The sequence below is a fragment of the Cydia amplana genome, chromosome 2 (assembly GCF_948474715.1).
Source record: "Cydia amplana chromosome 2, ilCydAmpl1.1, whole genome shotgun sequence".
NCBI lineage: Eukaryota > Metazoa > Arthropoda > Insecta > Lepidoptera > Tortricidae > Cydia > Cydia amplana.
The window spans coordinates 25,051,436-25,170,888 of NC_086070.1; the positions used below are offsets into that span (position 1 = coordinate 25,051,436).

Sequence of the window (119,453 nt, forward strand, 5' to 3'; positions counted from 1 at the left end):
CAAGAAAAAAATACAAAAAGACGATGTTATAGGGTGGTCTTTTTGAGACCCTTGCACTATAAAGGGTTAAAGGTTTTACTTACACAATTAAATAGATATTTATTTAGTGTTTCAAAGGAGTTTAGACTTCAGGTTCATCGAGTTTACTTGGGATAGCAAAGTAATCTGAAAAACGCTAATTTCTATTGAACTAGAGGCAGTGCTTTTTGGTAACACTAAAGTTGTGACTGTATGTATGCCCGCGACCAGCGACGGCGGCGTGGCGAGCGGCAAATCAAAGCCATTCAGACATTTTGGTCGATCACAATGTGTGAATGGTGACGCTTACTATATGTATTTTGCTGTTGCTGCACAGAAAGTTTAGAAAATAATTATTTGCATATTTCAAAATTAACATGCACCCGTTGTTTGTTTTTCAAGTTTAACATTTGACAAGGTACTTATAATTGCAGTATTTATTAGTGTCATCCCACACCAAGTCGTTAGGACATTCCATGAGCCTGGTTTCCAGGCCGTACCCTCCCATAACGCAGATGAAGAAGGTTGAGCAGTCGTCGGGGTTGGCTATTGGACCTTCTTGGGTGCACAATACAGATGTCGTTGATGCTGCAATTAAAAATTTTGTTTGTAATACGCGTTTGGGACATTCCAGAAAAGTCTTGGGTACGTGATGCATCATGCGTTTTTTTTAAACTTCTGATAAAGCAAATAAGCTGATATATTTTATCAAACGTTTTCATGCCAAATAACGTTTGATAAAATATCTTTAAATTCGAAGGTATAAAAAACAGATTTCTGTATGTTATTAATAAAAGTAGACCATAGCTTTAGGCTTTAATGAACGAACTTCAAATATGAGTTTTTTTGTTCGGAAAACGGTATATTCCCATTACGGAGCCATTTGGAGCAAGACGTTTGAGATATTTGCACAATAAATATTACACATCATACAATTTTAGCTTATTTAAGGACTATCTATATCTATCTATCTTGGCAACTTAATTTTGACAGTTGTTTTCCCCATTTTCCCATTTAACTATTACAATTTAGTTTACTTCAAAAGACCCTGCACCTACTTTATCTTTCTGGTTTAGCCCATTGGTTGTCTGAGAATGCCTTAAGGCATTAAGTAAGTCCACCATTTGTACTATCACTTATTGAGCAATAAAGATTAAATAATTAAGTATAGGATGCCACCCTTTGATTACCTGTTGTTGTCGTAGTTTTTGCAGTAGATTGCGTAGTAGGACTAGACGTAGTACTTGTAGGCGCTTTAGTTGAAGAAACCGTAGTACTAGCAGCAGTAGTAGATGGATTTGTAGAAGCTGTAGTACTAGTAGAAGTAGTTAAAGAGACTGTTGTACTAGGAGTAGTTGAGGATGTAGTAGTTGAAGTGGAACCACTTCCAGCTAAGGCATTATTAATAGCCTTCAATAAAGCAAAATCCTCTCCACATTTTCCGTGGAAGTCATCAGTTTCGATGCTCCAGACCATGGCACCGCCAATGCCGAGATTCATAGCATATTCCACCTTCTTGACTAAGGAATTAGGGTCATCGTACGATACCCAGTTATTGCCTTGGACTGCATATGGTACTTGAGCTATGGAATCGTAAAGGACGTCCCAGGTTTCCGTATTTAGTTTATTGCAGAACTGAAAACGAAAATGTAGCGTAGTTTAAGGAGTGTTATTTGTTCCGGATATTCATCCCCTGGGTACACAAATCTGTTACTAATTTTAAACCTAACCAAAGACTTGCCCCGCTACGTCTTTTGCGGAGTCTTCAAATGAACCGTCAAGTGCATCTATTATCTATCAAATAAGATATGTGTCAGCTTTTTGTTTTTACTTTAGGGTGATATAAGGATGGTATAGCTAACTTACCTCGTTGTACCCTATTAAGCCATTTGTAGCAGTATATTGTCCGGCTAAACCAGCGCCGCTTGCTGGAGCTCCTACCCCATTGACACTAGCATCGGTTAAGGTAAAAGTTCTGCCGTAGAAGGGTAAGCCCAGGACAAGCTTTTCGGGGGGGCAGCCTGAAATAAAAACACTTTATTATGTGAACAAGCTCGAAAAGCGCACAGATAGGGACAAACGATGATCATCGACTGATTAAGTTAGCAGCCGTTTATAAATAACGCCAAATAAATACGAATTTTAAATTCGAGTAGAGTTTGTTCATTATTCATAGAATTGGTCGTTTATGGTGACATTTGAACACTTTGTCACACCCATGTAGTATATGTGTCGCCACGTCTATATCGGAGATTTCGGAGCGAGCTACTAAGAATTAAATACCAACCTTGTGTTAGCCAATAGTTCAAAGCAGCATCAACAGCATAGATTCTATCCTTGTCTTCGTGAAGGGGTGCGTTGTGTCCTGTGACCGAATCCCAGGCGCCGTACATGTCGTATGCCATGATGCTGATGAGGTCGACGTACCTGTGGACAGTTAATTATGTCCTATAGGTTGCCCCAAGTATGAGTCCATGTAAGTAAGAGCGCTGGTAGCCTATTGGTAAGAGCGTGCGACTTTCACTCCCGAGGTTGTAGGTTCAAACTGCGGTTCGTAAAGATAAAGATAAAAGATTATTCAAGTAGGCATATTACAATGCGCTTATGAACGTCAAAAAAAGCTACACCGGCTCCAACCCTACACCTCTGCCCCGTACATGCACGGTATAAGTATCGCTTTTCGGTAAAGGGACAAATCGTGAGGAACCCGAACTACGAGTAATCGCAATTAGGCTTAGTTTTTTTTGGAACTACCTAGGACCCTTATTGGCTCCCAAAGTCTTCCAGCTTTCTTTAGCTTATTATGGAAGCCTCGTAAATCCAGTTCTACTTCTATCAGGACAAATCAATAAAAGGAGTATTGATGTAACTATCTAAAACCAAATCAATACAGATGGTAGGTACATAAATGAAGACTAATTTTTTGGAATTTGTTTAGATAAAGTGTACTTATATAATCTCTCTATAGACGTGTTGTTATGTGTCGGCACAAAAGGAAAGGGATAACCCGCACTTAGTTATATCTTGTTCGGCGCCTCGAGCTTTTTATAAGCCCTTGAAAGACATAATTTACATTAGAACTTGGTGACAAAACATGAGTGCCGAGTTTATATTTTCGCTTTAATGATAACAAAATGAATATAAAAATCTTGGGATACTTTTTTCTATTGAGATCGAATGAACTGATGATTCTGAGTAGAAATAACATAAAATATTCCAAGTATAAAATGTGTAGTGCGAAACAATACACGGAAAAAAATACACATTACCTATATAATGGACCCTACAATTCTTCATAGGTATTTAATCGATTGAGTGAATGAAACAAATTAAATATTACGAGGATAATTATCAAGAAGCAGTAAAAATCTTTATTTTTACTGCTTAGAGCAGGAATCAATTGACCAATGACTGTGTAATTTTTAACACGTGGTCTGACATAACGGAGTAGACAAATAAAAATAATTATGACGGTTGCGATGGACGCGACAGCGTGTGACAATGAGAATTTCAGTCACACAGTATTAAGAAAAATTCTTACTTGGATATTGTAGGAATGTCGTAGGACAGCGATGCACTCTGCTTCACAGCTACAACAGCTACAGTAATCAACAAGCCATGTTTATCAAACTCTTCCCTCAATTCTTTCAGTAACAAAGAAAAGTTTTCCACATCAGCAGCCCCTTGAGTTGTATCACGTTGGTTCGGGTACTCCCAGTCTATGTCTAGGCCATCGAAACCGTAGTTCAGGAGCATGTCTCTGGCGGTGGTGATGAAGGTCTTTCGTTGGGTGGCGGAGGCTGCCATCTGTTGAAAAGTTTGTAACTTGTTGGTTAGGTAAATATACATAAGTATGAGGGTAGTCAGTTAGTTTGAGTAACGGTTGACTCTCGCTGGAACGGTCTGGGTCCACTTCGTTTTCTATAGAAAAATAAAGTGTCGGGCGCCTCGACACAGACCTGGCCCGTTTTAACAGTCATCCTTAAGAGAGAGTTCATATAATCATTACAGCTTCTGAAAAGTAAAAAATAAAATAAATAAAAAAAGTATTACAAAATTAAAAATAAACAAAAATAAAACCAAAATATAATAACTTAATATAATATCTTTTTTTAAAAAAAAGGGAACCGCCTTCAAAAAACCAACCCACTGAAAAGCACAAAATAATTTTTATATGGCACCCCTATACGTGTCCAGTCCCTATCCCGTCGTAAAGCAAATTTCTGCCAAAAAGTAATTAATACCTAATAATAAGAAAATTAATAATCATCCGGGTAATTACTTAGTTTTTGCAGTCGGTGCCAAACCAAAATTTTTGAGAACCGATATTTTAGACAACGAAGAACTGCACTTACTTGCATTATAAAGACATAGGTACTTAGTTTACTCATTAATTTAGTTCTTGTAGGTGCTGAATGGTAGTAAAGAATGTTTTTGTTGGTTTGGCACCGCCTTCAAAAACTAAGTAATTACCCGGATGATTATTAATTTTCTTATTATTAGGTATTAATTACTTTTTGGCAGAAATTTGCTTTACGACGGGATAGGGACTGGAGACGTATAGGGGTGCCATATAAAAATTATTTTGTGCTTTTCAGTGGGTTGGTTTTTTGAAGGCGGTTCCCTTTTTTTTTTAAAAAGATATTATATTAAGTTATTATATTTTGGTTTTATTTTTGTTTATTTTTAATTTTGTAATACTTTTTTTATTTATTTTATTTTTTACTTTTTAGTGATAGGTAGGTACTTCATTTATTTTAGGTTTTGGGCTAAAATATACCAGTTTGTTAGGCTCTCCATTTAGTTTTAGTGTAATTTAGTATTAAGTTAATTTGGTTTGGTTTTCTAGATGTGACGATGACCTAAATAGCGTGGGCCTATGTTGCACCAACCCTGAGTTCCATTAGGTGAGCCAGGGTTCAGCATCAGCTTTATCTTGGGTACTGCTCTCCCAAGTGCTCATTAAGATGTGACGGATGACCAAAATAGCGTGGGCCTATGTTGCACCAAACCTGAGTTCCACTAGGTACAGCCAGGGTTTAGCATCAGCTCTAACTTGGGTACTGCTCTCCCAAGTGCTCATCAAGATGTGACGGATGACCAAAGTAGCGTGGGCCTATGTTGCACCAACCCTGAGTTCCATTAGGTGAGCCAGGGTTCAGCATCAGCTTTATCTTGGGTACTGCTCTCCCAAGTGCTCATTAAGATGTGACGGATGACCAAAATAGCGTGGGCCTATGTTGCACCAAACCTGAGTTCCACTAGGTACAGCCAGGGTTCAGCATCAGCTCTAACTTGGGTACTGCTCTCCCAAGTGCTCATCAAGATGTGACGGATGACCAAAGTAGCGTGGGCCTATGTTGCACCAAACCCGAGTTCCACTAGGTACAGCCAGGGTTCAGCATCAGCTCTATCTTGGGTACTGCTCTCCCAAGTGCTCATCAAGATGTGACGGATGACCAAAGTAGCGTGGGCCTATGTTGCACCAAACCCGAGTTCCACTAGTTACAGCCAGGGTTCAGCATCAGCTCTATCTTGGGTACTGCTCTCCCAAGTGCTGATCAAGATGTGACGGATGACCAAAATAGCGTGGGCCTACGTTGCACCAAACCTGAGTTCCACTAGGTACAGCCAGGGTTCAGCATCGGCTCTATCTTGGGCACTGCTCTCCCAAGTGCTCATCAAGATGTGACGGATGACCAAAATAGCGTGGGCCTATGTTCCACCAAACCTGAGTTCCACTAGGCACATCCTGAGTTCCACTAGGTACATCCAGGGTTCAGCATCAGCTCTATCTTGGGTACTGCTCTCCCAAGTGCTCATCAAGGCGTGTCGGATGACCAAAACAGCGTCTACCTATGTTGCACCAAACCTGAGTTCCACTAGGTACAGCCAGGGTTCAGCATCAGCTCAGATCTATGTATACTAAAACCTTCTCCAGAATGTAACAAACACTTTTCTGAAAACCGCATCAAAATCGGTTCAGCCAAACGCGAGATAATCGCGAACAAATATACATACATACATACATACTGGTCAAATTGAGAACCTCCTTTTTTTTTTGAAGGCGGTTAAAAACGTTGCAACAAAATGTCTTGCGATTTTAGATAACTGCCGGCTAAGTCGGAGAAACGAATTTAATCGATCGGTCAAATGCCGCAATGTATCGCAAATTGTGTACGATTATCGGTGACGTTTTTAGCCATTATACATAATTTAATCTCTCGGCTAAATTATTCGAAGAATGGGCGTACGATATTCGCTCCGTTTTACGGACTGCGGTTTCGCTAGATGCATCAAAACCACCCTGTTCGTTAACAACGGCTCAGATTCAGGATCTCACCCGTAACAAGCAAGGTTTTAGCTGCAAAATAATCGTTGCTGGTCTGCCATTTAAGCTAGCAGAAATCACCTCTGCTGCTCGTACCATCGCCCACACTATTAACTGTACCTACTTTGGTAGACCTTATGCCTTTTGTAATAAGGTCCACCGATGCACAAAGAGTGTTGCAGTTCATATACAAAAAGCAGGGTGAATCACAACCAAGGCATGGGCATAGAGAAAAAAATACATAGAGTGCTCACTCCATACATCAGTTCAGACTATTAATTTCAGTGTCTACATCTAGCATCGAGTAGCGGAACTATCAGTACTGCTACTTGACAATAGATGTAGCACCGACCGGAAAGTCTTATCTCAATAGCATAAGACTTTCCGGTCGGTGGCTACATCTATTGTCAAGTAGCAGTACTGATAGTTCCGCTACTCGATGCTAGATGCTAATAGTCTTTTTGGTACTAAAACTGATGTATGGAGTGAGCACTCTATGTATTTTTTTCTCTATGGGCATGGGTCATACTCAGGCTGATATTTATTTGTCTGGTTTAAGGAGCTGCTCATTATGGGTGAAATAAATACAAATCCCAATACAAAAAAATACATTCAAGTTTGAATTAAAATCAGCATTACCCAAAATAAAGACAGAATCTCATTAAATTTAAAAACAGTTATTTTGGAGTTTAGGACCAATAAAGTTTTTATCAGAATCAAAACTATACTCTTCAAGCCATTTCCATCAGTAGAAAAGAGCGGCAAATTTTAAAAATGTTGGCGCGAGGCGTTATCGTCCCATATAAAATTTGAACTTCGCACCTTTTTCTACTGACAAACTTGTTTGACCGGCTATAAATTCAAAATATTGTACGCTAGGTGTTATTTAAAACACAAAAAGACATACGAGGGGCGTTCAAAATATTCTCGGTATTGATATCTTACGACCTCTTCTAAAATTTCTTTCGTTACTGGCCGCTAAGGTTTATTCATTGACATTAAAAAAAAGTATAATTCGAACCGAGATAGTCTTTTGTTTTTCTGCAATTGCTGAACAAACATGAACATCCTGTGCGAATTGACAATGTTAACTAAATTAGAACATCGATGCGTGATAAAATTCTTGACAAAACAGGGTAAAAATCAAAAAACCATAAAAGAGGAAATGGATTGTGTTTACCGTGGGTCTGCTCCTTCTTTATCTACCATTCAAAAGTGGTCAAGCGAGTTTAAACGCGGAAGGGAGAGTATTGAAGATGACCCTAGACCTGGCCGGCCTGTAGTAGCTACTTCACAAGAAAATATTGATAAAGTGGAAAAACTTATATTGGAAGATGGTCGAGTGAAGGTAAAATCTATAGCACAAGTAACCAATCTCTCTATTGGTACCGTACATGATATTATACATGACCATCTTAATATGTCAAAAGTAAGTGCAAGATGGGTTCCGCGAATGCTGACTCGGCTTCAAAAAGACATGCGTGTAGCTTGTTGTTCCGATTTTATTGACCTGTGCGGTGAAAATCCTGATGAGGTGCTGCAAAGAATAGTTACTGGAGATGAAACCTGGGTTCATCATTATGACCCAGAGAGTAAACAAGAGTCCATGCAGTGGCACATTAAGGGTTCAGCTCATCCCAAGAAGTTGAAGGTCATCCCTTCAGCTGGCAAGGTCATGGCCACGATATTTTGGGATTGTGAAGGAGTATTACTAATCGATTATAAAGAAAAAGGTGTAAATATCACAGGACAGTACTACGCTAACATTCTACGTCAATTAAAGGATGTAATTAAAGAAAAGAGGCGAGAAAAGTTAACCAAAGGTATTCTGCTTCTGCATGACAACGCCCCCGTCCATACTGCTCATATTGCCAAGGCAGCTATTGTTGAACGTGGGTTTAAAACTGTTACTCACCCACCGTATAGTCCGGACTTAGCCCCCAGCGACTTCTTTTTGCTCCCCAATCTTAAAAAGGATCTGCGTGGAAATAAATTTTCTGACGATGAAGCATTGAAGGCGGCAGTGGAGGAGCATTTTTACACGAAAGATAAAAAATATTTTTACGAGGGATTAAAAAAAATAATTGATCGATCTTTTAAGTGTATGAACATAGGGGGGGAGTATATTGAAAAATAAAAATATCAAACTTTTCGTACTTGTTTGTTTTCATTCTCATACCGAGAATATTTTGAATACCCCTCGTACGAGGCCTTTTTGATACTAGAAAACCACAGACGTACCTATTCACGTTTAACAAGAAACACCAAAAGACTTACCGTAGAATATTTAGCGGATCCTTCATTCCATCCACCCACGGCCAGAATAGTTTTCAACTTGGCGTTCTGCTGTTTCAATGCGTTGAATTTGTTAAAATTATCTGGGAAAAAGAATTAGTGACTTTAATATCTGCTTGATTGAAATTTGCTGAGGAAACTAATTACCTATATTTCAAGTTAAATGGGGGTAAGTTCGACAATCCTACAAGTACCTGTAGTTATAGGTAGAGTCTGTACGGAAAGAGAAGAGTCGTGGAATGTATAGCGTGGAGCCCAATAATACATTCCACGACTCTTCTCTTTCCGCAGTTTCCGCATAGACTCTATTCTAACAATTTAGACAGTCGCACCAAACCGTGAGTAAATTTTGTTCAAAAGCGTTGATCGATTGTGGGTCTAAAACTGGCCTATGATTTGGTGATAATAAGGTTTAGTTATTATGAACTATCAGATAAAGATATGGGTCGAGCGAGATAACGTTGCCATATTTTTTGATCCCGAATCCCATTGCCATGGTTAGGTGGACTATAGTAATAAATAAAAGGAGTTACAATCTTACCTAAACCATAGTTATCAGCCAGATCAAGATACGGATCGAGCGAGACAACCGTCCCATCATTGTTGATCCCGGCGAAGGTGTAAACGAGATGGGTGCATAGCGACGTGTCGATGTCCGACACGGAGAACTTGCCGTCGCCGGAGCGGTAGGTGGCCCATGTGCCGTAGTAGCAGACTACGACTTCTGAAAAAAAAAGTTAATAGGGATAATGTCAAGCGAATACGCACACCTACATATACACACACACACACACACACACACACACACACACACGCACGCACGCACGCACGCACGCACGCACACACGCACGCACGCACGCACGCACGCACACCGTTACAAATTGTTACAATGTTACTGCTGCAATACTGCCAATCGACAGTGGCATTGCCTTCGTCAACGCTGAAGGTAATATCGTCTTCCTAATTTCCTATGTGTAAAATGACTTCATGTTAACCAACACGAACATATACACGCCACCGGAGGCCTGGTTTCCAAAGCGGTAAAGTTGTAGTAATCCGTAGGCTACGGCAACCGCTTGAGCTGTAGTTTATTTGACACCTGCTAAAAATAGCCCTTCTAGAGAACCAATACTGAATCTTCCGCATAATAACCGAATGAGCCCGCCTGAATAACCCTGGCCACATTTCATGCACCCTCCAGTAGGCCAGTGACGGGATTGCTCAATGTACCGAATTATACCGATCTAAATTGAGAATATGATTTACGATGTGGTTGCTTGAGGGTGACCGAGAACAGTGCATACAGTAGGCTAAGTACAGTGCGGGAAACAAATACGTTGCATGCCGGCTGTACACACTCGTCGAGAGACCCCGAGACAGGCTGAGAACGAGTGTGTATACATAGTCATATAGTGCTCTTTTCTCTTCTCGCGCTTACTCGCCTCGTCTCGCCCTTCTCCGATTAGGTCGGAGCGGTGCCGAGACTCTAGGCAGAGGTTCTTGATGAGTGTGTATATTTCTGTGTGTATTATACAGCCGGTATCAAAGATTTTAATTTTCACTGCGGCATATTGAAACTGGATGTGCAAATTTCTATTTTTTTGTTTTTGTATGTTTCGGCTCTGTGTTTCTGAATCAGTCAGTTAGTCAGGAGTGTCAGGACACACGCATTTACATGTTCGTATATAAATATAGATAATTTACATACAGCTAAGTATAAAATGTAAACGAAATAGGTACTTTGATTATGTAAAATTATTAATATACACTTCATTATTGATGACATTATTAAAACTTAAAGTAACCGGGACATATTTCATACTAAAAGGGGAGGTTGCGGCAGGGAGAGGGGTTGGGACGCTAGTGTGCATAAAGCACCATACCTAAAGGTATATCATACTACATTCATAAAAGTCTGGCTATAATTTGTTTGTCTTCCCCATACATTAGAACACAACTTAACGAAATAATTAATTAACAAAAATAACAAGAGACAGTGCATCACATAGTGTTTTTCCGAGTGCACTGCTACCTTATCTGTTAGAAAATGGAGCTTAATGCATAAAAAAAAATTGTAAAATAAATATTAATAAAGATTACGTGCAATTACTTAAAATGATTGATGAGCCGTGGGAAAGTTTCCAAAATTGGGAAATTTCCAAATGGAAAACGGAAACTTCTCATATTTTTGTATAGTAAACTGAAATTTTCCATTTCCAAAATATATGCTTAAACTGTTTTTGTGGGTTTGTCTTAAAATTTCCGAGAACTTTTCCAACATTTTGGAAACTTTTCACAACTTGCACAATTATTGCACATTTGTACATACAGTTAATCGATGTAATTTCATTACATTGATATAAATAACTGACATTACATTGATATAACATAATGTCGTAACTCCAATAAGGTATTTATAATACCTTCATTACTTTCCGTTATTCCTTCATTAGTTCATTCCAATCTCTACACTCTCACAGTTCACTAGTAATGTCATTTTTTTTAAGTAATGTCATTGCTCATGATAGTGTCTGGCATAATACGACCTACTGTAATTTTCTCTGTAACTCTCCATCCGTAGCGTTAACCTGACCAGTGCTGCTAGTTGTCAGTCTTGAGAAGACATTAATCGCGATTGATTTATCGCAATTAATGTCAGCACGGTCTGTATCGATACAAGCTACTTATGCCTGCAATTACACTACACGTGATATATCTGAGCCCATTGGTTAAATAAATAAATCTATCTACCCAAATAATTTTGGGTCCAACCTCTAATTTTCAAAGCTGCACTCCGGGTTATCGTGTCAGATAAGTGCCAGCCATGTGAACCCTTTTTTAAAGTCAAACATTGTACTTATAGCTTAGACGAATTGTACTTATAGGATGAGACTAGCACAGGACTGGGACAAGTGGCCTGACACGAAGAGAAGACACTGCTCAGCAGTGGGCGACTTAAGGCTAAAATTATGATGATGGTATAATATACCCAATCCATTCCATGTTTGTTACACAATATTTCTCTTTAATTCTAAAAAGCAAATTTCTGCTTTATTAAAAAAAACTGTTTCACTTTGCATATATTCTCTCTATTTCGTTAAAATGTAATTACTTACTATCGTGGGCCTCCACAAAAACGGTCAGCAGAAACATTCCAAACACAAATTTGAGAAACAAAGACATTTTCAAAGGTTAGTGTAGTTATACTGATGAATCTAATGATAAATGAATGCAAACTAATAGAGTAATAAATAGACTACGTATATATATGAAAAACGTTATCTAGGGAATCAAGATCATGGGGATTAACGTGAGGAAACATGATATCTATATTGAGTAAGATTAAATTTTATTGGTCATTATAGTTATGACTGTTTAGGGAAATGCTTTCATAGAGAGATAAGAAATACTTACGATACACTTAGCTATTAGTAAACAGTCTATTCGCTAGGTGCACTACTGGTGCTGCCCTCATTTTGGCAGACTTTCTACGTTAAATCTTATGGAGTAAAATTAGTTCAAGCGGCTGCCGCTAGTACTAATGTCCCCCCCCACTTCCCCCTCCACCGAGTGCGCACCTTGTCAATACACAAGAGTGATATAAGTTTAATAAGTCGCTATATAGGTACCTAACGGTTGTTTGAAAGAAATCGCTTTTTAGCGAAATCATTGTTTATTGTTGTGCACTAATGAAATCCTTTACCAACCTATACTACATTACTGCTAACCGTATTGCTAGTTGCTACCGCAAATGTCAAAATCCGGGCAGTAACTTCGATTTTGGCATTTACTGCAGTAATGCAGTTGGCAGTAGTGACGAGCTTCAATACTGCTGCAGTAATGCTACGACAATACAGTCCGTGGTAATGACGCTCTGGTAATGATGGTGCAGTGTGAACCCAATAGGTACTTTTAAATAGGTGGCAGGTGGCTATGATTCATCTTAAATCTTAATTGTATATTTCATTTAACTCGCTGACAAAATGCTGCGCGATTACTAAAGTCTAATCATCACCAATAGGTATCACCATTATACCTACATCAGCTGAAAAATATGGGTTTTTTTTTAAGGTAGGTAACTAAAGGGAATCAGTGTAGTCGCGGCAGAGGCAGACCGAGAAAGTGATGGCGGGAAGACTTGGATGCGTTCCAACGGGATTGGCGGGATCATGCTCAGCACAGGGAGGATTGGAGAGGCTAAGGGGAGGCCTTTGCCCAGCAGTGAGACTGACTGCCGTATTCGAATTTCAAGATATTCACAAGAGACGACACGTACTAGATCCATTCTAGATACGTTATAGTTTAGATTTCAATTAGTTCTCTTTTGAAGCGCAATTCGGGCAACCAATGTCACTTTTACGATAGATCGTGTTAGTAATATCTCTAAGTAATATCTTGTGGAAATCGTTCAAGAGTATCTCCAGAATCGCGGAAATGTCAAATTTGACAGGTTAGATATTAAACATATCGTTATCGTATCTTGGCGATATCTAATAGATGTCTATTACAAAATCCGAATCGGGCCCACACACATAGGCTAATAAAAACAAGGAAATGAGTTATATTAATTGATTAATTATCACGCATTATCTATGGTTTGTAAGAAACCGTGATTTGTTTTTGTTCGTTATTACCTACTGCTTATTATGTTTACTGATTTTTATAACAGATACGTATCATATAGATAAGTGTCTTATTAGACAAGCAGGTACCTAAATATAAAAAGCGGCCAAGTGCGAGTCGGACTCGCCCAATGAAGGGTTCCGTATTTAGGCGATTTATGACGTATTAAAAAAAAACTACTTACTAGATCTCGTTCAAACCAATTTTCGGTGGAAGTTTACACGGTAATGTACATCATATATTTTTTTTAGTTTTATCATTCTGTTATTTTAGAAGTTACAGGGGGGGGGGACACACATTTTACCACTTTGGAAGTGTCTCTCGCGCAAACTATTCAGTTTAGAAAAAAATTATATTAGAAACCTCAATATCATTTTTGAAGACCTATCCATAGATACCCCACACGTATAGGTTTGATGAAAAAAAAAATTTGAGTTTCAGTTCTAAGTATAGGGAACCCCAAAAATTTATTGTTTTTTTTTCTATTTTTGTGTGAAAATCTTAATGCGGTTCATAGAATACATCTACTTACCAAGTTTCAACAGTATAGTTCTTATAGTTTCGGAGAAAAGTGACTGTGACATACACGGACAGACGGACAGACAGACAGACAGACATGACGAATCTATAAGGGTTCCGTTTTTTGCCATTTGGCTACGGAACCCTAAAAATACTTATGATGATTGGAAATATACAGGCTTCATTTTTACTTAGCGGGTGCCCCCTATGTGGGGTCTTAGAGCTTCTTTCTGGAGTCCATGGAAGCACGCTTGGACGTGTGACTGGAATATCATTTTGCATGGGGACAAAGAACGTGTTAAAAACAACGGGTTGCACTCAAGGAGTGCCGGCAGAAGCGAAAACTCAATGACTAGTCCAAAATGCACTATGTATAATTGAGGTTAACGCCATCTAGCGTTAGCGTTAATTACTTGAAACATCACTGTTATTACTCTAGTTATATTAATACCAGTTAGAGCGAAACTCACTAGATGGCATATATTTAAATCAATAAAGAAAAACTCAATGACATTGTAATGTCATTGAGTTTATGTTACATGTATGTAACAGTACAGTTTTTCGATCAGGTCACTTGTCCGTCTTACGGTCACGTGATCGTCTTACGCTGTCTCGAGTTTAACATTTTTTCCCCATCACAAAAAGTGCACAGCGCCGCTAAAGAAGTTTTCACTTCAAAAATCTTCAAACTTCAAACTATAGTTTCTATGTTGCTGGATTCGTCAATCTATGAACTCAAAACAAAAACAGCCGTTTTAACTTTGGACGCAAGATTGACGAATCCAGCGAAATAGAAACTAGTTTGATGTATTTAAAAGGTACTTTAATACAAAATACAGTACGTAGCGGCCCCCTTTTTTAAATATATGTCGTTAAATTTAAATAATCACGATTATTTAGCAGTGGCGCTAGTGTGCACGTTAATGGGCTCGAAGTCATTCCTTTAAATATTTTTCAAATCGGCACCCTCAGATCATTTGTTAGGTATCTGTTTAATGCACAGTATTATTACGAGTGTATAACTGGTGTATAACCAGGTTGTTCACGGATTAGTTCCACTTGGAATAATTCCGATTTTTAATACCGATTGACTGATAACAGTATCAGTGTCAACAACTCATATCGTAATTAAGTGTGTTTAATAGTCTAATTGTGTAAATTGATGTGTCATCTGCCATCGTTAAATAAATAAATAAAATAAATAAGTAACTAGTCTTTATTCATTATCTACAATATTGCAGTAATAGTATACATTATGATACAAGTGTGCTACGTTGGTCATTACCTACAGCAAATTGGTTTGTTCAACTATATCTATAACTCTGTTACCGTAGGTACCCAAGCTGTCTGAAAAATACTATAGTATTTTATACCTGTTTCAAACCGACATAGTGCAAAACCAAATTATTCCGATGTTTGCGCAAACCGAAACATACGCATAGAAGGCTCGTATGGATTAAAAAATTCAATTTTCACTGGGGTTTCACTGGGATTTGCGGGTCGGACTTAGTAACCAATTTCATGGTTCAACTACATGTTTGCATACGCAGCCTGATAGTAAATCCAGTTTTGAGTAGATCAAAGAAGTCTATGAAATTCATTGAACTATTACTACAGCTTGGCAAAAAAGAGTAGAAATTAAATAAAATAGTGACAACACTGCAGTGTCGTCCCGATTTCTTATATAAGTAAATTGGTTTGAAAGGGACGACATTACAATGTTGCCACTTTTTAGGGTTCCGTAGCCAAATGGCAAAAAAAACCGGCCAAGTGCGAGTCGGACTCGCGCTCCAAGGGTTCCGTACATTACACAATTTTTAACAATGTATTTTTTCATGTGAAACGTGAGTGAAATGTCTATAAAAAACCCGTAGGGGTAGCATCAAAAACTTAAGTCCGACTCACGCTTGACTGCACATTTCTAATAGGTTTTCCTGTCATTGACAGGTAAAGAACTATACGTATTTTGTGTTTTTTTTTTCAATATTTTAGCACAGTAGTTTCGGAGATAAATTTTGGATGTGTCTAAATGACTATTCATTGACCAGTCAAGCTACCATGTAGAATCAGGGTCAACAAGCAAAAAACGCGAGCGCAGCGAGCGCGAAATTTTTTGTGACAGAATTGTGAAAGCGTGTTAAATAGGCCGGGCTGGGCCTAAAAATCCGAAGTTCCCTAGTGAGGCGAGCTTTCATGCGAGGTCGAAGCCGTGCTTCAGGATAAGCTCAGCTGGAGCATAGACGCCAACCAATGTCCATTGTATTAAAAAGCGAGACCGCAGGCCGAGCTTGGCGCAGCGAGGTCAAAGGCTAAGCTGAAGAAGAGGAGATTTGGAAGACAAACCAAAAATTTAGGTAAAAAGTGAGGCTGAAGGTCGAGTTCAGAAATCTCCACATTACTTTTAAGCCCGAAGCGTATTTATAACCAGCGCGGTGAGCTTTCATGCGAGGCAAATGCCAAGCTTCTGAAACAAATGTTTATATTTGTTAAAAATTAAGCGACGCCGAAGGTCGAGCTGTAAGAAAGCAGCGCTCTAACACGAAACAATCGTCAAATGTACTCAACAATAATATGTGTCATATGTACAAGAGTTACTCGGAGGGCCGAAGTTCCATTGATGAGGTTTTAGGCCCTCGGGAGCCTAAAATTCGAGCTCTACATTACAGACTTTAAAAGCTATAAAATAACATAATTTACATAACCATCTAATGATTGTGTGTCTGAGAAACTGATATTGGACATTAGCTAAAAGTAGGTACCATAAAACATTTTTTTTTTATTTGGCCATATGAAACGTAGAAATGTAGGTATATTATTATTTACCAAGTCCAGCCCCCTACTAAATAACTATGATTTTTAAACCGGGACAATTTTCTTATCGGCCGGGACGCCGGGACACCATGCTTCAAACCGGGACATGACCCGGCGTACCGGGACGTATGGCAGCCCTACGTTAGGTTCATCTTCATACCATACACTACATACTCGTATCTGGGGGCACGGCAGTGCCCCCGCCAAGACAAGCAAAGCGAAGCGCAAGGGCACTACCTACCTTTTTTCGAAACGCTTCGTCGTTTTTTTGTCCTATTTATCCTAAAATTACAAAAATAAATTGAGTTACTCACAATGAGCTCTTTCATTTGATATGTAACAAGATATAGTTTGAAAAACTTTATTTTTAAAGTTTCCCATTTACGCCCCAAAAGTGGCTCCCATGTTTAAAATTCATTTGTTTGCGTTACATGTCCGTCTTTGAGTCACAAACTTGCATATTTGTACCAATTTTCACCCTAATTGGTCCAGTAGTTTCGTAGAAAACATTTAAAAAAAAACCCGTAGGGGTAGGGTCAAAGACTAAGTAATTAAGTTCGACTCACGCTTGACTGCACATTTCTAAAGGTTTTCGTGTCATCTATAGGTAAAGAACTATTTTGTGTATTATTTACCAAGTCCAGCCCCCTACTAAATAGCTATGATTTTTAAACCGGGACAATTTTCTTATCGGCCGGGACGCCGGGACACCATGCTTCAAACCGGGACATGTCCCGGCGTACCGGGACGTATGGCAACCCTACGTTAGGTTCATCTTCATACAATACACTACATACTCGTATCTGGGGGCACGGCAGTGCCCCCGCCAAGACAAGCAAAGCGAAGCGCAAGGGCACTACCTACCTTTTCTCGAAACGCTTCGTCGTTTTTTTTGTCCTATTTATCCTAAAATTACCAAAAAAAAATTGAGTTGTATAGTGATATTGAGTAGATGTATTCTGTGAACCGCATTAAGATTTTCACACAAAAATAGAAAAAAAAAAAACAATAAATTTTTAGGGTTCCCCATACTTAGAACTGAAACTCAAAAAAATTTTTTTCATCAAACCCACGTGTGGGGTATCTATGGATAGGTCTTCAAAAATGATATTGAGGTTTCTAATATACCAAATTGTGATAATGAATCCGTTTCTGAAATAAAATCAAAAATAGGGTCAAAAGTTATGTTGTTTCTAACCTACATCGCGTAATAAAGGGTTTTAGAATTGAATAGAATAGAAGGATATAACAGAGAATAAAAGGATAAAGTGCCACGAAATGGTCTCACCTCAGCATGTTGCTGGCGACTTCCAGCGCTGATCTTCCGATGAGACCATCCGGTGAAACAATCACGACAGGTAACATGAATACAAACAAATATTTACCTACCTACATATAATGTTTGCATTGCACCAACTAAAATGGCGGACGCTCATTAATCTTCCACTCTCAGACAACCATTATTTAATAAGCCAGCTGTCCAGGGACTTGAACTAAAAGTTGTACCGACTATTTAAGTTTCTAAGTGAAAGAGCAACTGACACCGAAGTTAACCTGAGTTACTTGACTTGTTTAATTGAATTGTGAGAATTTATGAGATTGTGGTAGCTTTGCTATTATAATTTACTTAAAATGTATTAAGATGTGTTAGGATTATTAAAAATAACGGTTTACTAATGAATGGGCCAAAAACGTTTCCCAAAGTATCACATCCCAAACTATGTTTCCCAAATTATCATTTCCCAAAAAAATGTTTGGCAAAACAACTTATCGCAATTTTTCAGTTAGCAATAGTCTTTTTTGGCAAGTTATTGTTTAGCAAATAATTACTTGGTCAAGTTTCATTTTACCAAGTATTATTTAGTCAAATGTATCATTAAGCATAATTTACATGTCCCAAAATATTACATGGCATACAATTTACATACCAATAGAGGGCCTGCAGTATTTTTATTTTTGCTTTCATTTGAAATACTTTATCATTATAGTTATGTTTTACGCAAACGGATGTAATTTGTTGAACCATGAACATATCTGCAATAATATTTTAGAATTATATAAGGACCTAAAATAAAAATTAAGGAATTAAGATTCGGTAATCAATGGGATTGGCCGGTCAAAGTATTTAGCAGATGGCGCCAGCATAGATTGCTCTGTCAATCCCTAGAATTGTGTCAAATTCTTATTTTTTATATAGAATTTTATGCCCCTTTAAGCCAAATCTCATAGAACTCAACTAGAGAAGGGGCAAGCCCCGGCAAGCTATGATGGTGCCATCTATGCAAACCATTGACAGTTATCCAGAGGGGAGAAATGAAATTGACTTGATATTAACATTTTGATGATTAAAAATTTAATAAACATAGTAATTTTTTTGGTACTGCATTGTACCTACTATAACTTAATTTATGAAGATTACCCCCAATCTGCATTACACAGAACTGTGATTTTTTGTATTATTTCCAGTCAGAATCACGAGCTCTTTCGACCCTAAATACGAGTAAAAAGTGGCCCCAAAATTTCATACAAATGCACCAAAAACTTGTGGACATTTTTTCTCAGTAAAAATGGAGAAAGCAACTGATCCTGAGTAGAAATATTATATAAATTCAAAATTCTAACAGAACGAATTTAGGTTCAAATTTAAATAGAGATGCCTATTTGCCAAATTTGCGAAGTGACAATTTGAGCAAACATCTTTTTGGAATATAATATTAGCCAATAAAAAACGTTTGCTAAATAAGTTTTTGTCCTAATAACATTTGACAAAGTAAAATCATGCCAAATGATAATTTGACCAAATAAGTTATATGCGAAGTGTAACTTTCCTAAAGGTTCCTTTGGGAAATGAAACTATTGCGATAAGTTTGTTGGGAAGTGAAATTTGGCGAAATGTATTTGGGCCAAACGGAAGTACACCAAAAATAACCTAAACTGAGCGATAAATACGCGCTAAGCTGCGCACTGAGCGACTAAGCGATATTATTATAATAGGTAGGTACACTTACGCAAAATAAGTTTAGACGCCATTCGCTAGCAGTAGGTACCCCTAGTGTAAATTTCATTCGATAGGTAGCGTGACGAACGTTCGTAACGTTCGTTTGCGTTATACCCACCCATTTTACACAATCTAAAGCCCCCTCCACACTCGTGCGCGAATCGCGACGCGATCTGCGAAATCGACGCCACGCTTGCGTTCGCGGCTTCGCGCCGCGATTCGCGCACGAGTGTGGAGGGCCCTTAATTACCTAATGATGTAATGACACTAAGTACATTGTTTTATGCGGTCAATTTTCCTACAAACATTCCATTTGACGCATACGTTCAACACTGCGTTATTGGCTGCGTTTATCGCATAAAACATCCGCTCGCTTTAACATAACCCTAAAATTCGAATTTTAAATCAAGTACGTCAAAGTACAAACGTTACTTGTTCTTCTAATTTCTAGTAGTGTACACACCTACACTATAGCTGGTCAACCAAATCTTGTCAGTAAAAAAAGGCGCGAAATTCAAATTTTCTATGGGACGATATCCCTTTGCGCCTACATTTTTCAAATTTGCCGCCTTTTTCTACTGTCAAGATCTGGTTGACCAAGTATACGTACTCATTAGTACCTATAGTGTGTCAAAGGTCTGTTTGATTTCAAACATAGACAGAGAGAATCATACTATCTTTGTCTTACACTAGTACTCTAGCACCCAAAAGAAAAGGATGAGTATAGTTTTTTTTGTTCCTATTTACTGACAAGATTTGGTTGACCCAGTATAGTTTAAGATTAATTTCAGCATTTTATCAAACTACTTCACAGTTTAGCGAAACTTAAACGTACCTCAAACCCTATAATCCCGAATACGCGCTTGATATATTATATCAAAAATACGCCACAAATCGCTTCCGCCACAATAAGGCAAACGTATCACGTATAGTAAATTTGTCTCTTCAAGTTTGGTAACGTAAAAAAAGTCCGTAATAAAACTGGCGTTTGGGCTCGCGGTTCACGACTTGAGAGTGAAGTTTGTGAATTCGTGAGACACGTAGCTTGAAGCGCTACTATTGGTTAATTAAATAAATAAATAATACCAGCTATATCTTAAGGGGCCCACTGATTAACAGTCCGCCGGATGGTATCGGCCTGTCAGCTAGAACAAAAAGTTGACAGTTCCGAATAACTGACAGGCCGCTACCGCCCGGCGGACTGCTAATCAGTGGGTCCCTTTAAAGAGTCATTGGATCCCATACATTTCACGATTCTTCTCTGTCCGCACAGACTCTAACATTCTTACACAAATTAACTAAGTCTTACAGTAAGCTCAAGAAGGCTAACTGCTACATAATGAAAGGCATCAAAATACTAGTCTGGGTTAACATCATAACATCACGCGAGTGTTTCAAATGAATGCCCAAGCAGTATAACGCAGCTAAAAAGTCAATTTTATTTTATAAGGTATATTGATGTAAATTGAGCGTTGTCCAGCGGGCGCTAGAGAGAAAACTGGTGCGGATCACATTGAGAGACCGTAAAACGAATGAGTGGTTGAGACAACAGAGCAAGGTCACTGATGTGATGTTGTTAAACGCATAGCTAGTTTGAAGTGGGAATGGGCTGGTCATATAGCACGAAAGACCGATTCGTGGAGGAAACGACTACTCGAGTGGCAACCATCCTCAAAGTAGACCCAAGATGCGTTGGGACGACGACATCATAAGGACTGGAAAGGAGAAGTGGCTACAAGTCGCACAGATCCGTGACGAGTGGCGTAAAATTAAGGGTCTCCCACTAACTTAATATAAAAGAAATAGACACACAAAGCAGAACAAAAACGTCAAGAAATGTGGATCCCAATGACGTTTCGCACCATTTTCATTGATGATAAAAACGCTTACGTAAATTTTGAGTCAAGATAAATGTTTCGTACAGAAAAGAGCTTAATGTCGTAAGCATTAAGTGTCAAATTTGCAAACATAAGTACCAACACTGTTAAAAAATTTAGTCCGATGGCACTAAACGTAACGTATTTACGTCAAACAACGTCAAACGAGAATAATGAACGAATGGAGTCACTTTGGTACACTTGAATAGGTATTACTGTACAGGAAAACCAATTGAAGTAATAAATAAAACAAATTTAATTTAATCGGGAGCTCAAATAAAATTAATTCGTGGTTCAAATTCAAACAAATCAAATTTTTAATTCGTAAGTATACGTCTTTAAATACTAATTTCCTTGAAATAAATTCTACTTATTAAATAACTGTGTATTTAAGATCTACATTTACTCATAGCGCGGGTGCACGGGGACATTTAGATACTGATTGGATTTTTTTTTATAAAGTCTACCTATACTTTATAAAAAAAATCTTGTGGTTGTCACTGTGTTCCGACAGGTTTAGCATTTACAGTTAGTCGATATAAGCCCTTATTGGTGGTGTATATGTCGGAAACAGGGAAATGGGCCGAACACACAAGTGCCGTTTAGCCTTGTTTAAAACTGCATCACCGCTATCTCTTGCTATAATTAAATAGCAGTCCACTTTGCACGTCGCATAGGTTTTCTTGGAAATCTTGAATTTAAACATAATATTATTTCTTATCAATTCCATATAAAAATATAAAAAAATATTGACCTCACATCGACTCATTAGATTTTTGTTCCTTAACATCCCTTCTTTGGTACTAACAAATTAATTTATTCAAAACCATAAAATTACCACCAGATTACATAAATTATGTAATGCTATCCAAAGAACTAACCGAAAGAAATACATTCCATCCTTTTTCCTTGTTTTATCATTGTTATTTTTACATATTTTAACGGCACATTTCGTAATTGTTGACAACTTCACATTTGAGCGTTTCAAACAAGACTAAACGAAAAAGTAATGCATGATCTGTTTTGACATCACTTTTGTGGGGCCATTTTTGGCGGCTGATTGGGTATCCAGTTCTTTATACTATATCAATGGGGTCTCCCCATACTTATCGACGCGGATTCGGCGAAAGCCGATAGTAAACAGCATAAACAGGTAAGGTTCGGTTCGGCTCCGTTCGGCCGTCGACGGCCGACGCGTCGGCGTCTATTTCGCTCTTATTGCGTGGACATAAAGTTTCATTTCTATTGGCATTGCCGATTCCGCGTCGATAAGTTTGGGGAGACCCTATGGAAGCCTACACCCGAAGGGTAGAAAAGGGCTAAAGAAAGAGAGAGAGAGTGATGTAAGCGCAGCTTATCCTTCTCCTTCTTCTTCTTCTTCTTCTTCTTCAACCTAGCGTTTTCCCGGCCTAGCGCCAGGGTCCGCTTTCCTGCTCAACGCAACCTATACAATGTCAAAAAGAAAATTAAAAACTATGGTTGTCTGTAAAGTCGGTTTACGGACGATAATTTTGCGTGATAACGTCATAAGAAAACATTGATGAAAAATTGCCATTGCCTTTTATACATTACCATGGAGATAATTATATCCACAACGTGTCACTTTTTCGTGCATGTTACCGGTGTTCATCCATTTATAAGACGTTATCACGTCAAAAACTTGTTCGTCAAGTGAATTTCAAGTGAGTTACCAACAGTACCGCCCTTGTAACGGAGTTGTATCAACTTGTATGTCGCAGAGTGACTTTTGAAGAGCCCCCAGACAAGTTTAGGCAAGATGTCTGCTCGCGACGTTTTAGTGATTAAGTGCGTTCGCAAATGGCTCGTCATAACAAATTGTTGGAGACAGAGAGGAGCTTAATTAGGTAGGTAGGATGTTTTAGAATTTTGGCTTAATAATTTCCTGTTTTGAAGAAATTATGTAGGTACCTACATACTTTTTTTAGGCGACTAATCTAGATTATGTTGATACCCTACTAAAATTAACATAATTAAAACGGTTTAGTCTTTCAATCAAGCCATTTCCGCCAGCAGAAAAAAGTGGCAAATTTATAAAATGTAGGACCGAAGAAAAATTGAATTTCGCGCCTTTCTCTACTAACAAAGTTGTTTGATCGTCTATATCTATTAACAAATGACATGCAGTTTTGGGGTATTTACCTGCGGTCTAGCTTAGGTACTAAGCTAATAGCTAGGTAACGTTTTCGTATAAAGTTTGCGATAGTACCTATTTATAATTCCATCCAAGTCCGTTTTTAAGACAACTCTCCAGTGAATCTGCAACAAATCAGAGGGCCTACCGCGAACCACGTTCGACGTGTTGCCTCCCTGTCACACTCACGTACGAATTTACAAGTGCGGCAGAGAGGCAACACGTCGAACGTGGTTCGCGGTAGGCCCTCTGCAACGTCAAGGCCTGTCCAGGCGGGAACAATTTTCCGCTAATCTGATTAAATTGTCCGATCAAATCAGGTGGCGTGGACGCAAACGCCAATTTGGCCACTTTTACCAATTTTTAATATAAGTACGGTGATATTTTGAGTGCTTTAAATTACGCGTACTAGCATCACAAATTGATATTCACCCCGTCTTATCGGTAATAAGTATCGTTAGTATCGGTCATACTTAATCAGCGATCGAATTCACGGGCGTGATTTGATTAGACAATCGAAAAATTGTCCCCGTCTGTACAGGCCCTTATATTATAAGACAACTCTCCATTGAATGTTCAACGTTAAAGTACGCAGTTATCAGCTGTTTCCACTCGACTGACTACGGATTTCGAGACACATTGAGTCGTAGTGTCCAAGTCCCCGCTAGCAGACATTTCTTACATAGGTAATAGAATAGGGATTTGAGTGTCTTAGAAATATTTTGAATAGAAAAGATTCAAGGAAGTATAGGTATAGCTAGTGCTAGTACCTATGATCAAATTGAAAACATGATCAGAAAAATAAAATACATAGCTTCAATCTCATTTAGCGTGAACGCGTACACAATTTACTCGCCAATTTTAGATTTACGGTGACTAAATATTGTCAGTCAAGCGCTCTAAATAAAATTAAAAAAGTCTAAATGCCAGTGTCCCCATACCAGCCATTGAAAATTGGCATTTTTGCGTCCGCACCCTTAGAGGATACCTATAACCAAACAGAGTAGCCATTCGAAAATAGGCGGCCAATGGTCATACACAATGTATGGACTGACATTTATCTGACATGGCTATTTTTACGTTATGTATAGGTCGTACATTTGACGTGCCCTCCCCCGCAAAAATCGGCAGACTCTTTTGTACAGAAAATTACACACAAGGCGCGTCTCCGTTTGGTTATATCCTCCAAGTCCGCACCTCCTGGACTATAACCGCGAAAATGAAAGTTCGTAAATTTTGAGCCATTTGATCGGACAATTTCATCAGATTGGCGAAAAATTGTCTCGTCTGGACACTTCTGGAGATCACACTGGAGATCTTGTCAGTAGAAAAAGGCGGCAAATGAAAAATGTAGGCGCGATGGGATATCGTCCCATAGAAACTTTAATTTCGCGCCTTTTTTTACTGACAAGATTAGCTTGACCAGCTGTAATTATGCCTGCATTGAAGTAAAATGCCCGAAATTTGCGAACGTCGGTGTTCGTCGTTCAAGTTGCCTGAGTTGCCTGACCATAATAAAAATCGGAGTATTGAAATACTTTGTATTAATTATTATTCATATTTTTTTATTACACAAAGAAAGATATCTAGACACGCGGTAGCGGTGAGTTCAATATCTTTTTCTCGCTCTCACTTATGGGTGCGGCAAGCCGTGACCTTGTTGCGGTGCGGTAGTGTGTTAGGGCTTTAAGATTTCAAAGGCATAATATACGCATTGCAGCAGTAACGAAACGCAAACGTCAGTTTGACATTTCTCTGGTCGTCCCCCTATCCCGTCAAACCAACCAAACTGTAAATGAAAGATTCAGCAGTTTTCCTTGCTAATTAACAACTAAAACTATGGCGTCGACATCCAAAGACAGTGTGCCGGCCACAAGTGATGTACAGGTGAACATAGGAAGTGATTTAGAGCCCGGAGCTTGTCCGGAAAGTATACTGAATCCTACAGATTCTTTTGAAGAATTTGCTTCGGAGATGAGCTCGAGTCTTCAAGAGAGGAACGACTCTTTGACTGTGAAAAGTAGCACTATTAGTGAGATTCAAAGTGAGATTGGAGAGAGTTCGAAAGAAGCGCAAATGAAGGCTGCAAAGTCGAGTGATGATTTACAGAATAAAGATGTGAGTGTTTTTGTTTGGTTTGGTTTATCTTATCTTTGCCTTAGTAATACAATATTGCATGGGTTAAATGTTTACTTTGGCTAGTAAATTTATTGACCAAAATCACTATAGGTATAGGTATTGCCAGGAGTGTTGAGGTGAAATGATTACTCACAGCTACACTGATTACTAATTGCAAAAACAGTATTGAATGATTTAATGTGACTTAAACCCATATTTTAAAGCAAAAATAAAGAAAAAAAAACCTTGAAGAACTTTTTGGTCCATTTGGGTGGTTCAACTTGCTATTAAGTTACTATCAGTATGAAAAAAGAATAGGTACTAATTTCAAACTCACTCTCATCTCATTAGATGATTTTTATTATTGTGTGCGTGAATTCAATTCTGGTGCACAAACCTATAGCACACATTATACATACATTTTCAGATATATCTTGCATTGGACCCCCTGCGGGCTCAGCATGGTTCCATTTTTATAGACTATCACTATGCCCGTCACTTTCGCACTTACATACTTGTTAGAACGTGACAGGCATGGTAATAAACGATAAAAATGCTACCGTGCTACTAGGGCAGGAGACATTTAATCCTCAAAACAAACCTGGTCAACTGATACCATTAATAAATAAATGTCATCAAGGCTATTTATTGTCCCCTAGCTGACGACAGGATAGAATAACCGAATTGCAAGACCGGAGTGATCCGATAAGTGTTTTGTACGGAACACTAAAACCACTGATCCTATGTGGTTTATAAATAAAGGAAATAATTGAATAAATGTTTTATTATTTCCAGGAACCCATGTCAGCGTCAGCCAGCAACCCCAACCTGGTGGAAGAGAACGGGGAAGTGGAAAGTGAGCAGGATGACTACTTGAAGTCTCCGGAGCTCGTTAACAAGGAGAAGCATGTGTTTATACTGAGTTCTGCCGGTAAACCTATATACTCTAGGTGAGTTTCGTTTTATAATGATTTATGAGATGCTATCTTATACACATTGAGTGTGTTCTTGTTGAATAACTAACTTAAGTGGTAGGGCCTTGCTAAAACCAGCTGTTGACGGATTACAGGGGTTACATAATAAACATAAATTATTTAAGAGCAATGTCTAATAAATTAATTTTTATTTTAAATATAATTAGCCATACCATATAAATTTATCTTTCAATGGAGTTGATAAGATAATATAGAAATATCTTCACATACTGTAAACTCAAGTAACTATATTATAGTCCTTAAGTACAACTATGGTCCAGTTTTTAACATTCATTTGTACTCATAGCGTTTCTATTATATATATTGTATACTCAACATTTTGGAAAATACTATACATATTTTACTGGAACTTGAATTTGGACCATAGTTGTAAGTTGTGGACTAAAGATACCTGATTTTAAGGTAAATGTTTATAGTGAGACTTAAACAAATCACCTAACTACTTTCAGGTATGGCAACGAGGACAAGCTGGCCGGCCTCTGCGGAGTAATCCAAGCGCTGGTCAGCGTAGTTGAAGACCACAACCAAGATATCCTGAGGGCCATCAACACTAAGGACTGCAAAGCGGTGTTCTTGGTGAAAGGACCTTTGATACTGGTCGCAGTGTCTAAGAGCAATGAGAGTGAAACACAGTTGGTTTTACAGTTGACGTAAGTTTTTTTAACTTACTTACTTTTTTAGATGCTTGCCTGTAGATAATATTAATTCCTATAGTTCATTATTTTTATCATTGGAAAGAAAGTAAGCGATCTTAACATGTAATTTTATTAAAAATCACCATTGAAAAATAAGTCTCAGCAAATATATGTTAGAATTATAAATCATATACAATGTATTACATTCTTTTGCTTTCATAAGTAAAATAAACTCATTTTTTAAGCGTTTTTCAATATTTTTTTATAAAAAGACACGTCAAGATTGTTAACCAATTGTTAACCTTCACTCTAATGCTAAAAAAATGAACTATAAGGTACATAAAATAAAATAAGGTAAATAAAATTGTACATAATACCTCCCCGCTTGAGCGCGGACATGTTTTACATTGGTTTTACATTAGAGTCAAAGAAATTTAAACCTTACACAGTAGTGACGTTTCACATTTGAATGGCAGTGTCGCATGTCGCATCGCGGGCTCTATCGATTGATCTCGACCTGTATGATGAGCTGATGAGTGATGTCATTTAAAGTTGGATTCTAACTACAGTAAAGAAGGTTCAAATTTCTTTGACCGCATCTAGTATCGAGACCATTACCAAGTTATCCTGAGATCTATCAATACTAAAAAAATCCATTCTACTCTGTTTAATAAACTATTTCATAAATGTGCCATTTTCAACTAAAAGGGTACTTATTTGTCGGTTGTCAATAAGGCGCTATTTCCATGTAGCTTCAATTTGAAACCAACCTTATTGGCAAACGACAATGTGGTCCGTTTTGGTTGAAAACTTCGCAAATAACTTTCAAAGATTTATTTATTGTATTTTCAGATACGCCTTCAACCAAATAGTGTCAGTTCTAACCCTAACTCAATTGAATAAGATCTTCGAGCAACGCCGCAACTATGATCTGAGGAGATTGCTGTCAGGCGCCGAAAGGCTTATAGACCATCTACTTATATTTATGGAAAAAGATCCAGCGTTTTTACTAGGTGATTTCTAATATAAAATGTTTGATATACTATCTAAAAGACTAATAGCGTCATTCATTAACGCGTTACTGGCCTGAATTAGCTATGAATCGTTCGTCTTTATCTGTCATTTTGACTTTTGTATTTTGTAAGAAAGGGATAAAACATAGTTGAACTAAATCAGGCCCGTAAAGTTTTATGAATAAAAGGTTATATCAATCAAAAGAAAGAAATGGATGTTTCCGTTTAAAAATGAATACGAAAATCTTAGGTAGATGCGATTGTCGTATTAAATAATTCGGCTTTAGAATATAAGGAGCGTGCATGAACTGTAGGGGGCAGCACAGGAGCCGTCAGATTTTTGGCGTGAACGTAAAAGTGAAGTTTATACTTCCAATGTAGTCGACAAGATGGCAGAACCTACTATGCATAAGAAAACGTACGAGAACGGTAGATGGCAGCACTTGCTTAGGCGTGAAGTGGCAATGTAGATTTATTTTTTATTTGGTTCGATGAGTTAGGTTAGTTATTGATAGGCTTAGTAGCTTTGATAGGTTTACATAGGTACGGGTTATATACGGTTTCTCGGACTAAACTTTGCAGGACATCTGTTTGACATTTCTTTAAATTAACTGCCAAACTATTTCCAGGTGCCGTCCGTTGCCTGCCGCTCCCAGAAAAATCCAGAGAATCCATAACACACGCCATTATTTCAGCCTGCCACAAAATAAGGGACCTAGTATTCGCTATACTCATAGCAGGCAATCAGTTGATCACTTTAGTGAGAATGAAGAAATACACATTACACCCTTCGGATATACATTTGTTGTTTAATCTGGTGAGGAGTTCGGAGTCTTTTAAGACTGCTGAGAGTTGGACGCCGATTTGTTTACCCAAATTTGATGCTACGTAAGTATTTATATAAGTATTATACATTTGTATACATTGATAGTTTCTATAGATAAGGTACGTATTTAGCTTGGGTGAAAATGCTTTCGCATGTCCGGTTGTTCCCTACTACAGGTTGCTTTTCTCAACGGATTCTCGTGAAATTTTGTGAGTAGGTTCGATTTTGTTGCCGATTCCGTTTTTGAAAAAAAAAACAAAATGGCGGAATCATCTTTAAAGACATACTCTTAAAATAAGAGACATAATATTATCTATACTCATAGCAAGCAATCAGTTGATCACTTTAGTGAGAATGAAGAAATACACATTACACCCTTCGGATATACATTTGTTGTTTAATCTGGTGAGGAGTTCGGAGTCTTTTAAGACTGCTGAGAGTTGGACGCCGATTTGTTTACCCAAGTTTGATGCTACGTGAGTATGAGCTTTATTGCTTATTATAAGAGGTTGATTTTAGGTTGATAAGTTTGACGCTACGTGAGTATGAGCTTTATTGCTTAGTATACAAGGTTGATTTTAGGTTGACTGTGAATTGATATACCTTGTGAATGATCTAGAAAGTTCTTAGAAGTAGGTACATTTGTTATCTTAATACGGAGTATTTCAAAACTGCCGAGAGTTTGACTAAGTCAGTATGAGTTTTGTTGTTTAGTGTCGAAGGTTGAATTGAAGTTGACTGAAATTGATATATGATGTAAGTCTAGAAAGTTTTTATAGAAACTTTGTATACTTAAAATAGTTATTTTCGATACAAGTGCGAAAAAGAGGAAATTCGAAACGAGTGGCGGTAAATTAAAACACAACCGAAGGGAGTGTTTTAAATCGACACGAGTTGCGAATTACCTATTCGCACGTGTATCGAACAACGTTTTACAGTACATATGGCACTTTAAAGTTTCGACTTCGCACGAAAAGTGCTATTTTATGCACTAGTGCGGAAAAGTATATGCCCCATATGTACTGTAAAATATATTTTTATATTTGACCGAATATAATTCACACAATAGTGGGTTTGAAATCATTTTAGGTTGTTCCTGCTCATTCATCCTATAGAAGAATATGTACCTATAGCGAAATAGAATAATATACCTACCTAATTTTATTTATTTATTTCAAAATTCTCTTAAGAAAATTGCTCGTCATTATTATATCGATATTAGATAGTGACTTTTATATCTCTGTACTGATTTTCTCTTCCGCACCAATTGTAAGTTTCTGTTTGGCCCAATGGTTGACTGGTAGAGAATGCCTTATGGCATTAAGTCCACCATTTGTACTTTCTTGTATTGTGCAATAAAGTTTAAATAAATAAATAAATATCGCCCGCTTTGCTACTTTTGTAGTTTTTGACAGCATTTTGACAACTTTGTTTTTAATTCCAGTGGTTTCCTCCACGGCCACGTCTCATACATCTCCGAAGACTGTCAAGCATGCCTTCTCCTTCTAACAGTACAGCGAGACGCGTTCTTCCCTCTCTCTCAAGCTAAACACACCATAGCAGAGAAACTGCGGCAAAATAAATGTTTGTCGGCCATCAACGACGCACTTAACAGGTACTATTTAGTTTTGCTTCTCTTTCTAACTACAGCGAAACGAATTTTACCCTCTCTTTCAGGCAAAACACATCGACTCAATGGGGTTAAATCATTTGGCAATGATCTAAGATAGATGGCGCTGTACACTAAATTTCTTGTCTAAAACTCCAACACTCCAGCATAAAAACAAAACGGCCAAGATAAGTTTGATAAGTAAACTTTGTACAGTCAGCAGCAGAATTTACTAAGCGGGCGAGGTGTTCAAAATTACCTTTACACGCTCTTATTCTGTTAAAAATAAAGTCGTGTCAAGATCATTTTGAACATCGCCCGCTTAGCAACTTCTGCTGCTTTCTGTCATCACGGCTCATGTAAGCCTGGGGTCCGCTTGGCAACTAATCTCAGGAATTGGCGTGGGCACTAGTTTTTACGAAAGCGACTGCCATCTGACCTTCCAACCCAGAGGGGAAACTAGGCCTTATTGGAATTAGTCCGGTTTCCTCACGATGTTTTCCTTCACCGAAAAGCGACTGGTTAATATCAAATGATATTTCGTACATACCTAAGTTCCGAAAAACTCATTGGTACGAGCCGGGGTTTGAACCCGCGACCTCCGGATTGCAAGTCGCACGCTCTTACCGCTAAGCCACCAGCGCTTCTGCTATTTTTTGTATTTTTGTATTACTTTCTCTACTCTACCGTGCAATAATTACTGTTTATGTGTGTTCTAGGCATCCAGATTTACCAACCACAGATCCGCTTAAACACATAGGGATACCAGAGATTAGGCACTTCATGTACAAGTGTAAATCTACGGCACAGCTGTTCACTTCGGACCCTATATCTATAGACAAATTGCAGGTATAAATATTATAGGACATTCTTATATATATAATATAATATACAAATACATAAGTAAACACCCAAGACTCATAACAAATATTTGTGCTCATCACAAAAATTTAATGCCCTTACCAGGATTCGAACCCAGGACCGCGGCTTCACAGGCAGGGTCACTACCCACTAGGCCAGACCAGTCGTCAAACACATAACACACCCTTTATATATGACACCGTAAGATTGTGAACCCGTTAGTTTATAATCTAACGTAGGTTAGGTTAGTTTATAATCTCCCTACCGTCAGTTTATAATTTAACTAGCGAGATTATAATCTGACGAGTGTTTACAATTTTACGGTGACATATATAACACTACCCTTTGTCTATCTACTATATAACAATCCTGTGTCCCTCCCCGGGACTCAAACTATCTCATCATCATCATCATCTTCTTTGTGTAAACACGTAAAAAAAATAGTCATCGCCTCCCGTCCGTTCATCAACATCAAATAGGGAGTATTACTGCAATGTTTTTCCGCCAGAGTGCAGCACTAGCGCCTTTAGTAAACCATAGAGTAACTTATACACTGTACCTTAAACTGTTTTTTGACAAGTTTTCACAGACAATCAAATATGACATTGATACATCAATTTCTTTACAAAGGGCCTACCGGGAAACGCGAAATCGAAACTCAGCTAATACCTGCCTCTTTATCGCTCGAATATGCAAGAGTGATAAAGAGGTTAGATAACAACATTTCGACTCTCTTTTTTGCGGTAGACCTTTAGATTGTGACTTATTGTGGGAGTGGCGCCCCCTACGCTGAGTTCGCGTAATATTCCCTATTTCCGTTTTGCGTCTAAAATGACATGCAGACTAACTTGTATAAATTGTTATACTCTTTTGTGACCGTTATAATCTTATTTCTAACCTTCGTTTTCCAGGATTACCGACTACGGCACAAAGAGGGCGGCGACGTGCTCAAAGAGAGGAAGCTAACCAAAATGTCCGAGATCGACTACGTGAGGAACTACAGGAAGTTCTGCAGCCAGATACATTGCACCTCTACACCAGCCAAGCTCATCTTTAGGTCCAACTCGCAGGATACCATACTGGCTTGGGTAAGATTATCGTTTGTCAAAGGACTGTCTCATTTCAAACATAGAAAGAATCATACTATCTTTATCTTACACTAGTACAAGCACCCAAAAGGATGAGTATATTTTTTTGTTATTTTTTTACAGAAAAATTTGGTTTGACCAACTATAGTAAAGGGGCACACTGATTACCAGTCCGCCGGACCATATCGGCCTGTCAGTTGTTCGGAACTGTCAACTTTTTGTTCAAACTGACAGGCCGATATCGTCAGGCGGACTGTTAATCAGTGGACCCCTTAATTGTGTTTAAAAATAAATGCTATAGCTGGCCAAGCAGATCTTGTCAGTTGATCAAGGCGCCAAATTTGAAAAATGTAAGCGCGAAGGAATATCGTCCCATAGAAAATTTGACAAGATTTGCTTGACCAGCTTTATCTATGTTTTTCTGATAATTACTTATCTGGTGCTTTATTTCGTGCACGGTGTGAAATAATTTATAGGCAACTTCCATATTATGCGCGTGCGATAGAGATAGGAAATGGCGGGGCAATCAACGAAATTCTTCGTGCTTGGCGTGCTTACATCTAGCTACCGTCAGGCGTGGCTCACTCCGCGATTCCGTCGCGTCGCTACAAGTACCTACAAGTACACGCGGCCCACACCAAATTTGGTGTCTAGCCGTAGTAGTTGCCGCGCACCGCTACGGAACGGACGCCTCGCGCTTGCGCACCTAGCGGTCATATCTGGGTCAAACAGATTACTGTGTTATCGTCTTTCCTGTAGACATACACAAGAGTTAAGGGCTATAAAGGTTAATTTTCTTATTTAATCCTTATCCAGGTGAAAAGGTCCTCCTTTTATTTAGAGAACTATAATAAAATCATTCCTTACATGCCCACAAGCTGTTAACTATTGCCCACAGGAGAGAAAAATGTACAGTTAGCGCTAACACACTAGTTTTATCTCCTGTGGGTAATAGTTAACAGCTTGTGGGTATGTAAGTAATGATTTTATCATAGTTCTCTAAATAAAAGGAGGACCTTTTCACGTGGATAAGGGTTAAATAAGAAAATTAACCTTTATAGCCCTTAACTCTTGTGTATGTCTACAGGAAAGACGATAACACAGTAATCTGTTTGACCCATCTGCGTAATAGACGCGTTTTGTTAGAGAGTGAATTTTCTGTACGTACCATTCTTACATTCCAGATAACAAACGGCTTCGAACTCTACGTGACCTTTGATCCCCTGATGGATAAAGACCACGCCATAAAGGCGGTGGACCGCCTCCTGCGGTGGATCAAACGGGAGGAACAGAGGATCTTCATCATGAACGCTCCCACCTTCTAGCCCGCGCCCTTCAGGGTCAGGAACCCCTTTGTGAGGTACAGTGTGGAAGAAAAGACGATCGATGTACATGAGACTCTATAAAGTTATGGTGTTATCCTTTTTCGGTGTATTCCCATTTGTCCCCGCGGGTACAGATGGGAATAGGTATAGTGAAGAAAAGACGATCGATGTACATGAGACTCTTTAAAGTTATGGTGGTATCCTTTTTCGGTGTATTCCCATTGGTCCCCGCGGGTATAGATGGGAATAGGTGTTTTAAGTTTGAAAGACGACCGATGTACATGACACTCTTTAAAGTTATGGTGTTATCCTTTTTCGGTGTATTCCCATTGGTCCCCGCGGGTATAGATGGGAATAGGTGTTTTAAGTTTGAAAGGCGATCGATGTACATGACACTCTTTAAAGTTATGGTGGTGATTTTTTCGGTGTATTCCCATTTGTCCCCGCGGGTCTATACTCGAATGGGAATAGGTGTTTTAAGTTTGAAAGACGATCGATGTAGGTACATGACACTCTTTAAAGTTGTGGTGTTATCCTTTTTCGGTGTATCCCCATTTGTCCCCGCGGGTATAGATGGGAATAGGTGTTTTAAGTTTGAAAGACGATCGATGTACATGACACACTTTAAAGTTGTGGTGATATTCTTTTACTAATATTCGTGCGTAAATAGGACTTTTTTAGAATGTTTCACAAATTTAGTGTCGCTTACGTAACGCTATTATACCCTCGGCCCACCACAATGCATAGCGGCTGATAGAAGAGCATTTCTTTTATTTTTTGGCATTTTTATATATTGTGCCCTTTTTTGCTACTTTTCTGTTATTTCTACCCAGAATCAGGATCGAATCCTAATGGGATAAAAAAATGTCCCAGAGTTTTTTTCCTATTGTGTTACCATTTCCCCATATACTTTGTATGGCGGTAACAAAAAGGAAAGTTTGAAAAATGTATGGAAATTCAAGGACACTTTTTTTTCTCCTATAAGAATGAAAAGGTCTCGCGATCCTGAGTCCTGACTATATAACACAAAAGTGGCGAAATAGGTCACAATTTATAAAAATGGCAAAAAATAAAAGAAACGCTCAGAAAATGCTTAAACTAAACGCAGCGTATCGTATCGTAATATACGCGAACTTCGACCCCCTGATGGGACAAGTCTATGCTTAAACCAAAGATACATTGATTGAGTGATGCGTCAAATCTAAGACAATTTCGTGCTTCTAATTTGACGGGTAAACGAGATGGCGCTGTACAGCTTCATACATTTTGCGGTAACTCTGATTGTGATTGCGTTTGACAATTCAGTGACCGCAAAACATATGGCGCAGTACAGCGCCATATGATGTCAAACTAAGGGGCACGTTTTTTTCTTATACTTTACCACTCTATGTCAATCAATTCTCTTTGGCTTACACTAAACATAGTAGCGACCACAAAGTAAAATCAAAAAATTACCAGTACCTATATAACTCTATTCGACGTTAAATATAATTGTATAATATTAAATTATTTAATAATATTCTAACTAAGTAAGCACGTAGTTTTATGAAATGATGCTCGATTACTGTACCTTATTAGATATTTATAATACTTATAAAAATTGTAAAAAAATGTAGATAGACAGAAATGGTATAATTTATGTAGGGTTGCACTATTTAGTAATGGAATTAATTAACTTTTAGGTATCAGCACTTTTACTATATTCGAGCACATGCTAAACTTATGTTCCTGTAAATGAACGTTTCTTTTATTTTTTACCATTTTTATATATTGTGACCTTTTTTGCCACTTTTGTGTTATTTCTAGTCAGGATCGTGAGCCCTTTTCAGAAAAAAAGTGTCGTAAAATTTCCATACTTTTTTCAAACTTTCCTTTTTGTTACCGCCATACAAAGTATATGGGGAAATGGTAACACAATAGGAAAAAACTCTGGGACATATTTTTATCCCATTAGGATCGAAAGAGCTCGTGATTCTGAGTAGAAATAAAACAAAACTGGCAAAAAAGGTCACAATAGGTATATAAAAAATGGAAAAAAATAAAATAAACGCTCAAATAGCGTTTGTATCCAAAAACTAGCTAGAAAATTATAATTAAAAGTGCCAAATTCATGGATGTATTTATCCATTATGGCAGCCATTCTCAAAGTATCCTCCGCGAGTGAGGAACGAACATTTATAATTTCGGGTTCCGTCAAATCAAATCTCGCTTTCCAAAAGGGTTCCGTCGCCAAAAAAGTTTGAGAACTTTGCCTTATGGTATTTATACCGCATTATTACTTCAAGAATAGCAGACTTTTATAAAATAAAGGCAAACCAATTATTGTATACACTGAATATAATCACTACATAGTATAAAACAAAGTCGCTTCCCGTTGTCTGTCTGTCCCTATGTATGCTTAGATCTTTAAAACTACGCAACGGATATTGATGCGGTTTTTTTAATAGATAGAGTGATTGAAGAGGAAGGTTTATGTATAGGTCATTTGTTAACCAGTGCGAAGCCGGGGCGGGTCGCTATAATATTTATAGTATAAAATAATTGTGAATATGAAATAAAACTCTGGATCTCATACAAGATGACATGTACTATGCGAGAGTTCTTAGTTTATTCCCGGATGTGACCAGCACGGCTAGCACATGATTATCCGCGGGATAGCTCGCGCCGCGAGAGACGGCAGTCGCCCGTCACAAATTTCTATCTCTATCTGTCAATTCCTCGATTTTGGCAGCATGAGTTCGCACATCGAGAAAAGAGTTCCACGAGAGAGAGCCATCCCGCGCGCGACTTAGCCAATGTGGCCATTTATACATGGAACAAACTTTTCATTCGTGGCAACACTGAATCGGTAAAATAATAATCGGATAAATAATGAATAGTCAGCCTTAGAAACGGAGCGTCCCTAGTCACGATAACTTTGTCTCTTTCTCGCAGTATGAAGAGTAAGAAATAGCAAATATTATTTTTAAGGCGAAAATGTCAGTGTCAATAATGTCAATCAAAATTTGATTCGCTTTGTCGTTACAAGTTGGAATATATTATTATAATTATCTAAAGATTACCTACCTATTCATTAAAATACAACTCCTTACGAATAATTGGCGTTTTGTTAAAAGTTTTGGCTAACAAAATACCATCTTTACGAAGAAGTCAAGTTGTAAGTAGTACACAATTCAATCTTCATAAAGCTCTTTTCCGTTGTCTTTTGCAAAAAAATTACATTCCTTTTAAATCTTATTTACAGACTAAATATCTTATGCTAATCCCCGACATATCTCCGTTATGGCTGGCTAGCCACTGCATTGCTGGCTTCGAAGATAGATTGAATGACAATCATGCACAAGCCTGTCATCAAACACGGAGGTATTCTCTACACCTAAGCATGCTGCTGCTAACCGCAGCCCTCCTGCCATCACGGAAGACAAAGAAGGGCTCAAGTTGGGAACCTACTCCGTGCAAGGACAGTCGAGTGTTGATAACACTTCTCAAATAATGTGACTTTTAAATAAATACTACCAAAAACTTTAAATGATTTTATTTACTTTGACCTTTTTGAGATAGGTACTCAGATTTAAGTACGATTCGTCGGAGTCGGAGCGCATTTCACATTTGTATGCCCAAAGCCGGTCGGCTGCTTGCGGATCGGATGGCTCCGGACGGATTCTATCGCTTCTGCCACACATTATGTAAATAGGTACACTGAAAAAGCACTCCGGCGCGGCCCAACTCCAGCCGGTCGGTGGGAATCGTAACTTAAGGATTAGGCTAGTACCAACTCGTACACTACAAAGTAAGTATTACGGCTGTGGTCTTCTGTGAGGTGGAGGTTGAGTTGAGCTGCCAGATTCATTATTTGCATTCTTTGTGGAATGATGTTTCACAAAATTTCGTCTAAATCGGTTCGGCGGATTAAGCGTCAAGAGGTAACATATAGTCAGCAGCAATAGTTGCTAAGCGGGCGAGGTGTTCAAAATTACCTTGACGCGCTCTTATTCTCTTAACAATAAAGTCGCGTCAAGATCATTTTGAACACCTCGCCCGCTTAGCAACTATTGCTGTTGACTGTACATAGGTACAGATTCACTTTTTCATTTACTTATTATAAGTAAGGTTGATGCAATATTCAGGTCGGGATTGTGTTGTTTATATCCCACAATGAATGGAAACACCTAAGGAGCGACATAATATAGGTTGTCAACAATAATTGCATGTAAAAATACGCGTGTAAGTAAATATAACGAGTTAGCACTGATTGATAGCACATAATTGTTTCGCGGATTAGCAATGTAATATTTTTGTATCAATTATTTATGTTTCTATTAATTATCCCCCAGTCAATTCGACACCAACGGTTTGCTTTGTTGATGAGGTCGTGATCGTACAATCTTAGGCTTAGATTTTTTTCTATCGGATTTTCGTTTAACTTAAGAGAACAAACAAGTCATTGTGAAAAAATATAATCATTTTCGATATTAATGGCATGATCATGAAACTCAAGATTCAAATTATACTTAAACAAAAAAGTGTTGTAGTATGAAATAAATATAAAATATGGAAAATTATCTTTCTTTTAGAACAAAAGTCAACAAAACTTCGACCAAATGCGCTTGTCGCGACCCTCTAGCCTCGAAGACAATTTCTCTCATTTTGACGTTCAAACGCGGGACATTTTGTCTCCCATAGTACACTCGTGCTACGATTTTCGAGAGTATCCCGCGTGGAACTGTCAAACGACAAAATTATGTCGCTTTGACATTTGTCCGCGAGACAGCGGGTTGTCGCGCGGCTCTTATGCTACCGATTCGCGAGAGAGCTCTATGTCGCGGCATTTTCTCGCCTGTCGACTGTCGCGCCCATCATGTGCTAGCCGTGCAGGGACGATAAGATAGTGGTACAATTAAGAAAAAAGTTTTCCGCTCATTGTTTAAATGTACGGAACCCTTTATTTTGCGTACAGTCGCCATCAGAGTTATCGAAGCGGCCAAGGAGCTCACAAATATCTGAACATGCCTCTATTCTCAAGGCGCTAGTGCTTGTTCAGATATTTTTGTGCACCTCGGCCGCTCCTATATAGGTGGCTATAATATCTGATGGCGTGGCGTCTGTACCTAATCTGACACGCATTTGGTCGACTTTTACCTTATTTCGAACAACCAGTTGAAATTGCTATATTTTGTTGTAGGATGCATTTATGAATTTGTAAATACATATATAAAAAATACAAATGTGATGATAAATTATAAGAATAATCGATGAATTTGTGAATTCAGTATTGAAATTGTCTATTAAATTATGTAGAATGTTATATTTTGTTATAATTAAATGGTTTTATGAAAACACAAATTATTATTTATATTTTTTTCATAATGCTGCTATACAGCTGTAAAAAATAGTAAGTACGTATAGTCTTTCAAGCCGGATGTGTCAGTAGCAATGTAAAGCAAACTAAAGTATGGTATCCCTAGGGAACTAACTAAAAGCAGCAATGTACATCGAACCAAATGTAAACAAAACGGTTCCATAGATAAGATATACCTAAATGAGACGCGATTTTCAAAAAAATCAAACCGGAGTGTTGCGAACTCGCGATTTTTCAAATTTGCCGTCTTTTTCTACTGACAAGCTTTGCTTGACCAAGTATAACTATATTCTGGCACACCCACTTGTCAGTAGAAAGCTTGCAGCCTACGTTGTCCGCTTTTAGGTGGATGCATGTTAGCAAATAGTGTTAAATATAACCGTTGTCAATACAGTGCACGATACTATTGGCTAGATTTAGTCGGCCATCTTTTTCAAAATTCTTGATTTCGTAGGCATCGGCTATGTCGACTATTTTATATTTGTTTACGTCGGCACATATCCACTGGAAAAGAGAAAAAAAAATTAACTGCATAATAAGGGGTCATCCATTAATTTTACTTCACACGAATTTCTACGTTTTTTGACCCCTCCCCCCTCATTGTCACACTTGGTCACATTTGGCAAACCCCTCCCCCCTGGTGTGACGTCACATTACTATCGGTATGATTTCGTTCCCTGGCCGGACGACCCGATGGTCGGGATCATGGTAAAGCTTTATATGACGAAATTGTTGTGGCCTGGCGCGGATGTCTTGTTTGGCTGGGTGGTAATGAATGTGTTAATTTCTTATTTTCTAATTCACTCACCTCATCACATACTTTTTTCGTTATATCAACATACGTCAGCTTCGTACACGCCGCTTCAAAACTAAAAGCCAGGCCAAAATACGAATAATTCCTCACATCTCCCATAAACATATCAAATGTATATACATCTGGATCACCATCAAGTTCTTTTATTCTCATCGCCAAATTTCCATGATAATACTTCAAAAGTCCCTCGTAATCTTTTAATAGTGCTACGTTACTATAAATTACAGTAGATACATCTAGTACTGGACTAGCACATCTAACTTGTTGAAAATCCACCATTTTGACATCAACTGGTATTCCATTATTATATTTAAACATATAGTTATTAGATCTGCAATCTCCATGCAAAATAACTTTATTTTCTTTGACTGCTTTTGCCAAATCTTTAAAACGTTTGGGTACAGCGAATTCTTTTATTTTCTTTGCATAAATGCTATTAGGATATTCGGTTTCTATAGCATTTATAGCTACCGCGCAAATTTGACTCCATAATTTCTTGTACCAACTCCAAAATCTTTCATCGTAGTATGTTTCAGTAATTTCTTTAGTTATTATCTTATATTTAACAGGATTTTCAGTTTTTAACGCGAATGAGAGAGCATGAAATCTAGCTAATGTTTTTAAGATTAATTTCCCATGTTCTAAATCTATTATTTCATTGGTTTTAAATCCGTCAGTCCTAATGTCTTGTAGGCATATCCTATCATTCTTTCCATCATAATGTGTGAAACAAAGTTTGACATGGTTGTCGAATTTTTCAGAAATATCTTTCGAATTTTGAAACTTTAGAAGTTCTGGTAGAACTTTTTCGTAAAAATTAATCTCGTTTTTGAAGAAATCTGCGCTTCGAAAACTAAGGCTTCTAGTTTTATTCCAAGGCTGATGTTTTAGCATGAGTTCTGCGTATGTGTGTTTGTTTTCTTCGAATTGTGTGTTGACCTTCCATTGGATCACTTGGCTGGTGAAAGATGTTGATAGGTCGTCGAGGTGCTACAGATAAAAAAAAGAAACTTAGTATAGGTACTATTTAGTAATAGTAGTTTGTGTTACAAGGGATCCAAATGATATATTTCCGTCAAGGCCCGGGCGTACATTGAATCCTGAGCGTAATGAGGGATTCAAGTGTTAACGCCCAAGACGAAATAATGTTGATACCGTGTGACACATACTGCTTTTCACACCAACTATGAAGAAAATAAAAGAATCTTAGTGTTGACACAATCTGACGGTTAAACAGATTATTTAAGCTAAAAAAATAATGTGCAAAAAAATGAAAAAATAGTGTGCTAGAACAGAAAAGTGTTACTTTGATCCCTCCTAGCAGGGAGGAAAAGTGCCACTTTGATCCCTCCTAGCAGGGAGGAAAAGTGCCACTTTGATCCCTCCTAGCAGGGAAGAAAAAGCTCTTTTCCGAATAGGTGGTGTGAAAACACTTTTATTGCACATTGGATGCGGACATAGGTACCTACATGGGCGTCGCCAAGGGCAGGGGGGGCAGCTGTCCTCCCTAGAGAATATGTAACTAAATGTATGCCCCTCCCCCTCCCCTTGGCCATCTGCCATATAAAGTCCCCCCCCCCCCCCGCGACGCCGTTGACTTGGCTATAGGTATCCGGCGATACGTGCATAACGATATCTCGCTCGGACACCGGCGCGGCGTTCAGGGGGCCTACCGCCAACCATGTTCGACGTGTTGTCTCTGTCGCACTTGTAAATTCGTACGTAAGTGTGACAGGAAGGCGACACGTCGAACGTGGTAGGCCCACAGATACGTATCAGATAACCGCGTAAAGATAGGTACTTACGAAACAATGTGCGAAGTGTGCCCGCTCTCCATACCATCTGGTAAGTGCATCGCAAAGGAACTCGTGACTGAGGATAGGCCCGTAATCCGGGCTCTTACTGGAGAATACGCCCATCTGGAAACCAAAAAAAGCGTGGTTATTCCACCTGTCCAATTTCTTGATCCAGTGTCATTGCGTCTCACTCTCTCATTAAGTAAAAAATTGGAAATTAGGTGGAATACCACCCTAAGGGCCACTTGCACCATCCCACTAACCCGGGGTTAAGCAGTTAAATCGTTAACTACGTTAACCACGTGTCAAATTGTACTGGTAACCATGGTAACTTCAGGTTTAACCGGTTACCCCGGGTAAGTGGAATGGTGCAAGTGGCGCTAAGCTGAGTAGAGGAAAGAGAAGGTTATGTTGTAACTATAACTACACCATATTTTCATAGAGAAATATAAAATAAGTAAACATAGAGTGCTCACTCCATACATCAGTTTTATTACCAAAACGCAGGTCATTTTCGTAGTCGACAGCGTCAAGTAGCGGATTGATCAGTACTGCTATATACATGACAGTAGATGTCGCTACGAACAAAAGTCTAATGCTCAACAATTTTCAGCTGATATTATAACCGGATTAACCGGAACTTTATTTTCAACTCCTTCTGCTTGTAATATTATTTGTTAGTTGCGATACACTGTTCGTCAGTCGCGACACTCGTGACATCTAGTGTCAAGTTGCGGTATTGATAAATCCACTACTTGATGCTAGAGGTCTGACTGATGACTGAAAACTGATTTATGGAGTGAGCACACTATGCTTACTTGTATTTCTCTGTGATAGAGGCTAGTGGCCTACGAGAGAGTTTCTTTTATTTTTTGCCATTTTTATATATTGTGACCTTTTTTGCTACTTTTGTGTTATTTCTACTCAGAATCACGAGCTCTTTCGATCATAATGGGATAAAAAAATGTCCCAGAGTTTTTTCCTATTGTGTTACCATTTCCCCATATACCTACTTTGTATGGCGGTAACAAAAAGGAAAGTTTGACAAATGTTAGAAATTTTAGGACACTTTTTTTCTCCTATTATAAGGAGGAAAAGGGTTCGCGATCCTGACTAGAAATAACACAAAAGTGGCAAAAAAGGTCACAATATATAAAAATGGCAAAATATAAAAGAAACGCTCACGAAAGGTTTTAGAACAAAAGATTTAAAATCGCGCGTATGGCTAAGATATTATACGAATCATTTTGTCATAACTTTACTTAAGAAAGTCCCTAATAAAGTTTGCAACCTTAATTTTAAATACCTATGTCAATACAAATGTAAGTTTTCCTGTTATAGGGAAAAACCCACTAGGTAGACTCATCCCTGCATACCTATCTATTGCGACATAAATTGTTATAATGTCTACAAGGTGCGTATTTTTACTAATTTACGTACTTAGTTTAATAAAAATTAAAACTCAACTCAATACAATATCAAAAAAATTGTGTAGGTACCTTTTTTAGGGTTTCGTATAGTCACCTAGAAACCCTTATAGTTTCGCCATGTCTGTCTGTCTGTCTGTCCGAGGCTTTGCTGCGTGATCGTAAGTGCTAGAAAGCTGCAATTTGGCATGGATACATAAATCATGCATTGCGACAGAACGGTAAAATAAAAAGTATAAAAACAATTTTTTTAGGGTACCTCCCATACAAAAAGTTTTATTTGATTTTTTTTTGCTTTGTCCCAATATTGTGGGGTATCGTTGGATAGGTCTTTCAAAACAAATAAGGGTCTCCTAAAACCATTTTTGATATAGTAATATTTTCGGAAATATGCGCTCCGAAAGAAAAAAAATATGTGTGTCCCCCCCTCTAACTTTTGAACCACGGGTCCAAAAAATAAGAAAAAAATCGTGAAACAATAAATACTTTCAATGAAAACTATAGCGAACATGATCGGTTTAGTCGTTTTTGAGTTATTGCAAAAAAACTTCTTTTCTTAGTAAAAAGACGTAAGTACAAAGCGCTGCAAATGTACTCCCTTATGATAGGTACTTACTCATAGCCCCCGTTTGGGCTATTTCGATTGACAGAATGGTAACTACGAAACCCTAAACTAAGCATGGCGCGACATGCTCCTGGCCGATTATTAATGAATAACACAATTGTATTTATAAAATGAATTGATTACCTTTATAATGTATGTCCAATTTGACCCACCTAAAGCCATTCTTCTAAATTCTACAAAATATTAAGTACAATACCTAGTATTAGACGTACGTAGACCGCTGTATTATTATTTATTATCGTAAACGATTGGTAAAGTTAGCAAAAACTGATCAAAAGTCACACACATGCTATCATAGCAATTAACAATGTCAAACTAAACTAAATAAACAAATATAAAACCGGCCAAGTGCGAGTCGACTCGCGCACGGAGGGTTCCGTACCATCAACAAAAAATAGAGCACAAAAATCGTGTTTGTTGTATGGGAGCCCCCTTAAATATTTATTTTGTTTTATTTTTAGTATTTGTTGTTATAGCGGCAACAGAGATACATCATTTGTGAAAATTTCAACTGTCTAGCTATCGCGGTTCATGAGATACAGCCTGGTGACAGACGGACGGACGGACGGACGGACAGCGAAGTCTTAGTAATAGGGTCCCGTTTTTTACCCTTTGGGTACGGAACCCTAAAAACAAAACAAATTCACTTGTTGTGTTTACTTCACTTTAGTCGGTTTCTGACAAGATCTTGTATCCCTTTCTATCAATGGTAAGTTCCTTAAGGTGCGAAGGGTACCGACAACTGGTTTACCAAGGTGGTAAACCTACAAAATAATGACTATCAACATGGACCTACGAGGGGTGTTCAAAATATTCTCGGTATGAGAATGAAAACAAACAAGTACGAAAAGTTTGATATTTTTATTTTTCAATATACTCCCCCCCTATGTTCATACACTTAAAAGATCGATCAATTATTTTTTTTAATCCCTCGTAAAAATATTTTTTATCTTTCGTGTAAAAATGCTCCTCCACTGCCGCCTTCAATGCTTCATCGTCAGAAAATTTATTTCCACGCAGATCCTTTTTAAGATTGGGGAGCAAAAAGAAGTCGCTGGGGGCTAAGTCCGGACTATACGGTGGGTGAGTAATAGTTTTAAACCCACATTCAACAATAGCTGCCTTGGCAATATGAGCAGTATGGACGGGGGCGTTGTCATGCAGAAGCAGAATACCTTTCGTTAACTTTCCTCGCCTCTTTTCTTTAATTACATCCTTTAATTGACGTAGAATGTTAGCGTAGTACTGTCCTGTGATATTTACACCTTTTTCTTTATAATCGATTAGTAATACTCCTTCACAATCCCAAAATATCGCGGCCATGACCTTGCCAGCTGAAGGGATGACCTTGAACTTCTTGGGATGAGCTGAACCCTTAATGTGCCACTGCATGGACTCTTGTTTACTCTCTGGGTCATAATGATGAACCCAGGTTTCATCTCCAGTAACTATTCTTTGCAGCACCTCATCAGGATTTTCACCGTACAGGTCAATAAAATCGGAACAACAAGCTACACGCATGTCTTTTTGAAGCCGAGTCAGCATTCGCGGAACCCATCTTGCACTTACTTTTGACATATTAAGATGGTCATGTATAATATCATGTACGGTACCAATAGAGAGATTGGTTACTTGTGCTATAGATTTTACCTTCACTCGACCATCTTCCAATATAAGTTTTTCCACTTTATCAATATTTTCTTGTGAAGTAGCTACTACAGGCCGGCCAGGTCTAGGGTCATCTTCAATACTCTCCCTTCCGCGTTTAAACTCGCTTGACCACTTTTGAATGGTAGATAAAGAAGGAGCAGACTCACGGTAAACACAATCCATTTCCTCTTTTATGGTTTTTTGATTTTTACCCTGTTTTGTCAAGAATTTTATCACGCATCGATGTTCTAATTTAGGTAACATTGTCAATTCGCACATGATGTTCATGTTTGTTCAGCAATTGCAGAAAAACAAAAGACTATCTCGGTTCGAATTATACTTTTTTTTAATGTCAATGAATAAACCTTAGCGGCCAGTAACGAAAGAAATTTTAGAAGAGGTCGTAAGATATCAATACCGAGAATATTTTGAACGCCCCTCGTAGAATATTACGGACGGACTGTCACCTAAGACAAACTGTGACACTGCAATGGCGGACGGTTTGAATGTGTGCGTGTAGACGAGTGTTACCATGTAACACAAATTCTCCCCTAATGGTGAAACAATTATTTTTAATATCGTCCTTGTTTTCGAATAAAAAAATTGGGACAGTTTTACGTTAGACAATAAAAAAGGTGTGTACGTATCTGATTTTATAGGTCTTGAAATTCGCAATATTGCACAATTACTTTGTGCAAACATTATTTTCAATACCTAATGATACTTAGCATCGTAATGAAATCAGTTCGTCATGTTTTTTTAATTTATACATTTAACTTGAAACATCTGGTTTTCAACAAAAAAAATACAATACATAACAAACAAACGTTAACTATCAAACATGCATGTAAGCGTCTAATCTCCTTAGTATCGGGAAATTACCATACCGACCTAGTTTGAAATGCACAATCAATAATTTAACCATTTACCTAAATGATCTCTTAATACATAATGATTTAATAAGAAGGGTAGAGTCAGACAAAGAAAAGTCTGCAGCGGATTTGATAGGCCACGCAGTGCAAGTGTTATTTACACGTCATAATTTCATAGAAGTTTGACGTTTAAAATAACACTGGCACTGCGAGGGCTGTCAAATCCGCTGCAGACTTTTCTTGGTCTGACTCTATCAATTACCCTACTTTCCGGAAATTACCCTATTCATGTTACTGGTCACACTCCTGTTTTGCAGTTTGATAATTTATAAACAACAAATTATCGTGATTTTACGTACTAATTAAGTATGAAAAGTTATTCCGTGACTTTTTTTCTTTCGATCGGTACAATTCTAGCAGGATTTAACTACGCATGCCGGCATATTTTATATTTTTCTTCGACATGTTTACTTCAATGACGTTTCGATTCGTCTGACGGCAAACTGGTGGATGTGGACTGTCAATGTGTGTGTGTCACGCGTAAATACTACGAAACTGGTGGATGTTGGAATCACAGTTGTGTTGTAAGCGAAATTCTGTCCGTAATATTATAGGTCCATGGTCATGGACCTATCAATTCAAACGGCATGTTCGTTTCGCTGCATGGAGTTGATAAAATGGTCGGCTTATATTGAAACGTCAAAACGTCATTGTGTTTTTTTGATGAACATACCTCATTTACCTAGGTACATAGACTAGGAATCCTCCAGACATAGCACCCTCCCCCATTTGTGGCAGAGGGGGTAGTAGCGCTACCCCCTCTGCCACAAATATACGGTAGTTTTACTCCATTTCCGATCAAGTGTCTTTGTGTGACGCCCAAGTGTCTTTGAACGGACCAATCACGGCACGGGACTCGCTCACCTCGTCCCCCACACCCCTGTATTTTGGGCAGCATCGGTTTCATTAAATAATTGCTCTAAGCTCCGTCTAGAGGATTCCTAGTCTATGCCTAGGTACTACGTTCATACAGGGTGACATCAGAAAAGTGATATAGGTATGGATTTTAGTCGCAAAAATGTAAAATTGATAGATTTAGTGGGTGAAATTGTACACTTTTTGTTACCTAATAGAAATAACAAGTGCTGGTTTCTATTAGCACGTCTTCTTATCTTGCACTATAGTAGACAATTTTTTTGATAACAGACTCACTTTAATTTTCAGCGATTGGAATGTAGATTCTAAATGTATACTTAATTTTTATTATAGGTAGGTCATCATATGTTGCGTAGTAAATAAAACCAAATCTAAATGTAAAAAGTAGACAATTATGTTTGTCATTTTCTGGACTTGTCTTGAACTGATGTTTGATAACAATCGAAAGTATAGCAGGAGTATTCTCCACGAATAAAAATATAATTAAGTAGGTACCTAAATAAAAATAATGAGTGTAACATTACACAATATGTAGGTATACAGCCGTGCTAGGCTTTTTTCTTCCAAAATGACATGAATTCGTTTCCTTACATAAATGATTATTCCTACACGAAATCAGCAAATAAACGATCTTTTGAAATTCCATGTACCATTTGATCCACTTTTTTATTTTTAAATACTTGCTATAATATTTAATAATTAAATTTTATATGTATCCTCGGTCGACGCAGTGTTTCACATTGTTGGCCTCCCTCTGACGTCCCTCTTTGGTCTTGAACGGTGCCAACGTCCAGATTTCGTCTATATTGCGCTTTTTGTCACCCTGAAAAACATACCAAATATAATTATGTCGACCAATCGAGGAACTCAAACGTTGACCTATAATCTGTTCAAGACATCCCAGCACTCGAGTAGGTAATGATAATATAATTATGCTGTCGCTAGGCCCCAAAGCAGTTACAGATGTAGTGCATAATCGTTTCCATCGTATTTTCTCGGAAACATTCGTGTTTGTACCGAAACTGAGTGAAACAGCAAGACACGTTCGTACGTTTCCGTGAAAATTCGATGGAAAATAATTATGTTCTACATCTGTACCTTGAGTAACAAATACATAAGTCAAAACGACAGACTTACACAAATGATTAATAGCTAATTGAGGTTTGTTATGCGTTTATGAATAACGCCATAAGTCGATGAACAGAGAAAAAAAACTTTGTCCTACCCCTTGTAGCTATTCTAATGGAAATTAAACTTTGTTTAAAGGGCCGTGTTGAGTAGAATCTTTACCTTTATGTCCATATCAAAAGCTTCCTCCGGAGGCAGCACCATATGCGGTGTTGCCTCTAAACTAAACGCCAGACCGAAAAACGAATACTTCTTCACCTCCTCCATATAGCTGTCCCATGAGTAAACCTTGTCCGGATCACTTCCATACCCCCTTATCTGGCTCGACAGGACCTCATAATAATACTTCAATAGTTCATCATAATGTTTCTCCCGCATATCCTGGGTAGTACAAGAATACATGAAATAAGAGATATCCAAAACTGGAGAAGCGCATCTAGCGAGCTGGAAATCGATTAGTATAGCGTCTACGGGCCGTCCATTTACATACTTGTACAAGAAATTATTCGTCCAAGCATCACCGTGAGAAATCACGCCATTTTTGCGATCTTGGACTGCTTTTATCATCTCTTTGTACCTCTCTGGAACAGCGAATTCTTTAAGTTTTTCAACGTATTTGGAATTTGGATATTCTTTTTCAACGGCGTCGATGGCGATACCACATAGGCGCTTCCAAAAAGTCTCGTACCAATTCCAGAGACGCTCATCATAGTATGTTTCAAATATTATATTGCTTATCCTGTTAAATTCTTTTGGCTCCTGGTCACTCATTGCAAAAGATAAAGCGTGAAATTTAGCCAAAGTTCTGTAAGTTACCCTGCAATGTTCTAAGTTAACTCCTTCTTGCCTAATAGGGTGTCCAAAGCTTAAAACAGTAGCATCTTCGAGACAAATGATATCGTTTTCTCCATCACAATGCGTTAGGAACACTTTTGGATAATTATCGAATGGCTCTGACATGTTTTTGGTAGACTGGAACTTGAGCATTACTGGTAAGACTTCGGTGTAGAAAAGTATTTCGTTTTTGAAAAATTCGTCGCTTCTAAATGTGATACGACGGGAGACGCTTCTAGGGATACTCTTGAGAACTACTTGGATGATGTGTTTGAAGTCCCCACAGTCGGTTTTTCCGAAGATTTTGATACGAATGATTTCGCTTAAGTACGAGTCACCTTTGCCCGCTTCCCCAACGTACTGAAAAAGAAAGAGTTTCTGTTACTTCAGTTTCTCAAGAAAATATTTGAGGGGTCTACCGATAAATTCGTCTAGAGTTAGTCCAAGCTAAGTTGGCAATGCTTTTGCCCCGAAAGCAATTTAGAAAGTGTTATGTAGAAGTTTGAACTTTATAATAACACTTGCACAGTCTGGGCTACCAAAATTGCTGCCAACTTAGCTTCCTGGTCTAACTTTATCCACTTTATCGCTCTTACAATAATCAATTGGCGGTCACAGCAGAGAAATTAAATTAAATGAAAAAAAAAAACTGTTTACTTTTAATGACCCTAATTTTAAACCATCTTGTATACCTACTTACCTCCCATCGAGCAAAGGCAATATTTTCCCTAAACAAATCACAGAGCACCTCGCTAAGTTTCTCGTCAGTAAGCACGGGGTACATGCCACTCAGAGTACTAAACTCTTTAGACGACATGGTGCCCTGAAACCAAGGGAGACAGCAGTGTAATAAGCTCCATTTCCATATCTCTTAGGCAGAATTAAACTACTATGCTATCCGTCCGACTTGCGGCCAAAAAACTTTCCGAAAACGCGCGTACTTTAAAACTCACTTTTATCGTAGTGTTTGTGTCACAGTGCCACCGTCGACTCTTCTTTTACATTAGGTATCTAATACCACAATTTGACACCAAATTATGACCAAAATAACTAGACTTTAATTTAAAAAGAGACATAACCATGAGAAATACACAAATCTACTAAATTGGAAAAACCGGCAACGCTTTATAATAAACAAGTAGCTATAACTACCTACCGAGGTTGTTGTGAATCCGACCAAATACAGTAGGTATACGGATTTTAATATTGGGTTTGATACGAAGTTTGCGTTTTGAAATTGGTCGTAATTTCATAATTAGGTATGTAACGCTACATTTTCCTGTTGCTTGATGATGATGAGGCATTGTTGCTAAGTGTGAAAAAAAAAGGTTCCGTATTAAAAACTGGCAACATTGGCATTGACCTTGGCATTTAAGCGTTTTGATACTGCACAGATCACCAGAAATAATGATTCGTTCGAAAAGATCTTACGCTTACAAATAAACCAGTCGTACTTAACGTACTTTGTCTATTTGGAAATGAAAAATAAAGAGATACCTATCGAATATTCTGTACTAGGAATAAAGAATGATAAAAGTTTTGTTTATTCTTTATTGTCTAAATAAACACCCGGTAAATAATCAAAACAAATATCACACATATTGTCATACTTATTACATCACAAATTATACATCATAAATTCATAATATCATACCTGGGTAGAGATTTACTAAGTAACTAGAATGAACTGTTTAAATTTTCAGTAGGTAAATCAAAAGTATAAAATTGATATATTTTACCTATTCATTGAAAGTGCAATAGTTTTCATTGTTCTTAAAAAAAAATTAAGTTCGAAATCTAGGTAATATAAAAAACTGATTAGGTAAATTGTCTAAAGTGAGGTAATCTAATAATCGTAATTAACCCTAAATCGAGCTAAATATAAATACAGATTTATTGGTAGCACTTATTCGTTCTAGATATTTCATAATACAGGGTGAGATCGGAGATGAGACCGAAAATTATAAATCAGTACATGTACCTATGTATGTTAGTAGGAACAAATTGGTTTGCTATAATTTGTTTTGTATGAGTTTGTAATAAAAAAAAAATTTCAAGCGTAATAGACAAAATAGTTATTTAGTAGCCCTGAGGGATCCCGGCTATTTTTGGTTGGTTTTGTAGATAAAAATCCCAGTTTAGCCTCGTAAGACCCACCATACAAAGTTTCCTATTATTAATTTGAGCCTTGTTCTACAAGTAAATTGGAACGAATTTCGTTTGGTTTAAAAAGCGATGTAACAAAAGAAATGTTACTTTATTTGGTTTATGAAAGGTTCTAATTTGATTGAAACGGAGTGTACCTATGTAAGTATACAATGTAGGCATACATTGTAAATTACAAAGCACATTGAGCCTTACGAGGCCTTATATGTATCCGTAGTCGACGCAGTGCTTCACGTTGTTGGCCTCTCTTTGGCGCCCCTCCTTGGTCTTGAATGGGGTCATTGGCCAGATTTCATCGATGTTGCGCTTTTTGTCACCCTGAAAAAAAAAAGATTTTCGTATTCGCGACTAGTTTTAAACCACATCTCTTTATGTTTGCCATTAAATGCATCTTATTAAACTCAAGAACATTCAATCAAATATCCAAATATGAATACTATTACATATTAAGTATGACAGATTTTTATCGAGCCGCGAGAGTTAAAAACTGTGTGTGTAAAAAACGCGATTTTATTTTAGTCATTTTTGGGTAATAATAATTGGACCAGCTGCTTTCTAAGGTGCATTATCGGTCCGGAAATACCGCAGGCGAGAGTTCATTGCACAGTTTAGCTGAGTTAGCAGAACATTTCTGGAGAAATACACAGTTGAGGAATGTTAACCATCTAAGAAAATTATTTACCTCCATGTTCATATCACAAGCTTCTTCGGGCGGCAGTACAATATGCGGCGTCGATTCAATACTAAACGCCAGACCAAAGAATGAATACTTCTTCACTTCCTCCATAAAGGTCGCCCGTGAATAAACCTTATCAGGGTCACTTCCATACGCCCGTATCTGGCTCGAAAGGACCTCATAATAAAACTCCAACAGTGCATCATAATGTTTCTCCCGCATATCTTCTGTAGTACACCCATATATGACAAAAGATGTGTCCAAAACAGGAGAAGCGCATCTAGTAAGCTGAAAATCTATCATCATAGCGTCAACGGGCCGCCCGTTCATATATTTGTATAAGAAATTATTGGTCCAGGAGTCTCCGTGAGCGATAATTCCATTTTTGCGGTTTCTAACTGCCTTTATCATCTCCTTGTACCTCTCCGGAACAGCAAATTCCTTTACCTTTTCGACGTATTTGGAGTTAGGATATTCTTTTTCTACAGCGTCAATGGCGATACCACACAGACGCTTCCAAAAAGTCTCGTACCAATCCCAGAGACGCTCATCAAAGTAGGTCTCAAATATTAAATTGCTTATCCTGTTAAATTCTTCAGGCTCCTGGTCTCTCATTGCGAAAGATAACGCATGGAATTTTGCCATAGTTTTGTATGTCTGCTTGCAGTGTGCGTAGTCTATTCCTTCTTGCCTGACAGGGTATGGTACGAAGTTGTAAATAGAGACATCTTCGAGACAAACGATGTCGTTTTCTCCGTCACAATACGTTAGGAAGACTTTGGGACAGTTGTCGAATGGTTCCGATACGTTTTTGGTTGATTGGAATTTCAGCATGGCTGGTAGGACTTCTGTGTAGAAAATTATTTCGTTTTTAAAGAACTCGTCACTCCTGAAGGTGAGACGACGGGAGATGCTTCTGGGGATGCTCTTAAGAATGACTTTGATACTTTTAGGCTCACCAGAGTCTGTTTTGCCGAAGACATTGATGCGCATCAGTTCGCTTAAGTAGGAATCGCCTTTGCCTGTTTCGCCAACGTACTGAAAAAGAACAGATAGATTTGCACAGATTAGATTTTAAAATGTACAGGCTTATCTTAATAGGAAATCTTAAGATATTTTCACGAAGTGAGAAACAACTTCACGAATGCATGAATGATCATAATTATTATGACATTATGCTTCTGTTTCTAAGCGCTTTTTAGATCATAAAACAAATGGCATGCTTATCAATTATAATTGCATAGGTACAAGGTTATGTTATCATTATACAGTAACTGCCTTGCAGGTCTTAAGTGCCTACATGTTATTTACAAACAGATAAAAAGCCTTATGACACCGTCATTGCGTGAGATTGGATATTTCCTATGTTCGAATTCGAATTATTGTATACCTACTGAGATTTTAGTTAGTCTCTTGAATATCAAGTTTTGTTCGGCAAAATCTTGACTGTTTATACGATAACGGTTTCACTCACTTGAATTTTTAGTCGCTATTGGCGAAGCCGGCGAAGGGCCCGAAACATGTCGCCAATAGCGACTAAAAATTCAAGTGAGTGAAACCGTTATCGTATAAACAGTTTAAAATATGTCTACGAAAGTTTAATATCGAAAATCTTGACTCGTGTAAAACCGTCGTCCTTGCATTTTTTTATGATATAGGAGGCAAACGAGCAGATGGATCGCCTGATGGTAAGCGATTACCGCTGCCCATGGACACCAGAGGGGTTGTAATGTACCTAAATCGCCCGTAACGCCCATTCATTGGTCCAATCTAGCGAAACCGAAGATTTGGTTAATCTGCTCTAGTTTCAGCCGAAGGTTTAGTTTCGTTATTTTTATGCCGAAACCTAAACTTCGGCCGAATAGGCTCTCTCTTCTCACGGGACTATCTGTAATATCTGTATATGTTTTACTAAAGAAAGAAATGCACAATCAAGAACATAGTAGAATAACAATATCGATAACAAAATAGGAAATATAATTATATGCTGTAAAAATACGTGTACCTACTAGTAGGCCATATATAGGCAATTGGCCTTGGCATTGTCATTAGACAAACTATATAATGATCGTGTTTATGCAGAATATACAAGATACAGTACGTAGCGGTCCCCTTTTTTAAAAATATTTTTCGTTAAATTTAAATAATCACGATTATTTATCAGTGGCGCTAGTGTGCACGTTGATAGGCTCTTAATATTACTTTTATAAATTGTAAGAACGAGAGAGATAAATTATATAACGCGACAAACCTAGTATACCTACATACCTGGCATTGAGTAAAGGTTACGTTTTCACCGAACCATCAAAGATAGTCTTGCTAAGTGTCTCGGGGCACGGGGTACACGCCGCTCAGGGTATTGAAGTTGGCCCCAATTTTTAATTTTCCTGTATACCTCCCAATCGAGTAAAGGTGACGTTCACCTTGAACCAATCAGAGAGCGCCTTGCTGAGTCTCTCGTCAGTGAGCACGGGGTACGCGCCACTCAGGGTACTGAAGTCTTCAAGAGACATGGTGCCCTGGCTATATGACACTAGTCTCATCATACATACCTCCCATCGAGTAAAGGTGACGTTCACCTTGAACCAGTCAGAGAGAGCCTTGCTGAGTCTCTCGTCAGTGAGCACGGGGTACACGCCACTCAGGGTACTGAAGTCTTCGGAAGACATGGTGCTGTGAAGAGGTAGGTAGAGAAAAGTAAGTTTATAAATTTTATAATCCTTTTAATAATAAGAAGCTGTTGGCCAAACCCAAGTTATAAAGTTTTACGACCTGTATATTCCTGATCTTCATATATTTTCTTTTTTTTCCTGAGTAAGTGACTAGGCTAGGAGGCCATTACAGATTATAGATACTTAGATAGTATAAACATGAACACTCGGATTAACTCAGTGAGTGTATGGACGTGCTTTATCTCAGCATAACATTTGAATAAGTTAACAAGCGTAATGGTTAAACCACGTTATCTTCTGTTTTATTAGGTATATAATAGAGCCGGTCAAACACCTTTGTCAGTAGGAAAAGGCGCGATATTTTAATTTTCTATGGAACTATTACCCTTGGCTTGGTGCCTACATTTTAAATTTGCAGCTTTTTTCTACTGACGGAAATGGCTTGACAGACTTTATATAAATATACATAGTCTTAATCCTTATAGCACCAGTGGTCCAAATAAACAAGTCATAATTTGAGCCTGGAGATTATAATATAGTTTTTTTTTGTATATTTGGTTGTAAGCAATAAGGCGTAAGTACATAGATATAATATCAGATAAATTTAACTAATGATGTGTCTTATTCAAAAATTAGGTTAAGTACTTTAAAATTACTGTTTAATTTTTTTTGCCCTAATTATAATTTCCTCCTGTATAAAATATTTTTAGGTTCTTTTCGCTTTTAAGTAAATTTATTTCTAGGGTAACATAATTTATGGTATGTTAATGGTAAGCATTTATTTTAATTAAGTTACATTGTTAATAAGGTGTTAAAATATTAATTTATAATTGACTCACCCCATTAATATACATATAATTCTTATAAATGGTTTCACTTTTATCACATTTATTTTTTTTAACTTAACTTTCATATTTCACATTTTAACTTAACTTAATAACATTGGACCCGAAGGAATATAATCATAATATTTAGGTAGGTACTTACCTATTATGTAGGTACCTACCTAAGTCAATGATTGGATCAGATTTTAAGTTTGTAGATAATTGGCAAATATTTTATAAAAAAGAATAATTTTAGCACATTTTATTTTTAATTTTAGTCACCAAAATATTTTTTGTGGAAATAATCTTAAATTATAATTTTGAATTCACAATTAATTCAACTATTTTAATAGTAGGTAAATAAATGAAATTAACAGGATATTTTCATGTAGGTAGTTACAATTAATCTCACTTAATTGTATTTAAAGACTCAAAGATAGAAAGTTAATGAAATTAGCTCATTATTTAATAAATACATAAATACCATTTCAAAACTTACCTTAAACGCGCGTATCTTTAAATTACTCGCACTCAAACTTTATCTACGTCAAACAACGAATTATGTGTCAGCGTCTCATCTTTTTATATTATACGCCGAAATTCGACACCAGTATATTATCTCTTTCACACTACAGTAAAATAAACGCAAAAATAAGAGACAGAACTACAAAAACAAAAATTCTACGATGAGAAACTCATAATATTGACTTGATAAGTAGAAGAAGTAGGAAGTGTTCTGTTGTTTGGTAACCCGAACCCGACCAAATAACGTGGTTTTATATTTCACGTTTTGTTGCAGCGCAGTTTGCGTTTTGAAATCGGTCGTGTTTTCGTAAAATGTCAAACGCTGATTTTGTTGGAATGACGTTGTCAGGGATGACGTGGCAGGGTTGCCATAGTGTGGGAGATTTATTTACGTGAAAATAAAAAAACATTTTAAATAAAAAGTTTGGCAAAGGCCTGTCTCATTTCAAACATAGACAGAATCATACTATCTGTTTCTTACACTAGTACTAGCACCCAAAAGAAAAGGATGAGTAAGCTTGTATAGTTTTTTTTGTTCTTATTTACGTCTTTTTCTAGTACCAGAATATATTATTACTACAAATATTTAAAAATACTACCATAATTATGTTTAAATAGGACGATTTGGTATTATATTTCAGAACTTCAACAAAAAATTCGATGAATACCATGAGGAGTGGTTAGATATACCTATACTTGGTCAAGCAGATTTTGTCAGTAGAAAAAGGCGGCAAATTTGAAAAATGTAGGCGCGAAGGGATATCGTCCCATAGAAAATTATAAGAGCAAAGAAAAGCAGGTAAAGGTATGATAATTAATAAAATTATACATGTTCAGATGTTTAACTCATTCGCATTAAAAGTAACGACTCAAATCATGTCATATCGACAGTCAATTTTAAATCAAGTAAGTAAAAATAACAAATTCCTTGGCTGCCTTTAGCAAAATATCCAAAGCTCTGTATTTCGGATACCACTGGCAACATTGACGTAAAAGCGTTTTGTTAATGCACATATTACACAAAATGGGATATAAATAAATAAATAATTCAGGAAGAAAATATAAATGTTAATAATAATTTTGACAATCACGTTTTAATAATGATACTAAATACTGCTTGTATCTATGTGATTCCCTACAAAAATAATCTTAAGCCTCATAAAAAAGGTGGTAAGTGATGTGTCCATAAAATGCAGAAACGAAACGCACCAGAAGCGCGAATGTAGCCTCAAGAGACCAACCAATCATCGTTCGACAGCGAAAATTGGCGCGTTTATCTTTTCGCTGCAATTTCGCCGTGGAATTTTGTTAATAATTATCTTATCTTGTTTTTGTAAAATATAAATGAATAAGATTTTTACATAAGCGTGAGTTTCCGGTACTTATGTAAATATTTTTCTATTTGTATGTCCATTTAAAAGTTTGAAATTATATCGGAATTAGTTACAAAACGCCTATACTTTAACTTAAATTCATAATATCGAAACGCACATAGCTCTGCCGAGCTCTGTGCCCTTAACACGTTAATTTATTAAAAAATATAACGTTTAAGTAGTAAAAATATTGATATAACATATTTAGTAAATGACAGTAAACGAGGCATAAGTATTCCAAAAATATATGGATCGTATTGGATCGTATCGCGTCCTAAGTCGCTCAATTACGACAAAATGGGCAAGTATGCGGTCCAGATTTCAGCCTAGAAAACAGTGGAAATACCTTTTAAGTTACATCTAAATGTGAACCTTAAAAGAAAGCACATAGAGTCGAATTTGGAAAGCGATTCGTGGTAAATTAAAAGACATCACACCTGCAAAATCAAAACGCTATGAAAGGTAACGATAGAGCTCCTTAGTGCATAGGTATGCGTATTTGGATTGCTGTACCACTACCACCAGTTTGGCACTGACATAAACGTCATCGAGAACGTAATTTACTTTCTATGCATCTCGTTCGTACTCGTATATTAGTGCAAGCGAGATGTATAGAAAGTAAATTACGTTCTCGACGGCGTTTATGTAAGTGCCAAAGTGATGGTAGGCGTACTGTAGTGAAATGAAAAAAAAAATGCAAAACACCAGTAGGTAGGTATAGTAAAGGTTCTCTTTTATTCTTCAATAACTGATGAGAAAGGTGCATTTTATCCACATGCGTGGCAAATTGAGTTGTTTCCATGTTGGCTAATTGACAGATAGAATTGACTTTTATAAGTGATGATTTTGAATGAAATATTTTTTAATATTGTTCAATTTGATTTAATTTTCGAATTTAAACTGTTGTGACATACCTACTAACATTGAATAATTTTACATGTTTAGGAGAGCCTAATAGGTCTCCTTTCTCAAGGCCTTTGATTTAATCTGTACCTAATGTTTTACAGTAAATATATTTTTCTCGCGTTGATGTGGTGAAGAACGTTCTGTTTCAATAGTTAGCAACCTTGAAATCCTCGCGATGTTCAAGATTTCTATCATATCCAGAGAAGAAAATGGGGACTACATTTGTATGGAGAAGCGGTCCCCTTTCCTCTTAAGCACTAGCGATCCTACCATAGATATTTGTCACCAAACGTTTCGCATTAAAAAATTCATACCCACCCCAACCGCAGCACGCAGCCTATATAACATGCATAATTTAAGAAGCCCCAAATTCCAAGTTCAGTCAAAGTCGAAATGGTCATTTACAATTTAGTAGCATTATAGACGTATTCTCGGCGGGTAATACCGTTCGTGAGTGAAGGTGAATTATAAATGAACGAATGGAAATGGGAAATGTCAACGTTCGTTGCAGGTACCTACTTCAGTGATGTGCGAAGTACCTAAAGCGGGAATATTTCAGCGCTTTTTTTATCGTATGGCACCTACATGTCACTGGATTACCTACATCCTACATATAAAAGGGAAAAAACTTAAAAATAGAATTTCGCCCTTCCCAGAGCAATGATTAGCACATTAACAAGGGATGATGACACAATATGTTGAATTTTATAACAAAATCTAGTAAAATAGATAGCAAACGAGCAATTTATCACAATAATGTGGATATTAAAATAAAATATTGAAAAATTACAAAAATACAGGACCTGAAAGTTTAAAAATTTAAGTTTTTTTTAACTTCCAAAAACGATAAAAGTAAGGGTACCATTCGATTCCTTACATTTCATTCAAAAAAATATTGTATAGCAACTAGGTATATACATAAACACAATATTTCACCAACAAAAACGCAATTTTCTTGTTTTGTCCATACTACAAGATGGGCTCCCAGAGACCTTGACGTCACGTTCCCTTGTCATTTTGTATAGGGCGTTTTGCGAGTGAAGTGCGACTGTCGGCCTTTGACTACAATTTCTGACTTTTGTGTTACTTTAATGCAATGGGTCCCATATAGACATTTGATCCTAAAAACAAACCCGATCGATTGATACGATAAATGAAAATTAGTCATTTAGCCTATTATGTGCTAGGGGTGCAGGCACGCGACTGCTTCTTCTGACACATTCCCGTAACATTTCCCAACGGCACATCACTTGGCAGAAATTACACGAGAGAAACCCTTTATGGCTCCTCTACACAATGGGCCAGCGCCGCGGCCACTCCAAGGGACGCATTTATGTGTTAGAGGGAGCAAGTGATATTGCTATCTCATTCTGCCGTATGGCTGCGTCCCTTGGAGTGGCCGGCGCTGGCCCATCGTGTAGAGGAGCCATTATAACTAAGTGCTAAGCGGTTTTGAATCTTATCTCCTCAGCAAAAGGTTGAAAAAACGTTCGATAGATGGCTCGTAATTTTGTATTTCACTTAATCAGGGACCTAATTAGGAATAGCTAATTTATTAGAGTACCTTAGGTACCTAATTAATTTAGGCATTCTTGAAGCCTAGCTTCTGTAATCACTGAGATGAATCTACATTCCTTATCTGTACCATAGTGCTTTTTTATGGTTCCGTACCCAAAGGGTAAAAACGGGACCCTATTACTAAGACTCCTTTGTCCGTCTGTCTGTCTGTCACTAGGCTGTAGGTATCTCATGAACCGTGATAGCTGGACAGTTGAAATTTTATAACAACAATTACTAAAAAGCACGAAACCCTCGGTGTGCGAGTCCGACTCGCACTTTTCCAGTTTTTTTACGTTGTGAATAAAATGTAGTGCATAATTATTTTCCATCGTATTTTCACGGAAACATACGAACGTGTCTTGCTGTTTCACTCAGTCTCGGTACAAAAGGTACTGAGGTTGACTAAGGTAGCACGAAACATACGAAAGTTTCCGAGAAAATAATATGGATAACAATTATGCCCTACATCGTACCGTTTCTATTTCCCCTAGCAAAATAAACGGGTATATTTCTCTTACTTCACATGAATTAGGTACCAATCATTGCCAAACTGGTGGTAGCCACACTAATGGAAAAACATTTCGTCACATGGAAAAAGTCACGCGTACCACCTACGCATCAAAGTTTCAGTTCATTCATAATTTTGATTCATTAAATTCATTCTAAACACGACTTCGACCGCTACCCCAAAATTTAATTAATATAAGGGAAGGGTTACATTTTTTTTGAGGAAAGAACCCAAGTTCTTTGCAGAAGGCGTTTTTTAATTAACTTATTGACCTTTTACTTTCGAAATAATGTAAAACAAAAGTTGCTGACCAAAAGAAATGTTTTTTTTTTGTTTCGCATACCTATTGTTGTTACACTCGTTGTTAAGCTTTCTCTTTCGGTGGACGCAAGTGACAAGCAACAAGCAACTGTACTTACCATTTTTTTTATTTTAAGTAGAGATGTTCCGAATAGTGGTTTTGGGCGAATATTCGGGCCCCAGCCAGACTAATTTAATTTATGACTTAATTGTAGACTAACGACCCAATACGAGCAATGCGTATAAGATGCCACTACGATACGATACTGATCTGTCAGTGTTAAAAGTGACATTTCTTTAGCCAACGTGATTTTTGCCGCACCGTTACCGTTACCGGTACGGAACCCTTCATGCGCGAGTCCGACTCGCACTTGGCCGGTTTTTCAATACATTTACATTATTGCAGATTAACACGTAAAAACAACAAGCGGTTAGGTAGGTTTGTTTCGGTTTGCGTGTTATTTTTTGCAGTTCCATTGAGCCCCCATTTGTAGCTTTGCCCGGCGAGGCGGAAGCGAAATATTGCCTCGTCGGGAAACGAGGCAGAAACCGCATTCAGACGTAAAAATAAAAATTGTGACAATTGCGTTATCATCGCTACTGTAAACGTGGCATTGTCATGAGTCATGCCTGAAAAAATGCGGCAAGGGCTATACGGGTTGTTTTTCACCCGTAGTAGAGACAAGTACCTAAATATATTCGAGAGAGACAAACAACCACCGGTTCTAAACCTACATTACAGCCACAAATAGATACCGGCATAAAAATCGTTGGGACTCATTTTATCAAATAATTATACATAGCTCAAAACCGTGACTTGTGAAAGAAGAGGGGAGAGGCCTTTGCCCAGCAGTGGGACACAACATGTTCTTAATAAATTTAATAATACATAATTAAATCACACATACCCAAAAATCTACATCAAATTTATCAAAAAATCTTTAATCTTTAACTTTATACATAAAATCGTGCTAACTATGTAATGGCTCCTCTTCACGTTGGGCCAACGCCGGCCACTCCAAAGTCCAAAGGACGCATTTATGCGTTAGAGGGAGCAAGTAATATTGCTATCTCATTCTACCGCATGGCTGCGTCTCTTGGAGTGGCCGGCGTTGGCCCATCGTGTAGAGGAGCCATATACAAAAGGCACTAGTAAATTGACATTCAGAGACAATTTTAATATGGCGGTTTGTTTACATAGTTAGCAAGTTCCATAAAATGACACTTTACTTATAATCGGCTAACATCGGCAAAATAATTGTTTCCCAAAGCCGAATAAAGCAAAAACATAGGCCGAGTTCTGTGGATTTACAGTCTGTTAGAGCTTGGCGATATTTCTGTGTTTCTGTCAGCGGTTTTATTTGTTTCCGGCACAAAAAGGTTAGTTGGCATCGTTCGGCGGTCATACCACCAACCATACGTTTTCGTAACTCGGAGAAAGATTTTTTTAGACAATGAATTTGTGCTTATTTTGTACAGAATAGGAAACTATTTATCTTTTTTAAAAATCGGCTAAGTACCTTAGTCGGTATAAATAGTATCTCTAACCTTTTTCTTTTTCTGTTTTTTTCTTTACGTTTGTTTTCTTAATTATTTTTCTTGCTCCTATATGTTTTTTGTATGCTCTGTTTTCTTAATTTTTATCTATTTATTTAATCTTTATTTCATATTTCTTAATTATTTTTCTTTTTCCTATATATTTTTTGTATGCTCTGTTTTCTTAATTTTTAGTTATTTATTTAATCTTTATTTCAGGAAAGAAAAACCTTATAGTACAAAAGGCGGACTTAATGCCATAAGCCATTCTCTACCAGTCAACCTTAATAACGCTAAGCAGAGAGATTGTAAGTGGTGCTACAATTACAACAGCAAAACCAATCAATAAATTACGAATAACATTACCAGCGCTGGCTTTATAGCTAGCATAAATGATGAGTTGGGTCCATTTCGTGATACGTCACATTCTGTTGTCGTCTGTCATGTCCGTACATGTTTTGTGATCGTCACGAATAAAAATATTTTATCTTTTTTATCTAGGTACATAATCAAAAAAATGTTTAAATGAAATTTTTGTCAGAAACTTATTTAAATGTTTATAGTTACTTCATGTCATCGTCCATGTCACAAAAAGGCCAGTAAGTATATATCAGGATAGTTTAAGTGAAGCTCGCTCCCGGGATAGCCGAAATAGCTCGGAGCTCAGTAATGAACGCTGCAGCGAAACTGCACTGTCGTATTCCGTGTCAAGGAGATTTCGATAGGAAATATCGAAAAATCTCTCTATCGCTCTTGCATACCTATTGAAGCTTATCTTCTTCTTCCTCGTTCCGTCATTGCTAAAGATCACGACCACATGTGATTTATCTCCTTTTGGGATCACTTTTTAGCGATCAGACCGCCTGTCATTTTGCCTATTCTTAAGTCATGGTATTATTTTCTGTATAGAGGTCTGTTTATTAAGGTCCTCTTTTTAAATCCCTAAAAGACTGAATGAGGACGAGTTTTAAGAAAAAGTACTAGGGTACTTGGAATACTTATAGATACAAAATGTACCTATTCAATCCACAAAAATAGGCATGCAATTTCATTAAATATATTAAATGTCTATTTATTACAAGTTGTATGATGGGGGAGTAGAGTTAAACGGCAGACATAAGATCATTGGCTCTGATGACCTGGGACTATTGGCTCAAAACAAAAGGAACCTGGAGGCCATGGCTAGAATTGTGGAGCAGGAAGGGGAGAAGATAGGTCTCAGAATCAACCACCAGAAAACAGAATATCTCCATATGAAAAGGTACAAGAACACTAGAGTGAAAAGAGAAGACCTAGTAGTCGGAGCAACCACCTACAAAGGTGTGGATTATTTTAGGTACCTTGGTTGCACAGTAACTGATACCAACTGATGGGAGGAAGAGATAGATATTCGAATCCAAAACGCCCTTAAGATGCTCGGCAGCGGTCCATCGAGTCTTAGTGTCCAAGCTGATCAGTAGACCGACCAAGATTCGAGTCTACAAGACTGTAATTAGACCAATTTTGATGTATGGGTGTGAAGTTTGGACGCTGACTCAGAAAGAAGAGAGCAAGCTCTTAGTGGCGGAGAGGAAAATCTGGCGGAAGATTCTGGGGCCTATTAGAGAGGAAGATGGAACTTGGAGGCGAAGGAAAAATAGGGAGCTAGGAGCTGGTTGCGATGCCCAATATAATTGGCGAGATCAAAGCCACACGACTTCGCTGGCTTGGTCACCTGGAGAGGATGGGGGAGGATCGTGCTGTGAGAAGAGCGTATGTGGGGCACTCGGGCGGAAAACGGCCGTCTGGGCGTCCCAGATACCGCTGGAGTGACGAAACCCAAAAAGACCTGTCCGCCCTCGGAATACCCAACTGGCGTGAAGTGGCGCAGAATAGGGCAGAGTGGCGCTCTTTTGTGTCAGAGGCCAAGATCCTCTTTGGGTCACTGAGCCAGTGATGTATGTATGTATTTATTACAAGTCATCGTCCATGACACAAAAAGGCCAGAATATATTACCAGGACATTATAAGCGAAGCTCGCTCCCGGCTCCCGGTTTATAAGGCAGTTGATATTTGGTTGATATGCCAGGGGGGAAGTATATTTAGTTACAAATTTTAAGGTAGCTGACCCCCCTTGCTCCTGCCAGCCCCTGGCTGCGCCCATAGTCATAGCAATTGATAAAGTTCAATTAGGTCAATCATCAATCGCTATCACACTTAATACCGCCAAATAGGCATCTCTTCACAAGTTTGACGTCAAATTGGCAGCGTCACTGTGGGAACGTCAAGTGTCTTTCCATCTAAACAGACTTGACGAGCTTAATTAAAGAGCGAGACACCCATACCCGAATCTCCAAGCTAGAGCGAGACGGAGGACATGGGTAGGTTTCAATTCCCTATTCAGTAATTCGCGTCTGTTTTCGAGAGGGCTTTTCAGTTTGATGGATGGATTATACTTTTCAAAAGGGCGTAAGTGCCACACAATTTAGTGGAGTATAAGTCTTTGCTAAAGATATGGTACAAACTTAATCGGTTCGGGTGGCTAAATTTGGAAATGTCGGTTATAAAGTGCCTTAGAACTTATAGATGGCTATGACGCGGCGAATATAGGGGTAAGTCGGTATGTTGAGTATGGTATCAGGTGTCGAGGTCTTATACCTTGTATAGGAATACGATACCTGTTGTGTGTGCAAACATGAGCAGTTAGCGTCAATAGTAACGGGTAGAACAATACGCCAAAAATATCTGCCTCTCTCTATAGTCTCTATTGCATTTAAAAACGGAGATATATTTCTAAAATTTTACGGCCAAGGGTATCTGCCACAGTCTATTTGTTTATTTACATATAGGGACGTACAGATCTAGTGCATATTTGTTTTCCATCGTACTTTCTCGGATACGTTCGTATTTGTCATGCTACTTTAGTGAACCTCAGTACTTTTTGTACCGAGACTGACTGAAATAGCAAGGCACATTCGTACGTTTCCGTGAAAATACGATGGAAAATAATTATGCACTACAACTTTATCTGTATACATACTACATACTTTTGACGCGCAGTCTCTTCTGCTGTAGGTACTATTCATGCTGACTGTACAAATGAATAAATAATATATGTTGATGCAATAATTTTGCGCGATCCAGTTGCAGTGGCAGTTGATACGTTTTGATCCAGATTTTTTATTTCTCATATCTCAATAACTGGCGAAACAAACATTATTGCAAGTATTTAAAAATAAAAATTTCGTACCGAAAACTGAACGTGACAAATACAAGCACGGCTCTAACTTTGGGCCCGATTCGGATTTTGTAATAGACATCTATTAGATATCTTTTAGACATCGCCAAGATACGATAACGATATGTTTAAAATCTAACCTGTCATATTTGACATTTCCGCGATTCTCGAGATACTCTTGAACGATTTCCACAAGATATTACTTAGAGATCTAATTCACATCTAATAGATATCTAACACGATCTATCGTAAAAGAGAACTATGTAGTTGAAATCTAAACTATAGCGTATCTAGAATGGATCTAGTACGTGTCGTCTCTTGTGAATATCTTGAAGTTCGAATACGGCAGTTTGACTCTAGAGGGTTTAACTTTTGGTCTAGCCAACAACTTTGTTCGAGCCGTTTTGAGAATAAATTGTAATTTTTCACTAGTTTCCTGTAGCTTTCTGTTAAACTAAGAATAGTAAGAATACTTTAGATCCCCTTAAAATCCTCATTCATGGATTTATGTCAAAGGTACCCTCTAAAATCATTGCTAACCTCGCATAGGGATTATGTCACATTTGTAAATGTAAGAAAGAGGTAAAAATATTTATCTCGTGCATTTCAGTTTTTATTGTTAATTGGTTAAACGATACGGCTCCGTACCAATGAGTTTTTATGAATGTGTACGAAATATCATTTGATATTTCCCAGTCGCTTTTCGGTGAAGGAAAACTTCGTGAAGACAGTGTCTGGTCACCCGTATGCTGCAAGCATACTGAATGCTGACATGCTTGTATATTTGAAACCAGCTTATTAAAAAAGCCATCTTGAGCTTATTAAGCCTTCTTGAGCTTACTGTGGGACTTAGTCAATCTGTGTAAGAATGTCCTATAATATTTATTTATATTATTTATTAACTTATTTAGTGAGAAACAAAACAAACATCTCAATGTTACTGAAAGACAAACGTCCCGACGCTAAATGACTGCTCCACTCAATTAAACCCTTTGATTAAACTATGTATCAATGTCTAGCCCTATCTGCACTCTACAGAGTAAAAGCAACCCTAACTCTTTGTAACAAGAGTAAGTTTTCAATGATGAGCAGGTAAAGAGTAATTTGAATACAGAATACACAAATTGAGATGGTTTTATGCTAGGTGCACGGGTATTGCACTGATTCAAGATCTGATAGTTTTCCAGTTGTACCTTAAATGGTGCGATCTTGAGACCGAAAGGTAGGTAGTCAACGAAATTAGTGACAGAGATGGGCAATATTCGGATAATGTTTTATCGGAATATTCATTCGAATAATAAAAATATTTCAAGAGTTTCTTATTCACGAATGATTTATTCGCAAATAATTTATCCGCGGTGAGCGTACCTTGGCTTAGGTACGGTACTCGTATAGTAGTGAAAGTCGTTTCTTGACTGTGTAATATGGCAATTAGCCACATGAATTGTTTAGCAGTACCTATATATTCTGGAGTAGAATCAGTCTGTGCTCGGCACGGTTTAGTCACGCTAACTAATAAGTCAGTACCTAACTGCCGCTTGAGTGCTATTGCAACTGTTGCTAACTGCAGTTAGCGAATGTAAAAATAACAACACCTTGAAGATATTTATCCATTTATTTTCTTGTCTTCTTCCAATTTACAATAATCTCTTCTCTTGACAACCGCCTGCTAGCACGACTCAACAACCAAAGAGAGCTGTCCGCCAAGTCTCTTTCTTTTTATACCCAACCAATAACAGTCTTCAATTTCAAACTACCCTTAACTTTAAAAACTTATTAAGTAGGTATGCTAGGTCTTATTTCAAACTACCCGTAACTTTAAAAACGAATTAAATAGGTATGCTAAATACCAAAAACCCTACACTCGTCCATCCTGACTCCGTGTATGTCCTCATACACGTGCCAGGTGGAAACCCTACACTTGGCCGACAGACTACGTATACTACTTAACAGTGGATACACTAATCGCATAGGATACGAAACAGTTTCAATCAGGCATCAGCAAGTCAAAATCTCAAAAACATCATCTAAATAACCTTTCGTATGCCTGCCACACAATTTGGACTAGAATTTACAGTTTCAAGGTTATTAATTCAGTGGTAAATTTTGACTAAAGCATACGAAGGGTTAAAATTGTTACTCTTCTGCCGGAGACATCCTGCTGGAGACGGCTCGCACCGGACTCGCACCGGACTCTGGCGGCGCGAGGCGGGCTCCTGCTGGAGACGGCTCGCACCGGACTCTGGCGGCGCGAGGCGGGCTCCTGCTGGAGACGGCTCGCATCGGACTCAGGCGGCGCGAGGCGGGGGACGCCGGTAGAGGTGCGGCGCTCAACTTGCTAAAAATATCCAACATTGGGTTAATAATCACAACAGTGTACACCTTGACTAATGATTCAGGGTAACAGATCATTAATTGCCATTTATTATTCGATTTTCATGAGTAATGATCATCTCTATCTGCAGGTAGATAGTACACGAACCAATTCAATTCTCGTGACTGAAACAACAGAGTACACGAACCAATTCAATTCTCGTGACTGAAGCACTATCAATCTTCCTATAATATGAACCAGTTCAAATCTTTTCTAAAATGGTAGTACTCAGCTGTGTCAGCACACGAATCAAATCAAATTCTCGTGGCTTCAACATCATTTTCCATTATCATGTCAAGAAATCTTCAATTATAAACCTCACTCTTGAGACAGGAATATTTCCCGAGAACCTTTCAGTAACTTTAACCCTGACTATAATTTATAAAATATTACTTATGATGAATAACAGCGATAATTAAGTAATTATTGTGTACAACTTGACCTATTATGTTCCCATTATCAATGCATTAATCATCTGGTACTAAAAACCTATACCTAATAGCTCCCCTCCCAATGTTTTCAGAGAAGGTCGTATATTCTAGCTTGTTAGGATTTATCCAAGCTGACAAAGTACTTAGTTCATCAATTGCAAGACGCGTTGGGATTTTCAGACTATTAGATTTTTTTTATAATATGCATATTGTTTTATGAAAGACTTGAACAGTATATTAATTCACTAACCGTATTTACAGCATACCAAATCCCGCAGTTCGGGAATAAACATAGCACCTAAATAGGCGTGTTTCCGCAGAAAAAGGACCAGTAATATTTTCTCTACACGTTGAATTAAATAAATTATACGTTTCAAATGTTACATAGCAGACATAAACGATAGAACTGCAAAAACCTGATGTTTTACCTATCCGTACCTTCCGACTTGTTCTAGAATACAATCAAAAATGTATACCATGGAATCGCATATTTTGTAACTGAAATATGGTATCATTTAACTACTGGGGTGATTACGACGACGTTGTAATTATGTTTAGGTTGTAAGAAAACTGCCCACGCAACATGTATCACCAATATCCACTCAGAGATTTCTTCAAGGAAATACTTGCGTTAATTGAGATCTACATACTGGAGCTTCGTCTTTTTGTAAACATAAAATATTAAGAATAAATCTTTTAATTACGATTTGCGCACTAGTATAAATATAATTATCAAATTTCAAGTTCGGCAATAAGTAAAAGTATAAAAGTGAATTCTTTACCGCAATACGTGTCTTTAATAACCTCCCAGTTGAAATTAATATCTCTTATTATTAAATTATCTCTTTCAAAAACTGCCTCAATGGTAATCTACTATTATTTGACGAGTTTTTTATAGTTCATGCATTATTTAATATATCAGCTTATCTAATTAATTTAAACATAATATTTAATATAACCAATAAGAGGCCATCAATCCTCCTCGATCTCGGTTTAATTGTGGTGAGTTCTACAGGTTCAACCATGCACTCTTCATTATCGCTTATATTAAAATCATATTAAAATCATTTCAATGTAATGCTGCAACATTAACTGCAGTAACCTATGAATTAAAAATATGATTCAATAATTCAATGATTCAATAATTCAACGATTCTACAATTCAATAATTCAACGATTCTACAATTCAATAATTCAACGATTCTACAATTCAATAATTCAACGATTCTACAATTCAATCAACCAACGATTCTACAATTCAATCAACCAACGATTCTACAATTCAATCAACCAACGATTCTACAATTCAATCAACCAACGATTCTACAATTCAATCAACCAACGATTCTACAATTCAATCAACCAACGATTCTACAATTCATTCAACCAACGATTCTACAATTCAATCAACCAACGATTCTACAATTCAATCAACCAACGATTCTACAATTCAATCAACCAACGATTCTACAATTCAATCAACCAACGATTCTACAATTCAATCAACCAACGATTCTACAATTCAATCAACGAACGATTCTACAATTCAATCAACCAACGATTCTACAATTCAATCAACCAACGACTCTACAATTCAATCAACCAATGACTCTACAATTCAATCAACCAATGACTCTATAATTCAATCAACCAATGACTATAATTCAAGCCCAATAACTATAATTCAAGCCCAATGACTATAATTCAAGCCCAATGACTATAAATTATGACTATAATTCAATCAACCAATGACTCGATCATTCAATAAACCAAACGACTCGATCATTCAATAAACCAAACGACTCGATCATTCAATAAACCAAACGACTCGATCATTCAATAAACCAAACGACTCGATCATTCAATAAACCAAACGACTCGATCATTCAATAAACCAAACGACTCGATCATTCAATAAACCAAACGACTCGATCATTCAATAAACCAAACGACTCGATCATTCAATAAACCAAACGACTCGATCATTCAATAAACCAAACGACTCGATCATTCAATAAACCAAACGACTCTATAATTCAATAAACCAAACGACTCTATAATTCAATAAACCAAACGACTCTATAATTCAATAAACCAAACGACTCTAATTCAATAAACCAAACGACTCTAATTCAATAAACCAAACGACTCTATAATTCAATAAACCAAACGACTCTATAATTCAATAAACCAAACGACTCTATAATTCAATAAACCAAACGACTCTATAATTCAATAAACCAAACGACTCTATAATTCAATAAACCAAACGACTCTATAATTCAATAAACCAAACGACTCTATAATTCAATAAACCAAACGACTCTATAATTCAATAAACCAAACGACTCTATAATTCAATAAACCAAACGACTCTATAATTCAATAAACCAAACGACTCTATAATTCAATAAACCAAACGACTCTATAATTCAATAAACCAAACGACTCTATAATTCAATAAACCAAACGACTCTATAATTCAATAAACCAAACGACTATAATTCAATAAACCAAATGACTCTATAATTCAATAAACCAAATGACTCTATAATTCAATAAACCAAATGACTCTATAATTCAATAAACCAAATGACTCTATAATTCAATAAACCAAATGACTCTATAATTCAATAAACCAAATGACTCTATAATTCAATAAACCAAATGACTCTATAATTCAATAAACCAAATGACTCTATAATTCAATAAACCAAATGACCCTATAATTCGATAAACCAAATGACCCTATAATTCGATAAACCAAATGACTCTATAATTCAATAAACCAAATGACTCTATAATTCAATAAACCAAATGACTCTATAATTCAATAAACCAAATGACTATAATTCAATAAACCAAATGACTCTATAATTCAATAAACCAAATGACTCTATAATTCAATAAACCAAATGACTCTATAATTCAATAAACCAAATGACTCTATAATTCAATAAACCAAATGACTATAATTCAATAAACCAAATGACTCTATAATTCAATAAACCAAATGACTATAATTCAATAAACCAAATGACTCTATAATTCAATAAACCAAATGACTCTATAATTCAATAAACCAAATGACTATCAATACTAGATACTCGATACTCGATACTCGATACTCGATACTCGATACTCGATACTCGATACTCGATACTCGATACTCGATACTCGATACTCGATACTCGATACTCGATACTCGATACTCGATACTCGATACTCGATACTCGATACTCGATACTCGATACTCGATACTCGATACTCGATACTCGATACTCGATACTCGATACTCGATACTCGATCAATAAATAAACAAAGCAACAAATCAATCAATTCACAGAAAATGTGCCGTTAATGAGCTAATTATTGTCCAATTTTGTTTATAATCAGATGGCATTATAAATGTGGAGCTTCCTTGCACTTCAAATAGAAATCACAAAAGTTGGTCAAAGGCCTGACCGGCTGAGAACCACTCATAGATCGTATCTATTATTTCGTAAGATAAGATATATACGCGTTATTATATCGCATTGACATATTTAGGCAAAAATTTCTCATAATTGGTACACAAGTAATAGTTTCTATCGGTTCATCAAATTTATTTTTCTCAACTTATCCTCTGGCAATATATTCATCTTATGTGCTAGATGTCGATGAACGAGATGAAGTCAAGCAATTCACGGTATCTAACACACATTACCATATCAAATCATTCATAATATAATAGTAAAAGTAGGTGTACATGACCTGATGTCCAGTGGCGCGTGCCTCTCGCTAAGGCTGTCGAAGCGGGGTTACTCCTGACTTTCACAACAGGACTCTGCTTCGGTCTGGATTCCTTTTTCACTGCCGCTGTTATTCCAGCTACATTCCCTTTCGCGAAGACCGAGGCTTCTGGTGTTCGCAAGCGCCGTCATCATCATGAGTCATCGTCAGCCATATTCTCCAACAACTCGGCATGAAACGTAAAAGTATCCGGTGTTACATATACCTATATACTATATCATAATACCTTATAAACTATAAAGGAATTATATGACAAAATAATGTTTAATGGTAGTTCAAATTATAAACATTCATTTATCTCAAAAACTATGCGTCGTAGCAAAAAAAATGACTGAAAATTCAATGCCCCGTTTGCATAGTAAGCCATCTACTTATATTCCACAAATTTTAACATTAAGGATCAAAATCAAAACTCAAAATCTTCAATTAAATTGCGAGACCTGGTTATAAATCATAAATATCAATTTATCTCTGAAACTATGCGCCGTAGTGAAGAAATAATGAAAATTAAGGCACCCTTGAATACTCCAACCAACACATATCAAGACCCACGTGTTGACATATTCTGCCTAATTCCCACATGTGTGTGGGTAAGTAAGTAGCAAAGAAGTTAATAACTACAGTCACGTATCTATTTATTAAGAAGAACACGTGTACTTTATTTTGTTAACTGAACATTATTATGCCTAGCTGTCGGTGGCATGGTGGTTAAATACTTTGAATTCTCGACCAACTGACGCATATATTCTTATGATTACACATTGATATTATGTCCATTTAATTACATTTATGGGTCAAACTAACCTAAGTTTAACTGATATGCAATTAGATAGCCTATAATCATAATCATCATAATATTATTAATACATGATGCAGGTACTCATTTAAATTAAATAAAAATGTTACCAGTACCATATTTCTTACGTAATCCATTAGAATTTCGTATAGTTAATTAATTATCTCCAAGCTCAGAATAAGGGTCATGTTATCAGTTATCTCACTAAATCAATAAGTAATAGCAGTAGGCGTGTACTTACGTTCTGCACACTTCTGAAGTGTAAAAATAACAACACCTTGAAGATATTTATCCATTTATTTTCTTGTCTTCTTCCAATTTACAATAATCTCTTCTCTTGACAACCGCCTGCTAGCACGACTCAACAACCAAAGAGAGCTGTCCGCCAAGTCTCTTTCTTTTTATACCCAACCAATAACAGTCTTCAATTTCAAACTACCCTTAACTTTAAAAACTTATTAAGTAGGTATGCTAGGTCTTATTTCAAACTACCCGTAACTTTAAAAACGAATTAAATAGGTATGCTAAATACCAAAAACCCTACACGAACCATTTAGCATATCACTCAGGCAATCATGTTAGTCACTTTATGCCTTAACGGGGTAAAAAGGGGGGCTAAATCAGTGGGGAGACACTCCTGACTTCGGGCAAACTCGGCTCCGTTCGGCTCAGCATTGCTCCGAGCAATTATTAGGGTTGGCACCACTTAACTTGACGTCCTATTGCGTGCACGACCACAGACAACTTTGACATAGCAGTGAAATACAGGAATATTGTGTTATTTATAATGTATTAAGTAAACCAGTTCTTCTAGTCTAGTGTTTAAATAATAAAAGATAATGCCGATTTTCCTTACTAATTAAAGATAAATGTGCAAAAAAACAAATCATAACCGTAAAATGGCGAAGTTCTTAAATTGTTGAGTCGGTCTTCAGTCGCGCCTTGGCAAGCTATAAATGTGCACGTGCTAACGAGCCAGTGGGGTAGCGTGAACTAATCTAGGCGTGGGCGTCGCATCTGCGAGGCCCTTTTCGTTCACTGTGCCCGAAGGGGCCTCGCGCAAGGCCCGAGGCCGTGGGCGACGGCCCACTTCGCCCACGGCTATAGTTCGTTTTTAGGGTTCCGTATCCAAAGGGTAAAAACGGGACCCTATTACTAAGTCAGTCCGCTGTCCGTCCGTCCGTCCGTCCGTCCGTCTGTCACCAGGCTGTATCTCACGAACCGTGATAGCTAGACAGTTGAAATTTTCACAGATGATGTATTTCTGTTGCCGCTATAACAACAAATGCTAAAAACAGAATAAAATAAAGATTTAAGTGGGGCTCCCATACAACAAACGTGATTTTTGACCGAAGTTAAGCAACGGCGGGCGTGGTCAGTACTTGGATGGGTGACCGTTTTTTTGCTTGTTTTGCTCTATTTTTTGTTGATGGCGCGGAACCCTCCGTGCGCGAGTCCGACTCGCACTTGGCCGGTTTTTTAGCATTAGAAATAAGGTAAACAATCTTGATGTCTCTTTTATTTGAAAAACAAATTTTAAAAATAAGTTACGGCAAATATGTAACAATTATGAATCTAATACGATTATTTATATTCTTCTGCTTTCATAAGTAATAGTTACTGATTTTTAAAAAGCGTTTTTCAATTAAAAGACATGTCAAGATCGCTTGCCTTCTTTCAAGTTCTTTCTAATGCTAAAAAAAACGAACTATAGCTACGCCACTGTGACGTTAAAACAAAATGCCCACGTCAAATATCCGGGTATGGATATCACCCTGATATCACCACGATATCACTAAAAAGATGTTGTGATCTTATAACACGAGTCCTCTATAAATGTACAGAATAGCTGATGATTGCGGAATACTTGCGCCAGCGTCTCCGAGTTGATTCAGCGAACATTTCGCATCCAGCTAATTTGATTCGCCGCTTGATGTATAGCGAAACGGAGGAGATGCGCAAAACTACAGATGAGGCATTGTTTTAAGGAGGCAAACGAGCAGACAAATCTCCTGATGGTAAGCGTTTACCGTCGCCCATGGACACCTGGGGCCCATTTCTCAAAAGCTTGTAACTTGTACAATACAAGCGGATGTCACATTTTTGCAGCATTTGTTAGAAACGGACTTCCACTTGTATTACAAGTTACAAGATTTTGAGAAACGGGCCCCTGTAATGCCAGAAGGGTGGCAATATGCCGGGCCGGCGACAGGCGTTAAAGATGGAAGTACGCTCTTTTCTTGAAGGTCTGAAGATCGTATAGCCCGGGCAGCCGCGGGCGACAGTTCATTCCACAGTTTAGCTGTGCGAGGCAGGATTCTCTTTTTTCACATCGACTCCCGCGGTTATCGACGTGATTTCCGTGAATACCATTGTTTACTGTTTAGAAAGAGACGGAAGCTTAAAGGCAACATTCTAATTGCAACAACATTAGAAGCATTAGGTACATCGCAGGTTTGTTGCGTACCTACTGCATTGCTGCTTATAACGCTTCTATGGTTTGTTGTCAAAACAACATCAACTCATGGCGCAAAATACAGGTTCTGTGTGCCGGTTCTATACGTTAGTAATATATTAATGCCCCGGCTTCGCACCAGTTAACAAATTATTCATAAACCTTTCTCTTGAATCACTCTATCTATGTATTAAAAAAAGCGGCCAAGTACGAGTCGGACTCGCCCATGAAGGGTTCCGTATTTAGGCGACTTATGACGTATTAAAAAAAAACTACTTGCTAGATCTCGTTCAAACCAATTTTTGGTGGAAGTTTACATGGTAATGTACATCATATATTTTTTTTAGTTTTATCATTCTCTTATTTTAGAAGTTACAGGGGGGGGGGACACACATTTTACCACTTTGGAAGTGTCTCTCGCGCAAACTATTCAGTTTAGAAAAAAATGATATTAGAAACCTCAATATAATTTTTGAAGACCTATCCATAGATACCCCACACGTATGGGTTTGATGAAAAAAAAAATTTGAGTTTCAGTTCGAAGTATGGGGAACCCCAAAAATTTATTGTTTTTTTTTCTATTTTTGTGTGAAAATCTTAATGCGGTTCACATAATACATCTACTTACCAAGTTTCAACAGTATAGTTCTTATAGTTTCGGAGAAAAGTGGCTGTGACATACGGACGGACAGACAGACGGACAGACAGACAGACATGACGAATCTATAAGGGTTCCGTTTTTTGCCATTTGGCTACGGAACCCTAAAAACCGCATCAAAATCCGTTAGGGACAGAGATACGGAAGTGACTTTGTTTTATACTATGTAGTGTATGTAAAATGCTTACGATACGGCATTTCCCAGTCCGCGCGTGGAAAATACAATCAATGCTAAGTTCAATACAAATAAATTTTAACTCCAAACTAAACGATTTTCTCACATCCCACCTTATTTACATCGCCCTATCCACATTTCCAAGCTCGCGCTCCGTCTGATTGCCGTCTGGAATATTTATTAAATAAATATTGAACCGTCGCATTTAGATCTGCGAAGGCTTTTATGGAAAAAACTTCTGTCAACACCGAATTGGACTAGCAGCTTCTGTTTATTGGAAAACGCGGAAGATGTTTATAAGGGAAGTCATTTTATAAGGAAACTATAGAGGTTGAAACTAGAACGGGATAGGTTAGGTTAGGTTTGTTTTATGGCGATCCTGAAAAGTTACGCATTTCTGAGAAAAACCAAATTATGGCTAACGAAAATGCAAACAAACAACACATTATGACTTAAAACTTTGTGGGAAACAATAGAGACCCTTAGTACTTTGATGCTGATTTTCTTTAATTTATACTTAAATGTTACGAAGGAAAATAATTCCAATACGTATTTTATTCCCGAATAAGTAATACAGCAGTGTATTAGGCAGGTTATTTAGTTCGGATTTTGGTTTCGTTCCGCGTCGGGAAATGTTCTAATTTCTTGCGTTGCCCTTAATAGGCAATCTTTGAAAGATTACCAGGGGGGCATTTACACCTTATGACCATCTTGCGACTACTAAATTGGTCGAAAAATTAAGGATGACTCGCGTTAGGCCGGGCTGTGTCCGGGCCAGAGCTTCCAGAGCTTAACTTTTCTATGACAGATGACCGATAATCACGTGATGCTTTCCATTGAAAACGAAGCTTCGGAAGCTCCGGCCCGGACACGGCCCGGTCGAACGTGAGTAATCCTAAAAGTACATACATAGCAAAGCCTGCTAGAGGAAAGGTAGGAAAAAAACCATTTTTTTTTCAATTTGTTCCTATAGGATAAAATGTGTAGACACGAAAAATTACTCAGGTTCGGTTTTGGATGAGAATACTCGTACAGTAGGGGAGAAAATGATAGAACCTTTATTTATATCGTAATCGTATGAACTAAATGCTGATTAAAATTGTATGTAGGCTGTACGTGTTATATTTATAGCGTGGGATCTGCACGTGTCAGAACTCAGAAGGGTTGGCAACACTCATGTGACTCTCAAACTACAAACGACAATCTTGTGCTGTGCTAGTTTGTCACAGTCTGGTATATGTACCTAAATGACTAGGAACTGGTACTCCACAGTCCACACCCTTTGTGTACTTCTAGTTACCTATTGATGAAATACAGACTCGAAATATATAAAGCTAAAAACCTACTCATTTCTATGTACACATGTTTTATTTGGAATCTCTAGCTATAGCTAACTATAATATTAAAAAAATATTTTTGGAAAAAATCCAATAAGTATCGCGGAAAAAATGGCCACTTTTATTTTGTATGGCAACTTTTAAAGGGTGGGAGATAGGTGGGGGGTGCTCGACCAAATGTCATCAAAAAAGCCGTGCGCATACTAGAATCGTCCAATTTCTGAATTTTTAATACGTTTCGAAAGTCGAAAACCGTCCGTGTTATGTAAATGCCCTCTTGTAATCCGCTATTAATACGCAGCCGTCCAGAAATGTTTTTCAGCAGCAATTAGAAGGATCGACGGCGTTTGAGAGCGCCATCTTGTTCGGCGATTGCTTTTTTATAAAAGATTTTGGGCTGTAGGTGATTTTTGGTCACAGATTTATTCTGAAGAGATGTTAGCGGCGAATTTCTGTGAAGGTATAAAAAATCGTACCTACTTTAATTTCGTGAGTTACTGGATTGTTTTTAGTTTTTTAAATATTTGTGTTAAATATATTATTCATGTTTTAATTATACGACTGTGAGAATGGTATAACTGGTATTAGATTTAGAAGTCTTAGGATTGTTTGTGTAGGTTTAGAATTGTTTTAATATGTAGTTCAGTTTTTAATTTTTTGGTTAGTGTACACGTTTTAATGTTAAATATTTTTTTGGGAAGGCTTAACGTACCAGGTCAGGATAATGATTACCTTGTTTTAAGGATGACTCACGTTAGACCGGGCCGTGTCCGGACCGGAGCTTCCGGCGCTTACTTTTCTATGACAAACCGGTGATCACGTGATGCTTTCCACAGAGAACGATGCTCCGGCCCGGACATGGCCTGGTCTAACGTGAGTCATCCTTTAGTCATAATAACCTTGCTTACTTTTATCATCTATTAATATAAATAAAATTAAGATACGTTTTTTCGTGTTTTTTTCACAAGACGGCAAAAGATCGTAATAATATATTTCACTTGATGTCTCAACAGTCATTAAAAACCCACGTCCCCACAAACTCAGGGGTGCTACTAACAAGGTTCACTATAAAGTAGCATTCGCAGGCGTCGTAAACTTGTAGCTGACATGTTTAGCACCTCTGGAGAGTAATAGATTCCTTCTATATACAGTAGGTACAGAATGTGTGGTGAAAACTAAAAAGGTGTAGAGAACTTCTGCCATATTCGAATTTCAAGATATTCACAAGAGACGACACGTACTAGATCCATTCTAGATACGTTATAGTTTAGATCTCAACTAGTTCTCTTTTGCAGCGCAATTCGGGCAACCAATGTCACTTTTACGATAGATCGTGTTAGATATCTATTAGATGTGAATTAGATCTCTAAGTAATATCTTGTGGAAATCGTTCAAGAGTATCTCCAGAATTGCGGAAATGTCTAATTTGACAGGTTAGATCTTAAACATATTATCTTTATCGTATCTTGGCGATGTCTAAAAGATATCTAATAGATGTCTATTACAAAATCCGAATCGGGCCCCTTGACAGTTTCTTAATTAGATAGGGTTTTTAGTAATGTTTTTGGAGGTACAGTCGCCATCAGATATATCAGAGCGGCCAAGGTGCTCACAAATAATTGAACACGCCTCGGTTGTCAAGGAGTTCGAGTGCGGTGTTCAGATATTTTTGAGCATTTTGGCCGGTCCGATAGATATATCTGATAGCAACTGTACATAATAGTGTTAATATTATGATGTTTATAAGAACAACCGACTGAAATAAACATAGGTATATTTATTTATTTTATCTTTTTTGCACAATACCTACATGAAAATTTCCAATTTTTTTTGTACAAATGGTGGACTTAAAGCCTGATATTTAATAAATATGGTATCTCTTTTGCTTGCTATATATTTTAATCCTTTGTGCGACTCTACTCTACGGATCAAACATTGGATAGGAGGTACTTAATACTGACTCTAACTTCTAACAAGTGTTATAAAAAGTTTAGTTAAAACCAGACTACGATTTTTTCCTAAACAAGCTTAAAACTCAAACTTAATTAGAATCTCACTTAATTCAGAACTTTTAATTAATTACACATTTCAAGAAACCGCGAAATGCAAAAAATCTTTGTTTTGGCGCGAAACTGCGCGAAATCCTTGATTCCCGCCTTCAAGCAATATGGCTGACTTGCAAAACGCCAACATAACTTTGCCGTCTCAACTAACCCGTAACTTTACTCTCAACTTTATAGCCAAGTAATAAGGTTGTTGTTTGTATGTTTATGTGAGTATAGGTGTATAGAATAAGTTGGTGTTCTTGTACAAAAGACTGATTGTGGCGACGGAAGCCTCGTAGGAGCGCCTTTGTGCGCCGCGGCGTGTGTGGGTTAGATTCTGCTTTTTCAAAGCGGATTGTTGATTCTAGGGTCCCGTGCTAAATGAGGTGGAAGACATGCTGTCTCAACAGAGTAAATAAACTGAAATAAATGTCATATAGGTAGATACTAAGAGAAAGTGACCAAAATATTTCCTGAAAATAATTTAAATTGTTCTAATATGTACTTCTAATAGTATTGATTGGCAGCGCCATCCCTCTCGCTAACTCGGTATCACCTGAGATCATGTAGTTAGAAGGTCGAACCATACTGTTCTACCTCAGAGGTGGCCAAAATTCGACCTATGCCGCTTTGGGCCGGTGGCCGAATGGCACAGGTACCTGCCGCGATAGCAGAGGACGCTGGTTCGATTCCAGCCTGGGGTACTGGAGGCCTTGGTCACTTTTTCTTAAAATATGACATTTATTTAGAGCAAAAAGTAAACTGAAATATATGGGTCGTGTCGTATCAAAAAGTCAAAGAGCTGGCGCAAGATAGGGAATGCTGGAAGATACTCCACCTATATACAAGAGAATAACTCTTAGGTTAATGATGATTACTTTTAACCCTTAAATTAGATGTATATTTTGAACCCTTAAGTTCTAAAACGTCCATACTTGACGCCGTAGGTTCATAGAACCTATCACGAACACCAAAGTTCGCAAATTGCAACTTTCTCTGTCACTCTAATTACGCCTTAATTGCCTCGTGAGTTATATAGCTTTTTTTCACAAATACATAACTCCCGCGGGAACAATATAATATAGGTACTTTGTTCTTTAGTACCTACACCTGCATTAAATGTTTTTTTTTCGAGCAAGTGTGATGAAAAGATAATAAAGAAGCCCTGAGATTTTTTAAAAACTTTGGTGGCTGAACATACGACCTGAAAAAAAGCTTCACATCTTTCTAACGCGTGTTATAAAAAGGTGACCGTTCTCAACTCAACAAGCTTTTTCTAAACTTTACCAAATTGAGATTCATACTGACTTGGCCACGTTCAAATATGCAAATACGACAAGATCCCAGTTTCGAATAAACTTCGCCGTCAAAGTGTAAAAGTTTTGCTTTTTACACGGAGCCGATACCTATTTGCATAATTCGCGGGTCACTCGTAATTTACTTATAATATAGAAAACTTAGAAATTCTGGTTTGAAAGTAGCAAGTCTCAGCCTTAAGTTAGAGGTGCTGCATGCTGTCCAGCAATGATATTATAAGTATAGACACTTACCTTCGTTAGTGCCAATTTTTACCACGGCATGCGCTGTGATCTCTTTACCCATTGACATTATACAGGGTGTTTGGTACATCGTTTGCCAAATTAAAATGGCAGATAGGTGGAATAATTTGCTATCTTCTCATGCCTAGAAAAAAATGGCACTTTGTTTTTCAGCTTTACGCCAGTTTTTCGTAAATTTGAAATTGTTACGTGCGCAGTAGTGAGAAAAACCTTGGGCAATTTTTTTTTCTAGGCATGAGAAGATAGCAAATGACTTAACCTATATTCCGTTTTAATTTGGCAAACGATATACGAAACACCCTGTATTACTATAGATAGGTTATACTCATAAATAAGGAGCACAAAAAATACTTCCTTGTTTATTTCTATACCTACGAAGAAATCTGTTATTCTTAATTAATTTTCGCATTCCATTCATCTTTGTCATCACTCATTGTTAAATATGAGCTTGTCTCTTTCTCTTTCGGTGAGCGGGAGTTCGTTAGCACGTGCACTTTTCTCGCTTGCCCATCTTGTACAATTTGTCACAAGGTAGTTATAATAAAAGTTTGCTTCATTGTATTTATAACGTACCTACCTACGTACATTATATTACCGTACATTATTAATAACTTATAGTACCTATACTTGCACATAATATAGGTAGAGTTAATGATCTAAAGGACTGTATAGCTACTCAGATCACAGTGCAGTGATGTTTGCATTGACCACACAATAGGGGTGACCCAGATAATAAACGTATACCTAACATATATATATATATAGTTATCCATGCCGTAATCGGCAACGGCGACCCTAGCTAATTACGAGCGTGAGCTCTGATATGGCTGGCAAAGCCGAACTTACTTTTAAAAACTCTATCGCAGGTGGGGCAGTAGAGTTGACCAGAACTATTGTAAGTATAATTGTAGGAGGGTTTCGGCCGGGATTTACGTATCTGACGTTTCGCATCAGGATCAGTGAGACGCGCGTCTTCAAAGTTCTTTACGCTCAACTTAACGCGAGAACGCCATTCTGGCCGCTGAGAAGCAAGCTCCTCCCATTTGTCAGGTGGTATACCGCAGGCAGTTAGGTGGCGCTTAAGCACATCCTTGTAACGTAGGTGCTGCCCACCTTGCTTCCGTTTACCAGCTGATAGCTGGGAGTAGAAAACGGCTTTCGGTAGTCTGCAATCACTCATACGCCAAACATGCCCACACCATCTTAGCTGTCCCTTCATCAAGAGAGCCTCCATGCCAGGCATCTTGCAGCGACGAAGTACTTCAGTGTTGGGAACGCGATCTTGCCATTTTATACGTAGAATGGAACGTAGACAACGTAAGTGGAACGTGTCTAGCAAGCGAATGTCGCCTTTGTACAAACACCATGTTTCCGAAGCATACAAAAGAATCGGAAGAACCATGGCTTTGTACACCGACAACTTCGTCCGCAGCTTTAGATCATGCGATCCCCAGACACGATGCGTTAACCGACCGAAAGTGGACGCAGCCTTAGCAATCCTAGACGGGATCTCGGAGGCTAGTCTGTTATCCTTTCTGATCTGGCTTCCAAGATACTTGAAAGAGGACACTTCGGTTAGGGGTTACCCTTCTATAGTTAGGTCGGAAGTGTCCACTTCGCAATTACGAGCTGGTTGTTTAAGCACTTGAGTCTTGGATATGCTTATTATTAAGCCAAATCTAAGGCACGACCTTTGCAGAGCATCCATGTAGGACTGAAGTGCTTCCATGCTATCGGCCATCAAGCAAACGTCGTCGGCATAGAGGATCTCGAGAACGGAGAGCTTTGTGGTTTTCGTTTTAGACTTAAATCGAGACAGGTCGAATACACCTCTGTCTGAACGAACGCTAAGTTGTATTTGTCCAGAGCACGCAAGAAGTGAGTCCTCAAGCACTGTGGAGAAATACAACGCAAAAAGAGTTGGAGCCATCACACAACCCTGTTTGACACCGCTGGTGACTGGAAAATGTTTCGAAAACTCGTTTTCATGTCGAACTGTAGCCATCATATTTTCATGAAACTGTTTGACTAAGTTAACGAACTTTTCGGGACACCCAGTTTTTTGCAAAACAAGCCAGAGAGCTTCGCGCGGCACGCGGTCGAAAGCCTTTTCAAGGTCTACAAAGCACATATATAGGGAACAATTTTGTTCTAAGCTTTTTTCTTGGATTTGTTTTAGAACAAATATAGCATCAATAGTGCCCCTATATGGTCGAAAACCGCACTGGCTCTCCGGCAAGAGCTGTTCTGCTAGGCAACCTAGGCGGGTGTTAAGTATATGCGCTAAGATTTTACCGGCAGTGGATAGAAGGGAGATGCCTCTATAAGAACCGCAGTCAGAAATCTGACCCTTACCCTTGTACAGTTTACAAATGGAGGCATCTCTCCAATCTTGAGGAACAGTTTCTGATTCCCAAATCCTCAGTATCAGTTCAAACAACCTGTTGTACATATATAGATAAGCTTAAATACCATCTAAATCTAGGGCTGCTTCTGCAATTACTAATTAGACATGGCAATGGCAAGAGATTTATTAATTTAATTTAATTTAATTATTAGAAACTATCATGTATTGAAACATCAAGAACTATAAAAAAATCGCCTTGTAGGTACCCGTAATTTTTGTACTCGTAAGGCTTTCAGAAACTAGTTTTAACGAGCTACAAAAGACACATATACAGAGGTAAAAAACAGCGGCCTTATCACTAAAGAGCGATCTCTTCCAGACAACCTTTAGGTAATGGAGAAATGAATACTAATAATAGACACTTTAGTTTGTAACGATTCTAATTGCTACTTTATATAATTAAATTCGGTCCTGTGTTCGAATCCCGGTAAGAACATTTATTTGTGTGATGGGCACAGATATTTGTTCCTGAGTCTTGGGTGTTTTCTATGTATTTATGTATTCGTATATTATATAATTATATCGTTGTCTGAGTACCCACAACCAGGGATCGGATACCGGTATTTTTGTATGGGAACGGAAACGGTATTTTTTCGTTCTTTGCTAATTACTTCATTTCTAATTGGGCAATCTAATAATACGAAGTCGTAACCTACAAACACAACTGAGTGCTACATTTCGAGTATAAAATAATTCGAAAAATATGGTTATTTCTATGTTTTTGCAAAAAACCGGTTCCGATCCCTGCCCACAACACAAGCCTTCTTGAGCTTACTGTGGGACTTAGTCAATCTGTGTAAGAATGTCCTATAATATTTATTTATTTTATTTTATTTGCCATATGTTAAGAGTAGTGATAACCCTGTAGATATGTGGTAAGGTGATGTGTGGAATGTGCGATAATCTGCGACATCTCAATACCAGGCATTCAGCGACGATATTCCAAACCAACTAACGGCCCGGGGTCTCTATTGTTTCCCAAAAAGTTTTATGTCATAATGTATTGTTTGCCCGCATTTTCGTTAGTCATAATTCATTTGGTTCCGAAACGCGTCGCTTTTCAGGATTGCCATAAAACAAACCTAACCAAACCTAACCTATCTATAGGATAAACTTACGAAAATCCTGAAAAAATAACGGGTACAGTTTTATGACTAATGATAATATGACAAACAATACATTGTGACTTAAAACTTTATAGGAAACAAAGGGGTAACGGCCCGATTCGAATTTTAAGATACGTCACATATTATTACAGTGGAATCCATTTATTATGACTCCGCCTATACTGACCAACCGCTTACTATGACGTAATTACTCTGCGAAGTTTGGTTTTCATATAAAATTCTTAGTGACAAAGTCGGATAAGATGACTTCGCTTATAGTGACAAACCGCTTACTATGACCTACGGACCTACAAACCTACTTTGTTTACGGTAGACCCTTAGATTGTGACTTGTTGTGGGAGTGGCGCCCCCTACGCAGAGTTTCGCGTAATATTCCCAATTGAATGAGCTTTCAGTGGTTGTTGAAGCTGTTATGCTTGGTGGGTACAATTAATATTGGTCTAGAGAACATTTGTATCACAGGGCACGTAAAAACAAAATAGGGAATGTAAACCGGTTTATAATTGTATAAAAACCGGTTATTAAACGAAATTTCATACAAATTAAAACTAGTTTGCATTCCCAAAAATAAAACCTATATTATTATCATGACAATATGAATATGACATGGAAGTTTGGTTCTCAGTACCATACATGCTAAAAACGTTGCAAAACATTGTTTCCCATTTATACCTATTTCTCTACAACAAACAACCTACATCTAAATCGTGCCAATTCCCGTGTCCCGGAAATTCCCGCAATATTTGCGGTAATAGGTATTATTAGGTGTAAAAAGATGAGCGCGGGAGCTTCGCACCTGGTATCGACAGGTGACGCCCGCGGGGACTACAGACTTGAGAAAATGATCATACAAAAATAAAATGATAAAAATGCACTTTACAGTGAAAGCCCTAGTCTGGCTGAAATAATTTAATAATCACAAGAAAAAACTGAGCCCGTTTCTCAAAAGCTTGTAACTTGTAATACAAGTGAAAGTCCCTTTCTAACAAAAGCTGTCAAAAAGTGAAATCCGCTTGTATAACAAGTTACAAGCTTTTGAGAAACGGGCCCCTGGTGTTTTTGAGGTAATCTGTTCGTTACTGCGATTATTGAACAAAATCTTTTTAGAAACGATATTATTCAGTGGTTATTTGGTTGATTTCTATGCTTTGTGAGTTTCTTTAAGAATACAACAACATTTTAAACGATGATTATTGAGTAATTCCAGAGAAAAGTGTGATAATGTCTTTGAGAAGTGTTTGTTACATTATAGAACAAGTACCTGAAGTAAGGATGATGTACACTTTAGTTTTATCTCTAAAGGCCAAAATACAAAAAAAAGTGCTTTAGTCTTAAGTCTAGTGGTCGTCTTGTTTACAAACTTCTGACACCAAATTCTGAGCGGATATTCCGTCGGCCCCGAGTCACTTACTTTACTCTTTGCCCCGAGTAACTTTACAATCTGTACCCATACCATGAGTCAAAATTGATATACACGATAACGTCTACGTAATTTACTATCTATACATCTCGCCCGCACTAATATGCGAGTACGAGCGAGATGCATACAAACTAAATTGCGTTCTTGATACCGTTTATGTCAGTACCAAACTTGTGGTAGCCACACTTAGCTCCTCTTACAACAAGCTCACAGTAATTCCAAAAATGTCACTTAGGACACTGACAGATCAATATCATATCGGAAACAGATAAAATAAGTAAAATTCGAATACGGCTGTAGTCCTATTTGTGTATGATTGTGTAACTCCAACTCTCAAACTTCACTGATATTACCTTGGCTTTAATTTTGAAATATTAATATTGTAGTAATGTTTTCTATTGCTCAATATCACACTCAGATGTTATATCGGCTATTTCACTTTTTTTTACATCCCTTAGCGCCACTTGCACCATCCCACTAACTCGGGGTTATGTGGTTAAACCGTTAACCCAGTGTCAAATTCTACTGGTAACCATGATAACTCCAGGTTAACCCCGGGTTAGTGGGATGGTGTAAGTGGCGCTTATGAGTTAAATTTGGCTTTTGTTAATAGGCTATAGGTAATATTACTAACAAAAGCCTGTAAACATGATTTTATCTCGGCAGTAAAGAGCCGGGATCAATCTAATGCGTATTCTGTTTCAGTTTGCTCGCGTTACATTTATCACGTCATCGAAGCGAGTCCGCGGGGACGCACTAGTCCGAGAGCTAGAGACACATTCAAGGATCTAACAGATATAGGTACGCACCGGGTTACTAATACCGGGTGTGGCAACTAATACACGAGCAAGTAATTGAAATATAGATTGTACTTCTGAAACTGTGACACTTTTGTTTGTCTGACGGCCTGATACTGGTGCCATGGGAAAAAGGCAAGTGTCTACTATGGGACGCTATGTGTGTAAGCACTTTTGCCCCCTCACACCTTTGTCGCACCATCCGGACGGCGGGCGCAACCGCTGAGGTGGCGGCCCTACATAAACATCAAAAGTACTCAGCACTCACTAATTACCTTTTCGTCCCAGTAGCCGTAGAGACGTCCGGTTGTTGGTGCGCTGACGCAAAAACCTTCCTTAGGGAAGTAGGTCGCCGCCTGCAAGAAAGGGGCCTTGACCCGTGCTCCGGGTTTTTCCTGGTGCAAAGGCTGTCCATCGCAATTCAACGCGGTAACGCTGCGAGTGTGATGGGCACCTTTGCGCCAGGGGAGCGCGGGGAGGCCTCTTTCAGTAGTTTTTTTATTCATTGTATTAATATATTTAGGTTGTTAGTTTTAATTTCGTTTTATTCATAGATGTATTTAGTTCATAAGTTATTTATTTGTCTTTTTACTGTTTTTTCTTTGTTCAATAACTTAAAAAAATAGACTTCCTATTTTTCATACAAAATAAATATTATATTCAATGTACGCCATTATCATTGTGATTAACGTTGCTTGTCATGCCTTAAACATAACAAAATTTGCAATATATTGCGTCTTGGAAAAAATATTAAAGTGTATTAAAAATCAAAACATAAGTTATTTTTAAAAGTCGCTTAACAAATGTTGGTCTGTAGGAGCAGTGTACTATGTAGGCTGTAGCCTACATAACCAGCCACATAGCCAGCTTAATTTTTTGCTCATATTAAGGCCACACCCGGTATACATAGCCGCTAAGTATCGATAGTTGACGAAAATGCGAGCAAACAATACATTATGAATTTAAATATTTAACAAGCAGAAACGTCTGCGAGTGCTGCTGCTGCTGTGTGCGTCTGTGGCGCTGCTGTGTGTGCTGCGTCTGTGAGCTTAAATTTATTCTAAGCTTAATACATTATGACTTAAAACTTCTTGGGAAACAATAGAGACCCATAACTTGCCCCAACTCTCGGCCTATGTTGTGAAAGCCTCGGTAACAAATTGGCAAAAACTCCGGCACTCGCGCCCGGGAGCCTCCGAGTTGCTGTTTTGAGTTATTGCCTCGTCTGTCAAAGCTTTGAATTCCTGAGTGCTTTAAGGGCTTTGCCACTTTTGGGGGTGCGTGTGGGAACTCCGCGGATTACATGTTTAATGGATATTTATTTACCTACATTAAAAAATATAAAGACTGTGTTTATTAAGAATCATAAAAATGAAAAATAACCATATAATTACTGATAACTTTCTGACCAGCAACCCTAGCACATGATTGGTGCGACAGTATCTCGCGGCGAGATAGACTACCCGTCTTTCCTGTGTAAAAGAGGGACGGGTTGTCTAGATAGGTAATTGCCGCGAGATACTGTCGCGCCAATCATGTGCTAGCCCGGCAGGCCCGGTACACAACATGCCAATTGATAACGCTACGTACGTATAGTTCCTTTTTTGCATTAGAAAAAAACTATGCATTAAACAAAAGGCTACGCGATCTTGAGTTTTGACGTGTCTTTTAATTGAAAAACGATTTTAAAAAAATCAGTACTTAACTATTAGGTACTTATGAAAGCAAAAGAATGTAAATAATCGTATTATGATTCATAATTGTTATATATTTGCCGTGACTTAATTTTCAAGTGTTTTTCAATAAAAAGACACGTCAAGATTGTTTTTTTGTAATGCAAAGGAAAACGGAAACGTATAGCGAACGAAACTCAACTGTCACTAACACACTAATATTAGGAGACATGTTTTAAAAACATGATATTACCTATGAGTAATAGCGGAGGGGCAAGACTGATTAATCTATTACAATTAAAGCTTAGAATTTTCACAAGGCACCTAAACATTTACTGTAAAACCACCCAACTGTAGTCCAAACATTCCCATGGTCTAAAACTTAAATATCTTCGATTAAGTGGGGCTATTGTTTGAATGTTCTATGGCTGAAATCGCTACATAGTTGAAAACAAAGTCACTTCCCGCTGTCTGTCTCTATGTATTTTTAAAAATACGCAACGGATTTTGATGCAGGATTTTTAATAGAGTGATTCAAGAGGAAGGTTTATGTATAATTTTAATAATTTGTTAACATGTGCGAAGCCGTGGCGCGTCGCTAGTATTTTCATATATCTAATGGAAGAAAAAACACAGACAAAACCAACATTGGTAAACTGAATGGATGGATGAAACTGATGGATGTGAACCATAGTTGTTGAGTGGGTTTACGGTACCTAACTATCTAAATAGGGCATCATTGAATAATAATCTCTATTTCCATCCGCTGCCTTGTAATGGCGATGTTTTGGGCAGTACACGTTGCCCGCTCGGAGGCTGTCTAACCACAGCATATTTTGCATAAACTGCCGGGGAATATTGATGGGCTGTTGCTATGCAGAGGGACGATACGTATCTAACGCGATATTTAAGAGTAAAGCGAGGAAATTAGAAAGGGCTAAAAGATATGGTACGCCGCGCGAAACTTGCGACGGAAGAAATGGCCACCGACCGGGTTTTTACTTTTTATCTCTGAAAATATACTTCAGTTAAAAAAAAAACATTTTAACATCCGGTTATAAAAATAGTTGTATAATAAACTAGTGTACGACCGAAACCGGATTTTTGCCGAAACTGCCTAGCCAAGGTGACAATCGCTATCGCTACGACAACGAGACGCTTTGTGTGTCTCCATCATTCTTCCATATTTGTGCGACAGTGACAGTTGCGTTTCGATCGCTACAGAGCGTAAGCGTCGCGGCCTGAAACGTTGGCTGGACAGTCACCAGCAAAAATATATGACTGTGGGCAGTCGTGCAAAAATATCTGATGCTCCATTGGAGGCATAACTATATGACGACACTACCTCGGTAAAAATATGTGATGCTTTGTAGCCGGCAAAAATATCGTTAGTCTGTATCCGCATAAATATATGACGGAGGCACGGGCGACGGCGATGGGCGTAGTACCTCAATGTATTACTTCACAGCTAAATTAGTATGCTACCAGTGCATGAAATAAGCATTCGGACTTGTTAACCATACTAGCGCCTACTATATTCCAGTACTAAATGATAAAAAGAATTAATTGCTATTCGAATGCAAACGGATTTGCTGTGAAATAAAAGATCACATGAAACGTTCAAATCTTTATTCAAGTTAAGCTAGGCCGGCTCCAACCCTACACCTCTGACCTGAGAAGATTTAGCCCAATATGGGACCGGCAACAAACTCAGCGGGACACATCTTTTCAAAACAACACATTCTTTCTTTATTTCACAAAAGTAAGCTTCTAATGACACATAAGAAATCAAAATAACACTTGGAATAAAACACTTAGCTAAATGGATAAATAACGTGAGAATTCAATAAGCTTTCAGAATAATCCTTCAGGTATAAGCCTTCAGGAACGTGGCGAGTTAGGCACTAGGTATGGCTAACGTCCGATCTCTAGCGCGGTCCGATCAAGTCTGCCGGCGGAGCCTCATCGCTCCCGCCTCGAAGTCAAGTTGGCAAACCCGCTCGACCGGTCTACCAACATAACGACAAAACTGCCACCTTGTACCAAACTTCACCCAAGTTACACAACTTGACATTCCAAAGCCTTCTACCTGTCATCATAGTTCAACAATATGCCAATAGACGGCGTTGCTATCTACGTTATGAATTTCGTTACAACTTCAGTGATACGTAGCCAAACATTGCTAATCGATTGTATACAGGCGTCTAAAACTATGAACTGTAACGCCGCAATACGTCCCTCTGGAGTCACGCCCCGACACGGCCATCCTGCGGTTCACACGTCCCCGTGTGAGCGAGCCGTATCTGAAAAGGAAAATAAATTTGCAACAGTAATTGCTGTAAAGCTCGGCCAACCTGACCATGTGAATTATAATAAAGAGCTGACCATGTCACAAGGTATTGTCTTTATTTTATGACAGAAATGTACAAAAAGTATTCGCATGAAGATAACTGACAACAGATAGTTCATTAACCTTACACATGATACACAATTTCAAGTCTATTTTCTCTCAAACTCTTTGCTTAACTGACCGATATTCCTGGACAATCCTCCAGGGTGACCGAACCTCATGGACAACCCCGGAAGACGACCGACATTACTGGACAATCCTGGGGTAACCGACAGCCACCTTGTCTTAACCAGGTAACTCCGAGGATAACCCCAGGACGACCGACTTTCCTGGACAATCCTCAAGAACGACCGAAATCCATGGACAGTTCCTGAGGATGACCGATATTCCTGGTCAATTCTCAAGGGCGACCGAAATCCATGGACAGCCCCTAAGAAAGACCAACACGCATGAACAATCCTCAAGGACGACCGAACCTCCTGGTCAGCCCCTGAGGACAACAACAACTACAGAAACTCGCTCAAGAGTTCTTAAACAGAAGTAAAACATCTCAAAATAATCCCAACGAAATGGGAACTGCTCACCAGATTAATAAAGTATGATGCACGCGTCCAAGACAAAGGAAGTCCAACCCAAGCACGACGGCTGATGCTTTCCGCCTTGCAGTTGCCGTTCGTTGCTGCAGCAGATGGCGAGATGCACGATGTGGTTTATCGTAGCTGGCTGATACTGAAATCATCATTTGCACGGTATCAGTTCCCTTGTGTACCTAAGTAGGTTAAACTTCAAGGATTGCGAGTGTGCTCTAGAAGCGCAAACTAAAACATGGATACAGGACTTTCAATTCTTTTATCTCAGATTAAAATTTAAACTTCAATGAGTGTGTTTTATTTTATTCCACGAACAAACACGTGCTCCAATAACTTGTAAAACGGCTTTAAAAAAAACGAATATGAAAAGCGACTAAGCTAATTCGTTACGTTCGACTGTTATGTTTAGCAATTACACTCAAAAAATAAAAAAATAACAACACTAATAAACAATTGGAACGAAACCTGTCCTTTTATTTCCCAATCTCCAGCACAGCAGATACTACACAGCTGCTTCTGTGTTACAGGCGCGATGGCGTCTGTAAATTGTCTCGGCTCAGGCTGCAGCACACTGTAACATTAATTTTCATATGCGTAGCTCATGTTTTCAAAGTATACATGGTTCGTGATCTATCACGGCATTACGGGCAATAATTTGTCGCAATTTATTGATTACTAAACGATAAAAAGGATGTCATAATCTTAAGAACATCTTTTATCGGTGCAATTGTATTTTCATGAAAAAAAAAAATATTTTTTGAGGGTAGATGCACAAGTAAGCGATGAAATAATATTACGTCGTGACAGCCAATATTTGATTTTAATTAACAATATGGATTTCACATCAAACTAACTTAAGATCACTTAGATTTAAATGGATTTTAAAAAATTAATTGTATTTTCATGAAAAATCTATTATTGAGGGTAGATTCACAAGTGAGCGATGAAATAATATCACGTCGTGATAGCTAATACTTGGTTTTAATTAACAGTATGGATTTCAAATCAAAATAACTCAAGATCGCTTCGATTTAAATGGATTACAAAAATTAATTATAAAGAAACGTGGCGATACCAGAGATGACGTCACGTCACGACCACTCTGTTCGACAGCCCCAATCATAATTCACAATAATTCACACCAAATAACATAATGAATTGCACTCACATCTAAATGAAGGTTAGACACGTGAGCTTATTACCACGTGTCCAGATTAAGGCATGTGGGTCACCGAATACAAACCGGAAATACACCTGCGCTCCCAAGCAATAAATGAGGATCGGAATATTATATGAACAAAGACGTGTTCCAAGAATTAATAAAACTCTTTAAAAAAAAACTAATACGAAAAGCGACAGTTAATTAATGACGCTCGACTGTTGTTTAGAAAAAAAAAAATTCACTAAATAAGTGGAACGAAACCTGCCCTTTTATTTCCAATACTCCAGCACCGCAGATACTGCACAGCTGCCTCTGTGTTACAGGCCTGATGGCGTCTCGCGATGTCTCTGCTCAGGTTGCAGCACACGGAAATACACCATGTTCCCACGTGGCTGTGCAAGCAATACACGAGTATCCCAACTTCTGATGACGGAGGCACGGGCGACGGCGATGGGCGTAGTACCTCAATGTATTACTTCACAGCTAAATTAGTATGATACCAGTGCATGAAATAAGCATTCGGACTTGTTAACCATACTAGCGCCTACTATATTCCAGTACTAAATGATAAAAAGAACTAATTGCTATTCGAATGCAAACGGATTTGCTGTGAAATAAAAGATCACATGAAACGTTCAAATCTTTATTCAAGTTAAGCTAGGCCGGCTCCAACCCTACACCTCTGACCTGAGAAGATTTAGCCCAATATGGGACCGGCAACAAACTCAGCGGGACACATCTTTTCAAAACAACACATTCTTTCTTTATTTCACAAAAGTAAGCTTCTAATGACACATAAGAAATCAAAATAACACTTGGAATAAAACACTTAGCTAAATGGATAAATAACGTGAGAATTCAATAAGCTTTCAGAATAATCCTTCAGGTATAAGCCTTCAGGAACGTGGCGAGTTAGGCACTAGGTATGGCTAACGTCCGATCTCTAGCGCGGTCCGATCAAGTCTGCCGGCGGAGCCTCATCGCTCCCGCCTCGAAGTCAAGTTGGCAAACCCGCTCGACCGGTCTACCAACATAACGACAAAACTGCCACCTTGTACCAAACTTCACCCAAGTTACACAACTTGACATTCCAAAGCCTTCTACCTGTCATCATAGTTCAACAATATGCCAATAGACGGCGTTGCTATCTACGTTATGAATTTCGTTACAACTTCAGTGATACGTAGCCAAACATTGCTAATCGATTGTATACAGGCGTCTAAAACTATGAACTGTAACGCCGCAATACGTCCCTCTGGAGTCACGCCCCGACATATATTTATGCTGGTGACTGGACACTACTACCAAGCTAGTTTCGACGCGGCTGTAGTTTTTTGGCCATGCTGAAACTGAGACTTTAGTTTCACACTACAATAATCAATAAACTATTATTACTAACGTATATAACCGTCACAGAGAACAATTATTTTGCGCCATGAGTTGATGTTCTTTTTGACATCAAACCATAAAAGCGGAGCGTGAATCTCGCGACCTAAATGCGTAAGCGCCATGAATTTTACGGCGCTTACGACGTTTTGGTCGCGTGGTACAGGTTGTGATTGCGACAACTTCATTGTTTGTTATGGCTTCTCTATGGTAATAACTCAATGACAATAAACCAAATTTATAGTGTGTCAAAGGTGTGACAGAGAGAATCATACTATCTTTGTCTTACACTAGTACTAGCACCCAAAAAAAAAGGATGAGTATAGTTTTTTTGTTCCTATTTTCTGACAAGATTTGGTAGACCCAGTATATTTTGAAAATGTGCTTTTCTTTGGCGCCCAACATGGGGCCTCCGATATTCGGTTTTAATAGGGAATATTACGCGAAACTCTGCGTAGAGTGCGCCACTCCCACAGTAAGTCACAATCTAAGAGTCTACCGCAAACGAGAGAGTCGAAATTTTGTTACCTAACCTCTCTATCACTCTTGCATATTCGAGCGATAAAGAAGCAGATAGCTGAGTTTTGATTTCTCGTTTCCCGGTACGCCCTTTGTAAACAAACCGCCTTGATGTATCAATGTCATATTTTATTATCTGTGAAAACCTGTCAAAAAAGAGTTTAAGGTACAGTATGTATAAGTTACTGTATAGTATAGGTACTTAAGTCACTAGTGCTGCACTCTGCAGTAATACTCCCTATTTCGTTTCTCGCCATCATCCCCTTATATTTGTCCGGATTTGGGTCGGTATTGAATTTTAACTGTTTGTTGGGGCGCTATGCCCGGTTTTAATAATTGCGTTATCCGCTCTAACCGCGTCACAGCGATCGCGAGGGTTATGTTTTCCATACAAATAAGACGAATAAATTACGCAGACATTCTACTAGGTTCTGTGGCTCCACAACATAGTAGGCTTTATATTATCTTATCTTATCTTATCTTATACCTTTAAACGAGCAATTCTTGTTTATTTATTTATTTAATATACATATTTCGAGGATCTCGAAACGGCTTCAATGATATCGATGACATTTGGTATATGGGGGTTTTTACTACCGTTGCGCGAGTGTTAGTAAATGTGAAGAGGAACGAGCGGCGACACCGGGTGCGCGATAGCCATTCTAACCTCTTTAATATGTTCTGTGATATATCCCTTCGCTGCTTGAGGCTTGTTAAGTTTTATGATCATGATTGAACATTTATAATGTTTAAGTAACTACTTAAGCGTATTATGATTGTTTGTACTTAATTGTAAGATATTTTTCAATGAAATAAATTTTATCTTATCTTGTCTTATCTTATTTTTTCTACCCCCGTACTTTTATTCATTTAAAGGGTCGTGCTCACACCTTTAAACCCCTATCTTATAACAGTTGTCAAGACAAGTCTTTAGTCTATTCCCCAAAAAAGTATTTGTACACGCAGTATCTTTTTGGCACTTTTACGATACTTCGTGTAATCACCACTTAAAAAATATTCAATGAAATACATTGTTGCCAACCTAATTTTAATTGTCATCTCTGACAGATGATTGAATCATAGACATGTTTTTTATTTCATTAATTTTCGGCTTCGCCTCAAATTATTACTGACGCCACTCGCTTTTTTGACCTCTCTTAAACAACGGTTGCATAAAATACTATTATGAAAGAGGGGTTTCGGAATGTGGAACCGACACCGAGCTCAATGCATGCCTTAAATCACCACAGCAGCCTCGTGTCAAACAGGATACGTCCTTTGTAAATGGCCACCGTCGGCCATCGGAGCTGCGGCGATGACGGATTAGCTGACTGTACGGTACAGTCGGCACGAATAACACTTTTACAATAATATTGTCTTCGATTACCGCGATAGTTACTAAAGTGTGTCAAAGGACTGTTCCATTTCAAACATAGACAGAGAGATTCATACTATCTTTGTCTTACATTAGTACTAGCACCCAAAAGAAAAGGATGAGTATAGTTTTTTTGGTTCCTATTTACTGACAAGATTTGGTTGACCAGCTATATATCCCCCCACGGTGACACTGTCACCCGTTGACCACGAACGCCGAACGCTGTAAAGGGTTCGAAACGTCGGGATGTAGAATAAATTCAATATACGCGATATAATCCGTTTTAATAGTTTTATTTCACCTTTACAATATGTAATGCAGTTGTTTGTCATTCGAAAATGTATTTTCGGTGACACATTACTATGTACTCGTGATTTCGGAAAGCGATTTTTTTATATTTTTAAATGTCGCTTTCAACATGCTTACGTACCAGAAGTCGTGCAGGTTTTGCTCAAATGGTGTTAAATGGCACTTGCCTTGAATTTAGTAGGATTTTAATTTACGTTGGCACGGTTAATATTTCTTCGGAAGTAAATATTGAGTTCCCTGTTATCATACGTCGGCTTTTCAAGGCCCTTCTTTTATTTTTAAACGGAACATCAATGTTTTCGTTACACCTTATACAGAATAATGTGACGAAGTGTACCTACGGATACGGGTGACGTATCGGCGAGACGTGACAAGTTGCCGAGTGTACCGCTAACTGGACAGGTGAAGCTATGGATTACCCGGATATAACGCCGATACTCTATTGGTCCACAGTAGAACTAAGGACACAGTATCACTAAGCCCTCTTCATAAATAATTAGTAATTAAGTTTCTATTTAACAGAGCACCATCTGGCGACATAAAACCTATCATTAAAACATAGGTGGTGAATCACAAATCCCTTACAAATGAGTACGAGTATTTAGTGGATATTTAAGAACATTTTTTTTTGTGCAGAAAACTAATTAGGTATTAAAACTGAAGAAAAAATGAATACTTAGTTGCGACCAATCGCGCGCGTGATGCAAACTCATTAACCAATCGCGTTGTGGCGTTAGAATGCACGATTGGCTCGAATTCGTAAGTGACACCACTGAACTAGGACTATTATTAGTGCCGTACTTAGATATATGTCAACGCATCAAAATGATTTCTAAATGTCAGTCGCCCATGCGTCGTGGTCATGTACGGACAAGTATAAGCGAAATGTATGCACGCTTGACATCATCTAGATGTCACAATTAAGTTTGAATTGGCCTCTAGGTTACTGTAACATTCTGTTAACTGTTAGCATGTTATTCAACACGCCGCCACACACCGAAGTCTCGAAATAACTGGAACATTCTGCAATCTCAGTTAAAAACGTCGTCCGTACCTTCAAAATACAGTGTACTTACGCTCTTTTGTAACAATGACAGCTAATATTCCAAAACGACGTTTGCTCCTTGAAACAGCACTGTACTTAAGACCTTTTTGAACTAGACAGTTCTCTGAAGCTTATGAAGTTTGGAGCTAAGATTCCTATTGGTTTAGATCGTCAATGGGTGTCGTAACGTAAGTGTATGGTCTCTGGTTATCTATAGATGTTATGGATCTTGAGATCAGCTTACATTGGATGGATTGAGGATGAGCACAATGGCTGTCGAAGGTAAGTATAGAAGTTACCTAAAATGTCGCATAGTATGTACTGGGGCATGAATACCGGAATTTTGGAATCCCGAAATACCGGAATAACGGAACGATTTTTACGATATTTCAATACCGGGATTGAAGAGGGTCAATATCGAAAAATCTTTATCGTAATACTATTACCGTTCCTAGCTTGATATTATGTGGTTATATTACCAACGATGTACATAATTAGATGTTCATATTACCAACTAGTACCAAGGGGTTACAAACATCTAAATGTGAAAATTATCTAAATTAATGCGTCCTATCTGACGCGAAATATTTGTAAGCCATTTCTGTAGACACACAGCAAAAGATCGTATTTTCCTTTCTGATAACCCGATATCCTTTAATTGACTTCTTGCGAGGAAAAAAAAACATGTTGCTCAATGCTCGAGGCCGATCCTGCTTTACAAATTTGATACAGTTTTGATCTTATTTTGATACCACCCTCGGCGGCTTGAATCCTCGCGCTTCGTAGAGATGTGGCATGGCTCTGCATTTTCTATCGCATGTATACATATAAAGGGGCCCACTGACCTGTCGAATCCCACGATATGACGTCACCCATAAGCGTTCTGGCTCAAATGTGAGCCGCTGGGAGCTGACAGATTAACAGTCCGCCGGACGATATCGGCCTGTCAGTTAGAACAAAAAGTTGACAGCTCCGAACAACTCACAGGCTGATAGCGCCCGGCGGACTGGTAATCAGTGGGCCCCTTAAGGGCTCATTAGACGGTGCGAGAACTCGCATGCGAGTTTCATTACATTGCGTCATTTGATCGGTCGGCTGAATTGATGTCACCTCAATGGTCCGCAGTGTATCTAAAATCGTATACGAGTTCGCGCGCCGTCTAAATCAGCTACAACGGGGAGAGCTCCGAGGAATTTTTCCGATTAATCCCTGCCGCTTCCTTCCGCCATCGATCTACGCGACATTTCCATCTTCACCACGCACGTTGGCACGTTGGCAGACCTCACCTGTGCGTTGCTCGAGAAAAATACAATTATCACTTGTCATAGTGACGCGTGCGATTTCGCCCAGTGGCCATATCAATTAAAGGCACGCACGGCCTTCCGGTCAGTGCTCAGCGAGCTGCGTTCGGAGAAGGACTTGAACTCGCTGCACCTTAACATTGAGTTCGCTCGGCGGGCGTAGTCACGAACAGAGAACCCGCCGAGCGAACCCCAGCGTTTTCCCACTTTGTAGAGGAAAGTGACTACTTTCCTCTACAAAGCGGGAAAACGCTGGAATTGATGGCTACGAGCGTAGCGCTACGAAAACTTTGGCAGTGGCGTTAAAACAGAATAGGCTTCCACGTTACTCAAAGCTCGTTCCTACAAAAAAGAGGGTAATTTCCCAGCTTATTTCCTTCAATACCGCTTAATATTGATACTGGAAGCAATTTTCTGGTTAATGGAAAACAACTATTCCGTAATATCGGAACTGCAGTTATTGCCTATTATTAATATAGTGGGAAAATCGGGAACAATACTGATTTGCAGGCCATATTACTAGAAATTGTATAATCATTATATCTACATACTTTTACCGTACAGTATGATCCATACTTATTACTTAATTTCCTGTACCCCTAGTGTAAAATTCATTCGAAAGCTTGACGTGACGGACGCGTTTGCGTTAAGTGTCATTTTGTATAGGATTTTGAGTTTCCGAAACGTCCCGCCTGGCGCGCTGTTCAAAATCCCATACAAAAATAGACGCTATCTCGCTACGCTATCAAAAGAAAATTTACACTAGGGGTTTTGGTTAGGGTATTTTTGACTGAAGAAATTGTGTCAATAACCGCGGTCTATTCTTTTCTATTTATTTTCTGGTGCTTTATTTCGCACTTTTTTGAAATGATACAAAACAATACATAATTATGAAATTTAATAGAATAAAGAAAGAAAGAAAAATATCCAACTATGAAAAGTCTCTCAAGTTTGTCCCCTGCGGAAGGGTGCCTATTCCTGTTGTGCATGTGCATATTGTGCAAATGTGCATGTATGGATGCAGGTTGACGCAGCGTCTCATTATGGCTGGTCACGACAAGCGGGTCAAGATCGTGTCGGAGGCACATGCCATAAAAAGGTGTATTAGTGGAGAAAAGCTGCAGTGAACGTGCAATTTTCTCTCATAAAATTGATATTATACGAGTAGTACCTTCTGTCGAACCGATTTGATGTGGATCTGATGATGGAGTATTCTTCAAAAAGGTCTGCTTTATCAAAGACGTGACTCATATGGCAGCTACTTTAATAACCTGCAGAAATCTGTATTATAAACCGTTGAATTTAAAGCTAAGCTATCAAGTGTTATCACACCAAATATTAGTTTGTTGCCGGTCCCATATTGGGATACCGTTCCTCGAATAGAAGGGGGATTTAAATCTTCTCGGGGCAGAGGTGTAGGGTTGGAGCCGGTGTAGCTTTATTTGACGTTCATAAGCGCATTGTATTGTGAAGCGCTGGTGGCCTAGCGGTAAGAGCGTGCGACTTGCAATCCGGAGGTCGCGGGTTCGAACCCCGGCTCGTACCAATGAGTTTTTCGGAACTTATGTACGAAATATCATTTGATGTTTACCAGTCGCTTTTCGGTGAAGGAAAACATCGTGAGGAAACCGGACTAATCCCAATACGGGCCTAGTTTACCCTCTGGGTTGGAAGGTCAGATGGCAGTCGCTTTCGTAAAACTAGTGCCCACGCCAATTACTGGGATTAGTTGCCAAGCGGACCCCAGGCTCCCATGAACCGTGGCAAAATGCCGGGACAACGCGAGGAAGATGATGAGATGATGAAGCGCATTGTATTGAATATGCCTACTTGAATAAACTATCTTTTATCTTTATCTTTATCAGAAGTCTTAAATTATAGCGTCAGGTACCCGACACTTCTGAAATGCCACTGAGCCGCTGATGATGATGGATGAGGACTGAATCATCATCGTCGTCGCGTTATCCCGGGCTTTTGCCACGGCGCATGGGAGCCTAGGGTCCGCTTGACAACTAATCCCAAGAACTGACATAGTCACTAGTTTTTACTAAAGTGACTGCCATCTGACCTTATAACCCAGAGGGTAAACTAGGCCTTGTTGGGATTAGTCCGGTTTCCTCACGATGTTTCCCTTCACCGAAAACCGACTGGTAAATATCAAATGATATTTTGTACATATGTTCTGGAAAACTCATTGGTACGAGCCTGGGTTTGAACCCGCGACCTCCGGATTGAACGTTGCACGCTTTTACCGCTAGGCCACCAGCGCTTCCGGATCCACGCGCGGACTGGGCTAAAACCGCGAAAATCAAAGTTCTCAAATTGCGGGCTTTTTTCTCTGTCACTCTAATTACGCCTTCATTGGAGTAAAAGAGAAAGATCCCCGCAATTTGTGGAAATCGGTTTTCGCGGTAGCCCCTCTGAATATATCGCACAAATAACGTATGAAACAATGCTGGAGGCTTGTTAGATTCCTCTCGATGAGTTGTTGACAGTCGAAGCACAGTCGGCAATGGCAGCTTAAAAAGAAATGTATTTTTGATTAAATCTATTTTGTTTTATTTGGTTTCCGGCATTACACGAATCCACTGCTAAAAAACCGCTATTGATTCTGCAAATAAAATATAGGATGTAGAACTTTTGTATGTAAAACTTCTATTCGGTCTAATATATTCGTATTATAATTTTTAAGCAATGAAAACTAGGGCTAATGCCAGACATAGACATAGGTATGTTACCTGAATGTTTTTGTCAATTTCTGGTTATTTCAGAATATCGTTTTAAAATAAGTTAGATACTCGAATGTGAGCGTAGCTTCGTTGTATGGCGGCAGCTTATCGTGACGCTTAAACTCTAAGTGGAACTTTACAGTTCAAACTAAATTATGTAAAAACTTGATGACTCCGACTCACAAAATAAAACATGTGACAATACTGTTGTACATATAGGTATATTTTTGTCTCTTCGACTGCTGTCGGTACCAGACACGTGGCACGGGTAATGAGCGCTAATAAATCTTATTGTCACGTCGCACCGACGCATATTGATGGCGGTAGCGTCGGCAGAACAATCGCCTTTGTCAGTTCGGTTATGCATAAAGTTTTGGTCGCATATGCATGTCATTGCATGTGTATCTAGTTTGTGCTATGAGTAATTAGGGAATGAAACAAGAACATGACTGCCTTTGTGTTGCTATTCTCCAAAATGATATTTTTCCCTACCCAGGATGGATTTCCAAAAATAAAGTAGTATATCCAGTGTAGTTGTCTATGTAGGTACTCGGATTAAAATAAATTATGTCTTCATAACATGTTAAATTTAATGTAAATGAAAATGTCTTGATAAAATGATCTTTTTGGCGTTTTCAGAAATAATGCAATCGGCAGCATTAATACGTTGCAGCGGAACATTACTGCCAACTGCATTGAGATTTTTGACGTTTGGAGCAGCAATGCAGTCGGCAACAATGTTGCACTGCATTACTCCACTAGTAATATTGTATATAGTATGGTCTGAATGCGAAAAATATGCAAGAATATTTCGTATCTATGGTGTCCAAATACAAAAAAGGAAAATTATCACGAACATACACATTTTTTTACATAAACTTAAGTTGTAATAATCTTCAATATCCGAAACACTTCTGCTGTCGCTGCCGCCATTTTTCCTTAAATTCGCCGACACTGATTGGCTCGTAACCAGATATCCGGCGGCATGATCACATATACCTGCCACCCACATGCTTAATAGACAGCTGTTGTTCACAAATATGGCCGACTTGGCTATGTGCACCAATTTAGGTTTGATCTGCGATCATCATGGAGAAAACATAGGATTTTTTTTCCGAAATGAGACAGCTTTAGTTAATTTACTAAACGTAATCTTTGACCGTTGTGAGAGGCCCCTTATCACGATGATATTTCCATAGTTATAATAGGTACATGTATTTTCAAACTTTATTCTAGGCCATTCTAAATTCCACTTTAATGTTACTCGTACCAACAATTCCAAGTTCATGCTGCAAACACTTATGAGTTCCACTTAATTGTCGTTTCTAAGTCGGCAACTAAGTACAGTTGTTATGACGGCAATTTTCGCAATGCCGGGCTTTTAATAGAGGGAAATGAGGATTTTAAATCAATACGTTAGTGTAAACTGTGTAAAGTAACGTTGAACTTTGTTGAAACGTCACTATTGCTGATTTAAAATTAAATCGAAGCAATGATTTGTTTATAACTCAAGATTACAATAATGATTTATTATAATAAAGAGCAAATGGTCGGCCGTATTCCTAGCGAGGACCGATTGACTCAAATCAATGACTAGAATATGGGGTCCCTTTGCTTCCCATAAAGTTTTAAGTCATAATCAGTGCTCGGAATAGGTAGTGCCTATTTACCTAAACTTCAGATGAGGACCTAACTAAGAGTGGTTACAACCACCAAAAAATATTATTTATTAATATTGTTCGCGGGATTTCCCGGGATTCATAAGAGTACCTAATCGACATATAATCAGACTCGGCGTCAAATTATTAGTAAAATTCAATAGTTTAATTCAGAAAAATGCGTGTCGTGACATATAACGTACTGTGTAGAAAATCGATCAAAAATGTAATGTGTATGTGTGTAACGAGGTAATTGAAATAAAAACTGGTTATCATATGTTTCAAACATTTAATGTATACAAATTTGTACTAAATAAACAAATCAACGTAACCATCGGCATTAAACAATTGCATTTAGTTAATAATTTGACCCCGAGTCTGAGTATATGTCGATTAGGTACTCTTATGAATCCCGGGAAATCCCGCGAACAATAATAATAAATAATATTTTTTGGTGGTTGTAACCACTCTTAGTTAGGTCCTCCTCTGAAGTTTAGGTAAATAGGCACTACCTATTCCGAGCACTGGTCATAATGTATTGATTGTCATATTTAATTTATCATTTAGCCCTAAAAACGTTAATAGGATTTTCGTAAGGTTATCCTATGGATAGGTTAGGTTTGTTTTATGGCAATCCTGAAAAGTGACGCGTTTCTGAACCAAATAAATTATGACTAACGAAAATGCGGGCAAACAATACGAGTATTATTGACTTACAACTTTTTGGGAAACAATAGAGACCCCTGTAACTAATAGAAAAACACCAGGATACATTTTTAAAGACTTTAAAAGAATACCAGATTTATTAACGTAAAACCTTTTTTTGTTAAAAAAAGACAAAGATTCGGCAATTTAGGCACTTAACGTACCTATTCGTCATCAAAGGAAATGTGATAATTTTTGAATTTTCTCGCGTAAAATTAATTATACCGATTTTGTCAAACAAACATTTGCATTTAAATTATTCGGCCATTTCTACTCAACTTGGCATAATTGAATCAGTACATTCGCAACAATAAGTCGAAATTCACACGCGAAACTAATTCAAACAATGCCATTTAATTCCAAATCACTGCACAATTTGCTGCAACTGGACATTTAAAATGAAATGAAGTGGATATTTAAGCTCGCTGTGCTTTAATTGTTTCAAATTTATATAGGAATAGGTGTTTGTAGGTTACCTATAATTTGCAATTAGTGTACAATTAAAATTGCATTGCGTATTGGTGTTAATTAACCGAAAGCTCTCTTTTGTTAAGTACTAGTTTATATCGTAGGTACGTACGTAGGTACTGCTCGCCCTTAGAGTTGGTCGAAGGCATCTAATCTTTCAAAAATTGCATACCTACTCGTATGGTTTGAGTAGAAATAGCTACTAAACCTTCTATGTAAACTGAGGATGTTTGGTGTGAAAGTATTGTGGACCGAATTGAATAGAAGGAGGCTCTCAACTTGCTGGGTTTTTCTTTTTTTTTAGTGCAGAGACCCGTTCACCCTTCCCAGAAAAAACCCTTAAAATGGCTTAGTCGTTTATCAAATAGCCCCAACGATTGGCTTTCCCTTTGAATTGCTTAGCCATTCATTTGACTTAGCTCTAGCCCCTTCCTAGGAAGGGGTTTCCCTTTCAGAGATACCGCAAAAATGAAAGGGTATCCCTTTCCTAATTCAAAAAAGTTGAAACATGATTCGGTCCAAAACACTTTCACACCAAGCCTAACCTTGCCTTACATAAAAGCTTTAGCAGCATTTGTTCTCGAATTTCTGCAGCGCTCCCAATGGAGTTGTCTCCGTGTCTCAGCGAAATGCAGGAATATTGTGAGACAACGGCAAAGTTGCACGGATCTCCAAGGGATCTCGGAGGAATACATATCTAATCAACCTTGAGGTTTTTCCAAACAATCTTGTATTTACTCTAACAAAAAACGCAATTTCTACATGCCAAGACAAGACAAGATTGAACTACATATATTTATTTCATGTTTTGGTATTTTAAATTTAATAAATAATTATATTTTTAGAGGGAATTAATTTATCTATAGGAAACAGTCCTATAGATAAATTAAATTGTTTCATAAAGGATGACTCACGCTAGTACGGGCCGGGCCCGAGCCGGCCGAGGCGTCCGACATTATGTCATTTTCTATGACGGCTGATCGGTGATCACGTAGTGTTTTAGAAAACGAAGCGCCGGAAGCTCCGGCCCGGGCCCGGCCCGGTCTAGCGTGAGTCATGCTTTAAGAGTCACACGATCCCGTCGCCAAAAAGTCGCTCTCATTTTAAAACGAAATTCTGAAATAAAATGCAATCTGACATGAAAATTCAAACATTATATCTAAGCAATCTGCTAAGTTAATAGAGGCGAAATTCGCGTAATTTCCTCCGCCATTTCCCTACTAAAGTCTTAGGTCAGTGTCCCCTTAAAAGCCCTTATCGGTTCGTCGCTGTCCATTGAGATTAGTTTCAATAGCTTGGTGACCACTCGCTTTGAACCAGGAGGCCAATTCTGATAGATTTATTTGTTACGAATCGGTTGTGAAAATAAGTTGTCTGAAGACTTATAATAAGGTTGACTTATGTGTGATTTCTGGTAGATTAGTTAGGTCACTTTCTTAGAGAGTACCTACCTTGTAACTTTTTATCAGAATATTTTTTTTTCAGCATCAATTAGTTAAGGTAACCCGCTAACGTTGGTGTTAACGGTCAAAATCGTTTGAAAATAAGATAAAAACCATAATACTTAATAACGAACCCTCCAATTGAGGGGGGATTTAAATCTGCTCGAGACAGAGGTGTAGGGTTAAGGATGACTCACACTAGACCGGGCCGAGCCCGGGCCGGAGCTTCCGGCGCTTCGTTTTCTATGGAAACCACCATGTGATCACAGATCAGCCGTCATAGAAAATGACACGTCGGACGCCTTGATCTAGCATGAGCCATCCTTTAGAGCCGGTGTAGCTTTATTTGACGTTCATAAGCGCATTGTAATATACAGGGTGGTCCAAACCTTGACGTCCAAAAATTTTTTTAGATTCCTCACGTCGTGGGTTATCAGAATATACCCCATGTATGTTAGCCGATTTTTCGTAGTTTTCGAGTTATGATTTTTTAAACTTTTAACTTTTGTTATGAAATTCCGGGGTTCCCATACAGGATGGCTAAACAATAACTGCATTCCCGTTGCCAGGGAGGTTTTGGGATTATACTGAGCAAATTTTACTATGGGACCAACCCCGAAATCGCGAAAAAAAAATTTACCCTTCCATAGAAAATGGACCACAGTCAAAATGTATGAAAGCCAAATTTTTTTTTCGCGATTTCGGGGTTGGCCCATAGTCAAATTTGCTCAGTATAATCCCAAAACCTCCCTGGCAATGGGAATGCAGTTATTTTTAGCCACCCTGTATGGGAACCCCGGAATTTCATAACAAAAGTTAAAAGTTAAAAAAAATCATAACTCGAAAACTACGAAAAATCGGCTAACATACATGGGGTATATTCTGATAACCCACGACGTGAAGAATCTAAAAAAAAATTTTGAACGTCAAGGTTTGGACCACCCTGTATATTCTGTGCGGAAAGAGAAGAGTCGTGGATTGTATTGGGTCCCATACATTCCACGACTCTTCTCTTTCCGCACAGACTCTACCTACTTGAATAATAAACTATCTATATCTTTTCTTTAATTTATATCAAATTGTTAAAACAGAATCCACCTTTAATCACTACTCGTATTTCAGTCGAATTTCCCGCTCAAACACCGACAATCGAATAACCCCACAGATAATATTTATGATCAATTTCTATCTGACCCGTTAACCCTATTGTCTTACCCTAAAACGCCATTGTATAACGATTACCGCACTTCAACCAATTTAAAGTTCACGAGTAAAACGTCCATAGTTCAACCACTTCCAATGCGAATTTGAACCCTATTTATAAGTGGGGAAGTTGCAAAACAGCTTGGGAAATGGATAAAAGGGTCATTGTTTTTCGTATCGGCCTCCCAATTTGAATGCTGCTCCAAAAGCCCTGTAAGAACCATTATAAGTGTATCCTTGAGATCTATTTATTAAATATTCATCCAGAGGTCTTCTTTATAAGGCCATAGAAACGCAATTACTATAAGTATAAGTTGTTGGATTTTGACTCTTGAGTTTTTGTCTGTAACTCTTCAGTTGGTCCAGCCCACCACGCAAAACAAGAGGCGTATTCTGATTATAATAACAGGTTCGGAATTTGATCTAGATAGGGATGTTATGGATATGATCTGACAGTGTCAAAAATAACATTAGTTCAACTATTTTGTCTGAAAAATCCCAGTTTTTTTATGATATAGGAGGCAAACGAGCAGACGGATCACCTGATGGTAAGCGATTACCGCCGCCCATGAACACCCGCAACACCAGAAGGGTTGTTAGTGCGTTGCCGGCCTTTAAGATGGGACCAGTTAATGCCAGAATTAAGAATCAAAACTTGGATAAAACTGTATACAGTTAGCAGCAAAAGTTGATAAGCAGGCGAGGTTTTCAAAATTATCTCTTATAAATAAAGTCGCGTCTAGATTATTTTCAACACCTCGCCCGTTTAGCAACTCCTGCTGCTGACTGTACCTAGGTACTTATCGTAACCTAACCTCGTAGAGAGTCCAACAAAAGCTCATATATATGTATTTTCCAGTGAATAGCGGCTCCTGATAAAATTGATGTGGACCAGGAAGCACAAGACATCGGAGAGCGGACCAAGGAATGGTCAGCATATAAACAAGAAAGTAGTCATTTTTACCCCCTTATAGAACAAATAAATACTTTCATCATAATAATATTGTATGTGTGCCGTTGACAGCAAATTAAACTAGAATAAAATATCGTAGACAATGGTCAATGTGGACAAAACGAAAGTAAAGCCGAGCAGCCTTGACGATTGTATTTAAAATTACGGAGCCATTAAGTTAAATACTGTTTTTCTTATATTACTTTTTACCCGAATACCGTCAGCAGTGCATCATGTAAAGCAATAGTTTGTTTGCTGACCGTACATAACAACAAGAGCCCATAGAGGAGATAGTGGCTCTCTCAATAAGCGCATTCGAGTAAAATCATAATACGAGCGGAGCGGAGCGGGCGTGGTGCGAGCCATGAGCGAAAGCGGGTTAACCATTGACCATTTCTTAATTTCGTTGATTGAGTTGTGGTAAAATTGTACCTAAGTATGTACCTAGATGCGTATGCAAATGCGGTAAGTTCTGTTTTAGTTACTAATAATGAATATAAATCGTGATAAATTTAAAAGTGTTTTGCACTGTACACTATATAAACAATATGGTAAACTTATTTCGCCTTAGTAATTCATTTTTGTCACTCGTTATGAATATCTGAAATAAGTGAAGAGCCAAATTGTTGGTAGGAAAGCAATTTCACAAGCTACTAATTAAGTAAAAACGTAAAGTTTTTATAAAATAAACAAAAGCCTTTCGCCACTAGTGGCCATCTCCGTTGACATAACCAGGCTTACAAACTACCGAAACAACAAAGTGATATTGGCAGTCGCACACTTTAAAATCTACTTCTAAACACACACTGCCATGGATGGCAGCGACTAGAGCATGAGCACAGCACAAAGTACAATATTAACGTCGTTTTGTAGACTGGTGTTTGTATAAGTTGAACTTATAGTAACATAAAGTTACTTAAAGTTACTATAAGGCGAAAATTGCAAACGTTTTTCATTCCCCGCTCTCCGCCTATCCCACACACCTCACGTACAATCTGAGCGATTTCATAAGTGGTCGCGATACGTCTACGTATACATATGACGAATACATACATACCCTAAACGTATTGGTTTATTCAAAGACCGATGTAAAATATACTGAGTATTGTGATATTTTGAGTGGAAGGGGAATTTATTTCGAGCTTGCGTTTGAAAATATAAAAAGGATATCTTTTGAATAACAGAGGTTCAAAGGGACTGTATGAAGTTAAAAAGCCCTGCGAATATTTATTTAGGTTAGATTATTAAAACGATCAGTCCGTTAACTCATTATGGTGTTTCGTTAAATTTACTTACAGAAGGATACCTATCTAAATTAAACAAAACAATTGCTTTAGTGTTTCTACTGTCACGCTAAACCCGTTTTTAGGGTTCGGACCGCGGAACCCTTATAGTTTCGTAATGTCCGTCTGTCAGTCCGTTTTCTGATTCAGTGGACACTTTTGGAAATTATAATCACTCCGTAAGTACAAGTCCAAGCGTTTCTTGAATAAAGTTTCACTTATTCTATTATACTATTTAGGTTCCTTTATAAAATATCAAAAGGAATATATTTTAACTTTAGAGTGTCTGAAAATAACGAATTACCATGACAAAGACTCACAAACTTAAATGCACTTTCTTTAAAACTATTGCCTTCTTTGTTGTCCCAATAAATAGCGTTGAAATTTTTTATAAGTATTAAAATTCATTACGAGTTTTCATTCTCAAGTTCCCAATGTGATTTAATTCCCAATGAGGGTTACCATTTCCATAATTCTGTCTTTTTACTCAACTTTTCTCTTTCAAGTCGAACCCGGTTAAAGTTGTACAATTTATTATAATTTTCTGTTACGCTCCGAGCGTCTTTTTGCGTCTGCTTTAACCGAGTTTCTATTAGTTTGTACAGTTTAACTTTGTAGTTTTGTATGTTAATTGTTTTTTGCATGTTTTTGGTTATTTCTATTCATATGTTAGGGTTCCGTATTTCAAACAGTATTACAAACATTAAAATTATGCTTTGTTTAATTCATCATCTCATCTTCCTCGCGTTGTCCCGGCATTTTGCCACGGCTCATGGGAGCCTGGGGTCCGCTTGGCAACTAATTATTAAAACATTAACGTAAAGCTACTGAAATAAAGGCAAAAATAATAAAATTCTTCGTATATTTAGTTAATAAATTAAATTAAAAATGTAGAATCTAACTTTTAGTACTTAATATTATCATTAAATTCAGTTTTTAGATTCTTTAAGTATCTCTAACTGTTTATTTTCCTTACAAGTGTTTATCTTACCCCACTTCCTTATGTAGGTGTTTATCCCATTTGTTCGTATAAAAAACCTTAAAACACCATGTAAACAACATTTCACTGTCATTATTTCCGGCACTTTATTCGGAACATTGAATATTCCAAGACATTTTTGTCGGAAACTTGAAGTTTGTGGCAAGTGATTGTCAAAGGAACATAACGCTTTCGGTGGTAAACGAAGCCAACTAGTTGCTAGGGTTGTCACTGCCTCGGAGAAATTACGAAACTTATAAAGCACAGTAAATATTGGTCAGCAAAGTAAAAACTTTCTTTACACATAACCTAGGTACTGCATAAAGGCTCTCTTTATTCTCCAAAAACACATTTTATCCACAAGAGTGACAAACAATTTTGAGTTGTTTCCCAGTGTTGGCTGGTAGAATTGAGTTTAAAAGTGATTTTTAAGTATATAACAGCGTTCATTTTGATTTGACGAAAGGGTCAACGTAGTAGATACGTTTCGTAGTAGGTACTCAAAAATATGATGAAATTGTTTGCATGCATTTAGCAACCCTACCCGGGGTCATTAGTAGGGAGTCGATAGTTCGTTCTTTAGCGCTGCGCACTTGCACTAGGGTTCTGCAGCCAAGGGCCACACTATACCTACTTTTCTAAAACTCTGGAGTGTTCAAAAAATCATTACATATGCATACTTTCACATTCAGATATTCGGCTACTGCTTTTTAGGGTTCCGTACCCAAGGGTTAAAAACTCCGCTGCCCGTCTGTCTGTCTGTCTGTCTGTCCGTCTGTCTCTCTGTCCGTCTGTCTCTCTGTCCGTCTGTTTGTCATCAGGCTGTAACTCATGAAACGTGATAGCTATTAGGCAGTTGATATTTCCACAGATGATGTATTTCTGTTGCCGCTATAACAACAAATACTAAAAACAAAATAAAATCAATATTTATGCGGGGCTCCCATACAACATGACTTCTTTGCCGTTTTTTGCGTGCCCTTCGTGCGCGAGGCGGACTCACACTTGGCCGATTTTTGTTTTTTAAATACCTTATTCCAAACGGAACCTAGATATTTCTACCTGTTGTTCACACTTTTTCGATGTCATCTCTTTTCATTAGTTAGCAGGAATAATGGATTCTCGGAAGCGGATTTTTATTTATGTTCCGATGCAATTAGTGAGTTTTGTGTAGATCGTTTTGCACGTTGAGTGTTAAGCTGTGTTCGAAATAATAGTGTTTTGGATTCTTTACACTGTCTTTTTCTATTCGCAATGATACAGATATATAAAGAGAAGGATCTCCATTTTGATTCGGACAAGAAATGTTCTAATGTATGGGGAAGACAAAGAAATTATAGCCAGCATGTAATGAATATATATTTACCTAGGTTGTTGTTTGTTAGTGTGCTTGGCTAGTTTTTATATCAACAAACTATATACAAATATAACATAGCGTGTACGTAAACACTAGCCAAGTCAAATCCTGAACTTTAATTACATCCCAAGCGAATTAGAACTAAGGTTGGCACCCATATACTTCTCAATCTGTCATTATGCGTATTACAAATTAAAGATATCTTATTGATACGGTTTTAACACCCCCTGTCACTGATTAAAATAACCGTACTTGCTTTCACATTACATCTCAAAACTTTTTTGTAGTAAAAGCGTTGCGAGACTTGCACCTTTTTACATGTAATGTTTTTGATGGGATTCTTTTTCCGGCGAAGTCAACAACGACGCATAATCTTAATATTGAACTTGGCTCCCATTTCACATTTGTTTTTGTTGTGATTGTTTCTTTCACCGACATTTTTTTCCTAATATGTACACTTTCCCAAAAAATAAAAAACTGTCCACCGGGACATATTTCAAGCTAAAGGGGGAGTTGCGTCAGAGGGAGGGGATGGGACGCTAGTGTGCGTAAAGCATCATACCCAAAGATATCATACGACATTTTAAGCTGGCTATAAGTAATTTGTTTTTCAAAAAACACATGTCCGAATCATAGGTTTGCTAGCATTTTACACGTGTATTGTACACGCTTGTAACTATAAATAGTACGCGTGGTGTAACCGGAGATAAAACGTCGATGATTATCCGAGACAAAAGCGAGGGCTCTCGTCGAGATGTCGATAGCACACGACCACTCCACGTGTCCGGGGAACGGTGGATAGACTACACTACAACGTAGATGAAAAACATAATAAGTGCTCTTTGTCAATCAGACTGGGAATAGGTCAAACACACAAAGATGTAGAAATTATAGAACAGACGAAAAATCTATTTTCAACCCAGTTATCTAAGTAAAAGACAAATGAACGTTCAACCCTGTTATTTACGCATGAGAAATGATCATTCCGAACAGGAGGCGCACCCTAATTGTAATAACAGGTTATGAATTTGATCTGGATTTGTTATGACCATGATGGGTCAGTGTCAAAAGTAACATATCATCAAAAATAATAATAATAATCTGGTTGACGTAACTGGTGACCGAAGAACTGACAGTACCTGGCACAACGTATCAGCATTGCGATACAACGAGGAAATGCCGCTAGCATCGTTGGTACAATGCCTCAAGGGCCGATTTCAGATTTAAGCTAGTTATTAATTTAGTTTAGTTTATCTCTGTATATATGTATCAATTATGTAGATAAAGAAAAAAATACACACAAAAGGGTTTTTGAACCATCCATGCAAGACGCTTAAATACTAACTTTGCAAAATGAGAAAGCGAAAAGAATCTACAGAATCTTTTAATAACACGTTGGGAAAACCAAGACTAGAATATACTTACCTACGTTTTAGTACTTTAGTAAACCTTTTACGCAAACTTGGGGCAAAAGTTAGCAAACTCTGCCAACTAATTACTTAGCTAAATACCTTTGAAACTAAGGCTATGAATACATCGGTACTTAGAAATATTAATATTTTTTAAATTAAAATTGACATTTTGATACACGTTTAGTCTAACTATTCCCCGACAAACAACGTAGAGTGGAAACCCGGATAACTTCGGACGTGAGGTAATTTAGAATAATGTCGGCTAAACCAGAAGCACGTCATACTTTAGCAACACTTACGCTACTGCAGCGCTTATCATGGCATATTGGCATGGCTTACTGTTACTACAATAGGCTTCTTTTAGTAAATTAGGTATGTACTTATTAGCCATTTTTAAAATTACCCCGCTTTAGGAGCCCAATGTACCATACTTAACTCTATTGTCAACTCTACGTATGGAATCCTTACACATGACTGTACCCCTAGTGTAAATATCATTTCGATAGCGTGACGTGACGTACGCGTTTGCGTTAAGTGTCATTTTGTATGGGATCTTGAGTTTTCAAAACGTCCCGCTTGGCGTGCTGTTCAAAATCCCATACAAAAATAGACATAACGCAAACGCGCACTCGTCACGCTATCGAATGAAATTTACACTAGGGGTTTTGTTTTAATATCGCTTGCAAACGTATTCGCTTAGTACAAACTTAATTTAGGATAATACAGTTTACTTGCATATTTCATTGGTTTTTGGTACCCCCCATTTACAGATCATATAATATTAAGGCTCTCTAGAGCCTTAGCTGATTCATATTCAGTTGGTAGGCAATTTTCTACGCAATTTGAAGTAATGAAAGTGTGTTCTAAGCCTAAAAGTTCTGCTTATTTAAAAAAATAAGTTTCTAACCTTGTTAAGGTAGTTTATTAAAAAAAGCAAAGTCTGGAGCCGATGCTTTCTGCATAAAGCTCCAGGTTTAGTTGGAGATTTTTGTACTTTAAAAAGAACACGAGTGCTTTTCGTAAATTTAATTAAAGCCTGAACAGTACTGATATATGATTATTGTCAATAGGGCGCTGTTATTCTCATGTTCAGCATAGTATGAAAAAAATAGTCCGTTTTCTATGGAAAGCATCTCGTGATCACCCGTCATTGTCATAGAAAAGTAAGCGCCGGAAGCTCCGGCCCAGACACGGTCCGGTTTAACGTGAGTCATCTTAACTAGTAATTCGCAATAAGTATTTATAAGAATGCTAGGGTATGTGCGGATAGATAAGAGTCGTAGAATGTAAGGGCTCCCCTACATTTCACGAGTCTTCTCTTTCCGCACAGACTCTACGTGCTTCTTCGTTCGTGCGTCTTTTGTTCTTTCGTATTCGTAAAGATGAAGCTAACTGACTAATCAGTGCAAGTTATATTTCGTCAACTATACATACCATGAATTACGAGTATGCTTAGTCCACATTCTGTCATCCATCCAGCATGGATTAACCATATTAAAGCGAACTATGCTTTAATACACCATTGTTCTACGGCACCAGGATATTGAACGCCATTGTAAGTTCGACAACTAACATTAATCAGATCTGAGGAATGTACTGTGACCACAGATCACCTGATGGACGGAGCATACAAAGTCCACCGTATATGGTACGATTCATCTTTACAATCCGTCGTGGTCGTTACAGATAGATGAAAGTGTTATTATAAGAGTTAGGGCTCATTTAGACGGAGCGCGAACTCGTATACGATTTTAGTTACATTGCGGACCATACATTGTGGTTAGGTACATCAATTCAGCCGACCGATCAAACGACGCTATGTAATCAAACTTGCATGCGAGTTCTCACCCCGTCTAAATGAGCCCTTAGGAGCTTTTAAAAATTTGTATGCACATAATTTTACGCTCCTAATTTAAACAATAATTAAAAAAAAATAAAAATCAAACGTAGGGGAAAGGCTAAGGTTAATATGTATCAAATTATGTAAAAATATTTTCGATAATGTCAATATACAGAGAGGAAAATGGGTACTACGTTTGTATGGAGAATCGGCCGTCCCCTTTCCTCTCAACGTTGAGTTGTGAATATATGCGATGTCGCAAGGAAACTAGCGTGTTAATAAATCAGGAACAGGAGCCCTATTGAGATTTAACAACTTGTAACTGTCGAGTGGGGTAAATTGATATAGACGGGGTACTATAGATAGATAGACAATATTTTTGACTATAGACAATATTTCTACCAAACTAGTCTGGGTGTCTGGCGACCTACGAGCTGGCGCATTTTTTGCTCAAAAACTCAGCCTCACTGTGCAGAGGAGGAACGCGGCAAGTGTCCTGGGTACAATGCCTCAGGCTAATTTACGTTTAGATTTATGATTTATTTATTTATTCTGTTATTTGCTGTGTTTTTTTTGCTGCTCATGTGTTTTTTTGCTTGTATGTAAATTCCATGTTGACGTGTAAAAGTGCCCTTGTGGCCTATTTGCTGAATAAATGTCGATGTTTGATGTTTAATCTCTGTTTTAATAAATATATTTAGGGTACAAGATATAAACTTTTTTTTTTGACTATATTTTATTCTAATCTAACTAATTAAAAATGTACCGTAAGACTTAATAAACTGCTGCCAATGACGTTCATATAATTCAGGAATATTTCCTTTGTCTAATGTTACCTCGCCTGCCCGCAGTTGATGGTACGGTTTTGAATGAATTAATGAAAGTTTTTTCCCAACTGATTGAACTGGTTTTGATACGACCTTGACGATCGTCTTCGTGATTGGCGCGCGCGGCTTCCACTTATTCCGCATGCACCAATCAGCGTGAACGATCTTCAAGGTCGTATCAAAGTAAAATCAAAACCGTATCAAGTTCTTAAATCTGAATTGGGCTCCAATCTTGTCTTAGCGATCCTACCTTTTTAGGGTTCCGTAGCCAAATGGCAAAAAACGGAACCCTTATAGATTCGTCATGTCTGTCTGTCCGTCTGTCTGTCCGTCTGTCTGTCCGTCCGTATGTCACAGCCACTTTTCTCCGAAACTATAAGAACTATACTGTTGAAACTTGGTAAGTAGATGTATTCTGTGAACCGCATGAAGATTTTCACACAAAAATAGAAAAAAAACAATAAATTTTTGGGGTTCCCCATACTTCGAACTGAAACTCAAAATTTTTTTTTTCATCAAACCCATACGTGTGGGGTATCTATGGATAGGTCTTCAAAAATGATATTGAGGTTCCTAATATCATTTTTTTCTAAACTGAATAGTTTGCGCGAGAGACACTTCCAAAGTGGTAAAATGTGTGTCCCCCCCCCCCCACTAACTTCTAAAATAAGAGAATGATAAAACTAAAAAAAATATATGATGTACATTACCATGTAAACTTCCACCGAAAATTGGTTTGAACGAGATCTAGCAAGTAGTTTTTTTTTAATACGTCATAAATCGCCTAAATACGGAACCCTTCATGGGCGAGTCCGACTCGCACTTGGCCGCTTTTTATATATTTCAAGTGTGTAATGTCACTTAATATTTAGGTAATGAGAAAAATAATATAGCGACATTAGCGACCTTATGACTTGTTTTGTACACGTGCCGAATAAAACACGTGTCTCGTTTATAAAGGGAATAAATAAAGCCTTTTAAAATATAAGAGATCAGAAAATAAGCCTCCACGAGGAGCACATTGTTTAGGATTTTTTATTTTTTTATTCTTGTATATGAGCAACATAAAAACGTCTCGTCTGTCGGTCTCTTTTCTGTAAGTAAGTACCTAGAAAAATCCTTTGTACCTACTACCTACCTATTTGTTTATATATTTATCTATCAATTGAAGGATTAGTGTGGTTCAATTCACTTGAAGTTTTCATTAGATAGCGTGACGAACGCGTTTGCGTTGTGATATTGTATGGGTCACGCTATCGAATCAAATTTACACTAGGGGCTCGAAGGGACCATCATTTGACGCGAGAGGTGTAGTTTATTAATTACCTCTAATCTTCTTCTTCCTCGCGTTGTCCCGGCATTTTGCCACGGCTCATGGGAGCCTGGGGTCCGCTTGACAACTAATCCTAAGAATTGGCGTAGGCACTTGTTTTTACGAAAGCGACTGCCAAGCGACTTTCCAACCCAGAGGGGGAAACTAGGCCTTTTTGGGATTAGTCCGGTTTCTTCACGATGAGCGACTGGTAAATATCAAATGATATTTCGTACATAAGTTCCGAAAACCTAATGAGGTTAATTTTCGGTCGCGGGTTCAAACCCCGGCTCGTACCAATGGACCGTACGAGCCGGGGTTTGAAGCCGCGACCGCCGGGTTGCAAGTCGCACGCTCTTACCGCTAGGCCACCAGCGCTTGTCAAACTGCGTGACCTAGGTATAAATAGTTGTCTCAGCCCGAAGGAACTTACCCCATTGTCGACACCGACAACTTTGCCAAACAAAGGTTACTTCACTATAAATCATACGCTCCTGAACAATTCCATTAGTGATGGGAAAGATTTGGAAACAAGTACCTATGTAGTTTATAAAGATTTTTTTTTAATACATACAAGATTTTATTGCTGACTGTACATTTCCCCTTCCCTAGGCTAACAGCCATATCAATAATAATATTTCATGTTTTGCGTAGGAATGAATACTTCGAATCTGGGGGGCATGGTAGTGCCCCCACCAAGACGAGCAAAGCGAAGCGCAAGGGCACTACCTACCTTTTCTCGAAGCGCTTCGTCGTTTTATTGAACCCTCGTAAGGGCACTACCTACCTTTTCTCGAAACCCTCATAACTTGGGTTTGGATTATATCCGATAAACTAAACTTTCGCGATATGATGTCAATAGTAAACTTATTAAGTCTAAAAATTTCCAATTGCATAGCTCTTATACTAAAGTATAAAGAAAAGAAAAAAAAAGAAAAATATCTTATTATTCATGTATAAAAAACCCCGATTTCGTTACTGACTCACTCACTCACTCACTCACTGTTGATCATCAAAACCTCTAGGGTACTTCCTGAAGTCCTAGGAAGCTGAAATTTGGTATGTAAGATACACCACAAACAGCAAAAAAATCAAAAACTTGAAATTTTTTGCCCCTAAGGGGGTGAAAAGGAGGGAGGGGGGGGGATGAACCGATTTAGTTGAAATTTGGTATGTAGATAGTTATTGTTATGGGGAAGGATATAGAATAGTTTTCAACCCCAAAATCACCCCGTAAGGGTGAAAAGGGGTGGAAAAAGGCATTAGGGGAAAAAGGGGGTTTAAGTTTGTATGGGGAAACAGTAAAAAGCAGATTGTATAAAAGATGCCCCCAGGTACGTATTTCAGGATTTTTAATAGTAAATCACCCTCAACCCTTTAAATTAGGAGATGGAAGATTGTCATAAGCAACTTACAAAAAGATGTGAAATCCCACCAAAAACATTTTCATGTAAAATGTTGCCAAGACGAAACCATAAGGCTCGCACTGACAAAAAGTTACCAGATCTCTTGTAGAGCCAAGCCCTAACTTCACATCACAGACTCTACACCTTAGTCAAAATATGTGGCTTGGCCGTTTCGTTACCACAAGAACTATTTTATAATAAAAAATAATGAATAGTGAATACATTTTTCACCTCACGCCCATGTGACGAAACGGTCAAGCCACATATTTTGACTAAGGCGTAGAGTCTGTGAAGCTTGGCTCTACAAGAGATCTGATAACTTTTTGTCAGTGCGAGCCTTATGGTTTCGTCTTGGCAACATTCTGTGCTCCAGTGTAGTAGTATACTACTACACTGGAGCACTGGGTCACTTTTTATGTATAGTATATGACATTTATCTCAGTTTATAATTTTGCCGAATGTTGGAATTGTTAGGGCACATCACTACTACAGTCGACTACATAAATCTGTCATCGCGCCATCGCGGTTGCGATCTAAAACAATTACTGAATAACTACAAATGCGCATCCCACGCTAGAATTGGTACAGACAGCCTGGGTTTCAAAAGGTTAAAAAAATATAAAAAGAAAATATACATTTTATTATTATTGGGATTTGGGATACACAGACCTATACTCGTATGATCTATCCAAGATATAGGTAATTAAATGCATAGAAAAAATCCATAACTAAAAAACAAATATCTGTGATGCCGTTACCAAGGATTCGAACCCGGGATGCCCTGATTCGTAGGCAGAGGCTACAAGGCCGTTAATGGTACCTAATTAATTAACTATTAATGAGTAGGAGAACATTTAATCGGGGCGGCACATATCGGATAATTTAGGTAAATCTGTCTAACGGCGGGCTTAATCGAGATCCTCAGATATAGACGTACAGACTACAAAATATTGTAACTAGGAATCTTTTTGAATAAAATATTTTATCACGTCTTTATTC

General features: G+C 38.0%; 5 protein-coding genes across 6 annotated transcripts; 1 reads left to right on the forward strand and 4 right to left on the reverse strand.

Annotated features, from left to right (window-relative positions):
• Positions 1-415: 415 nt before the first annotated feature.
• LOC134661020 (probable chitinase 2) lies at positions 416-11,892 on the reverse strand. The gene is made up of 8 exons (XM_063516920.1): positions 11,761-11,892; positions 9,186-9,368; positions 8,627-8,727; positions 3,560-3,825; positions 2,306-2,445; positions 1,885-2,039; positions 1,209-1,653; positions 416-606 (listed from the first exon to the last, which is right to left on the reverse strand). The coding sequence occupies exons 1-8, from the start codon at positions 11,825-11,827 to the stop codon at positions 422-424; spliced, it is 1,542 nt and encodes a 513-aa protein (XP_063372990.1). The 5' UTR covers positions 11,828-11,892; the 3' UTR covers positions 416-421.
• Positions 11,893-25,440: 13,548 nt separating this feature from the next.
• On the forward strand, positions 25,441-34,179 carry LOC134660900 (protein SAND). Its single transcript, XM_063516773.1, has 9 exons — positions 25,441-25,742; positions 26,538-26,692; positions 27,187-27,387; positions 28,225-28,385; positions 29,015-29,273; positions 30,656-30,826; positions 31,540-31,669; positions 32,593-32,769; positions 33,954-34,179. The coding sequence occupies exons 1-9, from the start codon at positions 25,464-25,466 to the stop codon at positions 34,092-34,094; spliced, it is 1,674 nt and encodes a 557-aa protein (XP_063372843.1). The 5' UTR covers positions 25,441-25,463; the 3' UTR covers positions 34,095-34,179.
• Positions 34,180-39,822: 5,643 nt separating this feature from the next.
• Positions 39,823-56,402, reverse strand: LOC134661093 (uncharacterized). The gene is made up of 4 exons (XM_063517024.1): positions 56,373-56,402; positions 42,073-42,186; positions 40,262-41,257; positions 39,823-39,957 (listed from the first exon to the last, which is right to left on the reverse strand). Exons 2-4 carry the CDS (start codon positions 42,184-42,186, stop codon positions 39,823-39,825), a joined length of 1,245 nt encoding a protein of 414 aa, XP_063373094.1. The 5' UTR covers positions 56,373-56,402.
• LOC134660915 (uncharacterized) lies at positions 48,275-50,392 on the reverse strand. 2 transcript variants are annotated; one of them, XM_063516806.1, is made up of 3 exons: positions 50,236-50,392; positions 48,960-49,895; positions 48,275-48,396 (listed from the first exon to the last, which is right to left on the reverse strand). In XM_063516806.1, exons 1-3 carry the CDS (start codon positions 50,350-50,352, stop codon positions 48,280-48,282), a joined length of 1,170 nt encoding a protein of 389 aa, XP_063372876.1. In that variant the 5' UTR covers positions 50,353-50,392; the 3' UTR covers positions 48,275-48,279. The 2 variants fall into 2 exon arrangements, with proteins under 2 accessions (XP_063372876.1, XP_063372868.1); XM_063516798.1 differs by having other exon boundaries at positions 48,864-49,895.
• LOC134660908 (uncharacterized) lies at positions 51,903-55,080 on the reverse strand. The gene is made up of 3 exons (XM_063516785.1): positions 54,930-55,080; positions 52,384-53,415; positions 51,903-52,019 (listed from the first exon to the last, which is right to left on the reverse strand). The coding sequence occupies exons 1-3, from the start codon at positions 55,044-55,046 to the stop codon at positions 51,903-51,905; spliced, it is 1,266 nt and encodes a 421-aa protein (XP_063372855.1). The 5' UTR covers positions 55,047-55,080.
• Positions 56,403-119,453: the final 63,051 nt, after the last annotated feature.

Excerpts from the sequence above, each read along its gene's own strand:
- LOC134661020 (XM_063516920.1), bottom strand. The coding sequence starts at position 11,827 with ATGTCTTTGTTTCTCAAATTTGTGTTTGGAATGTTTCTGCTGACCGTT. Across the intron at positions 3,826-8,626 it reads GATCCGCTAAATATTCTACG|ATGGCAGCCTCCGCCACCCA; the intron begins GTAAGTCTTTTG and ends ACTTTTCAACAG. Across the intron at positions 607-1,208 it reads AAAAACTACGACAACAACAG|CATCAACGACATCTGTATTG; the intron begins GTAATCAAAGGG and ends TTTTAATTGCAG.
- LOC134660900 (XM_063516773.1), top strand. The coding sequence starts at position 25,464 with ATGGCGTCGACATCCAAAGACAGTGTGCCGGCCACAAGTGATGTACAG. Across the intron at positions 25,743-26,537 it reads ATGATTTACAGAATAAAGAT|GAACCCATGTCAGCGTCAGC; the intron begins GTGAGTGTTTTT and ends TATTATTTCCAG. Across the intron at positions 31,670-32,592 it reads TATCTATAGACAAATTGCAG|GATTACCGACTACGGCACAA; the intron begins GTATAAATATTA and ends TTCGTTTTCCAG.
- LOC134661093 (XM_063517024.1), bottom strand. The coding sequence starts at position 42,186 with ATGGGCGTATTCTCCAGTAAGAGCCCGGATTACGGGCCTATCCTCAGT. Across the intron at positions 41,258-42,072 it reads CACACTTCGCACATTGTTTC|CACCTCGACGACCTATCAAC; the intron begins GTAAGTACCTAT and ends TTTTATCTGTAG. Across the intron at positions 39,958-40,261 it reads CGAAAAAAGTATGTGATGAG|TGGATATGTGCCGACGTAAA; the intron begins GTGAGTGAATTA and ends TCTCTTTTCCAG.
- LOC134660915 (XM_063516798.1), bottom strand. The coding sequence starts at position 50,352 with ATGTCGTCTAAAGAGTTTAGTACTCTGAGTGGCATGTACCCCGTGCTT. Across the intron at positions 49,896-50,235 it reads TTGCCTTTGCTCGATGGGAG|TACGTTGGGGAAGCGGGCAA; the intron begins GTAAGTAGGTAT and ends TTTCTTTTTCAG. Across the intron at positions 48,397-48,863 it reads CTTTTGATATGGACATAAAG|GGTGACAAAAAGCGCAATAT; the intron begins GTAAAGATTCTA and ends TATGTTTTTCAG.
- LOC134660908 (XM_063516785.1), bottom strand. The coding sequence starts at position 55,046 with ATGTCTTCCGAAGACTTCAGTACCCTGAGTGGCGTGTACCCCGTGCTC. Across the intron at positions 53,416-54,929 it reads TCACCTTTACTCGATGGGAG|TACGTTGGCGAAACAGGCAA; the intron begins GTATGTATGATG and ends GTTCTTTTTCAG. Across the intron at positions 52,020-52,383 it reads CTTGTGATATGAACATGGAG|GGTGACAAAAAGCGCAACAT; the intron begins GTAAATAATTTT and ends TTTTTTTTTCAG.